Genomic DNA, 106,988 nt, shown 5'->3' with positions numbered 1-106,988 from the left:
AAGAGAAAATAACTTGTGCGAAGACTTAGTGACCAAGAGAAAGAAAATTCAGACTACAACCAGGTTTCTGGCCTGGATGACTGTCACTAAAAATGAAAAACATCCGGATGGGAACACATTTTAGGGGGAGAGAAGGGGACCTCTCTTTGCCCTATTTAACCTAGGATGGTCCAGTTGTCTTGTGACTTGGAGCTTCGGCCAGTACTGTTCACCTAGTGTCTTGTCTAGTCTGTTCGTTCCCTAGGGAGGGGGGCTGTCTTATTTATCTTTGCATCTTTCCTAGACCTACCACTAGATACGCGTTTGGTGGAGGAAAGAAGGAGATGACACCACCTCTGTTCTCAAGGAGTTTGCAATTTTTCTGAGGAAATGATACAGAGAAACATTTTGCAAGACAGGATATGCCAAAATATGTGTGAAAGGCAATCACTGCTCTGGGAGATCAGAAAAGAAAGGGGAAAAATCATGAGGAAGGAGCCCATAGAGGGCACTATTGACTGGTAACTATGTGATCCCCACAATCAGTTGAGGGTAGACACTGTGATCCTCATGTTATAGATGAAGGAACTTGATGGCATGTTGAGATATCCATGTCTTAGACCAAAGCAAGGGAAGGAATCAGCTGCCTCAGTTTTAGTGGGTTTTTTTTCCCCCATTCTGCTGCAGTCTTAGTTCCTATCCTCTATAGAAATGTATCATCTCTTCATAGCTTCCCAGCGGGGTCCTCCTGATCCCTAACTCTGCTCCTTCACACTTGGAGCCCCAGTTTCTTCCTTCACCCCACCCCAGCTCCCCGGTCCAACTCTGTCCTTACACCTAGTGCTCCATTGGGACAACTTTGAGACACTGTGTTGAGCTCTAATGCACAGAGGAAACCATGTCACTCTATTCTGTCTGACAAGCCTAGTAACATCCTTCCATTGATTACATAAATGTTGTGTAGGTCAGGAAACCAGCAAGATTCAGGGCCCTTAACCATTCTCTATCTACTGGTTGTCTATTGACCCCTGAGGCTTTCGACTCAAGAAATAAGCCTGGGGAAACTGAGGTCTGGAAAGAGAAATCTTTTAGCACCTTGGCAATCTTCCACTCTGCCCTCTGGCCGTACCCAGGGTTACACTGGCAGACTAGGGTTGGTCCCGTATCTGGGTTCCTCCCTTTACAACTTGCTATCTCCAACTCAGGCATCTGGGGGCAAACCACTCTCTTCTTCTCACCCCTAAAACTACTAGCTCCTTCTTGGACTTCTAAGACCTAAGACCTTGCAGATCCAAAAGTATAGTTAGAAATCCAGAGATCCAGATTCCTCTGTAAGTATAGTGGTCCTCATCCCTGCTTCCTCCCATTTAGCCCCCGGTTTCTGCTTCTTCCAACCTGCTCGTTAACTTATCCCTTTCAAGTATCAATTTCAAGCTCATGAACTCTTCCCAGCTCTAAGTCTTTCTCTTGACTCAGGGCTTCCCAACCACCTCTCCACCTTCTCAGACTGTGCCTGTCCAAAGAGACTCCTGGTCTCCCTGGCTAACCCCCATGCCCAAGCCCTGCATTTCTCTTCCTGATTCTGCCCGAGGCACCTATCCATGGCTTCTTTAAACAGCTTCTTTAAGCCACCCCTGGTAGCCAGGGCTCTTCTGGGCTCTGATTCCCCCCTACTTCTCATCAGGCTCTCCCTGCTCCCACCAAGGCTGACTCTTGTCCCTGTGCTGTCTCTCCTTCCCTCTGGAGTCTGCCTCCTCATCTCTGCCTTCCTCCCCTCTTCTGTGGGGGCCTCCTCAGGGGCTCCCTAGGTATCTCCAAATCTCGACTCCTCTCCCTCCTGTCTCCCTTCTTTTCCCGGTTCTGATCCCTGTCCCATCGGTTCCTTTGCCTCTGCTCTCATCTCTCTGCACCCCTGACCTCTTGAGGTCTGGCTCCGGTAGACCTTCACTTCTCCCCATGTCTAGCCATACCTCTCTCCTCCCTCCAGGCTCTCTCCCTTATCTTTGTCTCTGACTCTACCAGTTCTAACTCCCTACTAGTTGTGCCTGTCTCCTTTCTCTGTCTCTCCAACTAAGTCTCTGCTCTCGGGGTCGTCCCCTCTGACTCTCTCTAATTCCCCATCCCCTTTGTCTTCCTCTCCTCTTCCTCCTGCTCTTCCTATCTCTGTGTCTCTGATGCGTCTCTTCCTTTTTCGTCTCTCTGTCCTTCCTTGCTCTGGGTCTCTCTCTCCCTCCTTCTCCCCCACCCCAATATCTCGGTCTCTCCATCTCTCTCTGGGCCCTCACTCCCTCCCTCTCTCTCTCTTCCACCGCTCTCTCCGGCTCCCTCTCTCGCCTCGGATGACAGCGCTGCCTCTTTTGTTGGCTCCGCAGCCAATCGCGGCCGCTGACGACACGGGGGCCGGGGCTATAAAGGGCCTGGTCCGGGCTCGGGCCCCCCCAGCCGCCCGCCCCGGCCGCCCGCCCGCCCCGCCCGCGCGCCCGCCGCCCCCGGCCCCCCCGGGCCCCCCCTCGGCCGGGCAGCCCCCAATCCCGCGCCGCCGGGACCCCCTCCTCCTCCCTCCCTCCCCCCTCCGCCCCTCCCCGCGGGACTCCGGCGTCCCCGCCCCCCAGTCCTCCCTCCCCTCCCCTCCAGCATGGTGCTCGCGGCCCCGCTGCTGCTGGGCTTCCTGCTCCTCGCCCTGGAGCTGCGGCCCCGGGGGGAGGCGGCCGAGGGCCCCGCGGCGGCGGCGGCGGCGGCGGCGGCGGCGGCGGCGGGGGTCGGGGGGGAGCGCTTAAGCCGGCCGGCCCCGTCCGCGGCGCCCGAGCCCGACGGCTGCCCCGTGTGCTTGTGGCGGCAGCACAGCCGCGAGCTGCGCCTGGAGAGCATCAAGTCGCAGATCCTGAGCAAACTGAGGCTCAAGGAGGCGCCCAACATCAGCCGCGAGGTGGTGAAGCAGCTGCTGCCCAAGGCGCCGCCGCTGCAGCAGATCCTGGACCTGCACGACTTCCAGGGCGATGCGCTGCAGCCCGAGGACTTCCTGGAGGAGGACGAGTATCACGCCACCACCGAGACTGTCATTAGCATGGCCCAGGAAAGTAAGTGAATGGCCGGGCGCGAGCGGTGGGGTGCTGGCCCGGACTCCGGGAAAGTGGACGCCTCCGGCTCGGAAGCCAGGCGCTCCCAGGAGCTCCCGCCCGGAATCCTTTTCTGCGAAAACTTGACGGATTGGGGGCGGCGGCTGCTTCCTAGAAGTTTTTCTAGCGGCGGAGACGGGCTTCGGAGTTGTGTGCACGCCCGGTTCCTGGAGGTGGGGGGTGGCAAACGAGAGTTGCGATATACCTATGCGTTCTAACCCGGGATGTGCGAGGAAGACCAGAGTTACCGGGAGTCTGGGGAAGCCGGGGTCCGCCCGCAGCGGAGGGACCTGAGTCCTGCAACAGTCGAGGTGGGGAGGCTGGAGAGGAGAACCGGGAGGCTTCCGGACCCCCGCAGTCCAGGCAGGGCTGCAGTGCTCTGCGCCTCGCATGCTCCTAGCACCAACTCTCCACCCCTTCCACCCTGGGCTCCGCAACGCGCTCACCGGGCTACAGAGAACTGAGTGCCCCTCTCCCTCTCCCAGCAATCAGACCCCAGAGCCCCGTCTCTCTCCCTGTACGTAGCCCAGCTGGCATGCATTCCACTCGGAGACCTCTGACACTCGGTCTCCCTAAGGGAGAAAGCTGTGCCTTCTCGGGACTGACCGAGCTCGGAGAACTCAGCTCCACTGCGCTGGGTTAAGGGCATCCGTTTGGCTGCCCAGACCTTAGTGTTTATCCTTCATGCATCCGTCCCTACCGCACCCAGACTTGAGAAGAGAGAAGAAGACCTAGGGAGAAAATGAAATAGATGAGGAGGGAGAAAGGAACCCAGGTATCCAAGCCCCTAGCCAGATGAAAGATGAACATGTTAATAGATTTGAGCTGCTTTGACATTTTATGGCCTGAAAAATCCAGGCCAACACTCCCCCCAACACCCCCAAACTCCCCAGCCCTCCTTAGGGTAAGATGACTCCCTTTCCCTTCCCCCACTGCGGTCTACCCCTCCACCCCCAGCCTCCAACTCCCGGGAACCAGGCCCTCTCTTATTCCCTAGAGGTTTGGCAAAGTAACACGCACCCCCCCCACACACACACACAACTGTTTGGTTTTATGGCTCTGAACAGAAGAGGGGGGAGACTCTTTTATTGGCAGATGGGTCATAAAACTGGGGGCTGAGGGGAGTCCTAGTGGCCCACCCCTATGGGATAGGCACAGGAACCCAGGTGTGTATCTGGGAGGTAGAGTGCCTCACACTGCCACCACTTTTTTTTTTTTTTTTTTTTTGCAGATCCGAACTCCATAGTACTCGGTCAGGGCTGTAAAGAAAAAAACTTAAAGAAGTAGGAAACTAATTTGGGAGTTGGGCGGAGGTGAAGTCCGGGATCTGATCTTGAGTTCCCTCGGTATCCCTTCTGTTCTAAAGGCTCCTGCTTTATAGAGGCTATAGGCTTAGTTAGAGGTGGACTGCGGGCAGCTTGCGGCTGGGGACTTGAGAAACAGAGTTGCAGAGGGATTCTGGAGAAGAGTTTGCTAGAAAATGAAGGGTATGAAGGGAAAAGATCCTCTCTGGTCTATGTGGTGTAGTGTGTGTGAGGATTTGCAGATGGGTGGTAGAGCTGTGGGCTTCCCTGTGCCACTTTCCACCTTCAGCATCCTTTAACCAGCGGATCTGGGTCCGGAGTTAGCCCTGGTAATGGGGATGCGGGAAGTGAAACGGACTCTGCATGCCTAGATTGGGAAGTGCAGGTTAGGATGGGTTGGGGGGAAGGAGGACTACAGCAGGTGGGGTTCCACCCCAACTTCTGCCCTCGTGCCCCCCCAGGACTTGGATAACTAGGGACTGGGTCTCCAGCCAGGTATTGTACGTCCCCTTTAAGAACCTAGCTGAGCTCTTAAGAGAGGGAGGGGGAGTGGAGGGGAGGGGAGGGGAGAGAGAGGGGGGAAAAGGAAAAAGAGACTTTTATAGTCTAATCCCCAGGGACCCGCTTTAATAAGAGACTTGTGCTCTGCTAATCGGGGGAGGTGTTTGTCAGCAGAGATGGCCTCCGATCCCCTCCCCCATCTCCCCTCCCCCAGCCTTCAACCCTGGACCCCAGCCCCCACCTCTCCTAGGCTGCAGTGCCTGCCCTAGTTCCCTCCACCCTCTCAGGCTCTCCCACCCCAGTGTTCATCCTGGGAACCCAGCCCCCTTGCCCTTCTGGGAACCAAGCCCAGCCCCTCAGTTTCTCTCTCCTCCCTACACCAAGAGGCCCCTGTCCTCTCAGCCCAACCTCCTGCCCCTAGGCCTTCCAGCCAGGGTAAGAAGAGTGTGTATGGGGGTGGGGGGGAGGGCGAGGTGGTGAGCAGTGAGGGGGTTGGGCTTTTGCTGAAAATAGTGCAATGACCTCTCTCCAGACCAGCACCGCCTACTAAACCTGACCTGCTGCCTCCCACCAACCCGATCAATCCAACACAGATGTGGCTCCTTCCCCTCCCCTTTGGGATCTGGGCCTATGTGTATGTTGGGGACTCTCTGAAGCCCCTTGTTTCCCTCTGTGGTTCTACCTGCTTCTCCTTTGTTCCTCCCCGTGTATCCTTCTATCCTCTCTCTTTATCCCATTAGGCTTAGCTACCATTCTCCTTTTGCTTCCTAACCTCCACCCACTCCTTTAAATACCCCCTTCTCTTCCAGTGTTCTCCACATCCCAAACCGATTTCTTCTCCCCCTACCACGATCTTCCCTCACTTCCTTCTCTCCTCCACCGCACATTGTCTTCATCCCCTTTCCTTGTAGTACCTCCTGACTGTCCCCACATGCACTGGATAAGAAGGGTATGGTGATTCCCTGGGGTGGGAATGGGGGGCTCTGCCTAAAGACTTCGAGGGATGGGGCCCTGGGGCCCAGTCCCCTATCTTAAAGCCTTGGGTAAGCTTAGAAAACTAACAACAAACCAACATTTATTGAGAAGTTAGTACCATTTTCACATTCTTTATTTAATGCTCAGCACTCCTGTGGAGCAAGGATTATTATCTGTATCACCAAGAAGTTTGGTGGGTAAGGTCAGATGCTGGTTAATGAGAAGTCAGGGAGTGATTACACCCACTTCAGTCGTAGCCAGAGAACAGTGTTCAGATTGCTGGAAGAACTTTCAGGCACTGGCCTGTATAATTTAAGACTGGGAGTTAGGGCGTTCATTCAGCATGCATTTGTTGAGGACTGTCTCGTACTGTGGTTGTGGTAGGCGCTAACACTGCAATGAGCAAAACACCCAGTATCGATGGTGTCCACCCTCATGGAGATTAGTACCTAATGGTGAAGACAGGCAGGGAAATAAAACAATCCTTATGCTGAAATTAGGCATAGTGTGCTACCTGGATCGTTGTTTGTCCTTCCCCCTGCCTTTCCTGCCCCAGCTCTCCTGATCTCTGAATCTCCACGCCAGGATCCCTGCCCCACTGCACCGTCACTGCAGCGCCAGGAGGAGGGTAACTGGGTGGATAATCAGTGCTCTGGGATCTCAGAGAAGAACCAAGGGAAAGGAAGCTGCAGAGGAGCTTGGTGTCTCATGTCCTAACTATATGAAGAGCAGTAAGGACTTTCCTCCCCATCTCACTTGGAGGCAGGCTTCTCCTCCTGCTGGGGTGGAGATGGGAGCATGCTGAGGGGAGACTGCAAATGCTAAGTCAGCCTTGATTATGCAGAATGCAGAGACCTGGGCATGAACCAGAAGGGCTTGGACTTCCTAACCATACTCACGTGGCTCTGGAAGCTCCTTCCTGAATCTTCCTCTCTCAGTCCATTTAGAGTGAGAATGGGTATTCCTGTCCAACGGAAACATGATTTAAGGCATTCTCAACTAATTTAATTAAGGGATTAGAAAAGGGAACTGGGAGGAGCTGCAATGGAAGTGGAGGCAACTATTGAGAATCATCCTTTAGACCAAGAATGGTCAATCTGTGTCCAGAACAAGGAAAAATGGGCCAAAATATAAAGTTGGGATGGTAAAGCTTTGTAAAGACTTACTGGCGCTGGACAGGAAGCTCAGGGGAGAAAAGAAGACTGATTACAGTCAATCTGGTGTGTTAAGCATTATTTCTAATGCTTTGGGCAAGTAGGAGGAAACCACAGAGGGCTGGCTTTTCCCCTCCTCAAAAGCTAAGGTAGTAATTAATGGTGATGCAGAAGAAGCTGGTTTTGGGTTGACGGGAGAGTCCGACGCACAGGAGTGTTTGAGTAGACACATTCTTCCAGGAGTGTTATTTCTAGTGGGAACAATGCCAAGAAACCTAGGTCTGAATCCTGAAGTGAGTTTCATGGAGTGAGTTTAGCTCATGCTCTCTATCTGGACCCTAAGTTATCCACTCTCAGAGGCCATCTGTTTTTTGTTTGTTTGTTTGTTTGTTTGTTTGGCAGGGGGCTTAAGGGGTGGGGCAGGGCTGTGCCAGGCTCCACCTGGCCACCAGACAAAACAGAGCAAAAATGGGGGAAGGTGATCTGAAGAAAGCAGGTGTGATGTGAAGTTTGGCTTCCGTGAAGAGTATCAAAGGATCAGAAGTTGGAGCCCTATGTGTCGGGGAAAGTTGAAGAATTCTCTAGCTGTCTTTGCAGGTCGTCTGGTAGGGGAGAACCTACGAATTAGGGCCAACAGATTAGGGAATGGGTACAGATCAGTCAAACCTACAGAGCGTTCGTCCTTTAGGGGAAGAGAGGAGATGCTGTTCTGGGTACTGGTGACATGGTAGTCAACAAGATAGGCATGGGAGAAGGGTAAAAAACTGGGAAACTCAGGCTGAGGGGTCCAAGTTGCCGGTGCCACCCAGGGCTGCTGACTCTCCACAAACACCCTTTGCTGACCATGTACCCCCTTTTCTCTCACCAGCGGACCCTGCGGTGCAGACAGATGGCAGCCCTCTTTGCTGCCATTTCCACTTCAGCCCCAAGGTGATGTTCACAAAGGTACTAAAGGCCCAGCTGTGGGTGTATCTACGGCCCGTGCCCCGCCCAGCCACAGTCTACCTACAGATCTTGCGACTGAAACCCCTAACTGGGGAAGGGACTGCTGGGGGAGGGGGCGGAGGCCGACGTCACATCCGTATCCGCTCACTCAAGATTGAGCTACACTCACGCTCCGGCCACTGGCAGAGCATCGACTTCAAGCAAGTACTACACAGCTGGTTCCGCCAGCCACAGAGCAACTGGGGCATCGAGATCAACGCCTTTGATCCCAGTGGGACAGACCTGGCTGTCACCTCTCTGGGGCCAGGAGCTGAGGGGCTGGTGAGCAGGGAGCCTGAGATGGTGGCAGATATGTGTAACCTGGCCCTGAGGAGGTGGGATGTTGGAAAAGATAGACCAGGAACATGAAGGGGGTTGGGGACCAGCATTTACCTAGGGCCAGAAACTGATTCTGGAGGAGGAGTTTGGGAGGGAGTAAGGGGAGTGACCACTATCACTTTTCAGAGATCCAAGGCAGGCAACAGCTGAAAACTGGACTTGGGGTGAAGGTGTGAATTAGTGGGAAATCTGTAGGAACACAAAAATGGGCTGTTGATGAGGCCCCCCGCCAACAGGATGATGACAGTTAGGTTGCCAGGAGAGGAATTAGGAAAGGTGAACTGAGGGAGAGATAGCTAGCTAGCAAGAAAAGTGGGTAATGATACGGGCTGGGGATGGAAAAAACTGGGAAGTCTGTTCTTACACCCCTGTTGAGGGGCAGGTGAGAAAGGCACGTGGAGTAGGAACCCTTCAGGACTCTATCACATCTCTTTCTCCTCTCCCATCCCAGCATCCTTTCATGGAGCTTCGAGTCCTAGAGAACACAAAACGGTCCCGGCGGAACCTGGGCCTGGACTGCGATGAGCACTCAAGTGAGTCCCGCTGCTGCCGATACCCCCTCACAGTGGACTTTGAGGCTTTCGGCTGGGACTGGATTATTGCACCTAAACGCTACAAGGCCAACTACTGCTCCGGCCAGTGCGAGTACATGTTCATGCAAAAGTATCCGCACACCCACTTGGTGCAACAGGCTAATCCGAGAGGTTCTGCTGGGCCCTGCTGTACCCCCACCAAGATGTCCCCAATCAACATGCTCTACTTCAATGACAAGCAGCAGATTATCTACGGCAAGATCCCTGGCATGGTGGTGGATCGCTGTGGCTGCTCCTAAGGTGGGGGACAGAGGATGCCTCCCTTACAGACCCTACCCCTAGATCCCAGCCCTGACCCCCCCCAGGCCCTAGATCTCCCTCCACCTCTTCTCATGAACATCACACCTTGTTCCCTGCCCAAGCAGTGTGCAATACAACAGAGGGAAGCAGGAGGGGTTTGGGGGAAAGGGAGAAGAGGAGGGGGCAGGTCAGGTGGGGAGTGTTTGAAGTTTGCAGGTGAGAAGGTTTGGCAAGAAGAGAGACATGGAGCAGAGGTAGAGCCGAGGGACAGAGACAGGAACAGTAAGAGCAGCAGTGAGAAGGCAAAGGGATGGAGATGCAGATGAGTCAGAGACTAGGCAGAGACAAACAGTGAGAAGGAGACCGAAAGGGAGTAAATAAGAGGAAGCCCCGTATGGAGCCTCCTTTCTTTCACTGGCAAGGTGAGAGAGAGGCTCAGTATGGTTTGGGAAGCCCCCCTGACTACCATTCTCAGTAGGAGAGGACATCAAAAATCCATTCTTAGTTTCTTCCCTTTCTCTCTCCAGCTGTGGCCTGGGGAAAGGAAGTGAGGGGCAGGGGCAAAAGTGAGGATTTGGGAATTTTATTTATTTATTTATTGTGACTTTTCATTTTTTGGTATTTGGCTTTACTGAAATAGAAGGGCCCCTGCCCACTGTGCCCCATTTGTCCCTTAGTCCCCAAACCCTGTTGTCCCAAAATACCCACCTACTTAAAAGCACTTGTATAAAGCCTCCAGGTTTGGGAATGGGAGTAATGGCAAGAGGCTGACATATTGTGAAGTTTCCAATCCACAATCACCCTACTTAATTAACCTTCCTGAGCCAAAGGGGTTGAATTCCAGCGGTCACAGAAATACTCAGAGGTTAGGGTTTAGGAGCTGGGGGATGGGGGAGCCAGCCCTCAACATCCAGAATCTGTATGAGTGCCACTAAACTAACCCTCAGGTCCACCCTCGTAGTATTGAGTTATTTAGCCAGAGGGTGTGGCCTGCTTATCCCCAAATTCCCCTCCCAGCCAAGAGAGAGACCAAAGAGCCTGTGGAATGCCCCTGCTCCCAGCCTTTATCTTCAGGTCAATAAAAAAGAGTATGGAGATCCCAGAGTTCCTGGGTCTGGGGAGGGTTAGGAGGGGTGGAGAAAGGAGTAGTAAGGAGGCTGATAGTTACAGGGCATTTGAATCCAAATCACTGCTCTGGGCTAGGGAGTAGACCAGCAGACCAAGGTGGAAGGGATTCTGGAGGGGGGACATTCTAGTCCCCCAACCCTAAAGCTCAGGGTGGAAGGGGAGAGAAAAGGGAGCAGAGTGTCTATAATTATTTTTATGTTTATTTTTGGAGTCTAGCAGTACCTGGCAGCAGGGATGGGGACAATACAGTGGAGAAAAGCATCTGACGGGCCGGTTAGAGCAGAGGATGGGAAGGAAGGAGACTCCCTGGTCTGGAAGGCTAGAGAGCAGGCAGGGACTGGTTACCACTCCAGGCCACTAGCTGGGCCTATGCTTCCCACAATCCTGACCCACCCTCCTCTGGACTCGCTGTGCCTCAGTTTCTTCCCCTCGATGGAATGAAAAATAGCAGCACCCGCCACAGCCAAGAGATGAATTCTGAGCACTTACCACGGGCACTTTATGGACATAAAATACCTCTCGCTGTGGGACAGATAACCAGGGCACCAGAGCAGTGGTGAAGAGATGTGAGGCTTAGAGGAGTCGCAGGCTTCAGAGTCCAAGTTCCCCTCTGCCTCCCAGCTGGACAGTGCCTGAAGCCGAGGAGCTGAGAATCTCCTGATCCACACCCTATCCATACCTCACCACCAGACCTCTTGGCTCTAGGCCAGGGCCTAGGAGGTCGGGAGAGGAGGGGGAAAGAACCTTTAGTAAAATTGTTGCTCTTTAGTAGAACCAGCAGTTATGGTTCTGACACAAATGGTACTGAACTGAAGTTAAGCCGGAGCTGGAGAGCTGACTAGGAAGGCTTGTTCTTCCCAAGAGCATGACTCTCCCACCTGGCTCAGCCAGTGGAAGGGGCAAAGGTATGTGACCACCCTTGGGAAGGTGATATTGGTGAGCTTTAGCATCTTATTCCCATAGTGAGATGAGGTGTTTCAGTATAGGAATAGGCAGGGGCTATTAAGCATTTCAACTTGCCTCCTCCCATACAGCAGCTATGCCAACCCCCACCTCACCCAGCTTCCTCTCTGATCCTGTTCACCCTTCTGGCCCAATCTGGGAGAGCCTTCAACACCATTCACCTTGTCTTGGTGGAAGGAGAGTAACAGAGAAGTGAAGAACAGAATATATCTTCTCCAAGGTCAATTGCTGATGTCTTTTGATCTTGGCACAGGGTGGGGTTGGACATTAGGCATCAGGGGACTTACCTCTACAAATTCTAGAGAGCTGGGGCATTAGTAGACTTGGGGATGCTTAGAATATGCCCCTTTAATACCACCAAATAAAGGCCTGTGGGTGAGGGCCTTTCTCTTACAAACAGAAATCTGTGAGTTGAAGTCTCCTTTCCCTGGTCCTCCCCACCCTCAAAGAGGCCTGGAGGCACAACCCAGTGGCCTAGTGGCAACTAGCACCACCCCCAAACCACCTTAAGATATGTGTGGACCTCGCCAGTGCCCTCGGATCATACTTAGTGTAATTATTATTTACTTTGTGTATTTGTTACACTGTGTGCGTGATTGCCTTTGTTTGTTAAGGGTGTCTGAGGAGTATGGGGCTGACAAGGGCACTGGAATGCCGGGAAAGGACTTTTTCACTGAGATCAAGGATTCCTGGAGGGAACCATTGCAAAAAGGCCATCAGGCAGTTTTCAAGTTATGTGACAGAGGGCAAAGATGGCCATAGGGTGCTCTGAGTTTTGGAATGGTCACATGACACAATCCAGCACTTGAACCTGAAAAGAGAAAAATAAAAGCAGTTGAAAGAATTTAGAATTCAATGATGAGCTCTTCTCCCTAACCAAGTGCCACATTTACACCTCCAAGACCAGGAACAGAAGAGGATCTGAGACGGAGTGGGGGGGGGGGGCGGACACACAGTCTTGGGGAAAGGGAAAAACACTAGGGGCATCCAGGATGAGGGCTGGGACATGCAGCCCAAAGATGGGGACCTAGAACCCCTCTAGACAGCTTGATCCAAAACAATCCCCAAGATTGTAAAAACCCTCCTAGCTTCCAGAGAAAGATCTAAAAGTTCTCATGATCCAGCTCATGTCTATCCTACTCTGCAGTTCCATGATCCTGGGTTTTCACAATGAAGTTTTACCAATATCTATAAACCAACAAAGCCATTCACCTTGCCAGTATACCAAGAGTGGTTAAGTGTCTCAAAAATCCCTCTCATGTACCTATAGCACACTTCCAAGGCATATGAGTTTGGAGTACCAAAGGAATCTTGCCTAAATTGTATTTTTTTAAAAAAGAAAGAAGGCCCTGGCTGGTGTAGCTCAGTGGATGAGCGCGGGCCTGCGAACCAGAGGATTGCAGTTCAATTCCCAGTCAGGGCACATGCCTGGGTTGCAGGCCAGTTCCCAGCAGGGGACTCGGGAGACGCAACCATACATTGGTATTTCTCTCCTTCCCTTTCCTTCTAAAGATAAATAAAATCTTTAAAAAAATAAATAAAATAAAAATTAAAAAAGAAAGAAAAAGCTACTATTAACATGGACCTGATCCAGAATGAGGACAGGGCTACTGAGGGTTCAATGTGCCACCAAGCCTTTCCTGTCTTGTCATTTTACTGACAGATTCCACCCCAGACCAAGACTAAGGTTGAGAGGACAAAATTGCTACATACCGTATCCTCTGACGGAACTGCTTTATTCACACCTACTTTAGCTTTACCTGAGCTAAAAACAGGTTGTTTCCCTCTACTGCTCATTGCTTCCTCCTTTGAGAAGATACTCAGGAGAAACTGCAAGATGACTTTTGTCCCCAAACATCATCTTCCAACCCAATGCATGAGTAGCTATCTTATACTGTTTATTTTGGGGATGCTGGGTGCCCCAAGCTAAGTACCAGCAGAGAATGGCATTTATAGCTTGTGTTCTCTAGTGAGGCAGAAGCAGGGAAGTCTGCCCCAGGTGACAATGTCAGTTTTCCTGCCCCAGCAGGTAAGGGAACAATTAGGACTCCACCTCCCTCCACTCATCCTCCTAATGTACCTACCTACACATGTAATGTGCACACACACTAATTTCATTCAACCCCTTAACCCCCTAGTTGGAAGCTACTTGGGGAAAAGAAAGTCTTCCTACCGTAAATCACCTAGTAAAATTAAGAGCTAATATTTATCAAATGATTGCTATACAAACTATGGTAAGCAAATTATGCCAACTATGTAATACAACAATTCTCAAGAGCTGCTAGAAATCACACCTAAGTAGTAGTCACACAATATTCCATTGTAATACACTGTATTAATAGTGATCTGAGAGGTGGAAAAAGCTAATGGCAGGGACAGCTGAGAAAGGAAAACAAAACTGGGAGCACCCTGGACTCAGAGTCTGCAAAGGTATGAAGATGCCATTATTTTATAATTCTTTTGGAGTTTAAAAACAAGTACAGACATGTAGCGAGAGAGGCAAAGGTTTCTGATGGGTTTCAATAAGCAGGTGAGTGACACTGCCTGTTGGAGGTCCCCAGAGAACAGGGAAAGACAGTTAAGTTCCTTCCTCCCCCTTCATTTCTCGTACCTACATGGCAACTTGACTCAACACCAAGAAGTTCTGCTCTTACATCTTCCTCCCTATACCCCTCACCCCACAGAAACTTCTAGCCTCGTCTTCAGAAGTTCCTGGGAGTTGGGAAAGGACAGTCTTAACTGAATGATGTTGGAGAACAAGAGAATGATCCTAGAAAACCATAAAAAGGTATAGATTTACAGCTGAGGAAGCTAGCTCCTGCCATATCTTTTATAGACTCCCTCATTAAGAGTTTCCAGGTATGCAGAGAATGTCACAGCTCCAGAACAGAGTAGCCTGTCAGCTAACCACACCTAGATCTTGGACCAGCTACAGTAGGGAGACTAGGGGATAGGAAGGAAGGATACCCCAGATTCTAGATGAAAGGACTGGAAGCCTGGATGCCTATTTATGCCTTTAAAAGGGGCTATTTAAAGACTAAATTAGTAAAAAAGACTAACTATTCGTGCTCAAAAACTGTGTAAAATGACTTGAGACAGGAAGAGGAACACTTAGTGCAGGTTTAGAAGGGAGAGACTTCTGACCAATGTCAGAACAGATACTGGAATGAGATGAAAAAGTTCGTAAAAAGTCCATCCACACTATCAAGGATTTGGGGAAAGTGAGTTGAGTCAGGAAAGAATGATTTGGCTTTAAGAGAATCTTGGGGTTGGAGTGGGGGGTAGGGTGGGGAGACTGAGCGCTTTTACCTAAGGTTACAGAGGAGGCAAAGTAAACTTCTGAAGGACCCATTGCTTCACTCCATTATCACCATCTGTTCCATTTCTTTACCTATTACTACTTTTTATCATCCACGGGTAGAAAACCCTAACTGAATCTATGACCTCTCTGAAGCAGCAAAAACTAATTCCCTCTGGTTCTCTTTTTAAGAGTAGAGAGAGGAAAAGCTAGCCTTAAATTAGGGCCTGGAGAAAAGAAAGGGAGGCTTACAGAAGAGGCCAGAAGTAGGAAAAGTTTAACCAGGATTCACTTCTGTTTACTTTTCTTAAGTCTCAGAATGGGGCAAAATTCACAACAAATGGGCAATCTTTGGATCTACTCTCCAAGGCACAGTTTTCCTAAAGTGTCCAAACCTAGGTCCCTGCCCTCCTTAGCAACCAGAGGCTTTGTGAAAAGAAATTCTTGTTAGGACGGGGATCAAACCACTCCCTATTAATTATAAAACAAGCCAGAAGGTTTTAGTAGAAATGGGAACAAGAAATTACACTACAGCAACACGAGATCTGATTATGATACCAAAGCCTTCAGGTAAGGTGCCAGGACCTTAAGATTAAATAGTAGGCCCTGGCTGGTGTAGCTCAGTGGATTGAGCGCCAACCTGTGAACCAAAGATTAAATAGCAGGTCTGAGATCTGTATGAAACTTCAAATGCAAACAAGCAGCCTAGAGCAAGCCAAAACTTTCTAAGTTAGGAAGCCCAGCAAGAAGAATGGACTTTAGTAATATCGAAGAAATGTTAGCACCAAAACTGCAATAGTATATTTCTGCAAGAGAAGACAAACTAGCAAAGGGCTTGAATAGAAGGTAGAAGCCTCCGGTCCACTGCTTATGTTCCCAGTGAGGTAGGCAACAATGCTTAACACCTCTGACATCCTGTCAGGCTTTGAATCTCTACACTTTCTTCTAGCTCAGAGGGGTACCCAGCCTATCTCCTTCACTGAACTGCCTGACCAACAGGGTTCCATATACTGGCTTTGGCTGAAACTAGACAGTATCACACCAGGTCACTTTCAAATACAGGACCCTTTTGAACTCCTGACATATAACAGAATACCAGTCATTAGCCCTTATATTTAAATCCTTTGCAACTCCTAAAACCCACAGTGTTCTCCCTATTTCATCCCAATGGGTCACATGAACCTGCCGAAGAAGCAAAGGCTCAGGGTGAAAGATACCTGGCCTCTTCATGGAGGATACAGAGGTAAAAGAATACCTGTGAACTGAGAATATAAATAGGCTTAAAGGGATGGACTCAATCCTTTTCCTTATCCCCTTTTCTAATGGGTAAAAAGGCATTATGACTAACTCTGTTTATCTGTTCCTGAAGTTCCCCACACCTAACCCAATTTGGATCTAAGAACTCAGAGGAGCACCTAATAAAACACATTGTTCTCTTTTCTATTTTTTATTAACAAGCAAAATAATTAAAAAAAACAACAACAATCTTAAAGTTGGAACAGCAAGAAGTCAAACTGCTACTGTAGTTCATGGGTGCACCTGGGGTACATGCTCTCTCAATGCGAGGCAGGACCTAGGCACAAAACTGTGCATTTAGGTATATATGTGACCAAGAAGAATCAGGGAGATGGAAACCACTGAGTTTCTCATCAGGCAATCCCAAAGCGTTCTGCTCTTTTCCTCTTCTTTGCCTATAAGGAACAAGCAAGAAGAAAAAAAATTAGATTGCAAGATGATAGTGGCCTGGGTTCCTGGCTGCTTTAATACAAACTCACATGGATTGTCACAAGGTCCAAGGAGGAGGAAAGGCCCAGGCTTAAGCTTGGCAGCCAAAGATTTCATTCCTGAATTTCTCTTGTTATCCAGATAGAGCTGGGGGAAGTTTGGTGGAAAAGACTAGAAGATTGTAGGGGTGGGGGTGGGGGGCAAAAAACCCAACAGAAAATGGATAGATTCCTGAAGAAGAGAGGGCCACTAGCCTTGTAGCAAACAATGGACTCTTAACAGGCTGGGGAAAGTCTTCTACTCAGTGGGAAGATGGAAGATTTCAGTGGACAAAGCACTGGCCTATGCCGTGGAGGTGAGGGGAATGCCCTTCTGGGCCCATGCAGCAGCTATTCCTTAGTTCTCCAAATCCAAAGAGGCATAATATGTCAACATAATAAATGGGGAGAGGGGGAGTCCCTAACATGGATCTCTTAAGGGAGGAAGCATTTGAGGGTACAAAATGGGGTAGGGAAAGACCTTTTTGTTCTAGGACTGACTCAAACAGCACTGAATCAATCCATCCTTCCTCCAACCACTGCCCCAGCAAAGGGGGGCTTCTTTTTCATTCCATTCACACAGGAGGTTTAATTTAGATTAAAAAGCCAAGTGTTTACAGACCCAGACCACTCAAGGAGGATTATTAACACAATTCTTTGGAATCAAATGAAAGTCATCTGGTTCACATAAACTCCACTAGCCTCAGAAGCTCCTTCTTCCTTACATATACGAACTCTCTCAACAAAAGCTGATATTCCTTGCCACCCAACAAATCTGTCTTGTCTTGGAGAGAACAAATGTACCAGCTTAGTGAGCATGTCTAGTTTAACAGTTTCCTTGGGAAAAAGGGAGTAATTTTAACTAGAATTAACACACACCTAGGTTTATGGTTTACTTCTAGCTCATCCTGGCTAGTCACTAAATAAGCAGATATTTACAACAGATAATGATTTATTTGAATTAGGGCAAAAAACACAAACCCCTCAAGTTTTTTCCTAGTGAAAAATGTAAACTAAACAGACTATAATTTTCAAGGTTTATTTTTATTATTCACAAAGAAACTTCCTTTTTTAAAAATATTTTATTTATTTATCTTTAGAGGGGAAGGGAAGGAGAGAGGGAGAGAAATATCAATGTATGGTTGCCTCTGCCGAGGACACATAATGTATCGTGTGTCCCCTGCCGGGAACTGGCCTGCAACCCAGGCATGTGCCCTGACTGGGAATCGAACTGCGATCCTCTGGTTCGCAGGCCCGTGCTCAATCCACTGANTGGACAACAATTAGAGAAGGGTGGAAATGAGAGGGAGGGGGGGAGCACAGGGGAGGGATGGGATGGGAGTAATAGACAGAAAACTGTACTTGAAAAATAATTAAATAAAAAATTGGAAAAAAATAAAGATAGTTTTAGTTCTTCAAAAAAAGATAGTGTGGTGCTGACAGACGGGTAGACTCGCGGATTAATGGGACTGATTTCAGAGTCCAGAAATACATGCATGTTTCTATTATCAACTGATTTTAACAAGAGTGCCAAGACCACTGAATAGGGAAATAAATCTTTTCAAGAAATGGTGCTGACCTGGCTGGTGTAGCTCAGTGGATTGAGCGCGGGCCTGTGAACCAGACGATCACGGTTCGATTCCCAGTCAGGGCACATGCCTGGGTTGCACGCCAGTTCCCTGCAGGGGCCAGTTCCCTGCAGGGGATGCATGATAAGCAACCATGCATTGATGTTTCTCTTCCTCCCTCCTTCCCTTCCCCTCTAAAGACAAATAAATAAAATATTAAAAAAAAAAAAAAGAAATGGTGCTGAAATTCAAAAGTGTTNAATTAAAAAAAACATATATATATATATATATATATATATATATATATATATATTCCAAAAAAAAGGTATCTCCAGAGGTAAGGGGAAAAAAGGAAGTAAATTTGGATTAAATGAGAGAAAGAACATTACTAATTCCTCACCACTCAAAAAGTATCTATAATTCAAAACCTCCATTATTTCAAATGTTCCTACACATGTCAGGTGACAATTGGTCTCCAGTATATTGAGTTGTCCAAAAAGTCTAGTTTTTTTCCATAAAATAAAAAACATATTTCCTTATTTAAGATTTTATTTCTTTTCAGAGAGAGGAGAAGGGAGGGAGAAATAGAGGAAGAGAAACATCAATGTGTAGTTGCCTGTGGCACATCCGCCACTGGGGACCTGGCCTGCAACCCACACCACTGCTCTGACCAGGAATCCAACCAGCGATCCTTTGGTTTGCAGGTTGGTACTTAATCTACTGAGCCACACCAGCCAGGACTGATTTGGGTATTTTGAGTATGTCAATATCTCCCACAATTGGCTTCTACTGGGTGGAGGCCAGGGCTGTTGCTAAACATCTGCTTTTAAAAATGCATGCTGAGCCCCAGCTGGTGTGGCTCAGTGGACTGAGTGCTGGCCTGAGAACCAAAGGGTTGCTGTTTCGATTCCCAGTCTAGGGCACATGCCTGGGTTGCAGACCAGGTCCCCAGTAGGGGGCGTGTGGGAGGCAACCACAGATTGATGTTTCTCTCCCTCCCTTCCTTCCCCTCTCTCTAAAAATAAGTAATCAAAATTTTACCAAAAAAAAAAAAAAAAAAGCATGCTGAATGCTGGTGTGGCTCAGTGGATTGAGCATGCCAGCCTGCGAACAGAAAGGTCACTAGTTCAAATCCCAGTTAGAGCACATGCCTGGGCTGTAGGCCAGGCCCCCAGTTGGGGGTGTGCCAGGGGCAACTGATCAATGTGTCTCTCACACACTGATGTTTCTCTCCCTCCCTTCCCCTCTCTAAAAATAAATAAATAAATAAATAAATAAATAAATATTTAAAAAAACAATGCACACTGAAAAATAAAATAAAAAACAATGCACACTGATATGACAGCTGTCAATAATACCTCACTAAATTGTTTAGAATGAAGTCTTTAAGCACTACTAGAGACATCTAACAGAAAGTACTAAATGAACTTTTTGGCCAACCCAATAGGTTTTCAAATCAGCAAATCAATTATTATCCATCAATGTTCTGAGCAGTGTTCCAATGTTTAAGAGTCTCAGTGAATATGGGTTACTCCAGGGGAAACTGGGATATGAATGAACACAAGTCTTAAGAAAGGGGGGTGGGGTAGGGGGAGACTTCCAGTCAAGATGGCAGCACACACAGGCATGGCTTGCCTCTTCGCACAACTAAAATTACAACTGAAATATAGAACAACTATACTCAAAACTATCAGAAATTGAGTTGAATGAAAGTCTTGACAACTACAAAATTAAATAAATCATATCCATCCAGTTTGGTAGGAGGGGTGCAGACATGGAAAGGGGCTGCTCCCACATCCACATGTGGTAGGTAAAAATCTGGGAAGGTTATTAAAGAGAGGAAGGAGTCCCAGCTCTACACCAGGACCACCAGCCCAGGGTTCCAGTGCCAGGAAGATAAGTCTCCACAACTTCTGGCTGCAAAAACCAGTGTGGATTGGTTCTGTGGAACAAACTTCTGGAGCCCAAGCAGATCCTTGTAAATAACCCACCCACAGACACACCTACTCAGACTTACTCCCTCTGAGTTTCAGCACTAGGGAAGCAGCTTCAAAGACATGGTGGCATACTGTGAAAAACTGAAGTGTCTGGCATCAAGGCAAGCAGAGGCCACTGTCCATTTTCTAAACTCTCCACAATACGGCCATGGAGTCATAAAACCAGCAAGCAGATGTCATATCTGAGATTCCATCAACCTTACTAACACTATTTGACCCACTCTGGAGATCTCCTAAGACTCCACCCTACTCAAGCTGCTTTTCCATATGAATGGTTGGTCTTGGCTCATGCTGCACAACTTTCTAAATCCTCCCAAACAAGCCTCAGTGAGCCCCAGGCCCAGCAGTAGCAGCAGCCAGCCTAGATTCACAGCTTGGCTTCTCCTAGGAATCTCCAAGCCCAGCACAAGTAGCAGCCATATCATACTGCTTTATAGCTCAGGCAGGGTGGCCCTGAGGCAAAACAAAGGTGGTGGTTGACCTCAGCCTGTACCACCCAGGAAACCCAAGGGCTGGTGTACCCAGTGGACAGCTACAGAGCACGCTGGAGTACCACCACCCTGTCCCCCTGCATAGCACATCCTCCACAGAGGGCAGAGGTTGGTGGTCAGTGGTCACAGCCAGTCCTTGGAGCTGACAGTCTTGGGTAAATCCCTCCCATTGATCTCCCAACAGCAACCAAGACTCAACTACAAAAGGAGAGTGGCCCTGGCTGGTGTGGCTGAGTGTATTGAGCGCCAGCCTGCAAACCGAAGGGCTGCCAGTTAAATTCCCAGTGAGGGCACATGCCTGGATTGTAGGCCAGGTCCCCAGTGGGAAGCACATGAAAGGCAACCCCACACTGATGTTTCTCTTCCTCCCTTCCCCTCTCTCTAAAAATAAGTAAGTAAAATGTTTTTTTAAAAAGGAGGATGTACTCAGACAACACAAAAAGCATACCTCAAGCACCCAGCTTGGGTGATAGGGGAGACTCTGGCAATGAACCTGAGAGGACACCTACTACATTACGCCACACTACCAAGACATGGAGTCAAAGCAGCTGTACTAATAATACAGAGAAACAAATGCAGGGAGTCTGCCAAAATGAGGAGATAGAGAAATATGGCCCAAATAAAAGAACAGATAAAAACTCCAGAAAAAGAGCTAAATGAAATGGCAATAAGCAATCTATCAGATGCGGAGTTCAAAATACTGCTTATAAGGATGCTCAAGGAACTTAGTAAAGGAAAGACCTCAGTGGCATAAAAAAGATCTAGTCAGAAATGAAGGATACTCTATTTGAAATAAGGAACAATTGGCCTGGCTGGTGTGTCTCACTGGATTGAATGCTGGTCTGCAATGCAATGGGTCGCTGGTTTGATTCCTAGTCAGGGCACATACCTGGGTTGTGAGCCAGGTCCCCAGTAGGGACCGTGCAAGAGGTAACACACACACTGATGTTTTTCTCCCTCTCTTCCCATCTAAAAATGAAAATAAAATCTTAAAAAAAATCAAAAAAGAACAATTTACAGGGAAACCACAGTAGAGTGAATGAAGCCAAGAATCATATCAATAATTTGGAACATAAGGAAGCAAGAAACAACTAATCAGAACAGAAGAAAAGAGATTCTGAGACTTTCGGACAAGATGGAGAAGAAGGTACATACATTGTATCTCCTCACACAACTAAAAGAAGAACAACAAATTTAAAAACAAAAAGCAATCAGAAAATTGAGCTGTATGAAGTCCCACAACCAAGGAGTTAAAGAAGAAACATTCTTCCACAGAGGTAGGAGAGGTGGAGATGGGCAGCCAGGGTGGATAGGACGTGTGGCAAGGTGGTGGCGGTGGTTGGAGGACCTTGGCAGGCGAGGTAATGGCGAGCAACCAGGTGGAGGTAGTCGCACATTTCTGTGAGATAAACCAGGAAAAAACAACTGGGGATCAAGACAGACCATCTGTGCAACTCAGAGTTTCAGCGCAGGAAAAGAAAGCATCAAAACGGAATGAAAAAACCTGTGGGGGTTGCAGTGTTGGGAAAAACTCCTAGACTCACAGAAGAGTTTGTTAGAGAGACCCACAGGGTCCTAAAATGTACACAAACCCACCCACCCAGGAATCAGCACCAGAAGGGCCCAATTTGCTAGTGAGTAGCAGGAGAAATGACTGAAAACTGGCCAAGAGCTGAACAACTGGCACTGTTCCCTCTCAGACCCTCCCCCTCATATGCCTCCACAACACAGTGATGTGAGTTGCCCCACCAAGGCAAATACCTAAGGCTCCACCCCTTACAACTAACAGTTGTTCAGAGACCCCCCTCCCCCGCAAAAAAGGCCCAAATGAAAGAACAGATCAAAGCTCCAGAGAAAATACAACTAAACAATGAAGAGATAGTCAACCTATCAGATGCACAGTTCAAAACAATGGTAATCAGGATGCTCACATAAATAGTTGACCATGGTTGCAAAATAGAGGAAAAAGCCAAAGGCTATGCAAGCAAAGTGAAATAAAGGGAATATACAGGGAACCAACAGTGACAGGAAGGAAAGTGTTGACTTAAATCAAAGGTTTGGACCAGAAGGAAGAAATAAACATTCAGCCAGAACAGAATGAAGAAACACGAAATAAAAAAAATAAAAAAAAAAAGAGGAGATCCCTGGCTGGTGTAGCTCAGTGGATTGAGCGCGGGCCTGAGAACCACACGATCATGGTTCGATTCCCAGTCAGGGTACATGCCTGGGTTGCAGGCCAGTTCCCAGCAGGGGACTCACGAGAGGCAGCCATACATTGATACTTCTCTCCTTCCCTTCCCCTCTAAAGATAAATAAATAAAATCTTTTAAAAAATAAAATAAATAAATTTAAAAAAATGAGGAGAGGCTTGGGAACCTCTGGGACAATTTTAAACGTTCTAACATCCGAATCATAGGAGAATAAGAGGAGGAAGAAGAAGAGAGATGGAAATCTTGATTGAAAAAATAATGAAGGAGAACTTCCCCAATCTGGCAAAGGAAATAGACTTCCAGGAAGTCCAGGAAGCTCAGAGAGTCCCAAAGAAGTTGGATCCAAGGAAGTACACACCAACGCACATCATAATAACACTACCCAAGATTAAAGATAAGGAAAGAAAAAAAAAGATAAGGAAAGAATCTTAAAAGCAGCAAGGGAAAAGGAGGCAGTTACCTACAAAGGAGTTCTCTTAAGACTAGCAGCTGATTTCTCAAAAGAAACCTTATAGGCAAGAGGGGTTGGAAAGAAGTATTCAAAGTCATGAAAGGCAAGGACCTATATCCAAGATTACTCTATCCAGCAAAGCTATCATTTAGAACGGAAGGGCAGATAAAGTGCTTCCCAGATAAGGACAAGTTAAAGAAGTTCATCATCACCAAGCCCTTATTGTATGAAATGTTAAAGGGCCTTATCTAAGAAAAAGATAAAAAAAATATGAACAGTAAAATGACAATAAACTCACAGCTATTAACATCTGGACACAAAAACAAAACTTAAGCAAACAACTAGAACAGGAACAGAATCACAGAAATGGAGATCGCATGGAGGGTTATCAGTGGGGAGGGGAAGAGAAGAGGATAGGGGAAAAGGTACAGGAAAAAAGCATAAATGGTAGGTACAACATAGACAGGAGGGGCATAAGAATAGTATGGGAAATGTAGAAGCCAAAGAACTTATATGTACAACCCATGGACCTGGGTGAACAAATGAGGGTGGGGAGGGGGTGTAGCGCAAAGGGGAATAAAGAGGGGAAAATGGGACAACCATAATAACATAATCAATAAAAAAAATTTTTAGCCCTGGCTGGTGTGGCTCAGTGAATTGAGCACGGGCCTGCGAACCAAACAACCGTGGTTTGATTCCCAGTCAGGGCACACACTTGGGTTACAGACCAGTTCCCAGCAGGGGGCGCATAAGAGGCAACCACACATTGGTATTTCTTTCCCTCTCTCCTTCCCTTCCCCTCTAAAGATAAATAAAATCTTTAAAAAATGTTTTTAAAAAGAATGAAAAAAGAATCCAAGAAAATGAGGATAGCATAAGCAGCCTCTAGAAAAACTGCAAGAGGTCCAACATTCGCACCATATGGGTGCCAGAAGAAGTGAAACAGCAAGAAACTGGAAATCTATTTGAAAGAATAATGGAAAAAAAAACTTCCCTAATTTGGTGAATGAAACAGACATGCAAGTGCAGGAAGCAGAGAGAGCCCCAAAGAACATGGATGCAAAGTACTCCAAGACACATAATTAATATGCCAAATGTTAAAGATAGAGAACCTTAAAAGTGGGAAGAGAAAGAAGTTAAGATACCTATAGGGGAGTCCCCATAAGACTGTCAGCTGATTTCTTAAAAGGAACTTTGCAGGCTAAAAGAGATTGGCAAATCATCATCAAAGTCATTCATAAAAAGCAGAGGCCTAGAGCCAAGACTGCTCTACCCAGAAAAGCTATCATTTAGAATTGAAGGGCAGATGAAGTGATTCCTAGACTAGAAAAAAACTAAAGAAGTTCATCATCACCAAACCAGTGTTATATGAAATGTCAAAGGGACTTAAGAAAAATAACAAGATCAAAACTATGAACAATAAAATGGCAACAATAGATATCCATCAATAATTGAATCTAGAAAACAAACTAAGCAATGAAAAACTGAGACAGAATCACAGATATGGGGGTGGGGGAGGTTACACAATCAAGTGATTAAGCAAAAAACAAAAACGTCTCATGGACATGGACAGCAGTGTGATATAAGGGGACTAAATGGTAATGGGAAAAATATAATAAAGATTAAATTTTAAAAAATCATGCATACGAAGAGCATTTTGGTGGTTGCCAGATGGGAGTGGGGTATCAGGAAAGAGGTGAGAGCATTAAGATATACAAACAGGGGCCTGGCTGATATGGCTCATGGACTGAATCCCAGTCTGCAGACTGAAAGGTCAACAGTCTGATTCCCAGTCAGGGCACATGCCTCGGTTGCAGGCCAGGTCCCAAGTTGAGGGCATGCAAGACACAATCAATTAATTGATCTAGTTCTCACACATTGATTTTTCTCTTTCTTTCTCCCTCCCTTCCCCTCCTTCTAAAATTAAAGAAGTAAAACTGGAAAAAAAAAAAAGTACAAATAGGTAGCTACAGAATAGCCATGGAGATGTAAAGTACAGTACAGGAAATGGAGTAGTCAAAGAATTTATATGCATGATCCATGGACATGAACAACGTTGAGGGGGATTTCCTGAGGGAGCGGTGTAGGGCAGAGGTGGGCAAAGGAGGAAAAATCAGGATGACTATAATAGCATAATCAATAAAATGTAATTTGAAAAATGTAAACAAAGAAAGCAAAAATGAGAAACTATTTGTAAATAAAGTGATAAGAACAGGACATCTCACTGGAGTCCATTGCCCTATTGCAGAGGGGAGTTAGGCACAACTATACTTGTGCCTGAGTCAGATATAGCTCATTAAATGGTCAAAGAAATATGCTTGGCAGATTATCAGCGACATTACTACTTAGTGAATACTCAAGTATGACAGGTGTCATCATGTCAAGCATTCTCCCTAGAATCATTATTTTTTTATGTAGAAACATTTTATGCTTAAGATGCTACTTCAAAGTAGGTATTACTCTCTACATCCCAGATGCTAAAACTAAGAAAAGGACCATAGCCCTGGCTGGTGTGACTCAGGGGATTGAGCACTGGCCTCCGAACCAAAGGGTCGCCAGTTCGATGCCTACTCAGGGCATATGCCTGGGTTGCAGGCCAAGTTCCCAGTGGGGGGGTGCACAAGAGGCAACCACACATTGACATTTCTCTCCCCCTCCCCCTTCTTTAAAAATAAATAAATAAAACCTTTAAAACAAACAAGAAAAGTGCCATAACTTGTAAATATTACTGTAATACTAAGTGGCTGAGCCACTTTTCTTTCTTTTTTTTTTCCAATTTTTTTTATTTAATTATTTTTCAAGTACAGTTTTGCTGAGCCACTTTTCAAATCCAAGCTTACCTGATGCCAAATCTTGAGTTCCTTCCTACTAGACTAACTGGTTCTAACACTAAATAAAGTGTATCGATACAATTCTGTGGCTACTTCATTTAGAAAACAGCTATCAAGCAAGGACAAAAGATTTTGTTGTTTGGGCACTTAAAAAGTAGGCTGGGGAAATAATTGTCTCTTCCCACTCAAGTTTGTTCACCTTCATCTCCCTTTAAGGGTTCTAAGCATTTATGTATATTTTTACCTCTGTATCCTCTGTGGTTCCTGTTCCAGCCGAACTTGTGACAATTCCAAATCGCTCCTTTCTCTTTTTCAGTTTCTCATCATCTTCAGACTGCTCAGGGACAAAGAAAAGGGTTGAAACAAGATAGCCTCCATTCACAAGAGAAATGGGAGTTAACTATAATTTATGGATCACAATATGGCCAACCTTATATTAAGAACTAAGGATCACACAAACAGAAAAAAATAGATAAGAAACTGAATAAGCTAACATAAAGCATGCTGTCCCTAAAATAACTAAAAACTTTCTTTTAAGAAGGGGCTCAAAGATGGTGGTTGACCACAGTGTTGCTGACAGGAACAAGGAGATAGGGAAGACAACAAGCTGATTAAGTTAAAGCTTGGAGGTGGCCCTTAGCAATGGCACAGGCATCATATGGTGATCATTCCTCCCAAAGACCAGATTTCACCAATGGCAAAAATGTTAGCAAATTCGGGAACTGCAAGTAACATTAAGCCACAGGTACACAGCCTGAGAGACATTACATCTGTATAACAAACACCTCCAAATGGCCTGGTTGTTTAGTATGGTGCAATTTTGTAACAGGAGGAGGAAAGGAAAAGAAAAGTCAACATTGACTTAGAACTTCTGAAACTGATTAATGCCTTATAATATTTGTGTGGCAACAAATTCCACACAGGCTCTTACATAGCACAACTTTCAGATACCAGCAAATGTGGATTCGTTTTAATAGATGGTAGTGGTGTACTTTTTGGCACACTCCAAGGAAATACAAGAGAAGTTCTGCACATATTCACTGCGGATCTTCCAAAGAAACATGGAGGAGGTCAGTCAGCCTTCCGTTTTGCCCATTCAAGAATGGAAAAGCGACATAACCACGTCGGAAAGTAGCTGAGACTTCTGTACAGCTGTTTATTTCTAGGGACAAAGAATGTGGCTGGTTTCATTTTGGCCGGATCAGGTAACTTTGAAACTGAACTGAGCCAATCTTATGTTTGATGAGAGGTTGCAACCAAAAGTTTTAAAATTAGCTGATATATCCAATGAGGTGAAAATGGATTCAACCAAACTATTGAGTCATCTACTAAAGTCCTTGCCAATGTGAAATTCATTCAAAAGAAGAAATTAATAGAACAATACTTTAATAAAGTGAGTCAGGACCTGGAGAAAATTATCTATTTAACTCCAGAACAAGAAAAGGATAAATCTCATTTCATGGACAAAGAGGATGAGAACAGGAACCAATTGAGATCATGCCCCCACTGGAATGGTTTGCTAACAACTATAAAAATTTTGGAACTAGAATGGAAATCACCACAGATAAGTCACAAGAAAGATCATCAACTTGTGAAAGGATGTGGTGGAATTGGAGGTATCTTGCAGTACTGAGTAGACTGCCAGGGAATGGAGATGAATTTTTTTACCTTAATGACTACTAGTTGACATGGGTCTGGCAAAATATGTCTCACCCTCCAGCATCTAACCCCAAGGAGCATATCCATGGTGGAATCCAAATAGATCCCTTCCTTACAATTGAAACATTTCCAGAACTTAATCCATGAATATTGGACACTGAAAAAACTGAAACAAAATCAGATCCACCCCTACACTTTGGTTTGTCATGGTGTCAGCACAACGAAATTCTTAAATATAACTTTGAACTAATTTAAGTAAGAATCCCAGTTTTTGGTCCTAGCTGGTATGGCTCAGTGGATTGAGTGCTGACCTGTGAACCAAAAGGTTGCCAGTTCTATTCTCAGTCACGGCACATGCCTCGATTGCAGCCTGGGTTCCCAGTTGGGAATGTGTGAGAGACAACTGATTGATGTATCTCCCACACATTGATGTTTCTCTCTCTTTCTCCCTCCCTTCCTCTCATAAGTAAAACCTTTAAAAAAAAGAAAAAGAACCAACCAATGAATGCATAAGTGGAACAACAAATTGACATTCCTCTTTCTCCCCTCCTAATCCTCTAAAATCAATTTTAAAAAAAGTTTGTTTGAAATCTTTTGACCTGACCTTACGCTGATTATTAAAGAAACTATACTGGCCCATAGTGTGGGTGGTATGTGTGTATGGAATAGAGGGTCTCTTACGATGTCTGAGAGAAAAGATTCTTTGTCAGGAGTGCCAAGTTCAGGGAAAGAGTTGGCAGGGGAGAGATGAGACCCCCCAGGAGCCCACCTGAATTTAGATGCTTACCAATTCTAGAGCTGGGCTTTTGATTACTGGCAGTAAAGTGTGAAGAGAAGATGGAAAATGAAAAAATATCTGTTAAAGTGGGATAAATAAAATAGCAGGTTTTAGGTTCTGATGGTAGGAATTGAACAGTATACAGTGTAAATAGTAGCAGCTCAGTCTATTACTTTAAGACAGCTCTAGGAGAATGGCCAGCTTCAATTCTAATTCAGGGAGCTGAAACACTGTCTCCAGTTACAGGGCAGGCATCATGAATCTCTTGGATGCTTGGAAAGGTGCAGAGCATCTCTCTCTTAGCTGGCTCTTTGACTCACCTTATTTCAAACTCATTTCAAAACACTCAGAGTTCTTTCGGCTTTAGAAACATGTTTATTTTCTCCCTTTTGCTGCACTTGCCTTCTAGTGAGTATGAAAGGAGCTAAGAAAGGTTGGTGGTTATGTAGGACTGAAAAATCCTACATGAGTTATCACTTAATTATATTCTACTAATAACTAGAACTGAATATAGCCTACATAGTTTTTCTGCCTTTTTCATTACAATCATCAGCAAATCTATAGTGGCTACATAATTAATATAATCTAAATTACTATACAACATCGTGGCAGGTTTTAGAAAAAAAGAAGTATTTTGCTCTGGCTGGTGTAGCTCAGTGGATTGAGCGCAGGCCTGCGAACCACACGATCGCGGTTCAATTCCCCGTCAGGGCATATGCTTGGGTTGCAGGCCAGTTCCCCGCAGAGGACGCACAAGGGGCAACTGGACATTGATGTTTCTCTCCCTCTCTCCTTTCCTTCCCCTCTAAAGATAAATAAATATTTTTAAAAAAGAAAAAAAGAAGTACCTTGTCTTTAATAATCATAAATTAATATATTATAGCCACTAACATTTGAGTGCTTACTATGTGCCACGTACTACATGTTCTTTACAGGCAGTATCTTATTTACTTCTTACTGCAATCTTAAAAACAGTAGGTACTGTAACATATAAGTGGGGAGACACTATGACTAAAATCATTTAATAGATAAGAAAACTGAGGCTGAGAGATTACATAATTTGCCCAAAGTTTCACAAATAGTCTTACAGCGTAAGTGGGAGAGGCAGGAATAGAACTCAGGGCATTTTAGCCACTTTCCTAACTTAACCACCTCAGGTTATCTCACATAGGCACTTCTTTACAACAATGGGAGCAGAGCGGAAGAAGTGTGTAATTACCATGGGATAAGCATTAGCACAATGCTTAGATAAAAGTAGTTGTGAACTACTTCAATGACTTCCGTATCACTCAAATAACTTGAGTCAATGCTAGGATCCTATACCCTTTTTATCTTACCAAATGCCTCCCCTTTATTATTATTTTTTAAAGATTTTATTTATTTATTTTTAGACAGAGGGGAAGGGAGGGAAAAAGAGAGGGAGAGAAACATTAATGTGTGGTTGCCCCTCATGCGCCCCTTACTGGGAACCTGGCCTGCAACCTAAGCATGTGCCCTGACTGGGAATTGAATTGGAATTGAATCAACAACCCTTTGGTTCACAGAACGGGGATCAATCCACTGACCCACACCAGCCAGGGCCAAATGCCTCCACTTTATAACTATGCAGGGATCTAAGGAAAGGGCTATCATTAGTCATCTTATACTAAACATTTTTCTCAACTAAATTTGCTTCTAATTTTGGCTTACTGAACTGTAATGAAAAAAAAATTAAAAGAGAGTTTCCAATGAACACAGGCCTCATTACATTTTCCCTTAATTAAGTTAGCAGGAAAAGTTTTGTCTACTACCACTAACATAAAAGTAAATAAGGGATATAAATGGAAATTTCAAAACAAGAGCCTCTAGAGAATATTCTGGATAAAGTATCTCCACTAAGTTTCCAGGCCAAGCTGGAGTTTTAAGGGAAATGAAAAGAATATTCCATAGTCTTCTTGGGGAGAGGCAGGACTACACCATATCTTGCTAAACTACCACACTTTGTACTTTCTTTCATTTAATTCAATGCTGTGGGTACTTCAGTAAATTCAAATTAGAGAGGGTGATGCTACCTGAAATCCAGCCATTCTCTCAGCACAAACCCTGGGGCCACTCTTCACATTATTCTGGTTCCCTATGTTGCTAGACCCAGAAACGGAAATTTTGATTTCTTTTTTTTTTTTTAATATTTTATTTATTTATCTTTAGAGGGGAAGGGAAGGAGAGAGGGAGAGAAATAGCAATGTATGGTTGCCTCTGCCGAGGACACACAATGTATCGTGTGTCCCCTACCGGGAACTGGCCTGCAACCCAGGCATGTGCCCTGACTGGGAATCGAACTGCGATCCTCTGGTTCGCAGGCCCGTGCTCAATCCACTGAGCTACACCAGCCAGGGCTGATTTCTAAATTAAATTTCCTGTGTTTCCTTCTGAGCTCAACGGTAAGGCAAAAACAAGGGAGGAAAAAGAATGGAGGGAGGGGAGAATATACTTCTCTAGCCACTAGGGATAGTATAAGAGGTTTCCCCATGAGCTTCCTTTTTTAAAAAATCCTCACCCAAGGATATATGTATTGATTTTTTAGAGAGAGAGAAACATCACTGATTGCCTCCTGTATATGCCCCAACTAGGACTGAACCCGCAACCTAGGTATATGCCCTGACCAGGGACTGAATCCGAAACATTTTGGTGCACAGGATGACAACTCCAACCAAATTAGCCAGCTTAGCCATGCCATGAGCTTCCCTTTTAATCAGATTGTTGGTGCCTCTCCTGGAGATTCAGGCAGAGCATCTGCTCCAAATCTACCAGGGGTTCTAGGGGGAAAAAAAACACAGTAAGATCCCACTTCCCACTCCCTATAAACAGGGAGAGACTAGTCCTCTCATGCAGAGACCAGTGAGGGTTTATTTTGTGCATGCCTGTTCTTCCCTTACCACTCAGTGCGCCCCTCAACTCCCCTCCTAAAGCCTCCTTCGTTCTTGCCCTACAGGGAAAGTGCACAACAGGCCCAGTAAATAAACACAGTTCTAATGATTTCTCTCACTTGACCCTTCTAGCGTGAAGGTGTCACATGGAAACAAATGTACAATAAACTTCACTCCATCTTTACCTCCTTGCTGACAGGCTTTGATTCATGGGATGCTGAGACCCACCTAAGGGAAATTATCTTGATCAAAATGCATCTCTCTGCATTCATCAGGCCAATGCTCCCTTAGGCCATGCTCAAGTGTACAAATGGGGTTATGCCTCTGCAGGCTGCACTGACCCCTTTAGCTCAGTGTCATATGCTTTTGCAAACCTTTCTCTTCTTCATCTCCCACCCCACTTCCCTCCTGCAAACCCTCAACCACTAACAAATCTTTATTCTTTCCATGCATGGTCCTGTGCCAGAAGAATAATGCTGGAATCTGAAGTGCCCTTATTTCCTATTAAGTGAAAATTCCTAAAAACATACAACATGCATCCAAAATCAGAGGAGAAACCTGTCCTGACTGACTAAACACAGGCACTGGATATTCAGATTAATCCATATATAGTTTTCTCCCATCCTGTCACTCAAAATTTAAACAGCAAGCCAAGTGACTAACATAATAATTTCAGCATATATAATAATACTATTTCTCCAAAACGGCTTTTTATCTCTAAAAGCTCATTGATAAAAATGAAAAAGGGAATTGTGCAAAAGAGGGAACAACCCATATATAAGCACAGGACGGAAAGCATGATCCATATTTAATAAAGCCAAATACCCCCATGAGTCACTATCACTATATTTTCTACCATGGACTGAAATAGTTCCAAACTGAACCCTTCAGAAGACATCTTCCAAACTTTTCAAAATTCACTTTTCTCCTTGTTCCCCTTTCATATTTGCAAATTCTTCAGGCAATTTAAAGAACATAATACCTACTCAGGGAAAAGACTGAGAAATTGCAGGCAAGAATACAAATTACATGTGTGAATGTGCTCAGTACACAGAAACTATCATAACGGCCACAGGTGGCAAACACAAGGCCTGAGGACCGAATCTGGCCCTCCACCTTGTTTTATCCCACCTAGCACTTTGTTTCTACCCAGCAGCAGCGCCAAGCTCCTCCTTACCTGTTAAGGAGTAGTTACATTTATACAGTCCTAAAATTACATTCGGCCCTTTGAAGGCAACCACAAGGTGATGTGACCCCCAGTGAAAATGAGTTTGACACCCTGACATAGACATTCAATAAATATTAGCTATTATTTTTACTGCAACATTCTTCCTAGCCCTTGAAACAAAGTCTGAGACTACCAACAATCTGCAGCTAACAATGTCATACACTCTTCCTCTACATTTGAAGTGAACTTACCAAAAGTTGGTAAGATCACTTACCCATTACCAAGGCAACAAGGAAATTCCCTTTAGCTACAAGGCAAATGAGTATTTGGACAAATGACTCCATTTAGTGTTAAAGTGTGGCAGAATAGTAACTGGACAAAACCAGTCTTCTCCACCAAGTGCTTGCTATTAACTATCTTCTCCTGAACCCTAAAAAAACTACAGTGCCAGGCTTTAACTGATTTCATTATCCCTAATAATGAATGATTACAAAAAAGAGGTTATCTATATAAGGAAATATCCAGGGGAACTGAGCAAGGATTCAATCTCAAACACTGTGGACCCAACCCCAGGTACTCTAAAGGCATCTGAGGAATGGCTTTCACTAAATTTACCTGACATCAGTTTCTACCAACACTTCCAAGTACAGTGAAACTGTAAAATTAGTTCACTCACCCATAGTCATTCAATATCAACTGAGTGTCTATTTTGGTCAGACACTGTATGGCATTGGAAATAAAGAAACGAATAAAACAAAGATCCTTAACCTCATGGGGCTTATAAATTCAAAACTGAGGTATGTAAAGATGTGTGTCACTGTCCATTACAGCACTGCATTTATGAGGACTCATGGGAAGATTTTCTCTCTGGTCCCCAGACCCAAGATAACTATGAAATAATTATGTTTTTGCCGAGTAATTTATTAGTCCTTAATTCCTGAACCCTGTGAATAACTGTAAAAAGTACAACTGTGCTTTCCTTTTTTACTGTTATAAAGTTTGAAGCCAAATGTGTGGCCTCTCCCTGGCAAGTGATTTTTGAAAAAAAAAATTTTTTCTAAGGTTTTTAATTTATTCTTATTTTTAGAGAAAGGGGAAGGGAGAGAAAAAGAGAAGAACAGAAACATCAATGTGTGGTTGCCTTTCATGTGCCCCACACAGGGAACCTGGCCTGCAACCCAAGCATGTGCCCTAACTAGAAATTGAACAGTGACCATTTGGTTTGCAAGTCAGCATTCAATCCACTGAGCCACACCAGCCAGGGCAATTTTTGAAAATATTCCTATTAGCCCTGGCTGGTGTAGCTCAGTGGATTGAGTGCGGGCCTTCGAACAACACGATCACAGTTTGATTCCCAGTCAGGGCACATGCCTGGGTTGCAGGCCAGTTCCCAGCAGGGGCCAGTTCCCAGCAGGGGATGCACCATAAGCAACCATACATTGATGTTTCTCTTCCTCCCTCCTTCCCTTCCCCTCTAAAGACAAATAAATAAAATATTTTTAACAATCTTTTTTTAAAAAAAAGAAAATATTCCTATTATAAAAGAGAGGCCAGGGTACTCCAGTGAAAGAGAAACATGAGATCCAGAGATTGGAGATACAACACTGAGATCCCAAAGTAGAAGCTCAGAAGACAAAATGAAGTGCGGTTAGGCAGACAGTTGCTGCTGTACCTGTAAGAACTTATTCTTCTCTAAATACAATGAGATTAACTTTAAAATACATTAATGCTCCAAAAAGGAAAAGGAGATGGGAAGGAGGTACTAGATTATAACTAGAAAAAAATTTTAAGTATTTTATTTATTTATTTTTAGAGAGAGGGGAAGGGAAGGAGAAAGAGCGAGAGAGAAACATGAATGTGTGGTTGCCTCTCATGTGTCCCCTCTGGGGACCTGGCCTACAACCCAGGCATGCACCCGGACTGAGAATCGAACCGGCGACCCTTTGCTTTACAGGCCCGTGCTAAATCCACTGAGCTACACCAGCCAGGGCATAACTAGAAAATTTTTAATTAAAGGCTCTTGTCAATGGTTTCCATGGCATATATAATATAGCCAGGAATTAAGTCCCAAATGGAAGATCAACTGCAATGATTGGCAGTCTGGATATCACAGATGCTTTTTCTAAAGCAGCTGCCTCTTTTTATGGCAAAAAGTACGTACCAAGGATAAGTTCTCTACCCAAAATTGATTTCTCCCTTTATTATCTTCCAAATCAAACTTGTCTTCAAGATTCAAATTAAAGAGAACATTAAAAAAAACAACTTACTAATTTTATCCCGAATATAATAGTTGCTACTATTCCAAGCTTAGTTAGTTCTAGGGTTACCAGCTCTGCCAAAAGGAGTCCACTTTGATTTAATTAGCAATAGCACCCCATGGACTATGTTTTGAAAGCATTCACTTTCTTCAGTCTTATTACCAGTGCCACTCTGGATCATAAAAAGAAACAAAAACAGTGACCTAAATGTAACCTGGGCTTATTTAGGGAATTTGAACTCAGTAATTCCCAAAACGCAAAGCAAGAGTATTTCTGAATTCAAATAAGAGACTCACTATTGTTAGAGGAGACCAAAAGCATTAACCAAGCCAGGCATTTTTCCTGGTCAGTGCTACAAGCTCACTCACTCACATCATGCACAGGATACAGAAATTTCAATCTAAAGAATTCAGTCAAAGATATCTTTACAAGTAGGAAGGGGCTTGTGGGAAGCTCAGATACTGCTGTGAGTTGGAGCTGGCCATTTTCTTATAGCTGTTAAAAAAACACACAAAAAACTGCCCTGACTGGTGTAGCTCAGTGGATTGAGCGTGAGCCTGCAAACCAAAGAATGGCAGTTCGATTCCCAGTCAGGGAACATACCTGGGTTGCAGGCCAGTTCCCAGCAGGGGACACACAAGAAGCAACCATACATTGATATTTCTCTCCCTCTCTCCTTCCCTTCCCCTCTAAAGATAAATAAATATAATCTTAAAAAAACAACAACCTTCATTTCTTTTTAGAGGGTGGGGAGAGAGAAAGACAGGGAGAGAAATGAAGTGCGAGGGAATGGACCGATGTGAGAGAATGGGATCAGTTGCCTCTCACATGCCCACAACTGGACCCTTGGCCTGCAACCCAGGCCCTGTGCCCAGACTGGGAATTGAACCAGCAATCTTCTGGTCTATAGGCCAGGGCACAATCCACTGAGCCACACCAGCAGGGGCATTCTCCTATAGCTGTTTTAATGACTGAGTTACTGTTCACATTCAACCATGTTCTATGTAAAAGTCCCATATAATACATTTCCATCAGGACCTAAATCCTGCCACTTTATTTATCCCACTGTAACAGTTATTTCCTCAGAAGTCTCTTCCCTGGAGTGATGAAAGAGAGTCTAATAGGGACCTAACATGGTTACATTTTGCAAACATAACAAATAACTGCCCCCTTCTGTAAATGAATTACAACACTATGTTACTAGTTCTCAGGTCAATCTGATTTTTCAAGGGAATGTAAGGTAAGAGTGAAGCAAAAAGAAAAAGGGATCCTTGTGGTCATACCCTGACTTTCACTGCCACGTGACTGAGGGCAAGATGAAAAGCAGAGCCCGGGGGCTTTCAGGCGATGGTAGATTAATAATGACATGGCCTTGACTTCATAGAGGTAAAGGTTATGAAACACTCCCGGGTAAGTGGGCTTCCAATTTCATACTCTCAGGGTGAATGACAGCAACCAATGGTTTTTCTCTCAGAAACACTTCAATGCTTAAACACACAGCTGTCACCTCCCTGCCCTAGTTTCTGAAATTCATCTGTACATGTTTACTCGAGTCTTATGCCAGCCAGACCACAAAACATGGGGTGATCCTAAAAACCAATGCACAGAGCCTAAAGGAGGACTAAAGGTGAAGGATGGACCAGCAGAGGATATACCATCTTGGCACATACATAGTAAAGAGACATTCTGACACTTCCCCACACATACATATAATGCACTTCCCAAAACTATCTTACTTTCAACAATCTTTCAACTCTTGAGATCAAAACCAACTTTCTAGGGCCAGAAGGGTATCAGGAACTTTAAAACTACATCTGAGTAAGATACCATCGGGAACTGTATCTCCTATCTTCACAGGATTTGAAGCTCCCAAACAGAGCTCAGAACTAAAGACCCTTCAGAATCACTAGCTCCTATATTACTTTTCCTTTCTCTTGTCCAAATCAAGCTCTTTCCCCAACCCCCACTCCTTTCCAACCCCAGAGGAGGTCGTCCTCGGTCTTGCTCTAATTGATTGTAGGACAAAGCAAGGCAGGTGGAGGAAATGAAGGTTTCACACTTGAGACCTCTGCCCCCAAACTAAGTTTCTATTAAAGTCCCCACCTCCCTCCCTTAAAAGCCAGAAGGCTGTTGCTTTTAAAGATAACTGATGCAACGCTTGGAAGAAATGTCAAGAAGAAAGCTAATAGTTTCTGAGGGGCAGTTAATACTGTCTTGGCCAAAATATTCAGAGAATGAAGGATGACAGTTACTTAAGATTCACAAATTAAAATAAGCACTAGGAAAATGTATTCTTTTTCACCTACAATATCTTAAAATGCAGATTTCTGGCTTCATCCTATTTAATAAACCTGAATCTCAAAAGAAGAGCATAGGGAGCTCAACTTTAAGAAGTGTCCCCTGGTTAATGTTACACACAGTTATAGTTGGTAACAACTGCAAATAGCTTTGAGAAAGTAGGGACAAAATTTTTAAAAATTTTCTCACCAAGTCCAAAGAAGGCTGCTACTGCATTCTAATCCCGCCCGCCCCCGCCCCCCCATGCCCTAAGAGCACTAGGGGCCTTACAAAAACGTTTTAAGATTCCTACAAAGAGAATATTTCAGCTATAGGAATGTGAAAAGAAAAAAAAAAAGGAATCACAGCTGGCTCTAAGGAACACACCTGTCTTACTGCTTTCCTAGAATTCAAACAGAGGAAGAGAAAGACTCTTGTTAATCAGAGGAGTTTAATAAAGGAAGAACATGCCCAAACAAGATCAGGGAACACCTCAGGTATGTGGGGAAAAGAGGGAGACAACTAGGTTCAAGCACACTAAGGTATTTTTCCTCCTACAGAACTGATACAGAGTAAGAGAGAGAATGTCAATAAAGTAGAGAAAAGATTTTTAAGGCTTATGTGTTTTGCTTGTTCATTCAGAGCTCTAAAGAGTCTCATCATGTAAGACCTCTCATCTATGGCTCTATTCATTTCCAGTTTCCTTTCCTACTCAACCATGTCGTATTGAAACACAAGCATAATAGTGAAAATTAACTGCCTTCTCTACTTTAACTCAATAAAGTCCTAACTCACTAAATACTTCCCAAAATCCAGACACAAAACATTTCAAACATAATCTCCTCAATAATACATATTCACTGCTAGGGATGTAAAAGATTCAATATTTGATATTAACTACAAATGTGGAACACCCTGAAAATACATTCCTATTTCTACCCTAAGAATCTGCTCTGGGGATAGAAGGTAAGATTTGGTTAAAATATTATTTCTTGAAAATGTGAGAAAAGAGTAGCAAAGGAACAGGAGGGGGAAAAAGGCATTAATATTTTGTAGATCTTAAAAAGACCTCAGATTTTATTAGACACAGGCCCTCTAGTTTTGCTACTGGTGACCAAGTATCCCCCTATAAAATATCTCCCAATCTAACACCATACTTCACCCCCATCCCCATCTCTAAAAAACTACAGAATTTTTTTCTGACCAGCTTCAGCCAACAGGCATGAAAAGCAACTCTACTATTTTGGTGAGTACATAAAGAAAATGAACTATCATGTAATTATTAAACCTTTATTGGTTGAACCCATAAGCATTTTTAAAATAATTACACTTAAAAAATTTTTTAAGGAGGGAGAGAAATACCAGTGTATGGTTGCCTCTCCTGCGTCCCCTGTTGGGAACTGGCCTGCAACCCAGGCATGTGCCTTGACTGGGAATCGAACTGCGATCCTTTGATTTGCAGGTTCACGCCCAATCCACTGAGCTACACCAGCCAGGGCCCATATGCATTTTTAATTAATTAATTAATTAATTTTTAGAGAGAGGGAAAGGGAAGGAGAAAGAGGGGGAGAGAAACATCAATGTGTGGTTGCCTCCCATGTGTCCCCCACTGGGGACCTGGCCTGCAACCCAGGCATGTGCCCTGACTGGGGATCCAACCAGCGACCCTTTGCTTCACAGGCCCGCGCTCAAACCACTGAGCTACAGCATTTTTTAGAAAATATTACCTCTCCTAATCAATGTCAACCCAAACAATTCAAGTGTTAACATCTCAAGTATTAAAATACATCTTAACCCTGGCTGTTGTGGCTCTGCGGTTTGGCGCTGGACTGTGAACGGAAAGGTCGCCGGTTAGATTCGTGTCCAGGGCACATGTTTGGGTTACAGGCCAGGTCCCCAATCAATGTTTCTCTCACACACTGATGTTTCCTTTCTCATTCTTTCTCCCTTCTTTCCCCTCTCTCTGAAAATAAATAAAACCTTTAAAAAAAATCTTAAACATCCCTGTACTGGTACAGCTCTCACATCATGAGAAACCTTTGGAACACCAAATTCTCCCCTCCCAGCAAATATTACACACACACATACTAAACAAAACAAACACAAAAAGACCACACTTTTCCCTCCCATACAGATTTTGAAGGATGCATAGACAGACTTGGATTCAGGTAGTTGGCTCACATTTCAGCATAGCCAAGGAAAGTATCTGGTAGCACTCAGACAGGTATTGATTGCTCTGCTTAGAAAAGCCAGGCCAGCTACTGGTCACTCCAAAATTAGACATATGATCATATATAATGTGTTTACAGGTGGCTTTTAACAATTATTCATCTTATATACTAAAGAGTAGTGCTTAAAAAAAAAAAAAACCTGACACTGAAAAGAATAATCTCACCCCACGAGCTTGGCAAGCCAAAAACCACCAAAAGTATTTGAAAGTTAAAACAGACTCAACAAAATCCAGCATTCCTCTCCTTTTCTAGACTATGTTTACTCTTGGGGCAAAGACTACAGGGGGACCACAGAGAGGCATAAAACTTGTTTTTTTATCAAAGTCATCAGTTCTGACATATTAGAAGAAGGAATTCAAAGACATTAGTAGGACTGGTGTATTAAGAAGAGGAGATGGGAAAGTGAGTTTTTTACCCAACTATAAACTTTCTTACCTACTATAAAGTTTCTTACCTACAAACTCAATGAATAAAATCAGAAAGGGAAAAATAAAACGAAAACTTATGTACCTTAGGAATTATAAACTCTTTATCACAAACTTCTCTAAGATCCAATTTATAGTAAAGAGGGCAAAGCACCAGCCATAAAAGCTAACACAGCATCAAAAATTTCATCTTGCTTCCCCCAATTTTTTAAGTTTTTCCTCTTGAAGTGTTCAGTTTATATTCCTAATAATTCATGCCCAATTTTCCCTTATACCTAGCTAGGTAAAAAGTGTGAGTTTGAAAGTTGGGGGGCAGAGGGGGGAAGGGCATAGTGGGAGTAGAAGTTGTTGAGCAAAGAAAAACTTGACTCCTACTTCTCTAGATAAAATTAGAATACATTCTCAAGAGTCCTGGGCAGGAGAGAGAAAAATTCCATTCTGCCTCTTTGCTCTTCCAAATGCCTATGGCCAAGTGGTTCAACAGCAGTTGAATGGCACACATAATGACATCATTGACTGGAACCCTAATAGAAGGGAGTGAGAAGAGCAGGTGTGTGTGTGTGTGGGGGGGGGGGCGGGGAGGAGCGGGAAGGGAGGGAGGTGAAGATGTATTTGTGTTACAGACAAAAGATAAGTTCTGTTCCTCAGCAGGAACAAATGGAGAGTTTTCCCAATTGTCTCCTCTTTAAACAGTTCCTTCACCACTCCCTAAAGCTTTGTTCCAATGTTTGGGTGGAGAAACAGCAGTATAAGAAATGCCAAATATTTATTTTCAAATTATGAATTAGAAGGGGATTTAAAGGACTGACTTAATTTGGTTGGGCCCTAAAATGCTCCAAGAACTGCTGAACACTAAGTGGGGTTGGGTCTTGGGTTTTTCTCGAAATTCATCCTTTCTGATAACCACTCTCAATTGCTATCGCTATCTCCCATAAATATAACCCACTCTTATCTTTTCTTATTGGTTAATATAAGTTAAAATAATACAATTTTTCAAATGGAGAAATCATTTTGGGAAAAATGACAATCTAGGATGAATTTGGGGGGGGGGCGGTATTTCCCCAAAAGCCCTTGATCAATGAATGAAAGGTAATGACTAGAAGGATCACACTGAAGATTTTTCCATCTACAATCCTACACTCTGCATTTTTCTTGGGTTTTGCTTCTTTGAGCTTAAACAACAGACATTTATTTTCTTATGGTTCTGGAGGCTGAAAGTCTGAGATCAGGGTGCCAGTATGATTGGTTTTTGGTGAGAGCTCTCTTTCTGTTTACAGTAGTCAACCACCTTCTCGTTGTGTCAAGCACACTTCCTTGGTGCATGCATGTGGAGAGACAGAGAAAGTATGTATGGGGAAGCATGTACATGAGCGAGCTTTCTTGGTCTTATAGTATCCTACGAGAAACAGAAACAGAAAAGTTAAATGTTGCTGCTTGGTGTAGCTGCTTGAGTATATTTGGATGAATATAAGAACCCAAACCTACTCAGTAGGCTACTTTCCTAACTTATCCTGAGATCTAAATCTTCTACCACTACCCCTTTAAAAAATATTCTACCGAACACCTTGCCATAGCTTATGGTTCTCTCGGTGTTCTTACAGTTCTATGCTGGCAATGTCCTATTCAGGGCTCCATAGTTCTCCCTTTGGAAAAGCTGTGTATACCCATGGGTAAACTCTCTAACAAATCCCAATTATAGGTCCTCTGGGAAGGATTATGAACTTCTTTGTCTCCACATCTCAATAGCTTATCTCTATTACAAAACCCAATGCTGAAGGGGAGAAACCAGCAAGTATTTCAAACAAGATAGCAGAAGGGAATCTAGATATAATCAAGAGGAAGTGGGCCTTCCAGAAGAGAGTAACTGGAAACCAGCCCATCACCAGTTAGCCACTATGAAATTTGTAGGCTAGGACACACTGGTGCCTTCCTGTGTTTGGAACTGATTCTTTGTCCCAGCTTCCTCTTTCATATCTTAACCCATTTTAGTGACAAGCTCCTCAAAAACAGGGCAGGTCTAATTTCTCTCACTCTGAAGAGATTTATCCCCAACCAGTGGGTGAGCAAAAATATACAATTATATGAAAGGCTCATGAAACTAATCACAGCATCTACCCAAGAATCTTCTAGTTACCAGCCTTATCAACAAGAAGACAGCCCCCAGAGGGATAGTTTATTTTCAATCTTTATATTCTGACACTATATAACTTAAGACCACATTATCAGGGAAGAAACTGGCAAAAATCACAAACCTGGGAAAAGCAGCCTTCAGGGTTTATAAGCCTTAAGATAAATTATTAGCATAGTTAGCTATATGAAGAGCTACGAGTAAGGAAAACCCAGTTAATACTACAGTAGATAAAGATGTATTAACAGGGATATAAGACGTGTATATTATCATCTGCTATTAATGAATAATAGTAACACATGCCCCTCACATTCCCAGGATAGGGAAAGAGTATTCCAGTTTTCTGCTTAGTGCCTGGGTGTTTTTTTTAAATACTTACCTAGATGGATTTCCTGTAACTTCCTAAAGTATCAAGTTTCACTTTCCCACATGTGCCAATATTTGAAAACAAAGTAAAATAAAAAACAAATTCAAATTAGCCACTTCAGGACTTCCGCCAAGATGGAGGCGTAGGTGGAAACACTGTGCCTCCTCTCACAACCAAGTTTAAAGTCAACAAAGTTTCAGTAACAAAAACGCAGCCAAAACACAGAAAATTGAACTATACGGACATCTGAACCGTTGAACCAGACAGGTAAGAGGGGCAGAGCCAGCAGCAGAGAAGGGTCGGGCAGGAAAGATCTCCCAACCCAGGTGCGCAGGCAGCCATGGGTGGATCCCAGGTGTGGGGTAGCAACAGGAGGACCCAATGAGGGTGCAAGGCAGCAGGTTGACCTCCGTCACACATTCACGCGCAGATAAACCAGCAAAGGAGCGAACAGTGAGACAGACCACGCAGGCCCCAGCAGCAGGAAGCAGCAGAGGGGACTGCCGTTGCCCCCCTTGGACCCCACCCCCACATACAGCGTCACAACCCTGCGACTGGGCCCCCCCATCCTGGTGAACACCTAGGGGTAGGAGGTTTGTCAGCCATAGTCACCATGAGGTTTATATGAGAAAAGGCATGCCATTCTACCCTTAAGTAATCCAAAGAGTTGGAAGGGACAATTTAGTTTCTTGTGTAAAAAATGTCTATAAATGCCAATGCCATTCTTTGCCCCATCACTTCCCTTTATCCTAAACCAACAGGATTCTATTCATTGAGACTTGAGCTGAAAACATGAACGGACAGGCCTCTCTTAGGCAGGGCAAAAGAGGGAAGATGATTGGAGGGTGGGAGAAGATAGATTTCTTTAAGTTTCTGTGCACTGTCTAATGTCTTAAGTATACTAGTGGAACTAAAAACTGATATATACACATAGTCATGCAAAAGGAAGAAAAGTCAGCCTAGGAAGAAAAGCTGAGACTCAGTATCCTCAAATGTGTAATATGCACAAGCAAATCTAAAATACAGAGAATCAAATTATGAAAGTTAAAAAATTAGTCATAAATACCATTGATCTATGGCTTACTTCCCTTTCATACACTTTCTCTTTATCATATATACTGGTCTGCAATAACATCTACTAAAGAGACAGCAGCAAGCAATCAGGGGCTTAAGCTGGATCAAGTAAATACACACCCTGTGACATGGAGATGACAGGAAGTGGGTTTCTCCTTATATTCTTTAGGATACTAGGATGAAGAAGAGACATCTCCACACCATCTACTAACATACCACTATTGGCATCATATCTTAGTGAATGAGATCTGTGCCAAATTATGTAGGAGGATGCTATACTAGAACCCAGTATCCTAAAATAAGGTGGACAAAGTATGCTGATCTGCTTGCTCCATAAATACAAACTTAATCATATCACTACCTCGGCCAACCAAACAAATACTAGGTAACAGATCATCTCTGGTGATAAAGAACAGTAAAAACATACGACCAAACCAGGCAACGCTCACCAAAAACATGTCTAATTTGCAATTTCAAGATCTGGATCTAGGACACTAAGTTCTGGAAAAGAAGTTACTTTGCGGGGAGGTGGGGGGGGGGTTTAAATCTTACTTCTGGTTCCTCCAATTTCTCTCCTATAGATTCAGTCTAAAACTGTTTATATTCTCCAAGTACTAAAAAATTCTGGGCTACAAAAACGGTTCAATTTATGTAGTCTGATAAAGGAATCCTATGCTACTTCCAAATGTAAAAGCTGTGTGGGAGATACATATAAACTAGACTTGAGTAGTTCAATAAACATGTGGTTATTTAAATTAATTAAAAATTCAGTTCCTCACAGGCCTGCGAACCAGAGGATCGCAGTTCAATTCCCAGTCAGGGCACATGCCTGGGTTGCAGGCCAGGTCCCTGCAGGCCAACTCCCAGCAGGGGACACACAAAAGGCAACCATACACTGATGTTTCTCTCCCTCTCTCCTTCCCCTCTAAAGGTAAATAAATAAATAAAATCTTTTTAAAAAAAATTCAGTTCCTCAGTTATACTGGCTACATTTTAAGTGGTCAACAACCACATGTGGCTAATTACTACTACATTAAATAGTAAATTATTCAATAGAACAATAGTCTACAGAATATTTCCATCATCACAGAAAGTTCTATTAGACAGTAGTGGTGTAGACAGCAAAATATCTACATTTCTGGGGCATTTTAATGGTTTACGAGGAAAATCAGAGCAAGCTATTAAAATTAGGATGATCCTGAAAATCAGGATTTAGGGTCAATATGTATGAAACCTATACTCAAAGATGGCATCTCAAAAAATCACAAACCTTCAAGCAGAGTGGTACCTGGAATAAATCACATACTCTAATACAGTGCTGCTCAAAATGTGGTCTACCTCCTGGTGCTGGTCCCCAAACTGTTATCAGCCTGCAGTTAAGTCCAAAAATTGAGTGTTCAGACATTTCCAAAATAATTTTACACTGCTATGCCATTTTTATTGTATTTCATACAAGTACCACTTTGCAATAAATTAGAAATTTAAAAAAGCTAGTCTTTGCCACAGAATCTGAGAAATACCATGCTAGAACATGTATGTGACATGAATGGGATCAGAGAAGAGAGCTCATATAGTCAGAGTTCTGCCAATTACCATTATCTAACTGTAACCCTTTAGAGGTTTAAAATGAGAATTGAAATCTTTTCAATGAAATAAAACACCAAAGTTAACTGACTAAATTAAAGTCATAAAGCCAACTGACCAACAGAACTGAACTGAGTGTGAGCCCTGGCCGGGTGGCTCAGTTGGTTGGAGCATCATCCTGTACACCAAAAGGTTGCAGTTTCAATTCCCAGTTATGTCAGGGCACATACCTAAGTTGCGGCTTTGATCCCCAGCCAGGGTGCATACAGGAGGCAACCGATCAATGTTTCTCTCTCACATCGATGTTTCTCTCTCTCCAAAATCAATAAACATATCCTTGGGTAAAGATTAAAAAAAGAAGAAAACTAGTATTTATTGAGGGTTGAAGTGTCGCTATGTTAGGAAATTTCCAATATACAATTAATTACTCTTCACACAGTGTTAGGTAGGTATTACTCCCATTTTTATAGAGGACCAAATAAATTTAATACTTTGCTCCAAGTCACAAAATAAATTAAGGTATACCATGTTTACTAAGTCTCCTATGGACTGAAAATGAAATCAGGTCAAATATGGAAAAAGACTCTAGGGAAGGAAAGAAAAAGCTAATATCCCTGTAATGAAATGCTATCAAAATAACTCAGGTGGACAGTATAGGTGGGGGACAAATTCCTTTCAGGAATGTGTCCATGTGAGCTGAATAACAGGAGCTATGATGTTCTATTTAGTTAATTTTAATGGAATACACAAACATACATAATTCCCTAGAAAAGTGAAATTACTGCTGAGATTCTTAGACACCTAGTCCTCATATACAAAAGAAGATAGATGAGAACCAGGCCATAGATCCAAGGCACCCTTTCTTGGCCACCTAGCAAAACACAAATTATTTGGGGTTTATAATCATTCTTCCCAATTAATCTGTATATGGTTTAAGAATCACACACTCTGCCTATGCCTCAACTCCAAATTTTTAAAAATTTCACATAATCCAGCAAATACTTCTACTGAATACCTATGGTCTCAGCATCAAGCTGGGCACACAGAGCTGATGTTATATTTCTGGTAAACATTAAATATATAACCTGAAAGGAAGATGAAACACAGTTGTAAGCAAAGTTATGAGTCCTACAGGAGCACAAGTGTTTACTTTTTAGCGCTCAGTTTTTTTCCTAAGCAAAAACATAACCACTGTCAGGTCATTTTCTCCAATGAATTTCCAGAGAAGTCAGTATTTCCATATGCAAATGAAAAATAACCATTAAAAATTCATTTATTCATTCATTCAATTGATTTATAGACAGAAGGGAAAGGAGAGAGAAAGAGAGGGAAAGAAACACTGTTTGGTTGCATATTAATTGCCCCCGATCAGGGACCTGGCCCGGAACCCAGATATGTGTCCTGACTGATAATTAAACAGGTGATCCTTCAGTTGCAGGCTGGAGCTTGATCCACTGAGCCACACCAGTCAGAGCTAATCATTTTTTTCAATTATGGTTTTTCTGGTTTGAAACATTCTTCCCTTAACCCTGCCACTTCAACAACCAAGAGAAATATAGAGTATGCTCAAAAGCCTGAGTAGAAGCTATGAAAAAAATCTGGAAACAATTAGGTTTGTGAAACAATTCCTGCAAAGTATTCAATAGCCAGTGAGGGAGATGATGGTTAAGGACTGTGCGAAACAAAACGTTATACTTCGACTAGTAGCCCCTAAGCTGCTCTAATGTTGCAAAAACAGTACTTTACCTTTCTGGAAATTGAAGAGACATTCAAACCAAATCTTTGAGCTCTTTCCTTTAGCTTGTCCAGGTTAACCTACAAAAACATGGGGGAACCAAAAAAAATGAAAACAAAAAACCTGTATTAAAAAATCAAAACAGAAAGTACAGAAGGCAGAAACTATGGTCCACAGACAAGAGTTAAATAAGACTACAACATCAAAGATAACCCATGTGCAAAATTAGGAAACTAAGCTGCAATCATCCATGCCACTAATCATTACAAGGCCTTTTCTGGAATGTAGTGAAAGATTCACCTCTGCCTCCTTCATTCCTCAAAGGTAGTAAGAACCTGAGGAGGGGATTTAAGATCAAAGTAGGAAAACACTGGTGGAAAAAGCAAACAAATGTCTAAATCATCACCTCCAAGTATGTCCACCATTCACAGTAAAAAATCATTAAGTCCTATACAGTCTGGGCAAATAGTTCTTGATTCTATCTTCTGGCAAAAAGAAATGATCTCTACGCATCTACTTTCTTCAGAAGACAAATCTACTACCATACTTCACTTTTTTTTTTCATTTTTCTTGGAAGATTTGATATATCAAGACTTATTATCATAAGGATATTTGGGTTGTTTTTTCTTTTTTCATTGTTAGATAAGGGCTATTTTGAATGATTAATGTTTGTAACTGCCGAGGCCACTATGTACAGGCAGAAGACGCGAGGCTTTATTTCTTGGTCTCTTCCTCCTTGGACAAAGTCTTGATGATCTACTTCTTGACCTGAAGCCATTCTACACAGCACTTGTATGCTTCCTTGGTCTTACACCTGCAGGGCTTGGCCTGGTTAGCCAGAAATTTCTGTGTGCCTTGTCTGCCTTTAGCTTGTGAATGTGTTCCATAAGAATCCACTTTAAGGAAAAAAAAAGCTTTTATTTATTTTAAGAGAGAAGAAAGGAAGAGAGGGAAAGAAACACCCATTGGTTGCCTCTCACATGCCCCCAATTGGGGACCTGGCCCACAACCAAGGCCCAGGAATGTGCCCTAAGCAAGAATTGAACCAGCAAACTTCTGGTTGGTGGTTTGATGCCCAACCGACTGAGCCACATCAGTCAGGGCAAGCATCCACTTGTCTTTTTTTAACATGATACTCTCACTTTCAGGTATAGGTTGTGATACATGTGGTGGTCAATCTTCTTAGATTAACTGTCTTCTGAGCAATGGGCAAAGAATTCTCATCCTCCTCATCCAGGTTACTTCCTCGGGCATTCAAGCACTGGCAGTGTACCGTCTGCCTTACCTCACCCATATACCTGCCCTTCTTGCAGGCCAAAGTGTTTTCCTGGCATCAAGCCCAGAAATGGATAATCACAGACTTCCAGATGGAAGACTTCCAGTCCATCTTTGACCAGCTTCCAAATCTGATCATGGGAGTTGGCTTTGGTGATTTCACTGGTCTTACTGGAGTTAAACCCAATCTTCTTTTGCCAGCAAAAGACACTAGAGGTAAGTCTCTTGTGAAGTGTGAGAATACTCATGAATGAGGCCGTAATGACGAAAGTTATTTTAGACATTTTCATTAAGGTGTGACCGCAAGAGCAAGATTTCACAGAACTGAACATATTTCACCACACCATTTGTTTCCATTTTCTAAACAAACTTGGTAGTCACAATGGCCCAGAGGTGTCTTATTCTTAGTCTTTATTTTCCGATTTTACATTTACTAGGGAGTATTTTAAAATACCACTATCTATAAATAGAACTCATTAAGTTGCTTTCACAAATTCTCTTGTGGTAATTAATAATTAGACATCATCCAAAGCCATTTGACAAGACCTAAAACTCTAGTACCATAAAACATAGTGTTACATAAACTGTGCCCTCTAACAAATCTACTCATTTTTCCAAGAGGAGTGGTAGAAAGACTGCTATAGCATTTCTGAAGATGTGGCAATTTTCCTGACCTCTCAGTTAATCTCAAACAATTCCTTTTATTCAGGACATAAAACACTACTGAAAACGGTCACCAAGCTCATATGATCTGAGTTTCCTCTGACCTGGGGAAGAGGAGGAGTGTCTAACTTTAAAACTAACTGCATAGAGTTAAGCTTTGGCTCTAAAGGTATAAAAAAAGGATTCTTACCATAGGCTTGGTGTCAGATGACAGGCCTAAAAAAGAAAAAGGTTTTATTTAATATTTTAAAAAGTCATAAAGGAAGTTGTCTTCAAATGAAATTAGACAGCACAGAAATAGTTTATAAGACAAGTGTCTTTTATGGTGAGAAAGGAAAGACAAATTGCACCCAGAGATCATATCTGCATTCACCAAGAACATAATACAGCCACTTTGGAAAGCAATTTGGCAGTTCCTCAAAAAGGTAACATAAGAGTTTATCATATGACTTAGCAATTCCATTCCTAGGTACCCAGAAAAAAAAAATACAAAAACATACACCCAGCCATGGCTGGTGTAACTCAGTGGATTGAGCACGGGCTGGGAACCAAAGGGTCGCCAGTTCGATTCCCAGTCAGGGCACATGCTTGGGTTGTAGGCCAGGCCCTGAGTATGGGGTGTGCAAGAGGCAACCACACACTGATGTTTCTCTCCCTCTCTTTCTTCCCTTTCCCCACTCTCTAAAAGTAAATAAAAATTAAAAAAAACATACATCCACACAAAAACTTGTATATAAATGTTCATATACAAGCACTGTCCATAGTAGTCAAAAAGTGAAAACAACCAAATGTCCATCAACTGATGAATAAGTTAAGATAAAATATGGCATATCCATACAATGGAGTATTATCCAACAATAGAAAGAAATGAGCCCTGGATTGTGTGGCACAGTGGACTAGTACTAGACTATGAACCAAAGAGTTGTTGGTTCGATTCCCAGTCAGGGCACATGCCTAGGTTGCAGGCAGGGTCCCTGGGGGGGCATGTGAGAGGCAAACAGATATGATATTTCTTTCCCTCTCTTTCTCCCTCCTTTCCCATCTCTAGAAATAAATAAAATCTTTTAAAAAAAAGAAATGAAGTACTGATACATGCTACAACATGAATGAACCCTAAATACATTATGCTAAATGAAAGAATTGAGTCATGAAATAACACGAACTGTATGGATTCAATTTACATAAAGGTAAATTTATAGATATAGAAAAAAAACAGTGGTTACTTGGGGCAAAGGGTGGAAAACAACTGCCAATGGGTACAGGGTTTCTTTTTTGGGTGATGGATATGTCCTAAAATAAGACTGTGATAATGCCTGCACAATCCTATGAAATATAAAAAACAAACCCCCCAAAACAAAAATAGCATACTATATATTTTAAATGAATGAACTGTATGGCATATAAATTCTATCTCAATAAGACTATTTTAAAAAAGAGACAAAAAAGGGCAGAATTACTGAATTAACATTATGGCTTTCTTAAGACAATGTTCTGTACTGAAATTATCACTAAGTAAGTAGTACATTGGCCTATAGGACCAACCCTAATCTAGTCCACAAGTATTTATTTAAAACTTTTGAAATTTTACTTTATCCAATCTTAATTTTGTAATTGGTTCCCTAATACTATAAACTTTTTAAAAAAAATTTATACACTGGAAAAGAAACATCAATGAGCGAGATACATGGATCAGTTGCCTCTCACAGGTCCCCAACCGAGGACCTGGCCTGCAACCCAGGCATGTGCCCTGACTGGAAACTGAACCAGTGATCTTTCTGTTAGCAGACTGGCACTCAATCCACTGAGCCACACCAGCCAGAGCCAATATTTTATGTATGGATTCAACTTTTACTACAACCCATGTGGTAAGAACTATTAGGTGTTTTTATGTTCTCACTCATAAAACTCTAACTCCTTTCAAATGTTCTATTCTTTTAAGAGGTATACTCTGTAGTTCTATGATGTCAGAATTATACAACAATGCTGAAAATGTTATATACACATTATTTTATTTTTCTTGATCAGGACTCCTTTTCAGACTAGGAATTAATCTGAACTTTTCTTTTTCTTCAAATTAGTATCATCTAATGTCAAATAATTTTTGTTGTTACTATCACCAATCCAATCCTATTGTATCTCTTGACATAACTAAAAGCCAGAATTATCTTATTTCTAAAACACAGAGTGATAGTAGACAGAATTTTGCTGGTCTTTTTAAAAAACACAGCAAAACACTATAAAATCTTTGGAGAGCATTTTCTTTTTTTTTAAGATTTTATTTATTTATTTTTAGAGGGGAAGGGAAGGAGAGAGGGAGAGAAATATCAATGTATGGTTGCCTCTCATGTGTCCCCTGCTGGGAACTGGCCTGCAACCCAGGCATGTGCCCTGACTGGGAATCAAACTGCGATCCTCTGGTTTGCAGGTCCGCGCTCAATCCACTGAGCTACACCAGCCAGGGCTGGAGAGCATTTTCTTAACATACTTGAAACTACTAATAGGTCATTAGGAAGACTGGATTGGATTCGAAGACTACATTTAAATTTTAGGTCTCTTGGAATGGGGATTGATTGTATGTGATTTTATTTTTTTAAAAAGATTTTATTTATTTTTAGAGAGAGGAGAAGGGAGGGAGAAGGAGAGGGAGAGAAACAGCAGTATGTGCTTGCCTCTCGAGCGCCCCCTACTGGGGACCTGGCCCACAACCCAGGCATTTGCCCTGATTGGGAACTGAACCAGCAACCCTTTGGTTCACACGCTGGCACTCAATCCACTGAGCCACACCACCCAGGGCTGAGTATGTGATTTTAAAAAACAACTTTCCCCCCAATTTATAACAAAATGCACATTCATTATAGAAATTCTAAAAACAAAGACAAGCAGAAAGAAGTCACTCAAAACTCTACCTACCAGAGATAATAAGTATTAACAATTTAGTATATATTCCTTTAATCTTTTTCCCTTGCCATATATGAATTTTTATTACTAAAATGGGAACACACTGCAAATTGTATAACTTGCCTTTTTCACTTAATATCTTTCTGACAAATAGTCTTCAACATACTTTTTAACATCTGCATGGTCTTCCACTATACCATCGCACACATTTATTTAACCAATTCTCTACTGTGTATCACATTGTGTCCAGTTGCTAACCACTATAATTAATGGATGATCATCTTTGTGGCTAAGTCTTAAAAGTATATCCAAGATTATTTCCTTGTAAATTCCTAAGAAGTTAAGATGGTTGAGTTAAAAAAGAGTCTCTTTCCCTTTACCACTACACTAAACAATAGAACACTGGACAGGTACATACTAATTATATGCTGATTTGAGACACTAGAATAAGCAAGGTACTAGAAACTTCTCTGAAAATGTCCAAGAAAAGGAAAACAAATGTTGGCACTTCTTATTCTCATAATTTCAGTACCTTCTCTAAATTGCCCAGGAAGGCTTAAGTATAGTTTTACCTCAAGCAAAGAGGTAAATGTTATAACCTCTTCTAGGCTTCTAGAGCTAACCAATTTACCTTAATGAGAAGAAATAAAATTTGTTGTGCCAGAAAATAAAACTGTAGAGGTAACCTTCTCAGAAGAGTCTCTGGATGCTTACCTTTTGATGGAACTGAAGAAATCCCAAATCTGTAGAAAGAAAAACAAGCTCAGTTTTAGGAAGCTGTTCACACTCCTGGTCTCCGTGTCAAGTGTACATATGGCACTTCTTGCTTGTGATCTCAAGCCTTGCAATCATCAGCTAATTCTAACAAGCCCATGAAAGAAGTCTCTTTTACTCTTTTTCTCACCAAGAGTCCAGATAATAAGCTAAAAAGAGGCAGTAACAGAATTGGGAGCAGTTCCTGACTTTTGCCTATTACAAACCCCTGCTTGATAATAAAATCCATCTACAGCAATGATATCCAAATCAATAGAGTTCCATCGGTGGAGCCAAAAAAGTATTTCTTTTCAGCAAGGTGTATATCCTACTTAAAGTCAACAACTGTATTTATATCCTGGCTGGTGTGGCTCAGTGAGTTGAGTGCCGACCTGAAAACCAAAAGGTTGCTGATTCAACTCCCAGTCAGGGCACATGCCTCAGTTGCAGGCCAGGTCCCCAGTTGAGGGAATGCAAGAGGCAACCTATTAATGTTTTTCTAGCACATCAATGTTTCTCTCCCTCCCTTCACCTCTAACAAATAAATAAAATCTTAAAAAATAAATAAAGTCAACAATTATGCTTCAAACCCAGGATTACAGCCCTTCACCTTCATACCAGCACTATCTCAGGTTTGAAAGGTTGGGGACACTCACCTAGCTGCCCGGGCAGCTTTCTTACTCTCCAAGCTCACAGGTACATTGAATCGTTCAGCTCTCTTCTGCATTCTCTAAGTGATAATGGACAAAAGAAAGGGAAAGAAAATTTCAATTTCTGGATTCCTACTTTTAAGAGAAAAGTTGTAGCCCTGGCTGGTGTAGCTCAGTGGATTGAGCACAGGCCTGTGAACCAAAAGGTCGCGGTTCAATTCCCAGTCAGGGCACATGCCTGGGTTGCAAGCCAGTTCCCAGCAGGGGCCAATTCCCAGCAGGGCATGCATGAGAAGCAACCATACATTGATATTTCTCTCCCTCTCTCCTTCCCTTCCCTTCTAAAGAAAAATAAATAAATAAATTTTTAAAAAAAGAGAGAAAAGTTGTTTAGAGGTGCGTATCTTTAGAACATCAGGAGTAATTTCTTAAGGTCTAAACTGAGAATACTGATAATCCTAGAAGATATTAGGTTATAACCATCTGAGGACTTAACAGTCTTTTCCAAAAAGCAAACACAAAAAGACTATTATTATATTCATATCCTCAAAAACAAAAGAGAAGGAATAAAATAAAACCCACATTCTTCACGAAGCCAAGAAGACAAAAAGCTATGTCTAGCTGACCTTTGAAAAGGGATCAAAGGAACAGCTTGGTTCCAAAACTGGTGGTACTCTTTTAGTTAGAAATGAGGCAGTGTAGTCCTATGCCACCTTTACTTTAAAGGTACAAAAAACAACACAGATATCAAGTGGAACCTAATTTCAGAGATCTTAACACAGAATCCGGAGAAATTTCAATCTCACCAACTAGTGATTTGTAACTTAAAGGTGATCTCTTCACTTTGTACTTTTTTATCTCTTCCAAGGTACAATCCCCCCAAGACTCCAATCCTAGTTTGCAAACATCCTAAAGAAACCACTAAGACCATAGTTCTATACATAATAAAACCAGGGCTTCGAAGGTATTTATGCTAGCCAAATATTTTCTCAAGTGTAGCTGGTGGAAAAACGTATCAATAGCAAAATTTGTCAATACTGATTATCTACCTATGAGTACATTTTTTTAAGTGATAATACAGAGAGAATAAAGGGTAACAAGTAGAAAAACAGAGAAAGACTGCTCTTCTACCAGGGAGCATAATACCTACCTCAGTCTGTGGTATTTCAGATGTAATTTTTACCACTTTCTTTTCTGATGCCCTGAGAAGAGGAAAAGAGATTTTTTACATTAAAAAGCTGATATACTAACCCAAAACTTTAGAATTGTAGAAGAATTCACTCAAATCATGTCCTCTGCCCCATATCTTCCACCCATTAGTCCAAAAACCATGAAGCCAATTATACCTTCAGTTCCTAGGACTGTCACCTATTTGTAAGAGTTCACTAACAGACTAAGCTACATTACTAAAGTATGTGGAAGTTATTAGGAAAGAAATCTGGTTAAATACATTGGGCTGAAGGAAAGTATTCAAAGAATACTAGAAACCATTTGACTTACTTTTAGGAACTTTAAATTTACTTCTGGACTAGTAACTATTCCTCCAACCCTCATTTAAACACCAGCTCTCAATTTTCATCACAAAAACAATGTGTGCTCTACATGCTCCTGTTTTTTTTCTTTTACAAATCCTTTATTCTTTCCCTGAAGACTGTAGCTTCAGCTAGAACAATCAAAGTGGGACAAATAAAAATGCCAAGGGAATGGGGAGAAAAAAGGCTAAGGGAGTCTGAATTAGGAAAACATGTTAAGTTACCAGTCAAAGGCTTAAGAGAAAACAAAAGAGGGGGGACCATAGCGGTGGGAGACAAAGTTCGGAAGTACCCAAGATAAATGGAAGGGCATTAACCTTCCACCAAACAACTCCCATAAAACTGTGGGTCATAACCAGTCTCATTAAGGTCCCTCATTTAGAGACATGGGCGGCTTTTGTTCCAATATCCCAGACACTTTTCCCATTTGATGCCCTGAAAGGTAGTAATGGTTTAATGGCATTTTCAGAGGAAGCAATTCTGGAACAGGAACTTACTCTCTCTTCCATCCTTTTGTTGGATGTCCCAGAACTGACAAATAAGCAATTGGTGCCCCCTGCTGACCATAACTAAGTCCTACAATATTTAACTGATTTGACAAGGAAATACAAAAAAATCAAATGAAACAAATATTTTTGGAGATCCTCAAGTGAAAGATAATGCAAGGGGGCCCTGGCTGGTGTAGCTCAGTGGATTGAGCACAGGCCTGCGAAACAAACAAAGATAATGAAAGGGGACCTCCTTTTGAATGTTCAAAGGACCTAAATTAGCCCTAAATACTGACTTCTAAAGAAATTTTTGAATTTTTCCCATTTCCTGGTCACCCTTCCTTCCCCAACTCTCTGTCTCATTGAAGCAAGAAGGGATACTGGAGTTTAATGTTTTTCTTGAAGTCCAAGGCCATGAAGAAAGCAGTTCTTTCCACCAACCCCAGGTTAATGACTTCCTTCACATTCCTGTCTTAAACCACAATTACTGCAGTATACCTCAGCAAAAAGGGAACCCCAGAGAGGAAGCCTCCTCCTGTTTCATTCTAACGCCCTCAGGCACAATTCAGCACAAGCAATAAAAATACATCACATTCTGGGACTCGGGAAATTTCATCTCTTCACTGAGAAATTTCTCTCCAAAGCATAGCCATATACAAAACACTACCTAAACTAAAAGGACCGAAAACCTTTCTGCACTGTAGATATTTTAGTCTAACCATTACTTCCCTCTAAAAAGCAAAATCACCAACCCCACACACATTCAACTTCCCTGTTTAGAAATTCACTAACAAAATTAAAACCCTTTAAACAAATCACACATTTTATACATTCAAAGGATAATGAACTTCTACAAATTTTCAATTTCATTATTTTTATTTTTAAAATATTTTAAAGAGTTTATTTATTTATTTTTAGAGAGGGGAAGGGAAGGAGAAAGAGAGGGTAATATTAACGTGTGGTTGTCTCTCACAGGCCCCCTACTAGGGACCTGGTCCACAACCCAGGCATGTGCCCTAGACTGGGAATCAAACCAGTGACCTCCTTGGTTTGCAGGCCAGTGGTCAATCCACTGAGCCACACCAGCCAGGGCCCAATTTCATTATTTTTTTAAAAAATATTTTTATTTATTTATTTATTTTTAGAGGGGAAGGGAAGGAGAGAAGGAGAGAAATACCAATGTATGGTTGCCTCTTATGAGTCCCCTGCTGGGAACTGGCCTGCAACCCAGGCATATGCCCTGACTGGTCATTTTTTTTTTTAAATTTTATTTATTCATCTTTAGAGGGGAAGGGAAGGAGAGAAGGAGAGAAACATCAATGTATGGTTGCCTCTCATGCGTCCCCTGCTGGGAACTGGCCTGCAACCCAGGCATGTGCCCTGACTGGGAATCGAACTGCAATCGTGTGGTTCGCAGGCCCGCGCTCAATCCACTGAGCTACACCAGCCAGGGCAATAAATAAAATTTTTTAAAACAATAAATAAAAATCTACTTTCTACTTTAGTACTTTGTCCTCCCCTACTCTCCTATAAATCAAAAAGGAAGAGAGAATAGTGTTACACAAATAGTGAGACACAAAAATCTCTGGTCAGCACCCTCCTCTGTTACAAAATCCTTTCTATGCAGAGAATCTGTATGATTCTCTATACAGAAAGAGAATCATTTATTATGGTGATACAAGGCTAGGAGACCTACACTTGGTCTGGGCTTGAAGTCTCCTGGTCCTAATCATCTATCATCTATTACGGAACCCAGAGACAAACTATTTTGCTTCACTGAGACTATATACTTGAAATGAAATAGACTCTTCTGAAAATGTGATGTAATGAGAAATTTTAAAAAGCCATAAAAGGTAAACAAAGCGAAACACTATGCCCCCCACCCAAAAAAACCCCAGAACTATCTGTTCTATACTCAGATTGTAAAAAAGATATAGTTACACATCAACAGTTTTTTCAGGGGGTTCTTCCTCTTTGACAGGCAGTTCTATGGGCTTTGGTTCTTCTTCCTGAAAATAAATAAAACAAGCTGGTTAACATAAATCACAAGTAAAAACCTGTCAACAGAAGACTGTAAGAACTTCAAAATGAATCAGTCTTTCCGAAACTTCATTCCCCTACTACTCTCCCCTAGCAAGTTAGCGTTTAAGTCTTCTAATGATTGATGTTAAGCAATGTGGCCAAGGCAGCGGCACACTACCAGACCAGTCACTAACCTTACTCTCTCCAACTCACCTCTGTTTCATCTCCCAGTACATCTTCTTCATTTGCTTCCTCTTCAGCTAAAGAATATTAAAATATTCAGGTCAAACCCTGCTTCATAACCACATTGATCATTGTACTCAGGCTAAAATTACAATCATTTTGTTTTCCCCAAATAAAATTCAATAATAAAAGCAAAACTAATGTTCATAAAATTTGATCCACATGGAGGAAATAAAACTGTTTTCTCTTCCTAACGTTAATATAAAGTTGAACTCCAGATGGACTGAAAAACTAAATTGATGAGGTCAAGTTTAAACATTAATATAATGTAATGTGCAAGAATACCTTTAAGATTTAGTAGTGGGGGAAGATTTCTTAAAACAAAACCCAGAGGTAAAAGCAATATGGGAAAAATTTCAATTTTTCAAAACTAAGGAAAAACACCATCGAAAAAGATACAAATTATAAAAAAGATATTAGTGTCTAAATGTGGGAATAGTTACTAGAATATAAAAGAAAAGGCTTGCAAACTAACAAGTGAATGATGAAAACCCCAAGACAGTAATGAGTAAAGGAGAAACTCAAATAACCATAAACATGAGAAATGTTTAAACTTTTTAATAATTAGAGAAATGCAAATTGAAATGACCTACAGATTAGTAAAAATTAGGCCACTTGATAGGATAGGATAGGATAGATTTGTGGAGGCAAGACAAGAATCTTCATGCACTCTATAGACTTACAGAGCAAATTCTGTAAAGGAATTTAGCAGTGCTTAGTCATAGTAAGTATACACTTACAAATAGGTATTTATCAGCAACCCAAGATATAAATCCCAGAAAGACTCTCACACAGAATATTAAGGAACAGGAAATAAGTAGTTCAGGAAGCAATACAGATGTCTATCACTGGGTGAAATAAAATGTGGTGGATTCTACACATTATAGAATACTATGCAGGAATTGGAATGAATAGACTGATTGACAACATAGCCACAGGCCACACGAACACATCTTAAAAAACAAACAAACAAACAAAACACAGCCCGGTTGGTGTGACTCAGTGGACTGAGTGTCAGCCTGCAAGACAAAGGGTCGCCGGTTTTATTCCCAGTCAGGACACATGCCTGGGTTGTGGGCCCAGTTCTCAGTAGAGGGCATGAGAGGCAACCACACATTTATGTTTCTTTCTCTTTCTTCCTCCTTTCCCTTCTCTATAAAAAATAAATAAATACCCACAGTACTTAGAGACCAAAAAATACATATCGAACTCATTAGAACAGTTGTTTAAGGCAGATGGGATAAAAGGAATGGGGATAAAAGGGAATAAACAAAAATTAAAGAGGAAACTTGTACAACCTGGGATGACAGCATACCTTAAATAAAGTGGTCTTTTTCTTTGTTTAAACTTTTTCCTTAAATCCTCCACTGAGTATATGTTTATTGATTTTAGAGAGAGGAAGAGAGGAGGATGGAGGGAGGAGAGCTGGAAACATAGATGTGAAGAGAGAAACATTAATTAGTTGCCTCCCATACACACCCCAACTGGGGATGGAACCTGTACAGGACAATGCTCCAACCAACTAAGCCACCAGGCCCAGGCAATTAAATTGTTTTTAAAAGGCAGAATTTAGCCCTGGTTGGTATGTCTCAGTGGACTGAACGTTGGCCTGCAAACCAGAAGGTCGCCAGTTCAATCCCAGTCAGGGCACATGCCTAGGTTGCAGGCCAGGTCCCCTGCTGGGGGCATGCAAGAGGCACCCAAGCGATGTTTCTCTTGCATATTATGTTTCTCTCTCTCTCTCTTTCTCCCTCCCTTCCCCTCTCTAAAAATAAATAAATAAAATCTTCAAAAAATAAAAAGGAATTATAAAATGTCAGAACTAGAGGTTACCTAAGTTCACAAATTTCAAGGGTAGAGACACTTGTCCCATTTCATAGATCAGAACAGACAAGTGTAAAGAGTAAGCCATGTAAACAGTGACTGTCCAAAGATGCCTAGTAAATTTCTGGCACAAGAGAAATCACAATTCATATCTTCCAATTCTCAGGCTAATGATACTTGTTTTACCATACTTCCTTTTAAATAATTTGCTGAAATAAAAAAATTGCACTGTATTAAGGGGGGGAGGGGGAAGGAGTGCTTCTTTGCATTATGACCACTGGATAACTAGGAGTTTTCTTGATACAGTTAATGAAGAGTTTATGCCACCAAAAATATAAAGGAAAAGAAGAAATCTTCCATATGGCAGAGTCTAAAAATCAGTACCCTTAGTCATACCACTCTAACTCCAGAAAGCACTCACCATGCTCTTCAAGGTAGGCCTGGAGCCTGTTGATGAGATCTTGTTTTATTCCCTTAGTCTCCAAACCACGAGCAAGACATTCCTGCTTTAGTTCAGCAAGCTGAGAAAAGAAGAGTAAAACTTTTCCTTAGTTAATACAATGAACCTGATTAAAAAAAAAAAAAGTACAGCTGACCCTTGAACAATGCAGGGTTAGAGGTGGTGACACCCCATGTAATTAAATATCCACGTCTAACTTCTGAATCCCTCAAAACGTAACTACTGACTGCCTTGGCCAGTGTGGCTCAGTTGGTTGGAATGTTGTCCTGTACACCAAAAAGTTGGGGGTTTGGTTCCCAGTTGGGGTGCATCCGGGAGACAACAAATTGATGTTTCTCTCTCACACCAATGTTTCTGTTTCTCTCAAATTAATAAACACATTTAAAAAACGTAACTACTAATAGCCTACTGCTGACTGGAAGCCTTACCGATACAGTCAATTAACATTCATTTTGCATATTACTATATACTATATTCTTATAGTAAGCTAGAGGAAAGAAAATACTAACAATAGAATACATTTACAGTACTGCACGTATTTATTGAAAAAAAAATCCAAGTATAAATGGACCTGAATAGTTCAAACCCATATTGTTCAAGGGTCAACTGTAGTTCTCACAAAAAAGAAAAATAAGTTCAATCCCAAACAACTGCTCTTAATCCTACCAAGCCTCTAGGTCCATGAAGATAGTCCACTTTCTTCTAATATTCAATATGTAAGAGGACTTTTCTAACACATGACGAAGAACAAACACCCTACTGTAATAAAATTCTGATCTATTCATGCAACTACTTATTATTATAAATCTTTAGCATTTTTGATAGAAAAAGATTTTCCTCCCTAAAATTACTGTACCAGCTAGTTAATGGAGTTATTCTTTAGGTATAAAATCTAATTATCTAAAAGCAGACTCTTCTGTTATTCCAGACCTTTCACTGAAATTTTCCATAAATATGCATTCAAGTCCAACCACTATAGAATTAGGTAAATGTGTTAGCCAGGTTAATGTCAACAATGAATCAATTAAAAGATCTGTGTCAAAATGGAAAAAAATATTTAAATGCATGTCAGAGTTCTGTTGAAGATTTTTAAATCAGTACTTGACTAAAGATATAACAGGTATGCTTACCAACTCTGCAGACAATAGGAGGAGGAAGAACTGATGTATTACTGACTGAACTAAGCTAAGGGTAAGGGGAGAGTTCTTTAGGGAGAAGAATGAGTCAAAAATAAAGATTCAATTTAGAAGGAATAAGATATACCTATAAAAGTACTATAATAATATTCTAAATTTAAATTGTTCTAAAACCAGATGAGCAAGATCTGGCTCAACAGTACTCAAAGAATCAAGACCTCAGGGTTTTAGATGATTATTAAGTGCAGAAGGTTAACAATATGATTTGCTACCAAAGTAATTCTAGGTTATGGCTAACTGAAAAATAGAATATATTAAATGATGTAATAGCCTTACTGGGCTCCAGATTCTTATTTAAGCATAATGATATGCTAATCCAAAGAAAACAAGGAGGAAAGGCCAGAAACCCTATATACAAATCAGTGCACAAATGTCATAGATGTTAGCCCTGAAAGAAGATTTTACTTGTTTTGAAGTATAGATTATAGGCCAACCATTAGAAGTGTGAAAGCAGATTCCTACAGAGGAAAAAACTTTTTGAAAATGGAGAGAAGCAGCTTTTCTCCCTCCTTACAATAACTGGTTGGGTGGAATATTCAGATGAGTGGGACGTGTAGGCAGGAATAATATAGGGGGGAGCAAAAGTAGGTTTACAATTGTAAGTATGTGAAACAGTTTATACTTGTACTGTTAATAATTATAGTATTAATTTCCATACGAACAACTGCAGATCTACTTTTGCCCCATCCTAGATGTAAAGATTTGACCTACTCAACAGACCTATAGCACTCTCTATTGAAAATATGGTAGATAATCACCCATTAATAGTGTGGAGTGGCAGGAAAGGGACTCCAACTGAAGATGACTATGCAGAATGAGGGCCACGCAGGTTTCCCAAGCACCGACTCACTTGTTCAGCTCAAATGCCTGGAACCTAGTAGATAACATTCTCCAAATGCTTTGGAGAACCTAGTAGCTGAGGAACAGAAACCCTTCCAGGCTGACAATGACCTTCTGGGTGCACTCACAGGGTGGGGAAAACGACATTATTCTGTACAAACTGACTATAGCACTGTGGACACTGTGTCTTGGAGGCATCACCTTTACTGACCTTGGGCTTCCTTCCCCCACAAAAAGTGAGACCAAGAAGCCTGCAGACCTGGAGAACTTAAACAAGCACCGATATATGTGCTGGCTTCTTGAGGGGGTCTGGGGTGGCAAGAGGAGTGTGCAGTGACTGCACAGGTTAACATGACCTTTGAAGCCAGACTATCTGGGTTTAAATTCCAGCTTTACCACTAAAGCTGTATAAACTTAACTTCTCTGTGCCTCAGTTTCTCATGAAACGGGGATAAAACAGTACCTTTACCAAAGAGTTGTTATGAAGATTAAATTAGCAAATATTTATAAAGCATTTATTGTAGAATAGTGCTTGGTACCTAGTAAGCACTTTAAAAGTGTTAGAAAAGGGACAATGGCCACTGCCTGGCCTCTAGGGTTTTGTCCAGGAGGAAGCTGTTCCCTGGCATTCACCCTGATGCCAGAAACTTTAGTTTCTACCCTTGTGCCACTGGTGCCCCTTCCAACTGCTGCCCTGGTGCTGGAGCCGAGAGAGAGTAAATCTGCAGATGTCCTCATTCTGTTTCGGGTCCTTTAAGAGGAGACACGTGAGAATCAGAGTTTCTTCCACCACCCCAAACCCCATTGGTTTTTGCAGCCAGAAGTTATGAGGACTTTTAGCTTCCTGACAATGTAACCTTGAGCTGGTGCTCTAGTTTGGGGCTGGGATCCCTTGTTCCCAAGGTATACTTTCCGATTCTTATCTACCACATGTAAGCGTGAGATTGCTAGCTCTACGTCTCCACCTCTCCTACCCATCTGGATGAATATGACTTCCTTAATCCCTTGGCTGTTGGACTTCCACACAGCTCAATTTTCTGATGATTCTGGGTGACAGTTGTTTTGTATTTTGGTTATAATTTTTGCTATGGTTGTGCAAGGAGATGAGCCACATCTACCTACATCTCCATCTTGACTGGAAGTCCTAACACTTTAAAGATATCATTTTGTGTGTGTGTATTCAGGTGGTGTTGGTTGTTTGTCTGCAAAGCAATATAGCTTCTTTATTTTCTGTAACTCCTAATCTTCCTCAGAAGCTCAATTCCTCATTTTCCTCAAATTCAACTTTCTAGCAAGTAAGTTGTTTCCTCCCTTCTTCCTTCCTTCCCAATATTGTACCTAGACAAAGTTTACAAAAACTTCCAGATGAAAGGGAAATGTACACTCAGTCTGATGGTTTTTGCACAGGGAACTGATCTGATACAGTTTGATCTAGACTCAGACCAGACAGAATGGTACAACTGGTTGTTTACATGTGTAGCATTCATCACTGCTGACCACTGACCTTACTATTGCTTTTGGTCACTGAAATCTCAGCCCCCTCACTGGCTCCCAGTTCCTAACCTCAAGTCTCTGGTTCATTCAGCAGTCTTCTTAGCACTCCCCCGCCCTGCCCCATCCCCTCACTGGTCAAATAAAAATGTTACATGTGGTTTTTGCATATAATATTACTTTAGTTATTATACGGTGGGTTCTGCTCATATACTGGGACATAAGTTTCAAAAGTAATACAGATGAGTAAAAACACAAAACAGCTGAAAATGAAGTCATTTCTTCTAGCACATTTCATTTGGGTACTATTATGATAATAGTAAAACAAAAATCTTTTAAAGACTCAAATAATAACTAACTTGTAATATCAACTTGTACCCATTTGTACCCAATATATATGACTTTAAAATATTTTATTTTTAAATTTTTTATTTATTTACTTTTAGAGAGAGGGGAAAGGAGGGAGAAGGAGAGGAAGAGAAACATCCATGTGTGGTTGCCTCTTATGTGGCCCCCACTGGGGACCTGGCCTGCAACCCAAGCATGTGCCCTGACTGGGAATCGAACTGGCGACCCTTTGGTTCGCAGCCCGTGCTCAATCCACTGAGCTACACAAGCCAGGGTGACTTTAATCTATTTTAAAAGAGCTTATTTAAAAAGCAACTTATACTGAGCCCTGGCTGGTGTGGCTCAGTGGATTGAGCACTGGCCTGTGAACCAAAAGGTCACTGGTTCAATTCCAGTCAGGGAACATACCTGGGTTGCAGGCAAGATCTCCAGGTGGGGGCATGCAAGAGGCAATGTTTCTCTCCCCTTCTCTCTCCCTTCCCCTCTCTCTATAAAATAAATAAATAAAATTTAAAAACACTGAAAAACAAAAATAAAAAGCAAGTTATATTCAGTGAGTTATATAGTATGTGAGCTATATCTCAATAAGATTATTTTAAAAGATCAAGTTTAAAAGACCAAGTTATTGCCCTGGCTGGTGTAGCTCAGTGGATTGAGCATGAGCCTGCAAACCAAAGGATAGCGGTTCAATTCCCAGTCAGGGCATATGCCTGGGTTGCAGGCCAGTCCGCAGCAGGGGACGCATGAGAGGCAACCATACATTGATGTTTCTCTCCCTCTCTCCTTCCCTTACCCTCTAAAGACAAATAAATAAAATCCAAAAAAAAAAAAAAAAAAAAGGACCAAGTTATAGAACACTATACATCATACTAACTTTAATATCATTGTAACAAAAAATATGCACAGGCACACACATACACACACCCCTCACTCTAAGTGATGTATATACACAAGATGCCTGGACAAGAAACAGGTAAGTTAATACTGGGAGAAGAAGCTTGTTAAGGGCAAGTATAGGAAAAAAACTTTTTTTTATTTTTAAATATATTTTATTGATTATACTATTACAGTTGTTCTATTCCCCCTTCATTCCCCTCCACCCTGCACATCCCTCCCCCACCCTTCCCCCCCTTTAGTTTATGTCCACGTCTCAAGTTCTTTAGATTCTACATTTCCCCTACTATTCTTGCCCTCCCCCCTATTTTCTACCTACCATCTATGCTACTTATTTTCTGTATCTTCTCCCCCCTTCTCCTCCTCCCACTCCCCTGTTGCTAACCCTTCATGTGTTCTTCATTTCTATGGCTCTGCTCCTGATCTAGCTGTCCTCTTGGTTTGCTTTTGTTTTAGGTGTGGTTGTTAGTAACTGTGGGTTTGCTGTCCTTTCACTGTTCATATTTTTTATCTTCTTTTTCTTAGATAAGTCCCTTTAACATTTCATATAAGGGCTTGGTGATGATGAACTCCTTGAATTTGATCTTATCTGAGAAGCACTTTATCTGCCCTTCCATTCTAAATGAGAGCTTTGCTGGATAGAGCAATCTTGGATGTAGGTCTTTGGATTTCATGACTTGGAGTACTTCCTTCCAGCTCCTTCTTGCCTGTAAGGTCTCTTTTGAGAAATCAGCTGACAGTCTGATGGGAACTCCTTTGTAAGTAACTGTCCCCTTATCTCTTGCTGCTTCTAGGATTCTCTTCTTCATTTTAATCTTGGCTAATGTAATTATGATGTGCCTTGGTGTGTTCCTTCTTGGGTCCAACTTCTTTGGCACTCTCTGAGCTTCCTGGATTTCCTGGAAGTCTATTTCCTTTGCCAGATTGGGGAAGTTCTCCTGTATTATTTGTTCAAATAAATTTTCCACTCGTGGCTGTTTCTTTTCCCCTTCTGGTACCCCTATAATTCGGATGTTGGAATGTTTAAAGATGTCCTGGAGGTTCCTAAGACTCTCCTCATTTTTTTGAATTCTTGTAACTTCACTTTTTCCTGTTTGGGCATTTCTTTCTTCTTTCTGGTCCACCCCCTTGATTTGAGTCCCTGTTTCCTTTCCATCACTATTGGTTTCCTGTGTATTTCCCTTCATTTCAATTAGTTTAGCCTTCATATGTTCCTCTAATTTGTGGCTAAAATCAACCAGTTCTGTGAGTATCCTGATTACCAGTGTCTTGAATTGTGCATCTGAGAGGTTCGTTATTTCCTGGTCACTTAGAGTTATCGGCTTTGGGGCTTTGGGTTCTTCTTGAGCCATATTTTGGTCTGTTCGTGCCTGTTATGTATAAGGAGCAGAGCCCTAGGTGTTCACCAGGGCCGGGCCACCCAGTTGCTGGGTTGTGACGCTGTATGTGGGGGCGGGGCCAAAGGAATGCAATGGCAGGCACCCTTTGCTTCCTCCCACCGCCACTGCGGGCCTCCCAATTCATCCCACTGCTCTCGAATGTGCGACCGTGGTCAGCTGCTGCTGGGTTTGTTGCTGGGGGCCGCTTGGTCCATCTCACGTCTCACTCCCGCCGTCTCGAGCCCTCACTGGGTCCGCCCAACACTACCCCAGATGCCTGGGTGCCTGGGGTCCGGGGATCTTTCCTGCCCAACCCACTCCGCTGCTGGCTCCACCGTTGTCGTTGGACTTCCGTATAGTTCAATTTTCTGTTCTTTGGCTGCATCTTTGTTCTCCAAACCTTTGTTGTATTCAAACTTGGTTGTGGGAGAAGGCACAGTGTTTCCACCTACGCCTCCATCTTGGTGTAAGTCCCAGGAAGAAAACTCTTTACCATATACACTTATACACCTTCAGAATCCTGAGCTTGTACATGAATGACCTACTCCAAAATTTATTTCTAAAATTTTATTTTTAAGGCATTTTCCAGTCTATCTATCCAACCTACAGAGAAAAGACCAATCAATGGACTACATAATACAGTTAACATTAATCATTTACTTCCCTGTGATTTCTTCTGTTTGCTAGTCTTGAATTTTGACTCAAAGCTTTTTCATCTTTTATCTCTTGATATGATTTGCAAACTCTTTGAGGGCAGAGACATTTCACATTATTTATAACATTTCACACAACAAACTCAAATTTATTTTTAAGTACTAATATATGCTACAGTTTGAATGTTATTTCCTCACTTAAACCTGACAACAAACCTAAATATTATGATCCCATTTTATAAGTTAAAAAAATGAGGCTTAAAGAGATTCAATAATCTGCTTAAAAATCATACAGCCAGAAAATAGTGGAGCCAATATGCCAGCTCAGGTCTCTCTGATTTAAGCCCAACCTTAACTACCAAGATGCCAACAACTGCTTTCACATGCACACTCTATCTAACTCTCCATTTTCCTCTTAACCTCTTCTCAGTCTCCTTGCTAGCTCACTAGCTCTTCTACTCAACCCTGTAAATTCAAAATTTACTAAAATTCCTTCTTTGGCCTTTTCATTTCACTTGTATAAAAGGCTTTTCACTTCCCAGAATCAAAATCACTGGCAAATCAGCTCTAATCTCAAAATGTATTTAGAATCTAATCCCTTCTGGTCTTTTTAAATCAAAATTCTTATAAAAATTCTGCAGCCCTTGCACCTTATTATAGAATATTCTTAACAGAGCAGTCACAGTGATCTTTTGAAAATTTAAGTCAGAACTTGTCACTCCTCTATTCAAGACAGAGTCCTAACAATCGCCTATAAGGCTCTCTTGTAACACTTTGCATGCGGTTCCCTCCTTGACCCCCTTCAAGTCACTGCTTAAACATCACCTTCTCAATGAGGCCTTCCCTAGTCACCATATTTTATATTGTAATACCCTTCTTCCCACTGTACTCCCTATCCTGCTTTCCTGTTTTTCTGTACAGACCTTATCACTATTTGACATACCATAAATTTTACTTTAGCATGCCTTCCCACAGTAAAACATAAGCTCCACAACAGCAAGAATTTTGTCTGCTTTGTTCATTGCTTTATCTCCAGAACCTATGTTAGTGGGCACATGGTAGGCACTATATAAATATTATTTTCAGTAAGTCCCAAACCTTTATTATCCACTCTCAACTCTTGAGCTGGAGAACCACACTTCCAACTGGAGACACCTGGAGATACCAAATATCTCCAAGTGTATGTCTCAAATACACTTGAGCCCAAAACTGAACTTATGTTCGCCACTTCACAAAATTGGCTTCTTCTCTCTTCCTCCCAACCTAGACTAAAATCACTACTCAAACTTGGCATCATCTTTCATTATATCCACATCTAACTGAGCTGTAAATACTTACAATTCTATATCCCACATTTCTTTTAAAGTCATTCCTTTCAAAGTAGCCACTACTTACTTCAAGTCTTACTAAGTTTATTTACTTCGTAACTAGTTATTGAGTACCTGCTGCATGTCAAGGATTATTTTAGATACAGAGAAACAATCATAAGCAAAACAGAATTCTTGCCCACAGGAGCTTACAACCTAGTAGGGAAACAAGACAATCAATGATCATGTACATAATACTTAACTGATATATTTTTTAAAGTAGAGTCCTATGAAGGCATTTAAAAAGTGGCCTGACCATGTGAATAGGGAGAACCTATCCTACCTAAGGGTTCCTTGGGTAGATGATTGACATCTGAATGTCAACTAGTAGTTAATTAGATGAAGATGTAGGGAATTCGGGTGGCAGGAGCACTGCAGCCAAAAGCATGTTGTAAGTCTACAGGGTTGCCCAACCTGTGGCCCTAGGGCCACACGTGTCCCAGGATGGCTATGAATGTGGCCCACCACAAAACTGTAAATTTACTTAAAACATTATGAGATTTTTTTGTGATTACATGTCACAATGTACTTAATGTACTTAAAGTAGCCCAAGGCAACTTTTCTTCTTCCAGTGTGGCCCAGAGATGCCAAAAGGTTGGACACCCCTATAAGGGTTCTGACTTTTGAGGCAAGTAGTGAGCAACAATTAAGAACAGGAATTTTGGAGACAGACTGCCTGGATATGATCTACAACTCATTAGTTGTGGGATCTAGGGCAAGTTACTCAGTTAATCTCTGGGCTTCCGTTTATTCTCCTGTTAAAATGGGGATAAGGGCATTTACTTTCCAGGGTTATTTTGAGAATTAAATGAATTAATGTATGTAAATAACTTTGACGAGGGCTTGCCACATAGTAAATGCTATGTGTCAGCAATTAATGAACACATTCACACTGAGGAATGAGATAAAATAAAGCCAATAAGGTTGGAATGTGAGAAACTAGGCTGGAGAGATTGGCAGGTATAGTTAGAAGATTTTAAGCAGGAAGTGAATAGTATAGTAAAAATATAACTGGTGAAATCTCTCCCTCTCCAGACCCCATCCTCCATATTGCCAAAGAACACAAATAGATCATCATCACATCAGCTTCTCCTTTCAACTTTCCAAAGGCTCCCCCTCTATGTGTACATGACAAAAACCAAATGCCAAACACGACTTAAAACGCCCTTTTCAATTTCACTCTAATCTACCTTTAGTCACAAAATTCACCTAGTTCCTTTTACAAAAGGTCTTCAATCTCCCACATATATGCACTTTATGCTTCAAAATTACATCTCACTGTTTTTCAACATTCTCGGACTAGTACACGCTTCTCATTTTCTCCTCTACAATAGTCCCTTTTCTCACCACTGATTAGAAAACTGGTACTAATAGAGTTCAAAGCATTTTCACCCACAATTCAGTGTCTATAACTGCATTAGAATGATGACATTTCTACAAAATCTTGAGAATTCTGCAGTTGATGTGGACTTCTCAAATCAGACATTCTTACTTCCTACTTCAAAGCTTGTTCCTTGTCTCTGAGATCCCATTCTAAAAACCCAAAATTTCTTTATAAAAATGGAAAGGCTTTAAAGAAAAGAGATAAAAACTTTAAATCAACCCAAGTCAAGAATATTCCATCAAAATCAACAGTGGAAACAAACATTAGCTGTCCTGGAAGTCAGAATTAAAGGCATGGATTCTTAACCAGAGGTCTAAGGACTCCTCAGGGCTACAAGGTAATTTTATGAAGCCTCTCAAATCGCATGCAAAGTATGTGTACATGCCTTTTTCTGGGGAGAGGGTCCATACCTTTCATCAGAGTTTCAAAGATATCTGTGACCTCCAAAATGTTAAGAAGTGCTCTAGAGAAAAAGCAAAGACAAGCAAAATGTGATTAAAAGAATGAATCCTTTTTAGGCTGTCAGGAGTGCCTCATGTTCTCTTAGACTATGACACTAGAAATCAGGTCAGAGGACATCATCCAATCAAAATAAAATTTAATATAGTCCAAACAAATAGATCTTTTATGGAAGGCGGAACTCCAAAAACCAACACAAAATCCATAATGGTTAAGTCACAAGGCTAGTGCCTTACTACAGGAGTTTCAAAAATGGGACTAATAGGAAGACAACATTTGATTTTCTATTCATATTTCCTTTTTATCGCATTCATTCAAAAATTCCTTTTCTGTGTATGTTCTTTGACACACGTAACAGTAAGGAAGCACATAATCTGCATAAGCATATATGCAATGGAAGTGGTTGACCAGTTTCTTTACTTTTGGTAATAGCAGACCACTGATATAATCCACCCATTTCAGTACCACTAAATTAACAAAAGTCCAGAATGACACAAAAACGCCCTAGTACAGATTAGAATCCAAGAGTAAGAAATCCATCAGCTTTCACAAAAAACCTAATTGATGTCAACTAAAAAGTAACTAAAAGAATCTCTCACTAACATTACTCTCCTTACTTTTCTTTGTTTTTAAGCTCAGCAAACTTTAAATGGTCAGTTTGCAACTTCAGCAAAATCAGCCTGGTTTGTCCAAGGTTTCCAGGATGATGTGATCAAAACACTTAATGGGAAAACTACTTGTGAAACCACAAATGGACAAGATATTCTCATAATTCACCCTAAAAGAAACTACTCTTTTCTCCCAGGAAAAAAATAATCTAAATGTGAGAAAGCTATGAAGGTTCCCTAAACACAACTCAAAACAGGTGATTGAGTGTCACCCAGTGGTGATACCAAGAGATGCAGGATACATGTGATACGAAATGGGGACAGAGATAACTCTAACCTTGGAAATGTTTTTAAAATATCACAGCTACATCTGAGTTGTCTGTATTGCCGGTAGGGAGTCGGAGGCGTGGGGCGGTGGGGGAGGAGCCTGGCCGGCAGAGAACCGCGTGAGAGAACTTGAAAAACTTTTAAGCCTTTTAGAATTAGTGAAGGCACAGATAGCACAGATATCTCTGTGCCGAGCTATCTGTGCCTTCACTAATTCTAAAAGGCTCCTTAAACCCCAAGTGTCTATGGGGAGACCCATATTCTGAGGCCTCTCCTCAGGTTTCAAAGTCACCCCCTGGGGGCATAACCCCATCTTTAAAAAAGGGGGGGGAGTGGAAATATTTTCTGGATCGTGTTTGAGACCTAGATACACAGAAATACACAAAGATGCCAACCTCTGCTAAAGGGAATCTCAGCTTGGGATAACAGATAGGAAAGCATCAACCCAGGGAAGGAAAAAGGGTGTTGGGTCCCCAATGGGGCAAAGAGGAGGGAACCACTGACGTAATGCATCTCTGACGAAAAACAAGGAGAGAACAGGTTGAAGGCACTTACACAACCCGGTGGAAGTGACGGACCATACAACGATAAAGAAAGGAGCAGAAATAACAAGTACAGATACAATAAAACCGTGAGGAGCATGGGAAATTAGAACAGGCGTAGTGAGGAGGAAGGGAGACACAAAAGAACCACAGAGGGAGCCGGTAAAAAAGTGGAAAAGCCTACAAGGAGAACACGTAGGAAAAGCACAAGCCACCCCGCAGAACTCTGTCCCCACAAAAGTTCAAGCCAGCCCTTTCTCCCGTTCACGATACCTTCAGTTTATGGAGCTCTACCGTCTCCGCCGCCATCTTGTTACCCCTCTACTCCACAAGGTCCCCTCCCGCTGCCTCCGCTTCCAGGAGCTCCCGCCTAGGAGCAGACAACCAGGGTCAACCAATCACTGCTACTCTTACTAGCACCTCATACCATTCACTCTTCCCATTAGTCAATAGCTGGCGTCCCTCTCACGCCTTCAGGCAGCTTTCCCCACCTCTCTCAAAAGGTGGGGCAGGGTGGGGGGCGGGTTCTGAACCTTCCGAACGACGGAAAGGGTAACCAATTGTGCATCCCCACTGCAGACCGCCAGCCAATAGATGGCGCCAGCGCTAATTCTGTTCCACCAATAGGGAGACTGCAGACGGGCGAGGGTGGCTGCTTCCTGGAGACCACAGGTGTTGAAACGAGCGCTGCTCCCGTAGCCAACCGGCTTCTTAAGCTTGCAGGTAGGGGCTTCCGAGAGACTGGAAAGGGGTGCTGAGGGAACAAATGGTGGGAGGCGAAAGGGGAGGTGGGCAGTGAGCGGCGGCGAGTTAAATACTACGACAAAAGTGCTGAGGAGAGCCGATTTACGAGGATCATGGGGCAGATTCGGGATTAGGGTTTAGGCAATTTTCGGTAGAGAAGGGAAGAACTGCTTCCTAACTAGACGTGATCAACTTTGACTAGTACGATTTTAAGGAGCCAAGTTTAGACGAAATGAGCCGCCCCTAGGACTCGGGCTAAGACTCCACCTGGGGGCGCTCAACTCAAGTTCCTTCGAAGCTCAACCCAAAACTCTGGGCACATTCTTTTAATGCCTCACGCTTGAGAGAAGGGATTGGGATGGGATGTTGACTGCTGACATGCTAAGGGGATGAGAGGTAGAATGGGCAAGCTCCAGATTAAACGTGGGGATTGGAAGTAACGTTACCCCCTCACCCCTCCTTAGTGAATAAATTCTTGTTTCCCACGACCCTCTTCTGGAATGCTGGGTGTATGTAACTTCTTCATGCTTCCTCATTAACTTCTTCAGGAAAAAAGTGAGATACTTCTGTTTCCCTTGTTCCTTGAAGCGGGTGCCCGACGCTTAGACCCACTCCTGCAAGTTACAGCTGAAGTGTAAGAATCAGAGTTATCAGATTACCAGATCCCTAAGATGGAGAGTGGACTCTTCTGACCTTCCCTCCCGCCGCCCCCCTCCCCCCGCCCGCAGTCTTCAGTTTTTCCTTTGTGCATGATGGGGATGTGCTTTCATTCCCGATAGAGTTCAGGAGATTTGAGCTATTCAGGAGGCAGTGTTGGGAGAAAAAACATCAAAGAGGGGTTGAGAGGAAATTGAGGTAGACTCCTGCCTGATCCCCCACTGTGGTAGGATGAATGTGGGGGTGGCACACAGCGAAGTAAACCCCAACACTCGAGTGATGAATAGCAGGGGCATCTGGCTGGCCTACATCATCTTGGTAGGACTGCTGCATGTGGTTCTACTCAGCATCCCCTTCTTCAGCATTCCTGTCGTCTGGACCCTGACTAATGTCATCCATAATTTGGTGAGCATTAAACCACACCCTATACCCACCCCAGGCCTTTCCCGGACCAAAAACAAAATAAAATCCCCAAATATTTGGGGATACTCATTTTCCTTTGAGAATCTTAATTCTTGGGCTAAAGAACTACATTCTGCCCCTTCAAACTGCTCTCTTCTCTCTTCCCAGGCTATGTATGTCTTCCTACATATGGTGAAAGGGACACCCTTTGAGACCCCTGACCAAGGAAAGGCTCGGCTACTGACACACTGGGAACAGATGGACTATGGGCTCCAATTTACCTCTTCCCGAAAATTCCTCAACATCTCTCCTATTGTACTGTGAGTCCCCGGGGAGATACGGTGAATACTGCAAGAGCCAGGTACAAAGGCCTACAGGGAAGCTTTAAAAATGTAGAAGGCAATAATCAAGCATGCCTTGCTGCCTCCTTGGTAGTAGGAGAATGGAGAAGGGACTGAGAAAACCAAGTAAAACCAAATGATTTTTACATTTCCAAAAGATGTGAATAAATCAAGGCAGAACTGATGTAAATCTGTGAAAACTTTGTAGGGAGTAGAAGCAAAGAGGACGGAACAGTCATACAAGCTGAAACTGCTTCAGCTGTCATTTGCTGTATGTCTTTAACAATTAGCCCTGGCTGGCGTAGCTCAGTGGATTGAGCACAGGCTTGGGAACCAGAGGATCACGGTTCGATTCCCAGTCAGGGCACATGCCTGGGTTGCAGGCCAGTTCCCTGCAGGCCAACTCCCAGCAGGGGATGCACGAAAGGCAACCATACATTGATGTTTCCCTCTCTCCTTCCCCTCTAAAGATAAATAAATAAAGTCTTTAAAAAAAAAAAACAATTAAACACACTAACTATAACAAATCTCCAGTTAGAGGTGCTGATTATCTCCCTAATCCCTAAGATACTTTCAGATATCCTAGGACTGGTCATTTAGCATAAGAGAAAGTCACTGGGAAGGCATGAATATGGTTAGGGAAAGCCAATTTCACTCAACCTGTTTCTTTTCTCCCCAGCTACCTCCTAGCCAGCTTCTATACCAAGTATGATGCTGCTCACTTCCTCATCAATACAGCCTCATTGCTCAGTGTACTGCTGCCTAAGTTGCCCCAATTCCATGGGGTTCGTCTCTTTGGCATCAATAAATACTGAAAGATGGGGTCGGGGACGACGTTGGAACAAAAGGCTGGAACGTCTTTCTCTTCTCTGTACTGTCTTCTGTATCTTGAAAGTTTGTGAACTATACAACCGTTCCCAAACTCCCAGGAAGAAAGCAGAATGGAAAATGGGGCTCCCTGGGCCTAGCCCTCCTAGGAGTAGGTTTGAATCAGAAAAGGCAGGTAAGGTAAGGGACTAAAACAACTCTCCTCTACAGGAGGCCATGTTTGGGCAGCTTGTTTGGTGATTAAGTATTCCTATATCTTCCTTTATACTTACTTTATAAGTATTTTCCTTAAAATAAAGGGGTTTTTCTTCTTCTTAGATATGGCTACTATGTGGTCAGCACGGAAGAGTAGGGAGATGTCCTTACAAGGCAAGAGAAGGAAGATAGAACAGTGACTTACTGCACAAATCTTCTCTGTTTTTTACCCCCTCTTCCTTGGTTTAGTAGGAGGTAACCTTCACTCTCAGCTAACACTTAGAGAAAGGATTCTCAAAAGAGAAAAAGGATACCAGCTATAATAAGAGCAAAGAAGAGAGGGAAGAAATGTGTTGCCAGTTATATATTTATAGAAAGATAATTCCCTGGCTTTAAATAGATATATACATACAAATATGAACAAACTTAAAAAAATACAAACCCTTGGATCATAAGGAGGCTGCCAGGAGCCCCTTTATCCTTCCCCCTCACCCAAGGGCAGAGGGCATAAATTTGATTTTTAAAAATTATTAGTTTTGGCCATCCCTGCAGCAACAAGCATAAATTTGGTCAGTTACCCACAAGGTGAAAAAAAATCCAGAGTCCCCACTCACCGAACTCTATGTATGTATCTCCTATAATTAGGGCTACATATTTTCTTGTACTGTCTCATAACTAGTATATTGGGCTAAGGGCGGGGGGGGGGGCTCCTGAAATGGGTTAAAAAATAAAATAGACTCGTAATTTTAAAAAAAGGAGGAAAGTGTCATTTGCTGTAGAAGCAAAAGACAAGACAAAGGCATACAGACACCAGGAAAATACCCAGTTCCCACCCTGCTATGGGAGGTAACATCCAGTCCAGGTCCATGCCCTAGGTTCTTTGCTCTAGCCACCCCCTATTTCTTTGGTATTGTCAGAAGACAAGATTCAGTTCCTGGGTGCTGGTGGAGGAGGAAGAGTGGTTCCGGGGCTTCCAGCAAGTACTGAGTGAACAATTTGAGCTTAAAATTTTCCCTTTTTTAAATAGTTAAAAATAAATCAAACTCCATCCTGTGCTGTACACAGCCCTTTTGACTCCCTGACAATGATTTAAGGAAAGAAGAAAACAAGTATCAACGTTGGAAGGGCCTCCTCACTTTCTTCCGCCTCTTCGGTTTGGCTTCTCCCTTGGGTACTGTGCTGTTTGGCTTGGAAGCTGCAGTGGCCCCAGAACCAGAATGAGGAGCTGCAAAGAAGTTCCCATTGGACATGTGTCTTGGGGGTACTTGAAAGATTCGGCTCAAAAAGTCCTGAAGGTCAGCAGGAGGGGCATCTGGGGTGGCTCTGAGAGGAGGACAGAACAGTGAGACAAGAGATTTAAGAGTCAAATGGTCACCTGTTAATACTTAGTTTAAAGATATATCGAGCCCTGGCTGGTGTGGCTCAGTGGATTGAATGCCAGCCTGCGAACCAAAGGGTCACCCATTCAATTCCCAGTTAGGGTACATGCCTGGGTTGCAGACCAGGTCCACAGTAGGGGTTGCTCAAGAGGCAACCACACATTGGTGTTTCTCTTTCTCCCTCCTTTCCCCATCAAAATAAATAAATCTTAAAAAAAAAAAAAGAAAGGACGAAATGTATATTGAGTCAGTTAGCGGACTTCTTAAAGGGTGAGACATCCGGGTATCCTGAACACCACGTCATTTGAAACCATATTCAGAACTAGAATAGTGGCTAAATTATTGAAAGAAATACGGCCTACCTCTGTCGCCCACTGGTGCCTGGGATCCGAGAACCAAATGAGATGTGATAGGGGACTCTGTGAGTATCTGGGGAGATTACCACACGCTGGCATCCAGCCCACTCTACAAACATGAGAAATAATTACCAATACATCACAGTTTTAAGTATACATGAGCCCATATTTCTAGAGAACAAAAGTGTACCTGTTATGTCATACACCTTCCCATCCATCAGTGCAAAGTAGGTGATCTTGAGGCCCAACATGCTTGATTCTGCCCAAAAGTCTCCTTCTTCAGCAGGATGCAGCCTATTACACTCAGCACAGTATCTGGCATTCTTAGGTTCCCGGTCCATTTCAAACCTTCTGCAACCCAATAGGAAGATAATTCCTCAATAATTTGTCGGGCCTGTGATGTTGCTATAGTCTCACTAACTGACAAATGTGGCTGAATGATCTAAAATTATCTCACTCAGTTGTTACATAGGCCTATGCACATCCTGTTCTCAGTCTTCTATCTTAAAGCTAAGAAGTATCTTTTTTTCTTATTCAAATCTCCAATCTTTTGACAGTATGGCAGAAGTGGAAACTTAAGGGTTTTTTTACTCACCATCTGTATCCCACAAACTACCAATACTACTCACAAAGAAGGTCTTTGGCTTCCCAGACCCTAAGCTGTGGCTGTCCTATTCCTATTTCATACCTATGCTTTCCCTGGCATCGGCTGCACATCATAGTATTCATTGCCTCTTTGAGGTCATCCTGCAGCTTGGACAGAAACTCATTCACTGACCGGCTCAGCTCATTCTCTGCCATTCGTTTCCTAAGGGAAGAAAAGCTTTGTAAATCAGAGGGTATTGAGCAAGAGATAAAAGGAGGCAGATCTATTGGCCTCTTAAGGCCTGGGCCTGCTAGAAAGACAAGCAACCTCAACTCTCTCCACTTCAGAGAGCCTCCACCCCCAAGTCCAGGGACCTCTGCTATTGAAGGTTATTCTTTATTCCACCTGACAATTTCCCATCTCCAACTTACATCTCATACTCCTTCCGCCTTTCAGGGTTACTGACAATGTCCCAAGCTGCCCGCAAAACCTTGAAGGCCTCCTCAGCCTGGGGATGATGATTTTTGTCAGGATGAACCTATCAAACAAAGATTTCATCACAGACCTATTCCACCCATCTCCCCATCTTGGGTCAAAACCTCACATCAAACGGTTCTCTTCCACCACCCTTTTGGAGAGTCAATATAGCTTAATTAATTGGTCTGGCTCTAAAGACATCTCAGTTCAAGTCCCAGCTCTGTCACTGTTAGCTACATGACCTAGAATACTTTATCTATCATGGATTGTTGGCAGTATTAAGTGAGAATGTATGTGGGGTATATAGCACAGAATCTGTACTAAGGTGGTCCACCATCCTAGTGCACCTGGGATTGTTCCAGCTTTAGCACTGAGGTTCGTGTCTCAGGAAACCCCTCAATTTCAGGCAAACAGGGATGGCTGGTCACCTCACCTGGCACATAGATACTAATCCCTCACATTTTAACTTTATTGTCAGTTACAAAGTAAGGGTTCCAAAGATATTACATCCTCAAACACTTTTCTAACTAGAAAACTCTCACATCTACTCAAAACTTCCTGCAGGTTTCCCTTTCTGTCCCAGAAATGAAATAGCCTATCATGATACAGGGTTTTTACCCACTTTTCAGCCTTTTCTCCAAGACAAATAATATCCTTTCTCCCTATACTTCCTTATTGTTCTCATCCATACTCCTCAAAAAATAAGAGATGTAAAGTTAGCTTCTTAACTGATGTCAAATAAGCAGAATGCTGTTAAATCTGTATTCCCAAGCATATACAGCATCCCTTTGGTCATGGTCACTCTGGGGCTTAATAAGAGTGGTGAGGGGTTCTATTAAAGAAGCCTACAGACATTCTGATCCAGAACAAGGGAGAACTATGGGGTGTGGGGCGGGGGTGTGGAGGATCAGGGAACTTAACATCATCTCTACTCCAACAAATTAAGTTGAAAATGAGATATTTTTGGAAGAATGATATTCCCCAAGAGAGGATATCTGCTAAAGATACAAAGGTGAGAAAAGAGCTCCACTATCAGTAACAATTTGAGTGTAAGCGGTTGTTCCCCACTCTAAGAATATCCCAGGCTACCAACTAAGGGGTATGTATTTCCCACAAAGTAGTCCTCTGATAAGTCGGATGGTTAACAGAAACCATGGTTGCCCTGGTGTCAACTGTTGAGGTAATCTGCACACTATGATATTTTACCAGTCCATTTCCATATACTCAGTCAAACAGACCTCCTGTGCAATTTACACACATTACTTAATAAAGTTTTACTTCCACAGAAATAGCAATAATAATCACCTAAAAATAGCAACTTAGTATCAACTTCTAATAACAATTTGATTATATGCTTTTATTAAATCATTTCTCTCAACAATGAGGTGTGTCACCATTCTCACCTGTAACTCCCTTTTCTCAGCGAAAGCAAACAGGTTTTTATGTATGACATATATATGCACATATCTCTGATTTCTGTTCTCTTTTCCTTCCCTTTGCCATCTGGGTTGCTGGTCTTTTTTTTTTTTTTTTTTTTATAATTTGGATACAGTTTTTTTTTGAGATTCATATTTTTTTAATATTTTATTTATTTATCTTTTTAGAAGGGAAGGGAAAGAGAGAGGAAAGAAACATCAATGTATGGTTGTTTCTCGTGCATCCCCTGCAGGGAACTGGCCCCTGCCGGAAACTGGCCTGCAACCCAAGCATGTGCCCTGACTGGGAATCGAACCTCGATTGTCTGGTTCACAGGCCCGCGCTCAATCCACTGAGCTACACCAGCCAGGGCTTGGGTTGCTGGTCTTAAAATAGTTTGTTTTCTTTCACCTGGTCCTGGAATAATCACATGTGCTCCCTGAACTGTCCCACACCAGGTGCACTTGCCTTTCTAGGACAGATTATTCGATTTCCCTGTGTTCAAAAGAAACCCTCATTTGTTCAGGGAGAGGAATTGCTAAGCTTTCTGATTGGATGTCTTCTCCACCCTAGTCAAAGGGACTTCATCTTGGTATTTCAGGGTGAGTGAGTCCAATATATCAGGTTCACTTCTTTTCATTTAAGAAAAAGAATCTCGCCCTGGCTGGTGTAGCTCAGTGGATTGAGCACAGGCCTGTGAACCAGAGGATCGTGGTTCAATTCCCAGTCAGGGCACATGCCTGTGTTGCAGGCCAGTTCCCGGCAGGGGACACATGATACATTGTGTGTCCTTGGCAGAGGCAACCATACATTGGTATTTCTCTCCCTCTCCTTCCCTTCCCCTCTAAAGATAAATAAATAAAATATTTTTTAAAAAAAGAAAAAGAATCTCATGACAAAAAAACGTGAAGGGAAAGTCAGATCCCATAGTAGAGATGGAAAAAATATGACTCTTTTCTAAGAAAGTTACTCTGCAGCTTAAAATTGACCTTCTCCACCTTCCCTTTATTTTACTCTCCATAAAATTACAAAATAAAATATAGGAACAAAAGAGGGACAGGAAACAAAGGGGAAGGATACTCACCATCACTGCCAACTGCCTATAGGCTTTCTTCAGTTCAACATCTGATGCCGTGGCTTCAACCCCCAACACATGGAAAGGGTTTAGCTCATCTTCAGGAACCCCAGCCATGGTCAAGAGTCGAGTCACTTCCTCTTCAGGCTGGCAGCAGCGACCAGTAGCTACAGGTGCATCTTCCTCCCTGTTAGTCCTCTGTTTGACCCAAGGCAACTCCAGCCAACTCCATTGAACCATTCTTACAAGCTGCTGCCATGGCCTGCTATCTCTCAGCAGAATCAGGCAATGCTGCAAGGTGGGAGATTCCAGCCAAGAGAAGAGTCGGGTGGCTTTACTCCTCCAGCCTAACCGGTCACCTAGTCCCACAAGAAACCGCCAGCCCAATTGCAGACAGCCCAAGAAGAGGGCCAGAGCCAGAAGCAGCAAAGCACCCAGTAGCCTAAGAAAATGGGTGAACAGTCCTGCCCCATAGCAAAATCCCTGGCTCAGAAACTGGAACATCACCTGGGCCCAACCACCCAGCTGTCCTGCCCAGACTCGAAAAATGTCCAAATCACTGCCTTTCAGTTGCCTGCATGCATAGATGAGATGACCACAAGTTTCCACATACTCTCCCACCAATACCAGCAGGTCAATCACCAACCAAAAGCCTGCCTGTCCAAGCTGACACAGTTCTTCTGCTCCCCATAATCCCAGGCCCTTGCGCTTATCTGCCTGACTTCGTTTCCGGCCTAGCCGATGTCGACCAGGGGTCCTGGGATCTCTGCGTCCACCCTCCCGAGTATCCTCCTTGGCTGGAACACGGTGCCGCTGTCTCCTGGGTGGAGGTTTCTTTCCACTGGGCACACGTGAAAAATCACTGGGGAACTTGGGTTCCTTATCATGATATTCCTCTTCAAATTCCTCATCTTCTCCCAAACCTGGAGAGGTACAATGGTGGCAAAAGTTGCTAGAAGAGCTATCTCCTCCCCTATAGTAAGGCCCTTTAGGGATTCCAGGGATTCCCTGGCAGCTGCAAGCAGACGGAATGGAAAGAAACGGGTTCCCATCCTCCTGGTGCCCAGCCTCATTCTCTCTTGAGAGTTCCTGGTCGGCTCCTGATTCTTCTTCTGAAGATGCCTCACTCAGATCAGGGTCCTCTCCATCTCTAGGGGGTCCTGGACCCCTTGGGCGACCATGGCTTGGATCTGACCAATGAGCTGGGTTTGGAGGCTGTGTGTATTTAAGACTAGAGTGCTCTGTGAGGCAGTGGGTACCATTAGGAGCAGGCCTCGTTGAATCCCTCAGTCCTGAGAATGAAAGTATTTCAGGGTCCACAGAGGGTCCTAAAGTCCCAAGAGAGGCACCACCACTGTTGTGAGCTGTACATAACCCTCTTTGTCCCGGGTGCTTCTGGGCCATGACCCCGGGAGTTCCTGAAGATTTTAAGTCACAGCCATCGTGGTAAGTTCTGATGCCTGTAACAAAGCTATCAAGTTGGAGATAATCAAGTATAGAACCAAGAAGGGGGTTAAATAATCTTAAATTGGGGATATATTTAATGCATCCACCTCCCCTCTTTTCCCAAGTTCCGTTGGGGTATTCATTACCCCTAGCAAGAAGCCAATACTACCTTAACCACAACACCGCTCCCTGCCGCCTCCTCTAAATCCACTTAAGTTTTTCTTCTCCCGGAAAGATACAGTCCTGAATCCGAGAAAGCGGGAGGTACGGCAAAGGGTGTGGTCCTGGGGTGTCACTCTTGGGAAAATGGGAAAGACGATCGGAAAGGAGAGCCATAGACTGTCTGAGAAGGGTGTGGACCGTGCAGCCCTTAAAGAAAAGCTGGGGGCGGAACTAGGAGGTTGCCCCTGAAATAGACAACCAACCCTCAGGCTGGGAAAAGAAGGCGAAGGTAAGGTACCGAACGGCGGCAATAACTCCTCCTTTGGAGCAGCTGGGCCCTGCGCCAGAAGGAGGTACGAGAGGAGCTATCCCAGCCCCGCCTCCCGCTCCATTCTTCTTCCGCCTTCCGTTCCTGCCGCGGCCTCCGACATATACCTATTTCCACTTCCGGGGTTACCAGGGAAGCGACAGTAAGGAAAACAAAAAAGCGGTTGGCAGAGACGTGAACCAGTCTAGCAAGTGTGGGTCAAATCAGAGGAGGCGGTCCAGGGGAAGTACTGGCCCGGCCCCTTAAAGGGCCCTCTGCTGCAGCCCTCCGCGTGCTAGAGTGGAGACCCCGCAAGTTGCACCTCTGGAAGCAAAGCACATAAGTGCTGCAGCGGTGCCTGCGGTCTGGGAGCGGGTTCGTGGGTTCCTCTGGATTCTTGGGCTTTACCGAGACTGGGAGATGGAGGACAGCCACCGAGTCACAGGCTGTTTCTCTTGCAGATACAACTAGGAGCCACCGCCCTGATCTCTTCACTGGTGGCAGTACGAGGATAGAGGCCCTTTTGTATCTTGTCTTCTCCTTGGATCGAGGAAAGGACACCCCGGGCCAACCCCCGCCCTGGTCCCCCTAGCGCTGTCCCTTCTTTCCCAGCAACCCTCGGCCTCCCAAGATCCTGACCCAGCTGGCGAACTGCCGCTCCCACAGCCCAGAGCCGTCCTTCTGGACGCAGGTCTCAGGCACCGTCACCGAGCGGGACCCGGGGGCTGAGAGAGAGCGTAGCTCCGCTGGTCTCAGGACCAGAGCGGAGTGCCAAAAAACATTGCGCTCATCTGCATGCTGCTTTACATCTTATTTGCATACCGAGTCGTTCGTCGACGTCGACAAGCGCCCCCTCCCCCACGCAGACCCAGCTTGAGTCCCCTTGTCTGTCGGACTCCTCTGCACACGCCTCTCTCGTTAGTCCCCCTTCCAGACTCTGTCTTACTCGGCAAGTTAGTCCACCCATGCACCTCGTCGGCGCCCCAAGAACAGCAAGACCCCCTTCCCCGAATCCCCAGTCCGGACCACCAGATTCTCCAGAAGACAATACTCCAATTCTCTGGGAAGTGGAAGAAACCAAGCCGGAGCGAGGGGGGCGCTGAGACCCCTGTTGGGGCTTTGAGAGCTTCCAATTGTTGAGTCATCGCCTAAGTATTCAGAGACCTTTATCTAAACCTGTTGTGCACCGAGAGCCTTTCCCTGTGTGGTTGGGGGGGTTCTCTGGTCCCAGCCTCGAGCAGTACACAAACTGGGTCCCCCACACACAAGGGAAAGAGTGGGAGGGACCCTGCCCGTGATGTCACCCCCCCACCCCATCCCCTTCCTCTTCCCTACCCTACCCCCAAAGCTGATTGCATTTAGCTCACGGGGCTTGGGCTACGACTTGCAAGAGTTTAGGGGGGAACTAACTGAGTGGTCCTGGGGGTGCCCACGCCTGACAGCCGCCCGGACACCTAGGATCTCCGGGCAGGGATGCAACTGGGGATCTAGGGAAGCACTTCTGCCCCCTTCCTCTTCTCAGCCCTGGCAGGGTGGTGAGTAGTTAACACCCCCTCCCCAACCTCTCCTTATTTAGGGTCCCTAGGCTTCCAAGAGGATTGAGAAGAGGAGCCCCAGGGATTCCCCAAGCCAACCCTCCAGCCTGTTAGGACCTTGCTGTCCAAAAAGAAGATAGATGAAGGAATGTACCTGCATCCACCCTACCCCACTCCCAAAGTGCCCCCAGAGCCAGCCCCTCCTTGATGTTCTTGAAGAAACTAAATTCAAACCCCACTGGCAGCTGTGACAACTCTGGGGAAAGGGAGGGATAGGACAAGCCCCAGTGTCCTGAGGGGAGGAGTAAGAGACCACCAGGAGGTGAGATATCTGTGGGCAAGGTGCCTGCTTATTCCATGAGGGGTCGTTGGAGTTGAACTGTGACTGGATGCCTCTCCCCAACAACTCGGTCTCCTCAGGAAGCAAAGGCTTCAGAACCCTGACAAATGTGGACAACTGTCTCTGCTTAATTCCTTGTCTCAAACTCTTTTGGTACCTGTTTTTTTTTTCCCCTCTTCCCTGGGGTTGGAGCAGCTGTCAGGAGACCCCACCATGACTCATTCTCTCCTCTTTCTCCTCCTTCTCCCTCCTTTTATTAACCACACCCTTCCTAGTCCAGTGCGGTAATATTGAGTCCCAGCTGCAGATGTGGGCAAGCTTTCTTTTCAGCTGTAACATGTTGCTGGGTCTTTAGCCCCCAGTCCCACTAGTGGCCCTGGACACCTCCCTCTACAGACCTTAGAACTTCCTGTTCCTCCCACCCCACCCTGGAAAGCTAGGGGACAGACATGGCTCATTACCTCATAAGATTTTCATTTAAGTTTTATTTAGCTTCCTTGTTGCAAAGGATAGTAAAAAGACGGGGCTCCCCTCAACCCCAGCAGGGCCATGTTCCCTCCTGAAACTGGCCTTTCTTTAAAAAGAAATAGAGGTACAAAGTCCTCAAGATTCATGGGCACCTGAGTTCCTGCCCCCTACGCCCTTGCAGGTTTCCCAACCCCCTCAAGACATTCATGGATGGATGAGAGGAGCTGACACTGACCTCCCCCTCTGTGACCACCTTCTCTTCCTGCCATGGAGGAAGCTTTGCTGCCCCTGGCCATGACCTCTGACCCCAGGCCCTTTAATCAACAACTCCCAGAGCCTCCAGATCCAAGATGTGTCTTGGAACCCCAGGACAATCCTGAACTGGCACCCGCCCTCGTGTGTGCTCTTTGCTGCTGCTTTGGAATCATCTACTGCTGCTTCGGTGAGGGCAGGGCTAGGGTTCTGGGGGGCAGCTGCCCAAGACTGTCGCCCTCAAGGATGATGTTAACTTTCTCCTTTGTTGCTGGGCTACCACTACTCTTCTGTCAGGGGAGGCCTACTTTTGGTATGGCCCGTCTTGCTCTTGCTGGCTTTTCCTGTTTACTGCCCGACTCATGCCCTCCAGCGCTGACCCCTGGCACTCTCACTTGCCTTCTCCTTACCTTCTTCCTCAAAACTCCATTCCCAAATTACCCTCCATGTTTAAATCTTCTTCACCCTCCCCCAACAATCTGAATTGGCCTATACTGATTTCTTCTCAGCTACCATCCCTGAAAAGATTTGACCTTCTTTCTATACTTACTCCCCTCAATGCAGCCATCCTACCTCCTGATTTTTCCCTCCCCTCCCCTCACAGTCTCTGCCCTCCCTGAGGTGATCCCTTTCTGCCCCTTGCCTTGAGGTCCCTGGGTGTGCCACTGTTGTTATCTGCTCCTCTGCTTATCATCAGAGCCATCCCTGTGGGCCCCCCCACCCCTTCTGCTTCTCAGTGCCTCCCGCCTCCCTTCCCAGGCTACCGCTGCTTCAAGGCAGTGATGTTTCTCTCGGGCCTGCTATCAGGAGCTCTGGTGATCTTCCTGCTTTGCCACAAGGAGCGAGTGCTAGAGACACAGCTGAGCCTGGAGGTGAGCGCGGGCATTGCGCTGGGCATCGGACTCCTCTGCGGCCTGGTCACCATGCTGGTTCGCAGTGTTGGGCTCTTCCTGACTGGTCTCCTGCTAGGCCTAACCCTGGGCGCCGGGGCCCTGTTGGGCACTGAACCTATCTACCAACCACCTTCAGCCTGGGTGCCGGCTGGGGGGCTGGTGGGGCTGGCACTGCTGGGAGCCCTTCTCACACTTCGGTGGCCACGCCCACTCACAGTTCTGGGCACAGCCCTGCTGGGTGCTGCAGTGCTGGTGGCCTGTGCTGACTACTTCCTGGAAGGGCTGGCACTGGGCAGTCGGCTGGGCCACCGCTTGCAGGCACTTCCAGCCTTGCCTCCTCTCTGCTGGTATAGCTGGGTCTTGCTGGGGACCTGGCCAGCCCTGGGAGCCCTTGGGGCCCTGGCCCAGTGGAAGCTCATGGATGAGGAACATGGAGGCCACGCCAATGGTAAGTCAGTGCCATGGTACAGCAGCAGCCAATCTGTGCCTTCTAATGTCCCAGGTCCCAGACTTGAGGAGGGGAAAAGGGAAATACCCTTGAGAGGAGGGTGGAGGTATCTAAGGTGAATGGGGCAGGGCATTGAAAGGAAGTTAGAGTTTCAGGAGCCACTTTCAGAAGTTAGAGTTTCAGACTTTTCCTACTCAAAGTCTGAGTAGGAATGAGAAGAAAAATTGTGAAGGGGAGCAGGGAAGAGAGAGCTATTGGAGACTATTGTGGAAGAAAAGGAAGATCTCAGGAAAGTCCAGAAGGAGAGAGTAGGAAGACTCAAAAGGAAGATTTGTTTTAGAGGAACTAGGGGGAAGGTCAGGTTTGATAGAGCTGGAATAAGGAGATCGAATGGATTTCTCTTAGAGTGTGAGTGTGTTTGGGGGTGGGATTTGGGGTCTAAAGAGGCCTCCCTCAGTCTGTATTGCCCTCTCCCAAGCAGTGGTCTTGAGCCACCATCGAAGGCATCTGCAACTCCTTCGAATCCATCAGCAAGAGGCCAAGTGGCACCGGACCTCCCCTGGGGTGGGGCTCTGTGAGGGCAGCTACCGGCGCCAGCTCCCTCCCAATGCCCGGAGCCCTGCTGACAGTCTGGCTCCTGTGAGTGGGGGAAAGGGGGAACTCTAGGGGATGAGGCAGAGGGCACATAGAGATGGTGAGGTTGGGATGAGGACTGACCCAGACCCTTCCTCTGTCCTCTTTGCCCTGTGTCCCTCCAGAGTTACCTCCAGAGCCTTCGAGAGCGCCAACTGGGACCAGGAAGCCAGGCCACAGCCCCCCACACCATCCTGGACTTGGATTCTGACTGTGGTTCCACTGTACCCCTCACCACACATTCTGGTTCCACCCAGACCTGAGCCTAAACCTCCACTGATACCCCCCACCCTTAGCAAGGGCCTGGGAACACTAGGTGGGCAGGGCCTGAGCCCGCAGGACCCACGCACAAACTTCCCTGCCTTTTAGACTTGGGAGTGGAATCTGTGTTCCAGGCTAGACCATCCCTGTAAGGAAAGGTTTCAGAGACAGAGAGGAATGTTAGGGAGGGGAGAGGACTGGAAGTATGAGTAGCTACCTCTGTCCAATAATAGAGGTGCCCTGGTCCCTAAAGTAACTGACTCCCTAATTCCCTCCAAATAAAGGGGGAGCTTTGCCCAAATAGCCTTTTATATACCCTCATCAGTGTGCCACACAAAGTAAAATAAGGAGTTTTCTTTTCGTAAGAGCTTTGGAAAATCTGGAAGCCTCCTAAAGCACATGATAGCTTTTTGAATGGAAGCAGAGTACAGAGGAGCTCCAGAATCCCCCAGTCCCCAGGCCCCTCATTAGGGGATAATTGGATTCCTGATTAGGCTTTCCTCCCAGGCCACCATAGTCTCAAGCCCCCTTCTCCTACCTCAGTTGGGGGTATTATCCTCCACGTTGCTTCCCTTTCTCTCCTTGACATGGGGAAGACCATGGGGCAGTGCCTGGTTCAGCCCCCATCTCCCCCAAAAGCTGGCTTCTTGCTCCAAGGAGAGAGCATTGCCCCACATGCCAGAATGTTGCCCTTTTGCCCAGTGGAGCCTGGTCTTCAGGCTGAATGGGAGACAAGTGCCTTCTTTGCCTCTCATTGTAGATGATGCTAATCTCTTCTGTAGCCAGAACTTGGTCCCAGCCACTAACCTACTCTAACTCTCCCACTGTGATTCTCCTGCCCAAAGTCAGTTCCCTGGTTCCCTAGAGAGCATGGAAGAAGATATATCCCTTCCCTGGGCAGCAAAGCTATGATGGGAGGGAGGAAGAACATGGGAGCATGTGAATAAAGTGGCATTGAACACTGAATCAGGGAGTCTGGCCTCTTCTGTTGCTGCTCTCTTTCTTTGCATCCCAAAACAAAGAGTTATCCACACTGATAAGTCCTCTGACCACTAAAGAATTGGTAGGGTTCCCTTAGCAGACTGGGCTACTGTAGGAACTACACACACACACAGCCAGAGGAAGAGTTGCTCAGTGCTCTCATGAACATGGAATTAGCCTTTATTATGCATAAGTGTGCCAGACACTGTCAGGCACTTCACATACAGTATTTCATTTAATGCAACAACCCTGCAGGATTGGTAACCTCGTTTTGCAGATGGGAACTCTGAGGCTCAACGAGGTTAATTAACTTGTTCAAGTCATAAACAAGCAAATGTGATTCTCAAGGATTCCAAAACCCTTGCTCATTTTACTGGCCATGCTGTTTTCTTGCACTTGATCTAGGAAAAAACAGGACCCAGGCATTCAGCTTTCCAGCTGTTTCCTCATCAGGCCTGATTGACAACTTCCTTCTACCACTGTCTCCCAGAGAGTAGATAACACAGTTTCACGTGCTATCTAGGATATGAAGAAATGGATGGAGCTGGGGGCTGGCCCAGAGCACAGGGGAATGGTGGCTACAGCTGGGACATTTAGAGGTCTGAGGTCTCTGGCCCATGCTGCTGCATGGGCCTGCAGTCTAGTGAGTAGACATTTGGTTGAGGTCTTTGGCCTCTGGAAGGGTGATATTACCAGGGAATGAAAGGGTCGTGGAGCCTGTGGCTGAGGGGGTCATATCCAAGATTGTGTCTCTGGGCGAGTGGTCAGTGTTCAAGGTGGTATCTATGGATGACAAAGTGGTACCCAAGGTTGTTCCTGTGACTGAGTGGTCGGGGCCTGTGACTGAGGGAGAGGTGTCTCCACCTGATGGGGTGGTGTCTGCGATCCGGGGACGACAGTGCATCCAGTTGTGGGCGATATCCCTGGGATAGCCCTTCTGTACTCGAAGCTGCTTGTTGAGGTGCCAGTATTGTTTGCCCTTGAAGAAGTAGACACGGCCATCCTGCCTACTCATAGCAGCTGAGGGTTGGTTTGGCGCTCCTGTAAACAATCCCTTGATTGGTTTGGGGTAGTGGCTGAAGTCAGTTCGGGCCATCTCATCCCACTGCCAGTACTTGGAGCCCTAGGTGTGGGATGGGTAAGGAGAAGAGGATGATGAGGTGAGAGCTTGGTGACCCTAGATATCTACCCTCAGCCCACTGCAGCTGCAAATCTCCCTTCAGGACTATTAGCTTCCCCATGTGAGGTAGCTCACCAGTCCTGAGAAGGGATTTGCCTTGCTTTCAAGTATATACCTTAAAAAGGAACACCTTTTGGTTGACTGGCCAATAGAGAGCTGCATCCAGGTTGGGTTCTACTCTATTCAGCTTCTTGGGGAAGCCAGGAGACATCTTGAAATTAATGTAGCGCCACACCTTGTCTCCTGGGAACATGTATGAATAAGTCACCTCTGTCCTCAGGTGATAGTTTTTTTTTGATTCCTCCATTGCACCCTCTCAGAAACTTCTCATCTCTCCCTCCCTTTTGTGGCTTCTTTGATGGCTGGCCCTCCTAGGCAGAATACATAAACTAATCCCTTTACCCTTAAAGAAGTAAATCCATCGTGTCCGAGGAGAGTATACAGCAGCATCCAGGTTTCCTGGGAGTCCCTCCCAAAGAGCAGACACTTGGAACAAGGGACCCAGCCCTGAATCTGTCACGGTCCACACATAGCTCCCCTTGAAGGCATAGGTCTTCCCACGGGGCCCTGTCAACAAATTGAAAAGACTGGTCAAATAAAGGCTGTGGTTTAAAAAAAAAAAAAAAAAGACAGCAGTGTAGCGACCAAGGTAAATGCCTGCTTGGCCCACGTTTAATTTGGCTCTGAACCCTCCCTCCCCATGCCACATGCCTCCTTCCATGACCACTAATTCCTGCCTGGTGTCTAACCTCCATTGCTCATGTTGTGGTTCCATGTCATTCCCATTTGTCCAGGTCTCGAGGCCAGCAGGCTGCCCCCACTGCTTGCCTATAGCCTGCAGGGGAAGGGCCTCACCCAGCATGATGGCATCCAGTTCACCACTGCAGGGGTCCGGCATGGGACTGGGTTCTGTGGGCACTTGTGGCACAGCGAGCTCCGTCTCCTCTTCCTCATCCCCTGTCTCAGGGCTCTTCTTGCCTGCGAGGTAATGTAATGCTGCTCAAAGAGAGAACTTGAAACTCCTGACCTCCTCACTCTTCTGCACGTTTGGCTAAGGGGCCCCACACAGCAGGACAGAGCGGGAAAGGGAATCCTAGAGTTTTCCTTGGGGGCAGGCAAGATCACATTGATATCAGCAGGAGACAAGTTTTAGTTGAGGAGCGAGGTTTGTTGGAATTCTTCATCTCCAAGAATGGGTCTGAGGGGAAAGAGGCCCCAAAAGAAGATTAGACAAGGAAGTGTCAGAAAAATGGTTCCTGAAAATAAAAGTCTGAATAACTGGGCAGGAAGAAGAGAAATAAGCCAAGCCATTTCCCTCCGTGAAGATTAGACTTGCCTCTTCAAGCCTGAAGAGAGACTGGTCAGACTGACCTTCATGATCACTAGGGGAAAGGACTACCGTAGAGAGCCTGGATCCCTGCCACATCATCTGGGTGCAGCTGGAAGTGGGGCCGGTATCCAGAGTAGACAGGGGCCATGAGGGCTTGGGTATATCGGGAGTGCCCAAGCCCCAGGGCATGGCCCAGTTCATGGGCAGCAATGATTCGAAGGTTCACCCCCTGGTAGGTCCTCTCAGTCCAGAGCTCATCTTCATCAAAGTGCACGCTGCCCAGCTCTGGGATGTCAGCATGGGCCAGGACCCTCCCTGCACAAAGGCAAAGGTGGGCAGGAAAAAAGTCAGAGCTCCTAGGTTGGAGCGCCCCTGCCTGTTATTAACTCCAAGTTCTCCATTCCCATAAAATTCCCTCATCTATGGTCACGGCCCTTTAGATGCCTCTCTCTCCTTTCAGACTCCCCTGTCATCATGCAGTTCTCAGAGGGATGCCCACATGCTGTCACTTTGCCTCCCAACCACTTTACCCTCTCTGGCCCCATCCTCTCCGGGACATGCTTTGAGCAGGGCCCCAGGGAGGTGATCAGCTGCTCCCCAAGGGAATGTTAGAAGGTGATTGGAGAGTGTATGGGGTAGCTGGGCATAGGGGGCAGCTTAAACATTAAAGTTCCAGAGTCCGTGGCTCAAGGGAACAGAGATAATCTCAGAAGTCAGTTTGGTGAGCTCCAAGAGCTGGTACCTACCGGGCCCATCAAAGGTATTGGAGCAATATGGGCTTTGGCGGCCATGGAAGGAGAGGCGGATGTCAGCCCAGCCTGCCTTTACCTCCCGGAAGGTCAGGGGGGCCACGTTGCTCCAGTACTCAAAGGCTTTCAGCAGGGCTGCCCGGGCTGTGTGGAGAGGGAGGCTGGAAGGCAGGTTCAAGATGCGGAAGGTCAGGTGCTTCTTTCTCCAGCGGCCTGGTTATTGGACCAGAAAATAGATTAGAAACACAGACCCTTCTGCCAACCCTAGAGAGCTCCCCTGAGTTTGTGCGTTCAGTCAGCAAAGCTATGTAACAATTTCTCCAGGCAAGTGATGATCAGGTCACCACCAGGTGACCATCCATTTAACACTGAGCTAGTCTAGGCTGTTCATGCCACTCCTGCCTGTCCCTCCCTTTCCCAGGTTCAGGCCTCACCAAGCATCAGGTATTTAAGGGTCTTCTGGTTGAAGGGGTCCTCCAGACCACAACGGGGCTGCCTCATTCGGGCCCTTGTCGCATCGTCCAGCTGACCTGAGACTGGAAGCTCAGATGCTTCCTGAAAAGCTCTGAAAAGTGGGAGAAGGATAGATCCAGAAGTCTGGAATGACTGGGAACTGGGGGAAGCTCTCTGGCCCTCTGCTGCCCAAAGCGACAGCTGAGAAAGCACAGAATCTCTGAAGCTGATGGGGTTATTTCCATATCCAGTCCTCGTAATTGGAACTTCCTCTTCCATTCTGGAAGATTTGGCAATATTCCAACTTTACGTCCCCATCTCCAGTCTCTTATCTGGGTAAGGATCCCCTCAGGTGTAGCCTCCCCCTACCTCCACTCCAATCTAACCTCCTCTGGGGACATGTCCTGACCCCCTACTCTGGAGACTCTTCCACCTCTGCTCCCACCCGAGGGCCTGTTTTCCCTCAGCCTTCTCCCCTCCTGGCTGGACACTCCTCCCAGCCTAGCCTGCTCTGGAGCAGTTTCATCCATCAGGCACTGCAGGCACTGTGGCTTTTTGAGGGACTGTGAACATACGTGAGAGCAAACAGAAAAATGATCCATTATATCCAAAGTATTAAAAGAAAACTTCAACATAGAAATTAATAAATGATGAATTAAATATCTATAAAAGGCAACATCATGTCAACAACTCAACCCCAACTCAACTCAACTAATAGTTTTACATATAAATTATATTTTTAATGTGACTTAATGTTAGTATTTGAATACAACGTGGAGTCTCCAAAGGAGTTCTTAGAGCCTCAGGAGATCCAATGACTGCTCCTCGTCTTTGAATTCCCATCTCACCCCATGCCCACCACCCTAATAGTGATAACCAGCCATCTAATTCCCTGGATCCCAACATGGACTTGGTCAGGCAGAGGGAGGCCTGGAGAAAGGAAGGGATGAAAAGAAGGAAAGACCTTGCAACCTCAACCCTGAAGGCATGCACCTTGACTTCTCACCTCAAAGCCTGCATGATGTCTTCTAGCCTGAAGTCATCAGGTCCTTCTAGAGGCTTCTGTAGGTACCCATATTGCAAAAGGTAATCCTATAATAGAGGTGGGGGTTAGTCTCAGGGTAAAGCTCTTAGTGACCTAACTGGCCAAGGAGGATAGGGAGGGACTGACATGGAAGGATTAAGGGAGAGGCACCTCAGGAAAGGGGCCCAAGTGGAACAAAGGGAAGGAGTGGGAGATGGGCAGGGGTAGATCATGGAGTAGAGAACAGCAGGGAAAGGCAGGCAGGTTGAAGGTCAGGAGGGAGGCTTGGATGAGACTGTGGAACAGTACCCCCAATCCCTCTCCTGGCCTGTGTCCTTCTTACCCAGGGGACTCACCACTGCTGCCTCCTTTTCTGCAGGCCCCAGGGCTCGGCCTGTGACTGTCATGGGAAGTAGGAAGCCCAGCCACAGTGGCTGCCAGTTCATGGTCCCACCAAGCAGGAGTTCCAGTAGCCGTCTGTGGCCTCTGCCCTGAGATTTCTGGGAGCCTGGGGGAGCAGGGTTTGGGGGGGGGCTCTTACCTCTAGTTCTTTCTACTTCCCAGTCTCTGGTCCTCTTTATAAAATGCCAGGGGAGGGGAATTGGGGGGAGTGGCAGTGTCCAGTGACTCAGCCCAGAGATATGTTGTAATTCCCTATTAACCCCTGACCTGCCAGAGTGCCCAGTCAAAAAGATCCCCCAGCCCATGCCCCAGAGTCTTCTGCTGGAGACGGAAAGAATTTTCATGTACTGTCCTGGGGCTGGACATCCTAGAATGATGAGAAGCAGAATCTCTGCAGGGACTAGGGATAGGGACTATGGCTGTCCCTGGGAGCTGGACATTCCTGTGCCCCAAGGGCCCATGAGTCAGCAAACTCCTCATCTTCAACCTTTATGTCTCCTTTATGTTCCCTCTGGAATAGGGAACAAATAAATAAAAGCTAGGCAGCAGAAAGCAGCTTAGTTGTTCGAGTTTCAGATGAAAGAATCAGGTTGAGGTCTTAGATTTTTTGCACCGAAGACTAAATTGGGAATTTAAATGTTCTTAGGGCCTACTTGTATTTTCTTTAATAAAAAGTCATGGTTTCAAGAATTTAATGAGCCTGGTATGGGAGTAGGGGTTCACAAGAGCACAAAGAAGTAAGGGGTGGGAGCCTGTCCACAGGGAGCTTACAGAGAGGGTAAGGCCCATGGAAGTACCTGAAAGGAAGGGAACCAGGATGCCAGGCAGGAGGTGACCATCCTAAGGGTCATGGGGCTACGGAAAGCTTCCCTGAGAAGGCAGACTTTGGAGTCTGCCTACGAGACGGATGGGGTAAAAGGGTACTGAGCGACAGGGACAGTGCCAGTCTTGAGTAAAAGTGCAGAGCTGAAAAAAGCCAGCTGTGCTCAGTAAGTGCTGAGAGTTTCTACTACTGCATTCACCACTGACTCCCTAGTGCCTACCCGGGTTATCTCAATGCCTCAGGTGGTGCTTGACAAATCCTCGTCAAATGAACGAGCAGAGCGAGAACTGGAGTTTAGAGGGTCCTGAATGCTACAGAAGGAAGAGGAGAAAAACTTAAATTTTAGAAAATTACTTTGTGTTAGTTGATTTTATATTATCTCATTTAATTCTCACAACCCTCCTACGAAGGAAGAATTGTGTAAGAGGAAACAGAGACCCACAGAGGGAAACTTGACCAAGGACATGGAGCTTCTAATTGATCTGGTCTATATTCAAATCCCACTGCTGACTCCATAACCCATGCACACTGATTCTTATAGTTTTGTTCTTTAAATGGTTAGGAGCCTGGGAAGGTTCCAGTCTCATTTATGTATCACACAACATCTGCATACCATTCGCATGCACAGGGAAGTGGTGACAGGAATGGGGGAAAGGGGTACTGAACTTATCTTCTCAATGGGACTCCAGTGTTGAGCCCTTCCCCACACACCAGCCTGCAAGGCTGATAGACTACAGGGGAACCCTCCGCAACTCAGGATGGAGGTTGGGGATACTCCTGACTCATATTGTTCTCCTTAGTGATGCTGATCACTCTGACCCATCCAGCATTCAACTGGGTAACAATCAGGTGACTAAGTCCCAAATGTCCAGTGACAGGCAAAGGAGGACAGAGAGCCTCTGACTGATGAATCACAGAGGCCATGACTAAGGCCACCACTAAGGTTGATGCCCCCAGGAAATGATGGAGTTGGGGAACCAGCTCACACTCAGCCCCCTGCAGGGCTCTTTCTCCATTCCTCCCCCAAGTCCCTCTTCTTTTGAGAACAAGACATGGACCAATCTAAAATTATATTATTTTTCTGATTAAAGTTTTGTTGTTTTTCTGCATAAAAGCTATTCATTGTAGTAAATTTGGAAAATACCAAAATAAACAAGGAAGAAAATGAAAATTGTCAGTACATTCTACCCAAAAGGGAACCACTAGCAACATTTTGATGCATTTACTTGAAAGTGTGGCTCTGAGTTCGGCTCCAGCTCTGCCTGCCCAGCCTCAGCCCCTGGGGACTGGCTGGGATGGAAGAGAAAGCAATAGGAAACAGTAAGGATACTGAGAGAGGGACAGCAGCTGAAGGTGGTGGGGGAGAGGAGAATACAGGCAAGGAAGATGAATGCAAAGAAAACTAGTAAAGTAAGATTAACATGATAGCAGATTATTCCCTCCCCTTAGGCACCTCACAGAAGAAAAAAAAGGACTTGGGGAAGGAAGTTAAAAAAAAAAAAAGAGGTGGGGGATGTTTAGGAGTGTGTGTCAGTGAGAGAGAGGTGGTGGTTATCATGGAAGGTGGCCAAGTGGGCAGTGGGCACTCACTGTGGCCTTGGAAGGCCGTGGGGTATGGAATTACATTCTAGGTACTAAGGATCCAAGAGGGAATAGAGCAAAATAGTAAAAGATGCCAAATAGTTTATTCATTTCAATCTCAACAACTCTGAAGGCTGGTATCACTGTTTATAGAAAAGGAAAATGAGTCTGTAATAGATTGCTTTGGGTCACACACCTGGAAGCAGCAGAGCCTCAACCTCAAGCTGTCATCTTTGCAGCTTCCCCGGAGTTTCCACGGGCACCCGCACAAAACCCCCTCGAGCCAGGAGCAGCAGGCAGGGCCTAAATGCAAGGACTGCATGACTCAAGCCCGTTCCCACAATGACATCATAACCACCCCTTCTGCAGCTCCCACCCCCTGAGCCAGGCTGACCCAGCTCTTTCCCCTCCGAATTTGTCATCCCACTGGAGGAGATGTGGGAATGTGTGTGAAGGGTTAGAGCCTGTGGTTTGCCTGCCCCCAGAAGAGAACTGATTCTGACAGAAAGAACTCCTGGGTCCTGTGACTTGCTCCCCTCCTGCAATCTGGTTTCCGTCTCTGCCCACAGACTGTAGCAGAAGAGTTTGCATAGAAGTATTTTTAATTAGATTATGTTAAACGGTCACAGAAGGGATTGGGTGAAGGGATTGGGTGAGATTCTGAGGGTATTTCCTAATGATCAGAGGCTATGGGGCTATCTATCGGTGGAAGGCAAAGGCTTGTTTGTGGAGGTTTCTAAGCCCAAGAGAAGCCAGTCTCTAAACCATCACCCACCCCCTCTGAGAGCCACCCTTACTGGAACGGGGTGGCTGGAAGAGCTACAGCCTGGAATATAACGGCAAGTCCTGGGCCTGAAACTGGAAACTGGAGGTGAGAAAAAGGTAGGTTGTTAGCGTCAGCCCCCGGTACTGCTCTTGATCTAGAGATACTGGTTTCCCTTCAAAGCCCTGATGGAATTGGGGGGTAAAGGGAACTTTCCCTGGCTAAATGACATGAGTTCTCTCCAAGCCGTTACTCTGGAAACCTCTGTTTTTAAGAACCCTGCGCGCACACACATGTACTTTTTAAATTAGTCATGAGTTCCTAGAAGCCAGATGGGAAGCCACTGGCTAGGACTGCGCACAGCTGGAACTGGTTAGTGACCAGGGAAGTGGGAGGAGTTTGTGGATGGCTCAGGGCCTGCGCCAGCACATCCTGTTCCCAGGATGCCTCCGACTTCCTCACCCCCCATTAAGAACATTTCCTGGCATTCCCTCCGACCCACTGCCTCTGGAACACTCACCCCCTCCGGCCCTGGCCTGAACTGGCTCCACTGAAACAGCATCAGACCCAAATCCTTAAGTTCTTCAGTTCCTGTCCAAGTGTGAAGGAGACCAATATCTGCTTCCCTTCTCCAACTCACAGAAAAAGGTGTTACCCCACAGGACTTTATTAAAGAAAAAGGTGTTGCCCCACAGGACTTCCCTGGAGATTGCTGTAGGCTGCTGCTGGCGGTCCCAGGCCCAGCAAAGTGCCAAAGGGATGCATGAAGGGATACATTCTAGCCTCTGGAACGTGAAGGGGAGCAAAGAAATAAGGAGTTTAAGTGTTCTTAAAGCATCTGGAATGATAAGGAAATGGCGGTAACAAAGAATTTTTACTTCTTCTGGGAATGGCAACCTTTTTCTGAACAAAAACCCAACCGATCCTTCTTGCTTTTCCCAAGGAAAATAGAATATAGGGCAGCACTTTGGCTCCCTGGGCTGCAGCCCCAGGAAACAGACATGTCCTGATATTTGGGGACTGTCATGGGCCTGGAAAGTTCATCTTTGGCTCCTTTTTTGTTGGCAAAGGGTTTGACAGGGGATTGGCACAGGAAGGAGCGCTGACTTCCCCTTTTGAACAGAGTATTAACTGCATGGGGGAGGGAGACCTGGAGAAGGCCCAGCTCTGTTTTCTGCCAGGCCAGCAATGCAGGGAGGGCCGTTGGGGTGAGAAGGCTGCTCTTGATGGGGGAGCTCTGTAGGGAAAGTTTTGCCGTTGTATCTCCTGTTTTGCTTAAGAAGGACAGTGGGTGTTCACGCGTGTGTGGGTGTGTGTGGGTGTGTGTGTGTGTGTGAATTCATTAATTTGACAATGGAGCAAGGGTTGGTATTGTGCACAAGTATATCCTCACATAGTGAAGCAGAAAGCTAAAAGGTTTTAAAGTGCCAGAGGGCACAATTCCAGTTTGAGATGGAGCTGCACGCAGCTTTGGCATAATGAGCCCTGCCCGGCAGCTATGAAAGAAGTTTTGGAAATGGGAAATAGGGAAAGATAGCTAAGGGAGAAGACCCCGGGTCCTAAGATGGCATTCTCAGGTTTTGTTTTGTTTTTTTATCCAGAAGCTAATCCTAAGGATGTGTGTGCTTGTGTATTGCTCATTTTTTAAAGATTTTATTTAGTTATTTTTAGAGAAAGGGGAAGGGAGGGAGAGAAACGTCAATGCGTAGTTGCCTCTCATGTGTCCCCTCCTGGGGACCTGGCCCACAACCCAGACATGTGCCCTGACTGGGAATCAAACTGGTGACCCTTTGGTTCGAAGGCCAGCACTAAATCCACTGAGTCATACCAGCCAGGGCTTTTTTTTTTTTTGAGTATTAATCTGTTTTTTCATTTGGGCCACGTTTCTTTGTCTTCTCGTTTTAACAGCTACTCTGTGTTTGTTTCTATGTATCAGATAGAGCTGCTTTGACTCTGTGTCCTGGTAGTGTGGCCTAATGTGTCCTGTAGGGTCCAGTGGTATAGCCTCCCCTTATCACCCAAGCTCCAAGTGCACCCTTTGTATGGGCTGAGTGCACCCTCCCCTTGTAGTTGAGTCTTGGTTTCTGTTGGCAGATCAATGGGAGGGATTTACCCAGGCAAGTCAGCTCCAAGGACTGGCTGTGTCCACTGACCCCCAACCTCTGCTCTCTGTGGAGGATCAGCTGTGCAGGGACAGGGTGGCGGTGCCCCGACATGGTCTGTAGCTGTCCACTGGGTGCACTGGCCCTTTTGTTTCCTGGGTGGTACAGGCTGAGGTCAACCACCACCTTTGTTTTGCCTCAGGGCCACCCTGCCTGAGCTATGAAGCAATCTGATATGGCTGCTACTTATGCTGGGCTTGGAGATTCACAGGAGAAGCCAAGCTGTGAAAGCTGTGAATCTAGGTTGGCTGCTGCTGCTCCTGGTCCTGGAGCTCACTGAGGCCAGCTGCTGCTTGTTTGGGAGGATTTAGGAAGTTGTGCAGCATGAGCCAAGACCAGCCATTCATATGGAAAAGCAGCTTGGGTGGAGCCCCATCCATTTTTATAGAGAAGGCAAAATGGGTGAATTTGGAGCAAAGAGGCAATAAATCAATAACTACCAAGGTCATCTTAGCGTTGATCTCTGTTGATTGTCTTTTTTTTTTTTAGAATTAGCCACATTTCCCTATGTGTGTTTATTGATGACTCTTGGGTTGTATCCTACACATTATGAATGTTATTTTTATTAGTAAATAAATTGTCTGCTCACAATTAAGCTATAAACATCAACAGAGTGAATTATAACAGCTAGGCAAAGCCACTAACAAAAGAAATAGCATAGCTTCCAGGGTAGAGAAGGAAAGAAAGAAGAAAGAGAGAGAGGGAGAGAGAGAGAGAGGAAGAAAGAGAGAGAGAAAAGAAAGGAAGAAAAGGAAAACTAGGCCAATCAAAAGGAGTTTTGTTAGCATGGGGCATCAAAAAGCAGAGTCATAGAAGCAAACACTGGCAATGCCTATTCAAGCACTGTACTGAGAGAATGAATCTTGGCAAAGAACATGAGTATTCAGGCCATCTTACAAGGCCATTCCTACTGTGAAAGTAAATGCCCTACACAATGTAGCCTTATGCCTTCAGTCTTTCTAGTATAATTTACTTGCTAGTCCCAATTTCCATCCTGTGGTAAACTGGGAAATGTACCTCCCCCAACATATAACTACTTTCTAACCCCTGGACCTAAAAATATTACCTTATATGAAAAGAAGAAAAGTGTGTGTGTGGCAGGGGGTATCTTTGCAGATGTGATTAAATGAAGGATTTTGAGATGAGAAGATTATTTTGGGTTATCTGGGTGGGCCCTCAGTGCAATTACATATATCTTTATAAAGTAGGAGAGTGAGATTTCACACACACGGAGGAGGAGACACTGTAAAGATGAAGGCAAAGATTGGAGTAAGGCTGTCAAAAACCAAAGGATGCTGGCAACCATCAAAAGCTGGAAAAGACTAGGAATGGATTCTTTCCTACCTAGAGCTTCTGAGAGGAGTGCAGCTGGACTGACACCTTGACCTTGATCCCATGATACTGATTTTGAAATTCTGACCTTAGAACAAATGTCTGCTGTTGTAAGCCACCATGCTTGTGGTAATTTGTTACGGCAGCCACGGGAAATCTGCATGCATACCAAGCAACCTTCTGAAGATGGTTTGGTGAACTCAATGAGGAGCAATGCTTGTGGGAAGTTAGAGTACTGATTATTCTAACCCAAATATTCTGTTCTTCATGGCAAGTACACTAAATTGGTAAGTTGACATTCTAGTTTATATCCTCTGGTTTCTTTTTTTTAATTAATTTATTTTTTGTTTTATTTGTTTATCTTTAGAGGGGAAGGGAAGCAGAAAGGGAGAGAAATATCAATGTATGTGCGCCCTCTGCTGGGAACTGGCCTGCAACCCAGGCATGTGCCCTGACTGGGAATTGAACCTTGATCCTTTGGTTCAAAGGCCTGCGCTCAATCCACTGAGCTACACCAGCCAGGTCCCTCTGGTTTCTATATTAGCCTGTAAGCTTGACTAAAATGAGTCTGACCCCAGGATATACTCTTTGTACTGACAAAGCCAGGTGTCTCTGTCAGCAGGGATATTTGCTAGATCCTAGACATGGTAAACACACCAAGAAAATAAATACCACCTTGTTAAATTCTCTTGGGAGGTATACACGGGGGGAGTGAGGTGGGGGGACCCAGGGCAGGGGGGACCCAGCACCCCCGGAATTTATTTATAAAAAATTGGGTATTTATTCTTACATGTTTAAACTTCAGTCACCTTCAGAGTACTCTCCATTTGATGCAATACACCTATTGAGACTTGAGACTTTTTTTCCACTGCTCAAAATGGTTTTTTAAAGATCTTTATTTATTAATTTTCAGAGAGGGGAAGGAAGGGAAAAATGGAGAGAAACATCAATGTGTGGTTGCCCCTTGTGCACCCCCCATTAGAGACCTGGCCTGCAACCCAGGCAAGTGCCCTAGACTGGGAATCAAACCGACAACCTCTTGGTTCTCAGGCCATCGCTCAATCTGCTGAGCCATACCAGCCAGGAATCAAAACAGTTTTTGAACTCATCAATTTCGATGTCTTTTAGTGCTTTGGCTGTTTTTTTTTTGTATGTTTCACCTCTTCCACGTCATCAAAACATTTCCCTTTGAAGATTTTTTTTATCCATGGAAACAACAAAAAAAATTGCTCCAGGAGAGACTGGGTGAATAGAAAGGGTGGGGCACGGGGTCATGCTGTTTTTGGTCAAAAACTGCTGAACACTCAGTGCAGTGTGGGCAGGTGTGCTCATAAATCACCCACCATGAAATGAGCAAACGTGTTGGAAAAGTCTTTTAGAAAATTCATGGAAGCCAAATGCAGCTTCTCACCACAATGCCAGTTGGTACACTGATACAGATGGGTTCCTAGAACACTCACCTAGTGGAGAAAGCCTGTATTACAAGGGGCCCACCCTCCAGAAGATAATTCTGAGGTTTATTTTGGGGGGGTCTGCCTTGTATGTGATCTCCACTGGTTACTTCATGATCTTACCATCAGTTCTCTATTTCAAAACTTCATTAATAATAACTTTAGCATAGGACCTACAGTTTACAAAATGCCTTATCTTATTTAATTCTTTATTTTTATTTTTTATTTTTTATTTTTTAAATATATTTTATTGATTATACCATTACAGTTGTTCTATTCCCCCCTTCATTCCCCTCCATCCACACACTCCCTCCCCCACCATTCTCCCCCCCTTAGTTTATAACCACGTGTCTCAAGTTCTTTAGATTCTATATTTCCTCCACTATTCTCACCCTCCCCCTATCTATTTTCTACCTACCCTCTATGCTATTTTCTGTGCCTTCTCCCCCCTTCTCCTCCTCCCACCCCCCTGTTGCTAACCCTCCATGTGTTCTTCATTTCTATGGTTCCACTCCTGATCTAGCTGTCCTCTTGGTTTGCCTTTGTTTTAGGTGTGGTTGTTAATAACTGTGTGTTTGCTGTCCTTTCACTGTTCATATTTTTCATCTTCTTTTTCTTATATAAGTCCCTTTAGCATTTCATATAATAAGGGCTTGGTGATGATGAACTCCTTGAACTTGACCTTATCTGAGAAGCACTTTATCTGTCCTTCCATTCTAAATGAAAGTTTTGCTGGATAAAGCAATCTTGGCTGTAGGTCTTTGGATTTCATGACTTGGAATACTTCTTTCCAGCCCCTTCTTGCCTGTAAGGTCTCTTTTGAGAAATCCGCTGACAGTCTGATGGGTACTCCTTTGTAGGTGACTGTCCCCTTATCTCTTGCTGCTTCTAGGATTCTCTCCTTCATTTTAGTCTTGGCTAATGTAATTATGATGTGCGTTGGTGTGTTCCTTCTTGGGTCCAACTTCTTTGGGACTCTCTGAGCTTCCTGGATTTCCTGGAAGTCTATTACCTTTGCCAGATTGGGGAAGTTCTCCTGTATTATTTGTTCAAATAAATTTTCCACTCGTGGCTGTTTCTTTCCCCCTTCTGGTACCCCTATAATTCGGATATTGGAACGTTTAAAGATGTCCTGGAGGTTCCTAAGCCTCTCCTCATTTTCTTGAATTCTCATTTCTTCCTTCCTTTCTGGTCGGATGTTTTGTTCTTCCTTCCGGTCCATTCCATTGATTTGAGTCCCAATTTCCTTTCCATCGCTATTGGTTTCCTGGACATCTCCCTTTATTTTAATTAGTTTAGCCTTCATATGTTCCTCTAATGTGTGACTATAATCTACCAGTTCTGTGAGCATCCTGATAAACAGTGTCTTGAATTGTGCTTCTGAGAGGCTGGAAATTTCTCGGTCGCTTAGAGTTATTGGCTCTGGGACTTTGAGTTCTTCTTGCGCCATCTTTTGGACTGTTCGTGCCTGTTCCGTAGCAGGATCAGAGCCCTAAAGTGTTCACTAGAGCAGGGCAACTAAGTCGCTGGGTTGTGACGTTGTGTGTGGGGTCAGGGTCAAAGAGGGACTATGCCGCAGTGTCCTCCACTGGTGCCGCAGCCACCACCATCACCAGACCCACGCGTTTCGTTCCACTGCACTCGAGTGTGCCACCGCAGTCAGCCCTCCACCACTGGGTTCGCCCCTTGGGCCTGCATGGTCCATCTCACTGTGCACGAATGTGCGACTTCGGTCAGTCTGCCCCACACCCCGACTGGTTCCGGGCTGCCTGCGTACCTAGGTCAGGGGATCTGTCCTGCCCGACCCAGCTCCGCTGCTGGCTCCGCCTCTCTTACCGTCCCAGTTGAATGGTTCGTAGTTGTCGGACTTCCGTATAATTCCATTTTCTGGTCTTTGGGTGTGTCCTAGTTCTCCAAACCTTTGTTGTATTCAAACTTGGTTGTGGGAGAAGGCACAGTGTTTCCACCTATGCCTCCATCTTGGCGGAAGTCCCCTTATTTAATTCTTATAACAATGTTGATTAGATTAAGTTTTATCATCATTCTTATTTTTATAATGGAGGAAAGTAACATTCATAGAAATTAAGGCTGTTGCCCACAGCAAGCTGAACTGAAATCTGAACCCCTGTCTTCTGACTGTGAACCTTAGGGACTAGGTTTATTCAACAAGCAAACATCTGTATTGTGTTTTATTATGTGCGAGGTACTAAGAACCAGGAATTCAGGTAAGAATAAGACTAATTTCTACTGCCATGAGGAGCTCCCAACCTAGTAGGAAAAAGTAAGTACAAAGTATAAAAATGTTTGAACTATAGGCAGAAAGAAGTAGAGCAGAAAACATTGAACTAACATTATACATTAAGAACTATAATTCACTGTATTTGTATTTGTATTAAGGAGTTTTAGGATCATTATAATGTGTACATTATTATCTGACATGTTATTGCTAAATAAAATATTGGTTTTTAAAAAGATTTATTTTTAGAGAGAGGGGAAGGGAGGGAGAAAGAGAGGAAGAGAAACCTCAATGGGTGGGGTACCCCTTACATACCTCCTGCTGGGAACCTGGCCTGCAACCCAAGCATGTGCCCTGACTGGGAATCGAACCCTCCACCTTTTGGTTCCCAGGTTGGCACTCAATCCACTGAGCCATACTAGCCAGGGCTAGATATTGTTTTTATAAACCAGTTAAAACCACCTTACCACCTCAGAAGAGGAAATCCAGGAGAGGGAGTTGCATTAAACAAAACCACACTTATAATTAATCATCTGTGTGTCTATGTTAATTGCTTGATGAATATATAAGTTATTTACATAGTGTTGTTCTTCCCAATAATTTCCTTTGTTTCTAAAATCCTGAGTTATATAATCCATCCAGGATCACTAACCCTAGAAATACCTGCACTCAGGAGGACCTAATCCTTTCTTTTTTTTTAATTTAATTTATTTATCTTTAGAGGGAAAAGGAAGGAGAGAGGGAGAGAAATATCAATGTATGGTTGCCTCTCGTGCACTCCCCGCTGGGAACTGGCCCACAAACCAGGCATGTGCCCTGACTGGGAACCAAACCACAATCCCCTGGTTCACAGGCCAGCACTCAATCCACTGAGCCACACCAGCCAGGGCCCAACCCTTTCTTTTGACTAGATTTGACCCCTGGGTCAGACTAGACCTTGCCTGAGTGTGCCAACTCGAGTGATACAGATTTTTAATCAAGTGGTTCTGAAATAGGCAATATCACTGATTTAGGGAGAGGTAAGCCAGGTTTATGAATGACTTTGTTACACAGGGCTGACAGGATAAGTACCATGAAAGACAGGTAAAGGGCTATAGAATTTGGAAAATGAAAGAACCATTTTCAGTTGGAAGATTCTGAGAACAGTTCACAGGTGAAGGAACTCTTCAGCTGAGCCCTGAAGGATGATTAAAATATGTGTTTAAACATGCTTATTACACTTTTCTTTTTTTATTTAATTCTTTTTTAAAAGATTTTATTTATTTATTTATCTTTAGAGGGGAAGGAGAGAGGGAGAGAAACATCAATGTGTGGTTGCCTTTCGTGCGTCCCCTGCTGGGAGTTGGCCTGCAGGGAACCGGCCTGCAACCTAGGCATGTGCCCTGACTGGGAATCGAACTGCGATCCTGTGGTTCGCAGGCCCGAGCTCAATCCACTGAGCTACACCAGCCAGGGCCTATTTAATTCTTATTCAAGTACAGTTTTCTGTTTTATATTCTCTGCCCTGCCCCCCGCCTAGTGCTCCCCACTTCCTTCCCATTTCCGCCCCCCACCTTAATTTTTGTCCATGTGTCCTTTATACTTATTCATGTGAGTCCCTCCCCTTTTCCCCTATGATTGTCTCCCCTCTCCCCTCTGGACCCTGTCAGCCTGTTCCATATTTGAGCGTCATTGGTCATATTTTGCTTGCTTGTTTGTTTTGTTGTTTAGATTCCTGTTAAAGGTGAGATCATATGGTATTTGTCTTTCACCGCCTGGCTTATTTCGCTCAACATAATGCTCTCCAGCTCCATCCATGATGTTGCAAAAGGTAGGATCTCCTTCTGACTTTCTGCAGCATAGAATTCCATTGTTATTACACTTTTCTTTTCTTTTTTTACTAAATCTTTAAAATCTACTGGTATGTTATTTATTTATTTAAATTGTTGTTCAAGTACAGTTTTCTGCCTTTTATTCCCATCCCAGCCCACCCCCCCATGTCCTCCCCATATTATGCTTTTCTTTGCTTTTTTTTTTTTAAGATTTTATCTATTTATCTTTTAGAAGGGAAAGGAAGGAAAGAAGGAGAGAAATTACAATGTATGGTTGCTTCTTGTGAGTCCCCTGCTGGGAACTTGCCTGCAACCCAGGCATGTGCCCTGACTGTTATTTATTTATTTAAATTGTTGTTCAAGTACAGTTTTCTGCCTTTTATTCCCATCCCAGCCCACCCCCCCATGTCCTCCCCATATTATGCTTTTCTTTGCTTTTTTTTAAAAAGATTTTATTTATTTATCTTTTAGAAGGGAAAGGAAGGAAAGAAGGAGAGAAATTACAATGTATGGTTGCTTCTTGTGAGTCCCCTGCTGGGAACTGGCCTGCAACCCAGGCATGTGCCCTGACTGGGAATCAAACCGCGATCGTGTGGTTTGCAGGCTCACGCTCAATCCACTGAGCTACACCAGCCAGGGCCCCCATATTATGCTTTTCAGAAGATCAACAGTTCAGTTCCAGGTCAGGGCACATACCTAGGTTGTTGTATCAGTCCCTAGTAGGGTATGTGTGAGAGGGAAATAATAAATGTTTCTCTCTCACATCAACAATAACAAAAAGGATGGGAGAAGGGAAAATGGGAGTATGCTTTCATAAAGTTTTTACATTATAGTGAAGTCATATATTACTTGAAAGAAGACTGTGATAGGTTAAATGTATGTATAGTGAACTTTAGAGTGACAACTGAAAAAAATTAAAAAATAGAATTAATAAGAAGAGATACAGTAAAATACTAAAAAATTCAATCTAAGGTCAATAGGAAAAGAGAATAAAATAGACATGACAAGTAGAAAACAAATAGCATCGTGGTAGACACTTAAACCAATCATATCAATTGGATTCATATCAATATGTACTTTGACTTTTCTTTTGGAGAGGTTGTTTTTTCTTGCTAATTTGCAAAAGCTCTTTTTAAAAAAAATATATTTGACTGATTATGCCATTACAGTTGTCCTATTCCCCCCCTTCATTCCCCTCCACCCTGCACACCCCTCCACCACCATCCCCCCCTTTCGCTTATGTCCATATGTCACAAATTCTTTAGATTCTGTATTTCCCATACTATTCTTCCCTGCCCCCTGTCTATTTTCTACCTACCATCTATGCTACTTATTCTCTGTACCTTCTCCCCTCTTCTCCTCCTTCCACTCCCCTGTTGCAAAACTTCCATGTGATCTCCATGTCTATGGTTTTGCTCCTGATCTAGCTGTCCTCTTAGTTTGCTTTTGTTTTAGGTGTGGTTGTTAATAACTGTGAGTTTGCTATCCTTTCACTGTTCATATTTTTTATCTTCTTTTTCTTAGATAAGTCCCTTTAGCATTTCATATAATAAGGGCTTGGTGATGATGAACTCCTTGAATTTGACTTTATCTGAAAAGCACTTTATCTGCCCTTCCATTCTAAATGAAAGCTTTGCTGGATAGAGCAATCTTGGATGTAGGTCTTTGGATTTCATGACTTGGAATACTTCTTTCCAGCCCCTTCTTGCCTGTAAGGTCTCTTTTGAGAAATCCGCTGACAGTCTGATGGGAACTCCTTTGTAGGTGACTGTCCCCTTATCCCTTGCTGCTTCTAGGATTCTCTCCTTCATTTTAATCTTGGCTAGTGTAATTATGATGTGCGTTGGTGTGTTCCTTCTTGGGTCCAACTTCTTTGGGACTCTCTGAGCTTCCTGGATTTCCTGGAAGTCTATTACCTTTGCCAGATTGGGGAAGTTCTCCTTTATTATTTGTTCAAATAAGTTTTCGACTCATGGCTGTTTCTTTTCCCCTTCTGGTACCCCTATAATTCGGATGTTGGAACGTTTAAAGATGTCCTGGAGGTTCCTAAGCCTCTCCTCATTTTTATGAATTCTTGTTTCTTCATTCTGTTCTGTTTGGTCATATTTTTCTTCTTTCTGGTCCACTTCCTTGATTTGAGTCCCAGTTTCCTTTCCATCACTATTGGTTTCCTGTGCATTTCCCTTCATTTCAATTAGTTTAGCCTCCATTTGTTCCTCTAATTTGTAACTAAAATCAAGCAGTTCTGTGAGCATCCTGATCACCAGTATTTTGAACTGTGCATCCAATAGGTTGACTATCTCTTGGTCACTTAGAATTATTGGCTCTGGGATTTTGAGCTGTTCTTGAGCCATAGTGTTTTGGCCTGTTCATGCCTGTTATGAAGGAGGGGCGGAGTCTTAGGTGTTCACCAGGGCAGGGCAACCCAGTAGCTGGGTTATGATGCTGTATTTGGGGGCAGGGTCAGAGAGGGGCAGTGGCATTTGTTCTGCTCTCTCTCGGATTTCAGTCCCCTCTGCTGCTTCCCAGAAGCAAACCGGGACCCCCCGGTGCCGGCTCCCAGGTGTGTGGGCCTGTGCACCCTCCAGGACCCTGTGGGTCTCTCCAACAAACTCTCTGTGAGGCTGGGAGCCTCTCCCAGCACCTCCACCCTGAAATTCTTTCCAATTGGTGCTTTCAGGCTCTAATTCCTGTCGCTGGGGCCCTAGCCTGCTCGGTCTATCTCACTGCTTGCTCCT

General features: G+C 44.1%; 6 protein-coding genes and 2 pseudogenes across 21 annotated transcripts; 4 read left to right on the top strand and 4 right to left on the bottom strand.

Annotated features, from left to right (window-relative positions):
- Nucleotides 1–2,578: 2,578 nt before the first annotated feature.
- On the top strand, nucleotides 2,579–11,056 carry GDF11 (growth differentiation factor 11). Of its 2 annotated transcripts, XM_037030059.1 has the most exons (4): nucleotides 2,579–3,056; nucleotides 7,898–7,974; nucleotides 8,128–8,295; nucleotides 8,804–11,056. In XM_037030059.1, exons 1-4 carry the CDS (start codon nucleotides 2,615–2,617, stop codon nucleotides 9,182–9,184), a joined length of 1,068 nt encoding a protein of 355 aa, XP_036885954.1. In that variant the 5' UTR covers nucleotides 2,579–2,614; the 3' UTR covers nucleotides 9,185–11,056. The 2 variants fall into 2 exon arrangements, with proteins under 2 accessions (XP_036885954.1, XP_036885953.1); XM_037030058.1 differs by having other exon boundaries at nucleotides 7,898–8,295.
- Nucleotides 11,057–16,061: 5,005 nt separating this feature from the next.
- On the bottom strand, nucleotides 16,062–71,151 carry SARNP (SAP domain containing ribonucleoprotein). Of its 2 annotated transcripts, XM_037030068.1 has the most exons (11): nucleotides 71,045–71,151; nucleotides 59,245–59,344; nucleotides 56,970–57,016; nucleotides 56,676–56,743; nucleotides 53,865–53,916; nucleotides 52,721–52,794; nucleotides 52,026–52,054; nucleotides 48,604–48,629; nucleotides 46,487–46,555; nucleotides 26,130–26,219; nucleotides 16,062–16,265 (listed from the first exon to the last, which is right to left on the bottom strand). In XM_037030068.1, the coding sequence occupies exons 1-11, from the start codon at nucleotides 71,078–71,080 to the stop codon at nucleotides 16,224–16,226; spliced, it is 633 nt and encodes a 210-aa protein (XP_036885963.1). In that variant the 5' UTR covers nucleotides 71,081–71,151; the 3' UTR covers nucleotides 16,062–16,223. The 2 variants fall into 2 exon arrangements, with proteins under 2 accessions (XP_036885963.1, XP_036885964.1); XM_037030069.1 differs by lacking the exon at nucleotides 26,130–26,219.
- Nucleotides 26,387–27,572, top strand: LOC118975930 (eukaryotic peptide chain release factor subunit 1-like; annotated as a pseudogene).
- LOC118975876 (60S ribosomal protein L19-like) lies at nucleotides 47,034–48,589 on the bottom strand (annotated as a pseudogene).
- A 245-nt stretch (nucleotides 71,152–71,396) lies between the features above and the next one.
- On the top strand, nucleotides 71,397–73,799 carry ORMDL2 (ORMDL sphingolipid biosynthesis regulator 2). 3 transcript variants are annotated; one of them, XM_037030071.1, is made up of 5 exons: nucleotides 71,397–71,494; nucleotides 72,064–72,149; nucleotides 72,403–72,577; nucleotides 72,743–72,894; nucleotides 73,595–73,799. In XM_037030071.1, the coding sequence occupies exons 3-5, from the start codon at nucleotides 72,404–72,406 to the stop codon at nucleotides 73,728–73,730; spliced, it is 462 nt and encodes a 153-aa protein (XP_036885966.1). In that variant the 5' UTR covers nucleotides 71,397–71,494; nucleotides 72,064–72,149; nucleotide 72,403; the 3' UTR covers nucleotides 73,731–73,799. The 3 variants fall into 3 exon arrangements, with proteins under 3 accessions (XP_036885966.1, XP_036885965.1, XP_036885967.1); XM_037030070.1 differs by having other exon boundaries at nucleotides 72,064–72,577; XM_037030072.1 differs by lacking the exon at nucleotides 72,064–72,149 and having other exon boundaries at nucleotides 71,403–71,494.
- Nucleotides 73,800–74,054: 255 nt separating this feature from the next.
- On the bottom strand, nucleotides 74,055–81,359 carry DNAJC14 (DnaJ heat shock protein family (Hsp40) member C14). Of its 5 annotated transcripts, none has more exons than XM_037030052.1 (8): nucleotides 81,271–81,359; nucleotides 80,843–80,970; nucleotides 79,237–80,687; nucleotides 76,691–76,797; nucleotides 76,362–76,481; nucleotides 75,864–76,024; nucleotides 75,680–75,782; nucleotides 74,055–75,261 (listed from the first exon to the last, which is right to left on the bottom strand). In XM_037030052.1, exons 3-8 carry the CDS (start codon nucleotides 80,629–80,631, stop codon nucleotides 75,051–75,053), a joined length of 2,097 nt encoding a protein of 698 aa, XP_036885947.1. In that variant the 5' UTR covers nucleotides 80,632–80,687; nucleotides 80,843–80,970; nucleotides 81,271–81,359; the 3' UTR covers nucleotides 74,055–75,050. The 5 variants fall into 5 exon arrangements, with proteins under 5 accessions (XP_036885947.1, XP_036885946.1, XP_036885949.1 ...); XM_037030051.1 differs by having other exon boundaries at nucleotides 81,134–81,323; XM_037030054.1 differs by lacking the exon at nucleotides 80,843–80,970 and having other exon boundaries at nucleotides 81,271–81,353.
- Nucleotides 81,360–82,215: 856 nt separating this feature from the next.
- On the top strand, nucleotides 82,216–86,938 carry LOC118975873 (transmembrane protein 198-like). Of its 7 annotated transcripts, none has more exons than XM_037030067.1 (5): nucleotides 82,216–82,294; nucleotides 83,667–83,927; nucleotides 84,497–85,078; nucleotides 85,557–85,717; nucleotides 85,837–86,938. In XM_037030067.1, the coding sequence occupies exons 2-5, from the start codon at nucleotides 83,753–83,755 to the stop codon at nucleotides 85,972–85,974; spliced, it is 1,056 nt and encodes a 351-aa protein (XP_036885962.1). In that variant the 5' UTR covers nucleotides 82,216–82,294; nucleotides 83,667–83,752; the 3' UTR covers nucleotides 85,975–86,938. The 7 variants fall into 7 exon arrangements, with proteins under 7 accessions (XP_036885962.1, XP_036885960.1, XP_036885958.1 ...); XM_037030065.1 differs by having other exon boundaries at nucleotides 85,536–85,717; XM_037030066.1 differs by lacking the exon at nucleotides 82,216–82,294 and adding an exon at nucleotides 82,591–82,677 and having other exon boundaries at nucleotides 85,560–85,717.
- Nucleotides 86,939–87,110: 172 nt separating this feature from the next.
- Nucleotides 87,111–92,270, bottom strand: MMP19 (matrix metallopeptidase 19). Of its 2 annotated transcripts, none has more exons than XM_037030056.1 (9): nucleotides 92,046–92,270; nucleotides 91,672–91,757; nucleotides 90,647–90,777; nucleotides 90,210–90,425; nucleotides 89,533–89,778; nucleotides 88,989–89,111; nucleotides 88,536–88,700; nucleotides 88,249–88,376; nucleotides 87,111–88,076 (listed from the first exon to the last, which is right to left on the bottom strand). In XM_037030056.1, exons 1-9 carry the CDS (start codon nucleotides 92,133–92,135, stop codon nucleotides 87,594–87,596), a joined length of 1,668 nt encoding a protein of 555 aa, XP_036885951.1. In that variant the 5' UTR covers nucleotides 92,136–92,270; the 3' UTR covers nucleotides 87,111–87,593. The 2 variants fall into 2 exon arrangements, with proteins under 2 accessions (XP_036885951.1, XP_036885952.1); XM_037030057.1 differs by having other exon boundaries at nucleotides 92,231–92,263.
- Between the last annotated feature and the right edge of the window lie 14,718 nt (nucleotides 92,271–106,988).

The sequence above is a fragment of the Sturnira hondurensis genome, unplaced genomic scaffold, assembly GCF_014824575.4.
Source record: "Sturnira hondurensis isolate 20B ecotype Veracruz unplaced genomic scaffold, ASM1482457v3 Scaffold0020601, whole genome shotgun sequence".
In the NCBI taxonomy this organism is placed as follows: Eukaryota; Metazoa; Chordata; class Mammalia; order Chiroptera; family Phyllostomidae; genus Sturnira; species Sturnira hondurensis.
Note: the sequence above shows the minus strand (reverse complement) of the source record. Positions and strands in the feature narration are given on the sequence as shown.

Bases quoted from the DNA above. Each gene is read 5' to 3' on its own strand.
- DNAJC14 (XM_037030052.1), bottom strand. From the start codon at position 80,631: ATGGCCCAGAAGCACCCGGGACAAAGAGGGTTATGTACAGCTCACAAC. The intron at 76,798-79,236 runs GTGAGTATCCTT...TTTGTTTGATAG, and splicing joins ATAGGCAGTTGGCAGTGATG to GTTCATCCTGACAAAAATCA. The intron at 75,783-75,863 runs GTACACTTTTGT...TCATGTTTGTAG, and splicing joins GAAGGTGTATGACATAACAG to AGTGGGCTGGATGCCAGCGT.
- MMP19 (XM_037030056.1), bottom strand. From the start codon at position 92,135: ATGAACTGGCAGCCACTGTGGCTGGGCTTCCTACTTCCCATGACAGTC. The intron at 90,778-91,671 runs GTGAGAAGTCAA...CCCACTTTTCAG, and splicing joins GACATCATGCAGGCTTTGAG to AGCTTTTCAGGAAGCATCTG. The intron at 88,701-88,988 runs GTGAGGCCCTTC...ATTTGTTGACAG, and splicing joins ACTGGATGCCATCATGCTGG to GGCCCCGTGGGAAGACCTAT.
- SARNP (XM_037030068.1), bottom strand. From the start codon at position 71,080: ATGGCGGCGGAGACGGTAGAGCTCCATAAACTGAAG. The intron at 52,795-53,864 runs GTAGGTATTATG...ATTATCACTTAG, and splicing joins CTGAAATACCACAGACTGAG to AGAATGCAGAAGAGAGCTGA. The intron at 26,220-46,486 runs GTAAAGTACTGT...GTCCCTGAGCAG, and splicing joins TCTCTTCAATTTCCAGAAAG to TCTGAAGATGATGAGAAACT.
- GDF11 (XM_037030058.1), top strand. From the start codon at position 2,615: ATGGTGCTCGCGGCCCCGCTGCTGCTGGGCTTCCTGCTCCTCGCCCTG. The intron at 3,057-7,897 runs GTAAGTGAATGG...TTCTCTCACCAG, and splicing joins CATTAGCATGGCCCAGGAAA to CGGACCCTGCGGTGCAGACA. The intron at 8,296-8,803 runs GTGAGCAGGGAG...CTCCCATCCCAG, and splicing joins GGCCAGGAGCTGAGGGGCTG to CATCCTTTCATGGAGCTTCG.
- ORMDL2 (XM_037030071.1), top strand. From the start codon at position 72,404: ATGAATGTGGGGGTGGCACACAGCGAAGTAAACCCCAACACTCGAGTG. The intron at 72,578-72,742 runs GTGAGCATTAAA...CTCTCTTCCCAG, and splicing joins CTAATGTCATCCATAATTTG to GCTATGTATGTCTTCCTACA. The intron at 72,895-73,594 runs GTGAGTCCCCGG...TTTTCTCCCCAG, and splicing joins AACATCTCTCCTATTGTACT to CTACCTCCTAGCCAGCTTCT.
- LOC118975873 (XM_037030060.1), top strand. From the start codon at position 82,440: ATGTCACCCCCCCACCCCATCCCCTTCCTCTTCCCTACCCTACCCCCA. The intron at 85,079-85,535 runs GTAAGTCAGTGC...GGCCTCCCTCAG, and splicing joins ACATGGAGGCCACGCCAATG to TCTGTATTGCCCTCTCCCAA. The intron at 85,718-85,836 runs GTGAGTGGGGGA...GTGTCCCTCCAG, and splicing joins CTGCTGACAGTCTGGCTCCT to AGTTACCTCCAGAGCCTTCG.